The 144,179-nt window shown below is 35.9% G+C and overlaps 9 protein-coding genes, 1 long non-coding RNA gene, 2 other non-coding genes and 1 pseudogene across 22 annotated transcripts; 9 read left to right on the plus strand and 4 right to left on the minus strand.

Annotated features, from left to right (window-relative positions):
• Positions 1–16,891: 16,891 nt before the first annotated feature.
• Positions 16,892–27,604, plus strand: LOC132703531 (protein deadpan-like). Of its 2 annotated transcripts, none has more exons than XM_060672850.1 (5): positions 16,892–17,031; positions 22,674–22,863; positions 25,004–25,167; positions 26,174–26,419; positions 26,478–27,604. In XM_060672850.1, the coding sequence occupies exons 2-5, from the start codon at positions 22,681–22,683 to the stop codon at positions 27,211–27,213; spliced, it is 1,329 nt and encodes a 442-aa protein (XP_060528833.1). In that variant the 5' UTR covers positions 16,892–17,031; positions 22,674–22,680; the 3' UTR covers positions 27,214–27,604. The 2 variants fall into 2 exon arrangements, with proteins under 2 accessions (XP_060528833.1, XP_060528834.1); XM_060672851.1 differs by having other exon boundaries at positions 26,186–26,419.
• Positions 24,980–32,737, minus strand: LOC132703532 (uncharacterized). 2 transcript variants are annotated; one of them, XR_009619098.1, is made up of 4 exons: positions 32,604–32,725; positions 31,957–32,117; positions 31,692–31,906; positions 24,980–25,117 (listed from the first exon to the last, which is right to left on the minus strand). It is a non-coding gene; the product is annotated as an uncharacterized LOC132703532 (long non-coding RNA). The 2 variants fall into 2 exon arrangements; XR_009619099.1 differs by lacking the exon at positions 31,957–32,117 and having other exon boundaries at positions 32,604–32,737.
• Positions 28,786–32,607, plus strand: LOC132703530 (zinc finger protein OZF-like). The gene is made up of 3 exons (XM_060672849.1): positions 28,786–29,043; positions 29,099–29,990; positions 31,719–32,607. Exons 1-3 carry the CDS (start codon positions 28,939–28,941, stop codon positions 32,144–32,146), a joined length of 1,425 nt encoding a protein of 474 aa, XP_060528832.1. The 5' UTR covers positions 28,786–28,938; the 3' UTR covers positions 32,147–32,607.
• A 12,796-nt stretch (positions 32,738–45,533) lies between the features above and the next one.
• On the plus strand, positions 45,534–74,403 carry LOC132702846 (uncharacterized). Its single transcript, XM_060671674.1, has 6 exons — positions 45,534–45,768; positions 46,894–47,091; positions 49,441–49,611; positions 70,622–70,745; positions 70,835–71,004; positions 72,389–74,403. The coding sequence occupies exons 1-6, from the start codon at positions 45,729–45,731 to the stop codon at positions 72,472–72,474; spliced, it is 789 nt and encodes a 262-aa protein (XP_060527657.1). The 5' UTR covers positions 45,534–45,728; the 3' UTR covers positions 72,475–74,403.
• On the minus strand, positions 51,837–70,227 carry LOC132702845 (lysophospholipid acyltransferase 6). Of its 4 annotated transcripts, XM_060671671.1 has the most exons (6): positions 64,904–65,192; positions 63,293–63,766; positions 62,468–62,702; positions 61,098–61,233; positions 56,249–56,517; positions 51,837–54,304 (listed from the first exon to the last, which is right to left on the minus strand). In XM_060671671.1, exons 3-6 carry the CDS (start codon positions 62,596–62,598, stop codon positions 53,353–53,355), a joined length of 1,488 nt encoding a protein of 495 aa, XP_060527654.1. In that variant the 5' UTR covers positions 62,599–62,702; positions 63,293–63,766; positions 64,904–65,192; the 3' UTR covers positions 51,837–53,352. The 4 variants fall into 4 exon arrangements, with proteins under 4 accessions (XP_060527654.1, XP_060527652.1, XP_060527656.1 ...); XM_060671669.1 differs by lacking the exons at positions 63,293–63,766; positions 64,904–65,192 and adding an exon at positions 70,013–70,227; XM_060671673.1 differs by lacking the exons at positions 63,293–63,766; positions 64,904–65,192 and adding an exon at positions 65,213–65,261.
• Positions 74,404–78,039: 3,636 nt separating the features above from the next.
• LOC132703073 (cytochrome c oxidase subunit 6B2-like) lies at positions 78,040–80,239 on the plus strand. Of its 3 annotated transcripts, none has more exons than XM_060672125.1 (3): positions 78,040–79,101; positions 79,155–79,279; positions 79,358–80,239. In XM_060672125.1, the coding sequence occupies exons 1-3, from the start codon at positions 79,087–79,089 to the stop codon at positions 79,488–79,490; spliced, it is 273 nt and encodes a 90-aa protein (XP_060528108.1). In that variant the 5' UTR covers positions 78,040–79,086; the 3' UTR covers positions 79,491–80,239. The 3 variants fall into 3 exon arrangements, 2 of the variants coding, with proteins under 2 accessions (XP_060528108.1, XP_060528107.1); XR_009619026.1 differs by having other exon boundaries at positions 78,057–78,168; positions 79,358–80,236; XM_060672124.1 differs by having other exon boundaries at positions 78,423–78,528; positions 79,155–79,490.
• Positions 80,240–80,241: 2 nt separating this feature from the next.
• LOC132703072 (large ribosomal subunit protein uL16m) lies at positions 80,242–81,356 on the minus strand. Its single transcript, XM_060672123.1, has 5 exons — positions 81,205–81,356; positions 81,085–81,150; positions 80,871–81,028; positions 80,620–80,818; positions 80,242–80,564 (listed from the first exon to the last, which is right to left on the minus strand). The coding sequence occupies exons 1-5, from the start codon at positions 81,233–81,235 to the stop codon at positions 80,305–80,307; spliced, it is 714 nt and encodes a 237-aa protein (XP_060528106.1). The 5' UTR covers positions 81,236–81,356; the 3' UTR covers positions 80,242–80,304.
• An 844-nt stretch (positions 81,357–82,200) lies between these two features.
• Positions 82,201–88,373, minus strand: LOC132703554 (odorant receptor 49b-like). Its single transcript, XM_060672879.1, has 7 exons — positions 88,164–88,373; positions 87,872–88,111; positions 84,647–84,998; positions 82,735–82,834; positions 82,590–82,682; positions 82,370–82,525; positions 82,201–82,311 (listed from the first exon to the last, which is right to left on the minus strand). Exons 1-7 carry the CDS (start codon positions 88,369–88,371, stop codon positions 82,264–82,266), a joined length of 1,197 nt encoding a protein of 398 aa, XP_060528862.1. The 5' UTR covers positions 88,372–88,373; the 3' UTR covers positions 82,201–82,263.
• A 9,545-nt stretch (positions 88,374–97,918) lies between these two features.
• On the plus strand, positions 97,919–109,624 carry LOC132703316 (odorant receptor 30a-like). Of its 4 annotated transcripts, none has more exons than XM_060672489.1 (7): positions 97,919–98,116; positions 100,794–101,033; positions 101,086–101,431; positions 103,601–103,700; positions 105,270–105,372; positions 105,426–105,585; positions 109,327–109,624. In XM_060672489.1, the coding sequence occupies exons 1-7, from the start codon at positions 97,954–97,956 to the stop codon at positions 109,448–109,450; spliced, it is 1,236 nt and encodes a 411-aa protein (XP_060528472.1). In that variant the 5' UTR covers positions 97,919–97,953; the 3' UTR covers positions 109,451–109,624. The 4 variants fall into 4 exon arrangements, with proteins under 4 accessions (XP_060528472.1, XP_060528471.1, XP_060528474.1 ...); XM_060672488.1 differs by having other exon boundaries at positions 105,426–105,581; positions 109,314–109,624; XM_060672491.1 differs by having other exon boundaries at positions 105,280–105,372.
• A 21,837-nt stretch (positions 109,625–131,461) lies between these two features.
• Positions 131,462–138,613, plus strand: LOC132703315 (facilitated trehalose transporter Tret1-like). Its single transcript, XM_060672487.1, has 4 exons — positions 131,462–131,616; positions 135,775–135,922; positions 135,998–136,160; positions 137,492–138,613. The coding sequence occupies exons 1-4, from the start codon at positions 131,571–131,573 to the stop codon at positions 138,518–138,520; spliced, it is 1,386 nt and encodes a 461-aa protein (XP_060528470.1). The 5' UTR covers positions 131,462–131,570; the 3' UTR covers positions 138,521–138,613.
• On the plus strand, positions 133,602–133,719 carry LOC132704227 (5S ribosomal RNA). The gene has a single exon (XR_009619248.1). It is a non-coding gene; the product is annotated as a 5S ribosomal RNA (ribosomal RNA).
• On the plus strand, positions 134,046–134,163 carry LOC132704228 (5S ribosomal RNA). Its single transcript, XR_009619249.1, has one exon. It is a non-coding gene; the product is annotated as a 5S ribosomal RNA (ribosomal RNA).
• LOC132704229 (5S ribosomal RNA) lies at positions 134,495–134,616 on the plus strand (annotated as a pseudogene).
• Positions 138,614–144,179: the final 5,566 nt, after the last annotated feature.

Below are 144,179 nucleotides of genomic sequence, written 5' to 3' on the forward strand. Positions count from 1 at the left end.
AAGGAAAGAATGCGCACATGATTTAGTTCATTTAAATTCGTTTGAATCCGGATTTAACTTATTTAATAATATTAAATACGTATGGAATTTAGTTCAGTGAGAGTCGCTGCGCTGATTTATTTTATTTTGTTAATTTAAATCAATATCAACATAATATATATATATATATATATATAAATTAAATCCATTTTGAAGTCATTATTAAAGTATAAGATATAAAGAAAAAGGAAGAAAAAGAAAGCGAACACAATTTTGTTAAATTAAACCTGTTTAAACTCGAATTTATTTAAGTTAATTAACTTAAATCAATTTATGTACGTGTTTGTGCAAATGACTTTAATGTCTATTAAATAATGATTTAACTAATTTAAATCTGTTTTACTAGGATGAAAGGAAAGTTCATTTAAATCCGTTTAAATCCAGGTTTAACTTATCTAATAAAATGAAATCGGTGTAAATACGTATCGAATGAACTTGAATACGGTTAAATCAGGCTTATATTTATTTAAATCCATTTTGCTTTCAATAGTGACGTACAAGTAAACCGGAAAAAATGTTTTTTGCCTTTCAAAATTCACCGCGTGCCCGTAAGAAAGGCCTTTAGAAATTGGCAACGCACAAAGGTAAGTCTCAAGAAAGGCGAGAGGGCAAACGTCGATTCTCAACATTGACTTTATCCCCCTAGGAAAGATTAAGATGGCGGCATTCTTTGTGAGACACGCGTCTCTTTCTTTGAATTGCTCATTGCTTGACACCTAAGCGTTCCGTTATATAGTTTTGGCCTTTTTTTAATCACTTCCGGACGTAGAACGTACAAAGTATGTACAGAAATCAAAGTGATCACGGAGAAGGCGAAACTGCTGTCTCATAGTCAAGTCATAGAAAATAGGCAAGAAAATAAAAAAAGATGAAAATAAAAAAAATGTTGCTTGAGACAGAAACCCAGATTTTTATTTAATATTATATTTTTTTGCAAAATGAATAATTTTTATCTAACACAATCTAAAATCATTAAAATTGGTTTAAATATGTATCGTTATGTCCCTGAATACATTTTTTTTTCAATTTCTTGTGATGACTTTATGAAAAGGCCCATTAACTTCAAAGTTCGATTTGATTTTAGGGACATATTCAAAACATTAAGCAAATAGAACGATGTTAAAGCTATTGTGTTTTTAAATATTTCCCTATATATAGCATTATCGCAAAAAGGGTGAGTTATGTAAATAGCTTTATATGTTAAGTTCTATTTCGGACAGGATTTCTGATCTTACCCACACGTTTATAAATATTTGGTAATTATTACTTATTTTATTTATTCATTATTAACTAAATATTTCCTAAGACAGTATTAATAGTATATTATGCACCAAGTGCGGTAAACGGCATTGACTCACGAGTTTATTTGCACGAACGGAGCGAGTATTTAATAAACGAGTGAGTTAAAAACTTTACCGAACGCGTTGCATACTATACTTATTCTACGACCGTTAATTTTTGGGTACATTTTCGCAAAACAACACGAAGCCATTCACTCACATGACTGTCAGAATTGACAAACGTCAAAATTCAAAGCGTGGGAAATATCTCCGAAAACATCCGATTGCTCCCAAACCCGTGCGGTAAATCCCGGAAATGTCCGAAGCGGCTCGAAACTGACGTGGTAAAGCGATGCTTCCCGTCGGTGCGTAATTAGGTATTTTACAGACGGGAGTAGAAAAAACAATTTTACAAAATGGTGTATATGTTTCTTTTAATTTTTTTTATAAAATACATAGCAGCACATCTAATAAGCGGAACGTTGAGAAGTAAATATACCTGAATCTGTGGATGGAAAAAGTTAGAATAATGCGCACTTGATAACATTGCTGACAATTTTGTAAAGAAATATTACATCTTCCTTCTGCGTGCTTCAAGTGACCTCAATTTTTACATCTGTAGGTTATTTTCATAGGAATAGTAGTCTCCATCTCAATTATATCTAGAATTAAGCTTTCTTTAACTGATTGCATTGATCTGATCATCCCATTATAAATTAAAATGGCTGATTCGTTGTTCCTAAATCCTTTCCAGCACAATATTTTCTATATGGGTTTCAAGTATTAACTGAGAGTCTAGTATGAGGCCTAATTCTTTATCTCGAGTAACTTATTTCAGTTTTGTGCTGTCTAATTTTAAGTCAATATTAATTGGTTATTTTTTCGTGATTCAAGATTTAAAAAAAGTCCGAGATCATTTTGGAGTTCCAAAATATCCGATTCAGAATGGATTTCTTTTCTTACCTTTGGGTCATCTGCAAATGAAATTGGTGCTAAATGTTGATGAGCATTTTTTTGTTTTCTCAATCTTTAACCTTTATATTCACATATAGACTTTAAGAAACAAGACAAGATATATTTTTATTTGCATTGACTTTTAACAAAGAATAGGATAATTTCTTATAAAATATGTTAAAATTAATTAGATAACTAAGGCATAACCTAGTAGGCGTTGCAATTTAGATATTCATCTATGGCATAAAAAGCACTTTTGGTTAAATTATTCTTAAGTACACTTTTAAGGCACTACTTGTTTGCATTTTTTTAACTTTAGTGACAAGTTTATTATAGAGTTTAACTGATAGAACCATCGAACTATTTGCTACCTTAGCCAGCCTTAGTGCCTAGCCAACATCAAGCTTAAATTGACCATAAAATCATATTAACCGTTTCCGGCCTCAGAGTGATCCGATATATTATTTTTTATATGCATAAGCGAAGCTAAAATAATTTAAGTTTATAAATTTAGTTTCGGAAATAATGTTATGTAAGAGTATGTATGTGGGTTAAATAAATTCCTCAGTATTCTCTTTTGTGCACTGAACAACTCAACGCCCCTGACATAATTATATAAAAAGCAAGATTGTACGTGGCCATAACAGTGAAGTAACAAAAGCTGGACATCAAACTCACATCTCAATTGCCAAATTACGTACGCGTAAACTGACTGTTTCTTTAGTAGTGCATCAACCTGATTAGTCCACGAAAAGTGTTCTTCAATAAAAACTCCCAGATATTTCGCAACTCTGGATTGTTTAATCGATTTATTTATTAATTTAACAAGAATGCTCTTATTTTATTCTGTAATGCTAAAAAGTATCACTTCTGTTTTAGACTCAATTAAACCAAGTCCATTTTCATTGCAAAAAGCTATGCATAAAGTTATCAAAGAATATTATGAATAAAACCGGTCCCAGTATGCTTCCTTGAGGTACTCCACTGGGATAACTGGGGCATAAAATGGAATAACCGAGATATCCAAGAACTCCAAAAATCTACATGTTTGATGGACGCTTTTGGTGAGTAGCCCTGTATAGTGAACCGAGGCAGGACGATCCCGAAAATTGTCGCCCTATAGGGTTCGCGTATCGGCATTCGTCGCCCTTACCCGTAGTCCCAACGCGCGTGTGTGTAAGTGTGCTTGCGTGTGACAGTACCGATCGGAAGTTCCCATAGAGTTCGGAGACTACAGGTGGATTCCCTTGATGCGAGTGTGTCTGCGTCTGTCCCCTTTATTTGTTTCCTGTTTGTTATGCGACCGAACAATATGGGGGCTTACTGACGGTCACATGTTTTTACCTGGAATCGGTATTCGCGCATAATTAGTCGAAACTGAAAACTAATTTAACAACGATAAGCAAACAAAGCAACATCTGTTGGCATTTTTATTATACAGAACTGCTTTTGTGGGTAGAAATTTACTTCTAAACGAAAAATTACAATTTAAACAAAACGCAAACAACTTAGTATAGGTTTAGCAGCGGAAAAATAAAAGAAAAATTTGAAAACAGTTGCACCAATATGGAACTTTCCTGATAACGACGTTAGTGATGCGTGGACATATTTTCTGCCCACTCTGGATTGTTACATAGGCATAAGTTCCAAAACTCATTTTGTTCAAACTGTGGCGTAGATTTAAAGCCTCTGGCTCCGCTTCAGATTATGCTTTGCACAGAAGAGTTTCTAATAGATGGGAGGGGAGGAGAGATTAGAGGGGCGAAGTCAAAATTCGAAAATGACCTCCTCAATCAGCCCAAAGCGTTTGATTCTTATGTCAGACAACACGTATCATCTAAGGTATCCCTTCCTGTCATTAGAGATACCTCGGGAGAGGTCTCCTATAACCAGGACTTTATTTCAAATGAATTTGCTTCATATTTGGCTAGTGTCTTTGCTGATGAACCAGCTAATCTACCGTCTCACTATGAGGGTTCTATAGATCTAGATTTATTAGAAGACATTCACTTTGACCAAGAGGACGTGAAAAAAACTCTTTCTGAGTTAAAAGAATATTCTGCTCCCGGACCTGATGGAATATCCGGTAAAATCTTAAAAGCGTTTTGTTATTCAAACTTGAAAAGGTCGGAGTGGGGGAGTAAACTGCTAGTGTGGATAGCGGCGTTCTTAAATCACCGGTCGGTCAGAGTTCGAATTAGTAACGCTTTTTTACTGCCATAAAACGTGCCTAGTGGTGTTCCCCAGGGATCGGTGCTGGAACCAGTGCTAGTCTTAGTGTACACCGTGGATTTGCTCTCCAGCATTGATTCTCATGTGAGCCCTTATGCTGATGACACTAAATTATTTGAAAATCCTTCAACACATGCGGACGTATTGCAGAGAGACTTGAATACTATTTCCAAGTGGTGTTCAACTTGGCTATTGCCGCTGAATGCTCAAAAGTGATCTGTGCTGCATGTTGGCAAGAACAATCCCAGTTATTATATCAATGGAAACTTTGTGTCAAGTGTCGATTCTCAGATGGACCTAGGTGTAACAGTATGATTTTGCGTGGTTTGTAAATGTATCAAATGTTGCAAAGAAAGCAAACTGCGCGTTATTTTTGTTACACTTACAATTCGCCACATCCTGGAATTAGCTTCCCCATTCTGGAAGCCAAAAAGTTATAATCTAGGATCTTCAACGTTTCCTGGTATATGAATTTTTCCAATGGTTTTCGAGAAAATATGATGAAATATGCATGAGCATATTTCATCATATTTGGGTTTGGATCTCCTTTTTCTCCGATTGTTCTTCTTGGGGACACTCTCGTTTGAAGCAATTAAAGACTGATATTTAGCGGAAATTTACTCACTACAACATCTTTTTTATTTCTAATTTCTTTCCTTCTTCAAGCTCTGTGTGTTATAATCGTGAATGGGTCCTCTTGCTTTGTGCTGAAATTCTTGAAATTATATTGTCTTTCTTTGACAAATAAAAGCAGATGATATTATTATTATTATTTAACACTGGATTCCGGTGTAATAAAATTTGTCTTTAAAATTTAAAGAATTTGGGGAATTTTAATTTATATTCCTCGAGCGCCATCTACCTTGAGATTTATGAAAGTACGTTATCTGAGTACTGTTTACAAACAGGGAGTTAATTCAATAATACAATGAGTTAGTATGATCTTAGAACTCAAATTTATTTTGTCAGTAACGTAGATAAAAGAGTCACGGAAAATCTCAAATAGAGAAGCAGTAGTAAAGCCCTTTCAGGCCTTTATTTTTACAGTAAAATAGATGAACAATTAAAAAGTCTAGTTTTGAAATCTGAGAAATTTTAAGTAACAAATTTACAGTTAGAACGGAATATTAAGTGGAATTAAAGTTCAGTATCACATTGGTTTCAAAAATTACGAGAAAATGGTAAAAACAAAAGTAAAAATTATTAGGATGCACAGCGTAAATTATTTTAAAGTATATAGGGTAACTCAAAAAATCGTGACGGCAACAACAGACATTTGTTTAAAGGGAAGACCTTATTTTTAAAATTTGTTTTTGTTAGTTTCCTTTTAAAATTGCTCAACTTTTTTTAACGTGTCCGTTCAAAACAAAAACTAATATATTTGAATCATTTTAAAGTGAAAAATCTCGATTTTCTTAAATACAAAATAATAATAATAATTTTTTCTGAAAAAAAAAAATAAAAATATTGTGTTCACGACGTATAAAATAATTTTTAATTGCCCATCCCAACATTCTTTACAACTTTTAATGAGATAATGAACTTTACTCTGTTGTTGACTCGCCCTGTGTATAAGATGCTACATGTCTTGTCAGCTATCGAACTCTTATACGAAGTTATTTCTCTCTCTTTAATGCGGCATTTTGCCGTTTCTCCTTTTGGTATAGGCGACAAATATTTTTTTAGATAGTAATTTTTCTTAAATGACACACCCTGTATGTAGGTCCAGGGGTACGTTCCTACAATTACAAAAATATGTAATTATCTATGTCTTGATAATCAGCATAGTATTTTTAGTTTAGTATAAAACGTTCGGAAGACTAAGGAATGGCCCGTTAGCTAATATACGGTGATACAGATCATTTTTAATTACTTTTGTCTATGGTAGGGGGAGTTGCAGGCAGTAAACTAAAATCAACTTCCCATCCCGACACGTTAGAACCGCCCCTTGGGTTTTTAAATTGCGTACGTTGGTTAAAGTGAAAAATCTCGATTTTCTTAAATACAAAATAATAATATTTTTTTTTTTTTGAAAAAAAAAAAATAAAGATATTGTGTTCACGACGTATAAAATAATTTTTAATTGCCCATCCCAACATTCTTTACAACTTTTAATGAGATAATGAACTTTACTCTGTTGTTGACTCGCCCTGTGTATAAAATGCTACATGTCTTGTCAGCTATCAAACTCTTATACGAAGTTATTTCTCTCTCTTTAATGCGGCGTTTTGCCGTTTCTCCTTTTGGTATAGGCGACAAATATTTTTTTAGATAGTAATTTTTCTTAAATGACACACCCTGTATGTAGGTCCAGGGGTACGTTCCTACAATTACAAAAATATGTAATTATCTATGTCTTGATAATCCCAGACCTCCACCCCCCCGGAATTTCAATTGACTCCCGCCACTTATCGTGTTTCATAGCAATGTCCAAAACACAGTCGAAAATCGGGAAACGGATGAGCATGATCATATTTCATCATATTTGGGTTTGGATCTTCTTTTTCTCCGATTGTTCTTCTTGGGGACACTCTCGTTTGAAGCAATTAAAGACTGATATTTAGCGGAAATTTACTCACTACAACATCTTTTTTATTTCTAATTTCTTTTCTTCTTCAAGCTCTGTGTGTTATAATCGCGAGTGGGTCCTCTTGCTTTGTGCTGAAATTCTTGAAATTATATTGCCTTTCTTTGACAAATAAAAGTAGATGATATTATTATTATTATAATTTAACACTGGATTCCGGTGTAATAAAATTTGTCTTTAAAACATTCTTTACAACTTTTAATGAGATAATGAACTTTACTCTGTTGTTGACTCGCCCTGTGTATAAAATGCTACATGTCTTGTCAGCTATCGAACTCTTATACGAAGTTATTTCTCTCTCTTTAATGCGGCGTTTTGCCGTTTCTCCTTTTGGTATAGGCGACAAATATTTTTTTAGATAGTAATTTTTCTTAAATGACACACCCTGTATGTAGGTCCAGGGATACGTTCCTACAATAATCAGCATAGACAACTGTATTTTTAGTTTAGTATAAAACGTTCGGAAGACTAAGGAATGGCCCGTTAGCTAATATACGGTGATACAGATCATTTTTAATTACTTTTGTCTATGGTAGGGGGAGTTGCAGGCAGTAAACTAAAATTAACTTCCCATCCCGACACGTTAGAACCGGCCCTTGGGTTTTTAAATTGCGTACGGAGTCGCGGCCGCTAATTAGGCAACCAAACAAACGCTTCTGTTCGATTTCCTCCGTCTTGAACCACGCGATAACGAGCAATTTCAAACGGCAAATATTGGGTTACCCAATTGCCGCTAGCCGTCAACGAAACGATCAAATATTTGCGGTCGATTTTTGCCACAATCGCCAATTAATACACTTTTGAAAATTACACCTGAAACGCGTTGGTTGCGTAGTCGAAACTATCGGTAATCCGCGGCGCAAACAAGCACGACAATGGGTTATAAAATTTCGGGTATCCGTCTATGGACTCGCTAATTGTTATGTTTTTACCTAAATTAATTATCACGATCGTGTGTGAAAATGTATCGTTATTGCTCGTGCGGTTTCGAATGCGTCGCCAAAAATTGACGCTAAACGTTATTGCACACGAAAGCATTTGTCCGATAAACACTAAAAATAATTTGAAACGTTCTACCTAAACGCGCGAGATCTGACGGAATCAAAATTATTACTCTGAATCTCTGCTTTCCTTTATTTTGCCCATATAGAGGCCCTACCTATGCTAATAATAATAATAATAATAATCAACTTTATTTCACATTGTGTCATAAATACATTACCTAAACATAATATACCAAACACAAAGGAAATCGGCGTCAAAAAAAGGAAAAGCACCAGATATTGTTACAAATTTCAATTACATCGTATTTACAATTATTTAAATTGAAAAAATCTTCTACGGAGTAAGGTTCTAACTCTATCAATAACTTTTTTATTGTATATTTAAAGATTTTTAGAGTTGCAATTGTTTTTACCTCATTTGGTAATTTATTATACAATCTCAGGCACATATAATAAGGACTCCTTTCAGTTAAGGTTAAACGGTGAATAGGGTAATTTACATTTAGGGTTCTGGTATTATATCTATGAAATATCTGTGGTTCGAAGTCCTTTCGATTTTTAAAGAAGAATATCAATGCTTCATAAATATATAAAGCATATACAGTAAAAATCCCTTCAGTCTTGAACACCCCTCTACAGCTCTCTCTAAATTGCATTTTTTTGACAGTCCGAAGAGTTCTCTTTTGAACCACGAAAATTTTCTGTAGTTGACCGCTACCCCCCCAAAAGATAATTCCATACCTCGTGCGCGACTGAAAGTTTGCAAAGTACATAATTTTTAAAGTTTCCTTATTCATATAATTTGCAACGACTCGAAGTCCATAACTAATTTATTTAGCAGATAATCAATATGTTCGGACCAAACAAGAAATTCTTCAATTTGTAAACCTCTTTCTCTTTGTTTAATATCAATTTATTTCCTAGAAACCAGTCATATGCCCTTGTAAAAATATCGTTGCCTTTATCACTAACGTCAGTGAGATTATGTCCACCTACAAGCAAGTAGGTATCATCCGCATAGCATATTATGCTCCCTTCTTCTGACTGTGTTACTAAATACAAGTCATTCACAAAAATAATAAATAAAATTGGACCAAGAATACTACCTTGTGCTATGCCCAGACTATTTTCCTTAATATCCGAAAAATAACTAGTGCCATTTTGGGTTATTCTTACTTGTTGCTTCCTTCCTATTAAGTATGATTCAAACAATTTTAGAACATTACCTCTTACACCATATAAATCCAATTTTTTGAGCAATAAGTCCCTGCCTATACAGTCGTATGCTCTAGAAAGATCTAAGCACGTACCTAAGGCTATTCTTTCGCCCTCCACGTGTTTTAAAATTGTTTTTATAAACTGAAATATAGCGGTTTCTGTTGATTTATTAGCTACATAACCATGCTGATGATTGTTGAACATTTTATATTTATTAAAAAACTCTAGGAGTCTTTTGCAAATAGCCATCTCAAATATTTTAGAAAACCAGGGCAAAAGGCTAATTGGTCTATAATTGGTAATTATTTCCGGATCTCCCTTTTTATAGATCGGTTTTATTAATGCTGTTTTAAGTTGGTCTGGGAAAACGCCATTTTCAAAAGACACAACACTTTACTTGCATACGGGACAGAAATTTTTATTATATTGGTTGGAATCTCGTCTATTCCACTACTATGTACTATAATAGTACAGGAACTCCGCTATGCCAGTCCCAAGCCTGGGGTCCCATTGCACTTCTGGGAAAGGAGGAGGGGGAGGAGTAACAACTTCGTTAAAAAACCAGTGTTCATCTGGCCCGGATACGGCGAAGAAACTACTGCCTTGTAGTGGGATGATCAAAGGCTAGAGGAAGACAACCTTGGGTACAAATCACCTAGGGGGTTGAGACATCGGGCCAACTCCCCGCTAGTCGTAAAAACTGAAATCTGTTAAAAAACCCAATCGACAGCTTCGGAAAGGACGGAAACCCTTACGAAGACCCACGCTACGGAAAATGATAACGAATTTTGAAACATGGAATGTCCAAGGAATCTCCAACAACACAAATGAAGTAATTTATGAACTCCAGAGACTAGAAATACAGGTGGCAGTGGTAGAAGAAAGGACAAGGCTCCAAAAATCTGGGACACTACGATCATTTCTATAGTGGCGTGGCCAAAGACAAAAGAGCACAACAAGCCGTGTCTATTCTGGTTGCGAAAAAGTTGCGAAGATTTATAACATCATGGGAAGCCATTAGTGAACGCATTATCAAAATGAACTTGACATTGTTTGGACTTAGGCTAACGATGGTCGGGGTGTACGCAGTCAACGACGACGCCCCAGTGAACAAAAAAGACGAGTTCTTCGAACAGCTGCATCAAGAAATATCAAACATTGGGACCTCAAGAGAGGTCATAATCCTTGGCGACCTAAACGGAAGAACCGGATCCAAACTAGCCGACAAAGTGGTGGGTAGATTCGGCGAGAATGTAACAAACGACAACGGCCGCAGATTAATCCAACTGTGCGAACAAAACGAACTTAGAATAACGAATAAATTCTTCCAGCACCAAATGATCCATAAGTATATATGGGAACAAAAGTCTAGAAATCTAAGATCAATCATAGACTATACGATTGTCCGACAAACTACATCGATGAGGACGTATGACGTTAGAGTGCTTAGAAGTGCAACATGTGGCAGCGACCATAATTTACTCAAGGCCAAAATCCTGTCGCTGCCAAAATCAAATAGAAAACAAAGACAAGAGACCCAACTAAAAGAAGACCAGGATACTCAAATGAGACAGCCCCGATATAATCTTGAGAACTTTGAGCAGGAAAGTACGAAAGACCTATACAAAAAAAGACTTGACCAGAAATTCCAGCCACAACACTTTAATAACAATACAGAATATTATGAATATATTAAACAATGCCTGAAAGAAGCAGCCCAAGAAGCGATAGGATACTGCGATGACCGGAAATCTAACAAACCCTATTGGTGGGATGAGGAAATTAAACAAGATATTGAAGATAAAAGACAAAAGTACCAACACTACCTATCCAGCAAATCAAGCTACCATAAGATCTTCCAAGAAGCACAAACCCAAGTAAGAAGAAAAATAACCCAGAAGAAAAACGAATCGTGGGAAAAAAAAGACAACCAAATAAATACCTACCTGGGAGGAACAAAAAGTAGTGAAAGCTGGAAGCTTCTGAAGTCTCTACGCCAAAATACAGAGAGATAGTAACTCCCGTCACAACGAATAAATGGGATGAATATTTCCGTAAGCTTTTAACAGAGGATCGAGAACAGTTCCTTGAAGACGACAGCCCTAACATAATACAGGTTTCGGCTTCACCGACCAGAATCGGCATTAATGAGGTAGAAGATATTTGCACAAACTTAAAAAATAAATAATCACCAGGGCCAGGTAATGTTCCCGCAGAATTAATCAAACATGGAACACACAAACTGTATGAACATCTAGCAAAGCTCTTTCGAAATTGTATTAACTGCGGAGATATCCCAGAAGAATGGAAATTATCCTTCCTGCGACAACTATCGAGGTATCGCAGTTACGAGCTCAATCGGTCGGATTTACGGTAAAATATTAAAGGTCAAAATAGAACGCGAATACGCAAAGAGTGAAGCAGAAGAACAAGCGGGCTTTCGTTGACCATCTGTTTTGCGTCACCCAGCTTATCGAGAAAATGTCAGCCTTCAATAAGGAGATACATCTCCTGTTCGTGGATCTGAAGAAGGCATACGATAGCATACCGCTAACAAAAATTTGGGAGGCATTAGACAAGACAAACCTAAGCGTCAACATAATAAGATCAGTGAAAGAAGTATATATATAAAAATATACAATGGATTTACACCCAACAAGGGACTCAAACAAGGGTGTTCTGTATCCCCCATCCTGTTCAAGATATATCTTGAACAAGCGTTAAGGATATGGAAGCAAAAATGCAGAAATATGGACATTTCACCCTAAGCTTCGCAGATGACCAAGTCATAATGGCCCAAGACTACGATGATGTAGAATACATGATGCGAAAACTTATCGAAGAATACAAGAAATGGGGGTTGGAAGTAAACTTACCAAAGACAAAGTATATCGGTGGAGTACAACGCGACCTCCTCTTGGAGGATGGTCAGTCTATCAAAAGCTGTGAAACCTACAAATACCTGGGAATGTACATATCCAGCAGTGGGACAGAAAGAAATAATCAAGGAAGAAAACACCTTCTTTTGGGACCAAAATTCACGAGACGAAACAAACACCTAATATAGAATACGATCATTAAAAGCATAGTCACATACAGCAGTGAAGTCTGGCCACTAAAAGAAAGAACCATGAGAACGCTGGAGGCAACAGAGATGGACTTTTGGAGAAGAGCGGCAGGAAGGTCAAAAACTGAACGAGTCCCAAACGAAGCAATTCGCACAACCATGAAGGTGGGCCACACGATTTCAGACGAAATAACAACAAAACAGTTAAAGTGGTACGGTCACGTCCAAAGAATGGAAGAACAGCGACTGCCTAAACAAATACTCACCTGGACACCTACAGGAAGAAGGAAGAGGGGAAGACCGAGAAAGAGCTGAAGAGAGGTCATCGATAGTGAAATACAATGGAGACAAGTAGACGAGGACCTGTGGTAGGTAGTGATTTATCGAGTGCAACAACGAGCGCACGAGTCACTCATCGGAATCCCAAACAATAACATTGAGGTACTAGATATCGCACTGGCAACATCTAAGTGGAAAAAATGTTCAACTGACACCTCATATAGTCAGAACGATCATTCTTTCGTCGCAAGTGTAGTAATTGCAGAAAATTTCGCCTCCCAAATACATAGTTATTAAAAGTACCAATGGACAATTTCGTTAAAAAACTGGAAAATCTAACCAAGAAAATTAAAAACAAGTATAAAACAGGTCAATAAACAATTAGCACTAAATGTAGCAGAATTAACATTACCAAACTCTAAAAAGTGTAGTTTATTGTCTTAAAATTTAAAAAACATTTTGCTAGCAAGCATTGCATGGCGGCTACCGCAAAAAAATCCCCGTTAAAAATTTTGCAATTGTTAAATACTAAAAATACATGTAGAAATTGCATTGTGTCTACCGGGCTTTAGATACTAGTATCAATTCACATAATAATTTACCTATATTTTATTGCCATCTGGATTCAAACGTAAACAACCAAAAATTACTTTTCCAGAAATGCTCGGCATTTTTTGAAAGTGTAAGCTGACATGAAACATTCTAAAAGGAAGATGTCCTATTAAGAAATATTTTTTCCAGATGCACACTCGATACTGGTTTTGTAGGCAAGATGTAGACGCGATGACGTCATGGATTATTACTGCGCAATGCATGGTTTCGGAAAAAACGTATTTTCTCGAAAACCATTTACTATTTCCAAAAAATTCTTGGACCGGGAAACGTGGAAGATCCAGGGCTCCAACCTCTACTTCGAACATTGTTTCAATCATATACAGGGTGTGTCGTTTACGGGCAAAAAAACTAAAAGATCCTAAAAATTTCCTTTTTTCTCAATAAATTATTGAAGATGGGATAATTTTATTTGAACAGTATCGTAAACTGTGTCGAGGGAGAGTTTCAGGTTTCGTCAATTATACAGGGCGCGGGATATTTGAGAAAATATCGTTCGACAACGCTAATATTTGTGCAAATTTTAATATTTACCGATGTTTACTGTACATTTACACTTTATGCAGGGTGTATGGACAATTAAATTACCATTTACCACACCCCTACCTTTACCCTTTACCACACGAATCCGCGAAGTTGTTTCCTTTTATAATAAAAAGCTCTTTCGCGTTAGAAGCTACGAACTTGCCCCGCCCAGTGAGGATTTTTCGAAAGCAACCTCGTTGAATAAGTCCTATACTAATTAAAATTTCATACATATTTTTTACAAACCTTTTGGAAAAACCTCAACACAGAAAACTAATGTAAGCATAGATCATGGATGATTTGCTAATTTTAAATTTTTAACGACAGTTAAGAGTAATAATTTCGCAGAATCTAGTCTTATTATGTTATTAGTTTGTACTCTGATTGTCGTGTAACATAGATTATTATGTTAGACTACCTTACAATTATAAATAATAAATAAATAATACTGAAGCGGTTCTTTTTAACATGGTTTCCTAGTATATCTCGTTTCGTGTGCTTATTGCTCAAATTGCGACATCGATCGTGGATGCATGACCGATTACACGCTTCCAAAGTCGACGAACGTGTTTGTAAACAAAAAGCCGGCCCTGGATTCGACGTGGGAACCCTGTACGCGACCAATGCATTTTGACGAGAGTCGCTTGGCCCATTGTGCAGGTATATGTCGGGCTCTATGTTGCCGACAACCCGTCCTTTGCCCCGCGCCGCTGTTTTACCTAAACAACTACTGAAACAGGGGAGTTAACTGTGATCCTCGGGCGGGGACGATTTCCACCATCCGTCGACATTGCCGTTTTCTTACAGGCCACCGATGGACTTTCGGCTTTTATATTATTTACGTAATATTTTTTCAACAATAGACAAAATATTAAATTTTTAAGGGAAATCGTTACTAATATTTATTAAAACATTAGTTTTCACGTATTATTAATATTAAACGTAAAACTATTATCATTGTTCATGTTTAAGCAAAGTATTTGAAAATTATGTTTCAATGCCAGATTTTGGGAACTGGAATTATTATAATGAATTTTTGATATAATATCTTGCTTTATTTGTTTTCAGTCTTGAAATTTTAACCAAAGGCATGGTTTTTCTTTTCGTCCATTAATATATTAATCATTTCTTCCCCAATATAAGCCATAAACAGCAAAAATTTTGTAACAATAACCATGCTTCCGCTAAGAATTTATTAATATCCATTTTTTTAGTGCTCTCAATTTCTTTGCTTTATATCCTATACTGACTTTTTCTTTACGAAGTTGTTAATTTTAAATATTTGCGATATTGCACTCCGCAACAATGATTTAAGCGTTTCTGATTTTTCTGATAAATACGCTGATAAAACACCTTTTTCTACTCCCGCCTGTAAAATACCTAATTACCCACCGATCTAGCGGGCGGGAAGCGTCACTTTACCACGTCAGTTTCGTTTCCCATGAATCTGAGCCACTTCGGACATTTCCGGGATTTGAGAGCAATCGGATGTTTTCGGAGATATTTCCCACGCTTTGAATTTTGACGTTTGTCAATTCTGACAGTATAGTATGCAATACGTCTGGTAAACTTTTTAACTCACTCGTTTATTAAAAACTCGCTTGGCTGCGCTCCGCTGCTGTCCAATAAACTCGTGAGTCAAATACCGTTCCCTTCTGTAAAATACATAACTACACACCAATCTAGCGTGCAGGAAGCGTCACTTTACCACGTCAGTTTCGTTTGCCATGAATCCCAGCCACTTCGGACATTTCCGGGGATTTTAACGGTCGGGTTTGGGAGCAATCGGATGTTTCCGGATATATTTCCCACGCCCTGACGTTTGTCAATTCTTACTGTCATGTCGGTGAATGTATCTGTGTTGGTTTGCGAAAATGTAAATTATTATTATTACTTCATTACTATTATTGCCTTCTTTTGTTCCATTTGTTGAATAATTCCATTGGGTAAACGTTAATTTTCCACTAATTTCTATTTGTCAAAACTCTATGTTAGATAACTAATTTATCGTTGTATTGTATAATATGGCTTCCACATAAAATTCTTACATATCTAACGGCCATACAGGTGAAGACAACTAAATACTGGAACATGTTTTGCTTTTTCTTGCTTTTCTTGAGTTGTATCAGTCGAAGGAGGCTTTGAAATCAGACATACGAGTAAGTAGTGTATTGTCAACAAGAATTGTCAACAACTGTCAATTTTATAGAGAGTGAAATACAATACAATACAATAGAGAGAAAATTTAAACCTGGCTTACCTCTTTATAAGGTATTATTGGGGTATAATTTTCTTTTTGACTTTTGAGTGTGTCGAAGAAAAACAATTGTTGACCAAACAAAGTTTTCTCGAACAACGAAAGCACATTTGACATCTTTGTAGCAGATTACCGAAAACCTGTGACTTCATAATGTTCATTTTCAATTGTTAAAAGCCACTTATTCCAATATTTAGATCTCAGAAATTTTCCATTATCAAACAATTAAGTAAAAAACGTAAATTTCACATGTACAATGACATCATTTAAAGTATCACACTTGCTTTGCTTTCATTTGCTATTTTCAAACTATAAAAATATAAAAGACGACGAAGCCATTGAACCACCTACCAGCTATATTATCTGTCAAAGATACGACGCCAATCCGTTTTGGATGTGCAGAGAGTCGAGTTCGTCAGTAGTCGAAAAAACAATTTCGGTGAACTGGCATTTTATACGCTTGTTCTAACATATTTCATAAAATTAATTATAAACTTTTCATGCCACTACATCCTTTTACATTGCCCACGTACAGCATACCGATACGCAAGCATTCGATAAGCGAAAACCGCTTATTTGTGAAAGCACTCTACCAGAACATTTCCTTATCGTGTTTCGCGACGATCCAATTAGGGATCTCGGGCGCGGTGAGCGAGTGCGGCCCTGCTCGTGGGAAAGTCCATCCGAACTAAAGGCATTTCACACGGACCACCTTGCAGCGCGCAAGAAAGAGAAGAGTGCACCGGCCCACCAAAGGGGTGGGGGTAGATTCCCACGATCTATCGGAATGTATATCGGAAGTTTTTGATAATTGCACGTCATTTGTACCAGGTCAAGTGACGGACTACCATGTCCGGCGACGGAATTCGGTGACGGAGTTTTTTCGGTTATCGGTCGCCGTTTTCGGACGACAGAGTTAGCAGTGCTTTGCGATTTGATTTAAGGATTATCCCAACGTCGCCGGTGAGGCAGAAACCGTAAGTTCCGTGAAATATTAATTTTTCGCGTTCGGGTATTCCGCAAGGCTCTATTCTCGGGCCCTTGTAGGCGACGAAATAGCTGGACCATTGCTTGATTAGTTAGTTGAAAGTACAAATCATTTGAGAATTGAGAGCTGAACAATAAATTATTAGATTTAAAATAATTTAAATAAGAACGAATCTGCCCGAGAAAATTTAAAACTTGGGGAATGAGCGCAAAGGAAGAAGTCTATCAGGGGTTATTAAAGTTGAAATTCTAGGCATTTGTCTAGGCAAATGCTAGCTGCCTAGGCAAATAGGCTTGGTGCTAAGTAACTAGACAAATGCTATTTGAATAGCCAAACGGTATTTGCCTAAGCACGTTTTAGGCAAATGGAAATATTTGTAATAGTAAAATAAATTTTTTTATAAGAAACTAAAAAATAATGAAAAATTGAAAATTGTAAAAGCAAAACCGCAAAGGACACTCTGAACATACACCTGTAAATCGAATACGTTCAACAAATCCCACAGACATTTGCCTAACAAAGGCTTACATAAAAAAATTCTCTAGCAGCTTAACTGAATACAGGGCTTGCTGAATGGTTGGAGTGGTCCCAGATTAACTTCTTCATCTTCTTCATCCTCTTGGTGCTCTTCCTCGCCCTTTCTTGCTTGTTGTAATATGGATTCCTCTATCAAGTCTGCTGTTGTACGCAAATCCTCATCTATCACCAGAAAATCTTGCAACTCCTCACTTGTAAACGTAATTGTTTGAAACTGCTTTATCTACTCCCTTAGTGGCTGATCATCTTACAAGTCCTGTTCGCGTTCTGTCTCGGTAATAAGTCCTGCATGACCATAGGAGTGTTGAATGGTTTCTGCTGTCACCTCTTGTCAAGCTTTACTAATAAAGTTGACTGCATATTAATGGAATATTTGTCTTAGGAGTCGATCATTTCCATTAAAATGTTTTTCCTGTATCGACTCTTAAGGCTTTTTATTACGCTCTGGTCCATCGGCTGTAATACACTTGTTGGTTTGGCTGGAAGAAAGGCCAATTCAATATTCCGTAGATTTGGAATATGGGGATGTGCAGGGCAGTTATCTAAGAGAAGTAACATTTTCTTCCCCTTTAATTCTGCTTCCCCTTTAATTCTGCTCTACAAAAATTTGCGATGTCATCCGTGCAGACTTGTTTGCCTTGTAAGTGGCCGGAAAATGATTTTCCAATTACGACTACCTTTCTTTTTTCTCTTCCACTCATATTGGCAGCTACTAACACTGTTATACGTTCTTTAGAAAGTTTCCCACCCACACATCTTCGCTTCGAAATTTGAGAGTTTTATCTGGCGTCATTTCGTAAAAAATACCAGTTTCGTCAGCATTAAAAATGTCGTCAGCAGGATACTTTTCTGCTAGTTTTGGCCACGTCTTCTCCAGCCAATCGCCAAAAACAAATACGCTTTCCATAAAAAGGGCCAGTCAATATAAGGTTAAACTGAGTGGATTTTTAATACAAACAAAACAAAAATAACAATATTACGTTGTCAACTATCCTTGCTATTTCCTTCATCTTTTTTGAGTGCTAAGTAAAGTGGGTTTGAAGGTTGTAAAATGTGTGTAAAACCGCAGTTTTGGACTCGAACATATAGGGGACGTACGAGCTATATAGCCAAAAGTTTCCGTTAACTTCTGTCACTGTAAGTAATTCATGACGTCACGCGCCAGTAAATAAGTCTCATTAATTGCGACAGTAATTACAAGAAACCTCAATAGAACAAACTAATATAAGTGAAATATATTATTTATTTATTATTTCCCGAAAACAAAAAATACATTTTCAATACGAAGAAAACAAAAAAAGTAAAAATAAAAATTGATATTATAAACTTAGGAAAAAGGAAAAAAAAAACTATAAATATTCCATGACTCGTTCCTTAAAAAGGCTCTAAGCAGAGTGTAAGTGTTACTATTTCCTTAGTCTTCTTTAAGTGTGAAGTTATATAAAGTTTATTTTATAGGTGGTAAACTGTGTGCAAAATCGCGGTTTCATATTGTCAAAAATTTCCAGTTTTTCTTAACAATTACAATCAAATTAAAAATTGGAGTATGAGCTTTGAGCAATGTATTATTAGTCGCTATAAATTAAGATTATCCTTCCGGATATCTAAACAGTTGCTGTTTTTGAAAAATTTTTTTGCTACCATCCCCAATTAATTATGTAACTGATGATTTATTATGAAAATCATTGTTTTGCGACCGCCCAATGCAGAAAACGCATGGACTATATTGCCAGGATACTTATCAATAAGTTGTAACGGTTTTCTGAGTATTTTCGTCTCATTTATAATCGGCAACACGCAGCAAGCGTTTCGTTTTTTTTTTTTTCATAAAAAGGGCACCACTTGAACACTATATTGCAACTATAACTAGCTGCAACTTATTAGCGCGGTTCTAGTTTGTAATTAAGGAGACAACATTGTAAAACCCGGCGCGCGTTCATAACCGAAGCCTTCGGCTTAAAAAACTTGGTCCTTTTTTAAGACCACCCCGTGAACTTCGAGGTAATGGAAGCAGCCCGGCGAAATTAGACTTTCGAGCGTCCGAGCCGGCATTTTTCTACCTGACACTACGTCCCACGTGCCGCTAAACCCCTTGCCGTGGCCACTTTCGTACAGCTCCGTTCGCCAGCGCCATCTCTAGTTGAGCAACCGAAACTGTCAAACGGAAAAGTCCCTAGACGCATATGCGAAAGACAATTCACATTCGTTCAAATCTGGAGATGTTGCTGACGTCAATAGAGAAATAGATCGTGATCTCCTTGGAAAGAAGCAAACCAAGAATCTGTGGTTCAATTTTATTCAACCGATACTAGGTTTGTTTGCTATAAAATGACGAACTTGCTTCTTACAGTTTTCAAACCGTTCTTGTGCGCGTGTCAAGTTTGAATAAAATGGGAGACTTGTTTGTGTTGAGGTATAGGTTTTTTCGCGTACCCTGTATTAATATGTATCGAAATTTCTTATGAAATCCGTAATTCCAGTTCTTTGTCGACAACAAAACTTACTCAAATGAAACAATAAATGCTTCCGAATGAAAAAATCCTTTTTCGCATAAAAAATTAAAAATGTCAAAAACGGTTAGACCTAAGTATAGGACATTATGTACAAAATATGTCTAGAATTTTGTATAGAATTGAACAATGAAGTAGTATACCAGGCGTTCCATTTAAAATAAGAGAGTTGAAACGCGCCCAGGCAAAATGAGACAGCCTGTACATACATAATTAAAATGAATCAAAGGTTTGTTATACCCCAATTAACTTTTGTATTTAACTGAGATAAGGTAGTGGCAAAAATGTGGAAAAAGGTAAATAATTGAACACCATACACTTTTAAAGCATTTTTTCCAAAAATTTGTCACTTTTATTACTTTTCATACTGCAAAAATTATGAAAAATGGCTACGATTTATATCAATCAATATATATCAAATACAGAAAAATTTAATCGGTAAAGAAATAATATACGGGGTGTTTCACTGGTGTTGGTACCTATCGGCGGTGTAGGATATTATACACAAAATATGTCTAGAATTTTGTATAGAATTCAAAAATGAAGTAATATCCATTTAAAATAAGAAAATTGATACTCGACCACGAAAAATGAAACAGCCTGTATATACAACATTAAAATAAATTGAAGGTTTGTAATACCCCAATTAATTTTTGTTTTTAACTTTTGGCTCCATTTCCCATAGTTTCTAGGATAGGGTAGTTTCCCAAGATTAAGTATTTTATCAACTGTAATTAAAGCATAGCTACAAATCATATCACGTTTTTTAGTATGTATTTAGCTCTTTTTAAAATTCAATTGCATGGTTCAAAAAGAATTTACTGATATATAGCTATTTGCATTAAACTGGTACACAATTTCATGGGCTTATTTTTTCTTCTAAAATGAATGTCGTCAGTTTCGGATGAAATGATGAATGAATATATTTATCTGAGGAATCGATTTTTGATATTCTTGCAGACTGTGCTTTAATTTGTTACTTTTGCAAAGAAAATAATTATAATGAATGACCTCAAAACGCTGAGAGGTTGTTTCACAACAATTAGCTTGAAGATTATCCTCAAACGGCCCCCATAGTTGGCACAACAACAACAAACGACTGATGGTTCATCCCCCAAACATCCCAAACAAGTTCCATACTAACGTGAAAATAAAGTTGTCGGCAAAAAAATTTTTGGTTGGTGTTGACCATGTATGTATAATTCTATTCTTATCTTATTAATTTTGCCGATGTTGTCTACTGGTTCCTATTCTGTTGATATCTATCTTTCATAAGATCAAATTCAACACCATTGCAGTGCATATTATGAGCATCCAGTTGTAGCGAAACTAACCTAGAATTAAAGTTGGCCTGTGGTTGACACATTTACATTGACATTGACACCTGCATAGTATCAATTTGTGTTAATTTTTATGTTATTAAATTGTTCCCTGGAATTGCAGCAAGTTTGGCCTGGTTATATTTACTAAAACTTAGTTTCTTTATTTTGGTGAAACAGATATTTATGTTTTCCAAACCTTTGTTAATTGTCATAGTAAAGAAAGGATTTATTTATCAAATGTCACGGTAAAAAAATATTTAGAAGCCATTGTCATAAGTTCCTAAATTTAAATTATATAGTTTTCAAGTCAGTTCTTTAAAAACCTAACAAACCTGTGAAACCTCTTCATTTTCATTTAAAACTTATTTGTACCCCAACAAAATTCACAGTAAAATTCTCCTTTCTCAAGTCCAGCCCAGTGTTATGTGCAAATATGTCCAAGCACAATTCTTCATTTTATTCGGATGTCGTCTGAATCTGTCGAGTCCTCTTTATACGGACTACTAATAGGCAGTATTCAGGAAGCGGTTTGGCTGCTTTTGGATGACTCGTTAATAGACTGTTTCAATTTTTCTGAAGTAATGTCCCTAATAAGTTTACTTTCGGTTGCACTACTGCAACCTCAACATCTTCTCGTTCCGCGGAATTGTCACGATTTTGATTCACCGTATTTGCAAAAAAATGGGACAAACAGATGATTCAAACCTATTTCGATTAGGAGGTCATATTCTGGCACCAAAAGCATTTTCAGCTATACGCACAGCCGCAAACTTTAGTTTAAAGAAGCTGCAAACGATGCGACGTCTGTGCAGGCTACTGAAGAAGATAAATGTGTTTTTCTCTGATAAACTCTAGATCTTCCAGATTATTGCTATCTAGTAACGAGAGTAGTCGCTTTTCGTCACGCCATGTGAGCCAATTGTAATGTAACTGTGTCCGGGATTTCAGTACCTCATTGAAATTCCTCATCAGATCGCTTCTTTTTAAATACTAGCATTAGCAGGAACACACACTGCTGCATTTTTCTAAACTGTTTATTTAGCCATTTTATCGGGACTTCTCGTGTGTCTCCTTACTATTGTATCTTCGGACACATTTATTTAAACCAAATTGACATTCCCTCTAAATCCCGACACCCAAATCCATGTCTTGATCTATCCACAGACCATATTTTAGAAGTTTTGACATTGTAAAAAATATATCCGAGACAAAGATCTCTGAACTTCGAATATTCTTAACCGTACGTTTCCCTTAATTGGCAGTCTGACGATGCCGATCAGTGAAGACGAACTGGAACCCCTCGGCATGCAGGAGCAACATGGCGGCAGCACGATGTCGAAGGCGGAGCTCAGGAAAACCCACAAGCCGATCATGGAGAAACGTAGACGCGCTCGGATAAACAACTGCCTCAACGAGATCAAGCACCTGATCTTGGAAGCCATGAATAAAGACGTAAGATGATTGCATCAACGGTCTTGTTCATATAGCTTTTAGACGAGGGCTGCCTTTTATATTTGGGGATTTCCTTAAACTAGAGTTGCCATCTGGCGTCTAACGTTTTTATAGCGAAGTTTGACATTTTGAGGTTAGGTTCTTTCAGACAATCCATCCACCATATAGTCCTGATTTAACACCTAATGACTTCTTTTTATTCCCATACATTAAGAATAAATTACGTTGGCGACGATTTTTGACACCAGAAGAAGCGATTTGGAGGTGCCCGATTCGATGTGGGAAAAGTGGTTCGATGATTGGTTTTATCGAATGGAAAAGAGTATTGATCATCAGGGTGAATATTTTGAGAAACAATTAAGTCATATTTGTTGGTAGCTTATAGTTTTTTATTACAAATCCCGAAATATAAAAGGTAGTACGGCAAAAGTGATATATATTTCTAAATTTCATCAACTAACCTGGACTTTGGATAATTTTCTTTTTTAATGACATCTCCACACATCTGGGCACATCCAAATTTTTTTTCATCGAAGCTTCGAAAATTCCTGTATTATCAGCATAAGCAGGGTCCCTATATATCTAGTAGCGATATGGTTTTGTGATAAAAAGATGGAAACGGGTCTCAAAGTCGGCCAAAAATTCGTCTTCGTAAATGAGCTTCTCCGAATTACCACTAGAGGCGCTGCGCTTAGATCTAAAAGCGTGTAACGGCGAAAACTAGCCCCGATAGGATTTTTTTCACAAAGATAAGATTCCAGTGGCGTAGTCAGTTTTCTCATGACACTCTCAAATTTTGATATGTAATCTAAACTTTTATTAGGCTTGTTATTGGTTTTGTAAAAATGCCATGGAAAATACATATTTTTTTCTTTAGATAAATTACATACAAAAAGTTCTTTGCCAATGTAGTCAAGAGTCAAAATGATAATTATGAAATGTCATGACTGTTTGACTATTAAGGCGTATGAGGAAAATAAACACCTTTTTTTCCTCATAAAAAAAAGTGAAATTAAAGATATATGTTTTGTATTGCCTTTAAAAAGCTCATAACAAGCCTAATAAAATTATTAAAAGACGTACAAGGTGTTATATTAAAAAAATAACAATTTTGTATTTCAAAAATGTCGCTTTATTGGTTACAAATTAATTTAATAATAATTAAAGACCATAGAAATTTATATCGTATATAATAAAAATATATAAAAGGCGACAGTTCAAGTACAAAACATTTGCTATTTTTGAGTCATTACTACTAAAAACACCGCCAAGCTTTAAACTTTAGCAGCCACCGTAGGTAACGCCGAATATTATCGATTAACAAGGAAAACCGTTATTTCTCATCAATTCAAACAATAAGAGGCCCAAAAAGTCCATATTAATAAAGTAGGTACGCCGCAAAACCATAAAAAATGGGACACACTGTACCGGGTGATCATTTATAATGCTCCCCCCTTTTTTTATTTAAAATTTGGGAAAAAACGTCAAAAAATAGTAACCTATTTGCAAGATATATTTTATATATACAGGGTATTCGACACCTTGTACATTATACGCTTAATAAAATCCCCTAAAAATTGTACACATTTCTTATATATTATATCCAACACCCAAATCCCATAGTTTTTGACATATATGCGCTTTTAACTATAAAAGCAACATTCAAAAATAAAATAATTTAAAATTTATGTCTTAGATGGCTGTGAAGTAGGTCGTCAACATAAAACAAAATGTTTTTTTATACCTGACAGGGAAACTTTTAGCAAACCAAATAAATAATAAAATTTCAACAAACACCCAGCCCTACCAGAAAGAAGAGAACATTTCGTATATTATATCCTAATACCAATTACATGCTATTATTGTATTGTGCTACCAAAAATATAGTGCATTTATTGCTTTGACTTTTTAAGTCAAATACCTTCGCAGGACAGTGGTACAACCCATCCCAACAGATGTTTATTCTGCATTAAAAAAAAAACTTTGGGGGGGGGGGGGAGGCATGATACCGTTAATTGGATTGTATAGGCGTAAACTTAAATAGTTCTAAAAAACAAATCCAAAAATCGACTGGTCTAGGACGAAAACTGATCGACTGAATTCTGACACACAAAAGAGCTCAAAAAACGCCATTTTTCAGCCCGCCCGTCACTCCAAACTGGAAAAAGCGGACATACTTGAAATGGCGGTCAAGCATTTGCAAAATATCCAACGTCAACAGCTCGCCATCGCAGTCGCCACCGATCCCACGGTCCTGAGGAAATTCAAAACCGGCTTCAACGATTGCGCTCGTGAAATTGACAAGTAAGTTGTAATTGTTAGATAATAAATAATATAACTACCTTATTATTAAAAATAATAAATGTTTCACTCCTTAAAAGATAACATTGCTGAGCCATCTTGAAAACTGACAGCCTCTAGCATTCGGTCCTTGATGAACATCAGAAGCCGGTTAACCCAAGACTTAACACTTAATTCAAACATCAATGACATTAATACCCGTTCAATCCTACACTTGAATTAGTGTTGGCTAGTTATGTTCCGACTTTTTGTGTGTTGCAAATAATTAAAACATTCGATATCAAGGCACAAACAGCTGACTGAAATTCAAACCAAGCCCGGGCAAATCCGTCACATCACAGTAGGTTGCCTTAGTTAACATATTTTTTCGCTAGAAAATGGGAACAAACTTGCTCTCGTTTACTTAAAGAAACGCGAAAAATCGCCTTACATGTTTATTTCAAGGTTATTGATTAGCAATGCAGGTTCAGTCAGATCTTCATCTTCCTTTTATATTACCAACACAAGTTAACTTTCCGTGTACATGGTTTTTCGCAGAACATTTATTTTAAACACTTTTTCACACAATAATAATTGTTTCGGAACAAAATAATACAGAAAGTATCATAAAATTTAGCCTAATGATTGCAAACAAGGAGTTAAAAACAATTACAAAAACTTCAAGTTCAACCCCTTGACATTGACACTAATATTCAAATCGATACTTGCGTATCATGTACGATCCTTAAACGGATTAAATGAAAAAGTTTCCTATAGTTGGAAAAAAAAGAGGATACAGGAAAAAACAAAAAAAAGGTAATACAAAAAATTACAAGAAAAGGACTTAGGGCTTTCCATTGTTAGTCACTTTGTTTCTTTAAGTTTACATTTCTAACAAAAACTTTTTAACATTATCTTCATCAGTTGTGTAAAATTCAAATTTGACTCTAAGTTCATATTTTCTTAATACGACTGCACTCTAGGCATTGTTAACCCAAGAAACCATCGATATGATTGACCTAATTTCAAGGTTTATGGACAGATCGGAGACCACAGACGCGTCGCTCAAGCAGAGAGTATCGTCTCACCTGCAAAAATGCATGAACGGCCTCGAACAAGTGGCTCAGTTCGCGGCTCCCACTCTGGGTAACTTCCCTTTCGGCTCTTCCGGCGGTCTTTTTTCTGGAAATCAGACGCCAAACGACTCGGCGTCAGACGACCAAAACAACAACCCCAGAATACAAATACCGCAGGGCATACAATTGATACCGAGCAGGTACGGACGTTTGACGATCGGAATTTTCCGGGAGTCAATCAACATCCGGTCATTGTAGGTTGCCTACCGGCGAGCTCGCACTCCTTGTGCCCAACTCCAGCAACTTGCCTTACTTTCCGATCCAGCGGCCCAGCGCGTTCGTCACAGTTACCCCCCAACACACTACGGAATCGCTCAGTCCTCCGGTTAGTCCTCCGGAGGCGAGGAGTCGCTCTCCGAGGGGTTTCCGGCCGGTCAAATCCGGCCTGCCCAAGCCGAAACCCTCCTACCCCGGCGAAGATCACCAGGTGCCTCAAATCTCTTCGACCGTGCCCAGCGAGAAACACCAGTTCGTGCCTCCGATGGAGGTGAAGACGATGAAGTTTCCCATCCACAAGTACCACGAGAGGAAAGTGGAACAGGCGAAGAAATTTTCGGAACCCCTGTGCATCATCACCAATCAAGCGGAGCGGCACAAGCAGGCCCAACAAAAGGATGACTCCGCCCATTTCGAGGAAAACCTGGTACCCGGCGTGCGAGGCGTCAAGAGGAATTTCTGCGAGGTTCAACAGCAGCATCAGGGTATCCTGAGCACCGTTCCACAAGAGGGTTCGACCGGTTTCACCAGGCCCGCAAAGATCCTCAAGGTAAATCACCACGTGGTGCCTTCGTCGACGCTCGCTCACCCGTCGACGTCTTTTGCCCCGCCCACCGGTGATTTTCAACGAGCCGAACAACCCAAGGAACCCAGAGAATACCGAGCAAGTGCCGCGAAAGACAATCAGGACGTCAACGATATGTGGAGGCCTTGGTGACATCGTTTTAAGTTTTCGTGCCATATTTTATAGTTATCAGATCAAAGATATATTTTTAGGAACAGTTATTAACCGCGCATAGGATACCTTATATTTTGCCGCTCATGTGAATTTGTGATCTCCGTCGTTACATCAAGCTTTAATTTGTGTTGCGTGACTTTTTGAATGAATGGAATTTTCTCCTTAGGGCCTCAATAACACCCGTTGCATCCTTTCCAACTGTTTTTTTTTTGTTTGACCTAATGAGTTAATAGGATTAGTAAAGGCATTTATTTTTTAATTCTTCGTGTTTAACTGCATCCAGAACCTTGTCAAAAACTCCCAATTTCAGATGTAAAACCAAAAAACAAGCGCCTAACCAACGGCCGTAGAAAATTTTTAATACTTTAAAATCTACATCCCAGTAGTCTGAATCTTAAACTATAATAACTGCTACCAAAATAACAGTTTTGAACATTGGAAATATGAGAACTAACATGATTCAAATTACAGAATCACCAACCACGAACAAATCTAAGACCTAATGTGCACCCAAAAGGCCATAAGCACCGAGATAACACTCAGAACGTGCACTACACACAATGAAACAGATACCAAAAGTAGAACGAAACAGTAATGCTATCCATAGAATCATAAAGATTATCTTCTTCTTATTCTTCTTTTTACTATTCGTGAAGCAAGCCTTCAATAACCAACCAATTACGCTAAAAAGAATATAATCTATTTTGGGCCAATAACTCTGCCATTTGGCCTATATTCATGGGAAGTTAAAGAAGAAATTAAATGTCAACAAAAATTCCATTTTTTATGATTCTGTGGTGGAGCATTGCACGCGGCGGTTTAACCTCCGTTCGCTCCCGACAGAATCCCATGTATTCGTCCCAAAAAGTTTGATATCGGTTTCCACGGTGTGGATTTAGTGTTTTGAGTGTTCAGTGTACGTCTTAAAGTGATAATCGTCGTCGGCCCCGTCGTTTTTCTCCGTTCACGCCGGTATGGAGGCCGGATGGGCCCGGATGGTCCGCGGTGGAAGCGGGGGGAAGCCGATTTTTTTTGGTATCGGTCAGAATCGCTTTTTGCTAGCTGAGCAAATTATTGGTTATTTTTCTTCTTTGTACGTGGTGATCAATTGACCAGAAGCGAAAATCCTCGACGGAAGTCGGCAATGGGCAAATGATCCTAGCAGTTGCGCCCAACATTTTTTGTGAAACGCATAATTGACTTGACTTGACTCCATTTTTTATCCGTGTTGTAAAATTCATATCTTTATCGTTCTAGACGAGCATTGCACATGACGACTTAACTTCCGCTCGCTCCCAGCAGAATCCTTTGCGATTTTCCCAAAAACTTGATATCGGTTTCGATCGTGTGGTTTTAGTTTCCTAAGTGTTTATTGAAAGTTTTAAAGTGTGTAATTGTTGTCGATCCCGCTGTTTTTGTCGTCCACGCCGATTGAAGGGCGGATGGGCGGGGATGACCGTTTTTTGTAACTGGTCAAAATCTTTTTTGACACTTGAGAACAATTGTTGATTATAGTTTTTTTTTACGTGTTGGATAAGTTACCTAAAGAATGCTGGAAAATGGGCGAATGGCCACCACTATCTTGCCCAGCCAAGAACATGTTGTATTTTCTCTCTCTTATTCTAAGCCTGTTTATTTAGTAAACAACATTGGGGTGTTTTGTAAATCGTTAAACGATGTATTATTAAATGATTACTCAGGAAAATGTCGGCGAAAATATGTAGGTTCTGTCTTCGCGAGACAGATACTGAGATAAACATTTACAAAAACAATTTCTCCGTTGTCGTCGAGTTGTTAACCTCTCTGAAAGTAGGCAAACTGAAATTGTTCATTTACGGGTTTGTTGACACAAAACATTTTGCAGATAAGAGCCAACGATCACTTGCCGGAAATTTCGTGTACAAAATGCGCCCAAGATATAAGATTCGCGTTTCTTATACGAAAAAAAATTATCAATTCCCAGAAGGTTCTAAAGGCGAAATTAGCGAAAGATACCAAGATAGGGCCCGCCGTGCAGGTTAAAATAGAGCCCGAGTTGGTATTAGTGGACACGAAAGCTAGTGTAAGTTTAGATTCTGCACCCAACGAGGAAAATAAGGACCCAATACTACTGAAAAATAAAAACGAGTTTATGAAATGTCTTCAGCCTTTGGTGAACACGCACAAAGTCCCCAATGTGGACGACGTGGACAAAATAAAGGGACAGTTGAATGAAGTGTACATTTGTAAAGTTAATGGACTGAATAAAAAGGTATTAAAACCCGAAGGCAGCAATAACTTGCAGAAACGCAATGTCTCGGTAGCAAAAATGCAACCAGAAATTTGTGATAAAACTGTGCCGGATTGCTCTCTTAAACCCAGCAATAACCAGGGCAAAACTAAAGATTTGAAATGTGAAGAGTGCAATTTGGTATTCAAGAACAGGCCCTATTACAGATTGCATTTGGCCAAACACAACAAAAAAACGTGCGAATTGTGCGGGAAGAGTCTCCGCGCGGACAACATGTACAAACACATGATGATACACTCCAGCGACCCGGCCACTTGCAACGTGTGCGGCGCGATGTGCAAAAATTTTGAAAGCTTGAGGGGTCACATGTTTTACTGCCATAAGAAAAGCGATACGGAATATGTTTGCGAGCAGTGTGGCAAATCGTTTCGGAGGAGGTCCAACTTTTTGCTGCATCGGAAGAAGTCGCACGGCGGCGAGAGGAACTTCAAGTGTACCGAATGTGGAAAAGCGTTTTTTCAAAAGAGTGAGTCACGAGTTTTGAGTGCTAAAATTGGTGTTATGATTCAAATATAGGCATTTAGCAGTGTTGCTATGGTAACCAACCTAAGTAACAATATTAAAAATTTCTTCTTTGCAAGTTCTTTGCAAACTTCACAGTATAGAGGCATAAACACCATTTCCTTTCACAAAGTCAGTTTTCTCACAAAAATAAGCAAAAGCAGACGTAGTACAAGAACTATACGTTATTTTATGAATAATATTAAACGTAGAATTAAACGAAATCAGATATTTGCAACGCGTTAAAATGAAAGCATGTTCGTTGAGCCAGCAAGTTAGAAACTGGTTAAAACTAGTTGGCGAATATCCGAAACTGTTTTTCCGACTAAAAAGTAACATATTTTTGCTTTTTTACAATAAAAAAAAAAACAAAACGATACAACCGCATTAGAAAGCACAGACCATAAAATACTTGCGGGTAACGTCAAATTATATACAATTTGGCTCAGACCACAGACGACTATTATTGCTGTTCTGTAATTGAGACTACATCAGAAAACATTGGAATGCTAAAATATAACTGATCACATTAAGGAGGTGATATATCTGGTTGCGTAACGTTTATAGTATGAAATATAGAATAAAAAAACGTTTTAATTGCTTTTAGGTTTAAAATATAGTACAAATCAATAGATAAAGATGGTCTAGAGATACATACAGAGGTGGTGCATTTTTATTTATTTATTTTAATGTTTTTGGACCTATTTTCGATATCAAAATTATTTTATTAGGATTATTTAATCTAGTTTGTGTGTCGTTAAGACTTCATCATTATATTATTCTTTAGTGGAATATTACCTGTGGGCTCTCGTAAAGGGTACATTAAATAATTCAGAAAACAAAGGGTACTGCAGCGGCAGTAAAGAGTATATTATTAAAGCTGAATAGAAAATTAATAAAAAAAAATTACTTTTGGTGAAACAGAGTGTTTTTAACATGCTTGTTAGTAGGTACTTCTGTTGATTCGACAGTGCAAATAAAGAAGATTAAAATTTTTCTAGGCCACTCTGTAATACCCAGATTCTAAATAATGAATACGAAATCGGTGATGGCTATAACTATATATTAAACAAGTTCATTGCATTTGAAAAGGCAAGCCCTAGGAAACATCTTGGCATATGACTAGTCAGCGAGCTAACCTTGACAACCATATTGATATAATTACTAATCGAGCAATGATATTGCTAGGGTTTGCGATTCGCACCATGAGAGGGTTTAATAATGTCATCACAATTAGAGAGGTCTAATATGTTGGTTCCCTCCATCCTAGAGTACGGAAGTACTGTATTTGAAGCCAGTACATAAACAAAACCTAAAAAAATTTCTAAGACGTAGGTTGTGAGTTGAATATATAATAAACTATGAAACAATTAAATCTGTCTTCTTCAGAAAGTAGAAGAAGGTTTTTTGATATCTGTACGCTATTTAAAATTTTGAATAAAATCATTAAGGTTCCTGAATTACTCCTATCTCCTATAAAAAAAAAAAGAACAACCAACCAATGTCGGAAAGTACCTGTGTGCTTAACGCCCTTTCCATAGTCAGTAATGTCTTCTTGTCTTTAATTGTTTTCCAAATAAAATTTTATTAAGCCGATATCTGTCATAAATTGACCTTTATATTTGATTAATAATTTATGACCAAATATTGGAAATGCTATACATACGTTTGATTTGACTCATCTATGTCCCAGTGTTCCTCCAAAACCACATCAGGTCGATCCACGAGAAACGACGCCCTCACGTGTGCGAATACTGCGGCAAGGGGTTCGCCAGCCGTCACGGTTTAAGGACCCACGTCCGCCAGCACACCAACGAGGCGCCCTTCATCTGCACGATATGCGACTCCGGGTTCAGGCAGAAAGTGACGCTAAAGTGTCACCTGAAATCGAAGCATGGCATAGAGGAGGAGTGCAAAGTTTTCTGCGAGACCTGCGGCAGAGGTTTCGCTACGGAACTCGCGTTGGGAGTCCACGTGAGGCTCCACCAGTTGATCAAGTGTCCCAACTGTTCGGAGAATTTCGCGGAGCAGTCGTTTCTCGATAACCACGCGAAAGAGGTGCACGGTGTGGGCGTGGAGGAAGACGACCAGACTAGCAATGGAAACGATAAGAAGGAATAATTTTTAGAGTTCATTTAATGTCTGCCCCGTTAAATACGAAACTATGCTTGGACATCTTGTTTATTATTGGAATCGTAATCTGCTGGCAACTGTTAAAATTATTCGGAACAATTATGTTTGCGGAGGTAATTGCAAAGAGCTCAAAATTAGAGGACGAACTTCTAATCAATTTTATGGACCTTGCCATTTATCTCGCAAAGCAATGGTAATATTTTACCTATTGTAAGAGACTTCTGTGATCATTTTTTGAATTTTGTTTTTAATGACTTTGTGGTGTCGATGGTGATCGAGCCGAAGGGCGTTCTTTGGACAAATAAATTTATATTAAAATATCAAACCTTCATAATCGGTATCCTGTATCAGCTTGTGCAATATTTATTATATCATAGATTAAATCACCGTTTAACAAGAGATTTTTTATTTTATGCTGAGAATTAATGTTGGTTGGTCTACTAACCTGCACTTTGCTCCAATTTCTTTCGAAATCGCTATTTCTACACACTTAACTCGTTTTTCCACAACGTTTAACAAGATCTAGGCATATTTTGAAAAAAATCGGCCCTAAAAAACCCCGCACTTATTGACGATCTGTCATCGCCCCAGGATTTGGAATTTTAAATATCGCGCATGCGCATGTTGAATGAACCTTCCCAACAATTCATTCCATATTTGCTTCATATACGGCATAGACAATGCCTTTTTATCTCTAGTAGCTATAAATAGCTGGACCTTAATGAATATATCGAATGAAAACTGACCATAGTTCTTCTTCGTACAATTTATAAAACGTTGCGCATATCTATTAGGGACACTCGCCCATTGCCGCGTTTCGTGAATAATTTATTCCATGATTTAGTATGATAAGCAAATGATCTCTAGTTTTAACTTAAACATTAAAAAAAAGACTACCCCTCGCTTCCACCGCGTCCCATCCGACTTTCAGCCGGAGTAAATGACGAAAACGAAGGAACCATGCCACAAATGTAATGTTTCATGTAAGTGTGATGCTTGTTTTGTTATCAATCGGTGTTTGTTAAATAAAAAAGGTGTTAAAACATGTGCACGTTCATTTTTCGTCCTGTAGCCTCAACCTTTAGCTGTCAACTGTAACATCTACCACAGAATAACTGCTCTTAAACAAGCGCACAAGGCTCATTACTAACTATTACAACTTAACCTAAATCAAATCCATGACAAGTGTTTTTAACCGATTAGAGCGTATTCTGCAGAGAATAAACTAAGTACTATGTGCCATGTGCAATGCTTCCCACAGAATCAGCCACCATGGTTAATCTGAGAACCAAGGTTTATTAATTCTCGCCAACTAAGTTACTACGTTATATCGAGTGCCAAATCGTTTATACCTGACAGTTAATCCGGATTAAAACGGGATCAATCAAATAAAAACAAAATTAAAGCAATTAATAATTTTATATATTTTATAATCAAGAATTAAAAAAAAACTTATTATTAACATAATGAAATTAACTTAACGATAAAAACAAAACTAAAACAATTAGTAGCACTTAAGGGAATATTGAACTTAACTTTACAAGAGCTCGTGTATTTTTTTGGAATCCCTTAGTTATAAGACTTTGTCTCAAGGTTGCTGACTTGGAGTCTGTGTTCTAAGTGTATCTAATCCATACTTGACAGATTTGGCATGTCATTTTAAAATAACTATTTTTAAAAAGATTAATCAACAAATGTGTTAGTTTTAAGGACCAAAATCTTTTACCTAAAGTTAAGTATATAAAAAAACAATGATGTCTGTTTTTCAAATTTGAACCATTACACTCAAGTTATAATGATATAACAAATTGAATTAAATTGAATTAATTGGATTAAACTATTTACGACTAAAATGAATGGATCTAATATACTAATTGCAGTTTTATCTGATATCTACAAAAACATTTCATACGGTACACAACAGCAACTATTTTACGGTTTACTTTCATCAATATCGGGATTTTCTTGTAATAATTTCTTCCGATCATGACGCTCCATCTCAAAATAACCAACGTATTAAACAGAAAATCGATTTAAACACTTTAAAACTCATCATACAAATGATTTTCCACCCGTTCTGGTACAATTGTTGAACCGAGAGCTCATTTGCAATGCTACTTTTCAGCTACACGAATATAAACGGATAAAACAAAAACTGTACTATAAATCACAAAAGACAATTTCGTTAGTATATTATTTACTAGTAAAGACAGTAGAATCATTATTTTTAATGTATTAGAAAAAGACAATTTCCAATTTGTAATGTCGCGTTTAACAGCTGTCTTTGAAAGTTGACATAACATAACCTCGTGACCTTACTCACCTTATCACCGAATTACGTCCATTTATTAGTTCCTACAATTTATGATGCAACGTAATTGTCATCTTTAGAGATTTTCACTTTACCATTATTTGCTTTAAAAATCCAATATGGCTTAGAGTATATAAAATGCAATTTGTTAAAGACCCAACCCGATGATCTTCGTATCTCCTATCTACCTCCGCCATTGGCATCTCTCAGTATTTGAATTACCTCGTATATTACCCCTTCAACGCGAATATGAAAATTGCTTTACTTTTTGTACGGCGACGGGATTGCCTCCTCTACTTTTATTCGCCCGCCTTCCATTGCCACTACTGCAAATTACTTCCTTTTGTATCCCGCCGACTTTGATCTTCCCGACGCGGCAGGCGGTGCTTGACGTTTCGCCCGATCAAAGAAAAAAGCGCCCATATAGACACACACACACACGGCATAATTAGGACTCGTGAAAAGCCGCTGGTTTTTCAACGGACTTGTGAAAAATGCGAAGCGACGTTGGAGAAAAAATTACGGTCGTAATTTACTTTATAACTTTAAAATTTTTCACCGTCATGTAATGAGTAGATCGTAACGGGGATAACGCAGAAACGTATAGCTGGTTGGCGTAGTAGCGTTTACTATGTAAACGCGCCAATGGAAATAATCTGAAACTGACCCGAGTTTTGATGGACTTTGAGTATTTTGAGTGGTTAATATAGCATTTTGTTTGGATAATCACTCGTTATTTTCATCTAATGTCAACATTAAATCGTTTTAGTACTTATTTAATAATTATTGGACAGTGGCGTAGGCTAGGGTTTTAGGTAGGGTAAAAATAATACTATTGCAATCAAGTTTGGCTTATATGTATTATCTTGAAATGCATATATTAATTAAATATTGTTACACATAAATACATAAAACTAGCGAACAAGACGATTTATTTGTAAAACTTTGTGTTTTACGGCATTCTACCATTTTAAATATACGAAAATCAATAAATACTTATAAACTAGAAATTAAAAAACATATTAAAAAACAAAAAATATATTAGGCATACATAACAACTATTTATAGGTGGTAGGTAAATAATAATATGCATTTATATGTACCCTCATATGTAGATAATATAAAAAATACATATTACTACATATACTTAAATCTTTATTTTACAATTTTACCATACTTTCTAATTTTTTTTCTGCGAGTATCATCTTGCAAAGATGTTCTTTTTAGACTAACGTTATATTTTGCTTTTAAATTTCTTAACTTCATACGAATTACCGTTCTCAGCTTACAAAAATCTCTAACTAAACTAAATGATAATTCCTTTTATGTTTTAAATATTTTTTTGCTAAGTTTTTTACCACCTCTTGCCCTTTTCGAAACGAATCACCATGATGGGATTCAAAATAAAAGTTCCATTTTCTAATTTTTTTCAAAAAATGATCAGAGGCTTTATAATATATATAAATGTAATGTAAAAATACTGTTTAAGCTTAAAAATACTGTTTTGTCCAAGTTTTTTTTTTTACAGAAATACAATTAACACAAACATAAGCGCACTACTCACTAGTTAAATAGAACGGTCTAATACGCCTTCAAACGCATTGACAGAATACAAAAAAACCGTTAGAGGACTTCACTTACGTCACAAGCGACCACGTGCGATCGATAATTTTGGCGAACGTATGTCTTATAGGATTGGGCAATCCTATTAGGTTTACGATTCTTGGACGTGACAATTGTTTAGCACTTTTATTCTATTAAAGTGAGACTTATCAATAAAAATAATAAGTATAAAAGTAAAGCTGTTATTTGTGTGACAAAATTTATGTTCCGTGGTTTACGTAGTCCATAGGCGACTTGATGTCATTTTGAACAAAGTCATTATGAAAAGAAGACGGGTTTTCAGCTTTCCGTGCTCAATGCGGCAGTTGATTTGGACACAGTTTATGAGTGATTTTTTTTTTGGCATGTAGTCTTTTACACTTTGGTTTCGAACGTCGACTTGTGGAAAATTGCGTTGCCACCACATCGTCCACAATTAACCGCCGTTCCAGCGAGCGAGCCAAACAATCGAAAAACTGCTTTACATAATTTTCCAATTTGGCAGCGGCGGGATTTATATGCAAATAAGACCGCGTTACCGGCGACCACTCGTACGGAGACGGGAGGGGGACTATCTAATAAATGAGAAATTGTATTACACGAGTGGTTATTAAAATCGGAAAGAGTGAGAGTTATGACTATGGTTAAATAACAATATTGTTCACAATAATTGCTATGAAATAAGACCAACACTGCTAATGCCATTACCAATTGGTTATCGAACAAAAGAAGAAGAATGTAGTAAACTGAATTGAACATAACCTACTTCCTAGATTCTGTCAGTGGAATTGCACATGGCGGTTTAACCTCCTAATCGTCCTAAATTTTTGATATCGGTTCCCAAAGTGGATTGTTTTTTTTTCTGAGTGTTTTGTGATTGTTTTAAAGTTATAATCGTAATTGGTTAAGGTGTAAAATGTCACACCATAGACGCAATTTTAGTCTTATTCGTTCATTATTTAAAGACTATATAAACAAAAGCAATGAGAAATTTTTGAAATATTTACTATTTAAAATTTAGAACTGTGGTAAGACTTCCCGAAGATTTGATACAGCTTGAAGTACATGTATCGACCTCAACTCTATATTATATTTAAGTTCTTGGCACATACTGCAGAATGTATCTACTACGATCTTAGCATGTATTTATCATAAAGACTAAACATGTTCCTGATATATGTAACTTATTAAATCAATCTAGATATGTTATTTGAATCTGCAAGGGTAAATTTCTTCTAGTCGTGGCAGAAAACAAAACATTCCTGAAAACTCAGACACAGGAGATTCTTAAATGGAAAAAGTTCAAAGATTGTTAAAATTTTCATGGAGAAAGTATAGTGGTATTTTTATTTTAGTTGCTACTTACAACTTACTTGAAAAATCACCTTGCTGCTAGTGAACTCTACCTTCAACAAGTACAAAAACCGAAAAATCCCATCAGACAAAATTGAGGTTATGGCCATAGACAAATTACATCTTTATATTGGTTAACCTTGGTGCCCTTTGTTTTGGTTTATTGTTATGCCCTATGAACATAGAAAAGGGAGCGGTTGTTTATTGTTGATTGCAAGTTGGTTCATAGAAATTATTAACAAAATTAAAATTTCATATATTTTGTTATTTAGGTGTTTTGAAAATAAATTAATGAAATTTAAATCGTGGTATCTCTGTTTTCGTCGTAGAATATGTAATCAAAAAACTAAGTGCTAAAAATCTACCCAAAAGAATATTCTAAATAAAACATAAACTTTTTGTGAATGTTCTCAGAAGTACAATCATAGCGCATGCTTTAAAGGATATTCTTTTGCAGAAAAGTATTTTTGCATTATCTGCTTAGTATACGCGACGTATTGATGTATTGTGGTTTCTACTAGTTTTGGTGTACGTGGTCTGAGGATTAAGTAATGAGACTGTTTTTCGCAATATTTTCATTTTAAAAATGACTTCCTGCTGATGCCATTCATTCCTCACAGCAGTACTGGAAGCCCGACACACACTTTCTACAATAGGTGATTTTTCAAAGTCACAAGGATTCAAGTCAGGCGAATGAGAATGGCTGGGAGCCACAGCGATGTTTATTCAAATTAATTTAGAAGTTTTTCAAGAAGTTTCTGGTAAAAGTGCTAATCGACGAAAAAACAAATCAGCGTGCAGTTGATTTTCTCTGCTGCTTGGACTTCAGAGACCTTCAACATCTCTCCATGCTCTGGCTCAAAGCAAAGGTTTTGTGGAAGCATTTTCGGATATATTTTTCTCTTCTCCAATTCGTTTTTCGTAATCTGACAGTGGACATTTTTATTTTTATGTCAAGCGGCAAGTTAAATTTATCCCGAAGATTTGGAAATTTTATTTTTTTTACTTACTATGCTGCTTTCTTTGTTTCTCTCGTTGTTGACGAGAGCGTCGCGTTAATTAGCGAGTCCTTTTTATCCGGACCGGCGTTTTTCGAGTGGCGTCTTTTAAAGGAAAAATCGACCCTTTAAGTGGCGTCTTTATTAGAGGTCTCGTTTGACGGAGGGCGACGCTTTAGCCGCCCTTTGTCGCTGCCGATTCGGTCCTAGGCCGGACGAATTCAGACAAACGGGTTTGATCTGCGATCTCCGACAGTTTGAAGCGGAAAAGTTTCTTTTCGGTGGCATCTGCTTCCGTCGTGACTATATAAAGCGGGCCATACACTACGCTTACGTGTAAAACGTGCATGTAAATGGGAAAACCATGATGAGGAAGTTTTTGACAATCTATGCTTTTGACGTAATTTCAAAATTATGGGCATATTTTACTTTGCCTGGTATAAGGTTTCCGGTCTCATCGGTCCATTTTTATGCCATTATTAACCCTTTTAGTACCATACATATTTTACGAACATATGCTAAAAAGCTAGTTAAAAAAAAGATAATTTATATGAATAAGAGGAATATACACCGTTTCCGTTGCAATACACCAAATATTCATAATTTTTTCAACATTCTCTTAAGAAGATGTTGTACTTTAATAATAAAAACACAGAAATGGGCACAAGAAAATCAGGAACTATATGGAAAATGAGCAAGGTTTACTTACAAATGTGTTTTTATACTCCCTTCTGTAAAATACCTAATTTCACACCGATCTAGCGTGCGGGAAGCGTGACTTTACCACGCCAGTTTCGTTTCCCACGAATCCGAGTCCGATATTACCGCACGGGTTTGGGAGCAATCGGATGTTTTCGGAGATATTTCCCACGCTTTGAATTTTGACGTTTGTCATTTCTGATGGCGAAAATGTACCCAAAAACTAACGGTCGTAGAAAAAGTATAGTATGCAACGCATTCGGTAAACTAAACTCGTGAGTCATATGCCGTTTACCGCGGTTGATGCATAATATATTATTTCTGATATTCAAATGCCAATTAATGTTTTCAGAGCTGCACACTTATTGTTTCCTAATAAAAAATTTAAAAACTGTTTTGGAAATTTCTACTATGCTCACATCCATTTCAGATTACTCTTTGGTATTACCTTTTGGGCAAATTCAAGCGATGCGATATCTGTTTTTAAATCCCAAAAAAAAGTCCTAAGATGTATCGCTGGAGTGCGGCCGGATAGTTCGAACAGGCTCCTCTTCAGGGAGTATAAGATGCTGTATATGGGTGTATAAAAACGAAAATAACTGAATACTTTTCCTTGAGCTAAAAGGCAGTAGTAATATAAACATTTTTAAATCCAAACAAAACATTTTTTTGTTTTTATAATTTAAACGAAAGTATTGTTGTGCTCTGAAAAATATTTTTATTATATAAATTGTTATTATTATTAATATTAATTTTATTATTATTATTATTATTATTATTATTATTATTATTATTATTATTATCCAAAATGGCTGAAACCTTGGTATTGTAAGACCAAAAATATAGTGCATTACATTAAAACCCATCCCAACAGATGATTATTCTACATTAAGTAGGTCTGGGATGGACCGTAACGAATATTTGCAGATACTTGAAAGTTTTATTTGAAACGTAAATGGGCCGTTTTAAATTTGATGCTGTGGGGTATTTTCGAATAAGTAGAAGCGTTTATTTTGATATCAGGGGATATGTATCGTTCTTAACCCATATTATCTCAAGCATAAAAAAAATAAAAAAATACTTTTTTGCTCCGAAATTATTTATTTTGTTGCACTTAGGAATACATGACATGTGTAAAAAAAAAATAAAATTGTTGTTGAGTAATTGTTTTGTCAGTTTTTATAAGTCGCAAGGCAATGTAAGATTTAAAATCAAATCAATCACTTCGTTATCAAAAAACATAACAAATATATAATAAATTCATCGGATATAGGTGTGTACTCAATCTGACCTTTCTTCCATTTGACAGTAGAAGCAAGCCTGACGTTTGCAGAAAAAATACGTCTTGTTTTGAATTCCAGGGTTTCATCATCTGATGAGTCCCATTCAGGTTCAGTAGTTGATGAATTAGAGGACTGTTGAAGGACAGCTGTATCATTCGATGTATGTAACTCGAAAGTTCCAACTATATCAGTTGGTTCTCCAAACTCTTGTAGATTTATGTTATCGTTCATATCTTCTTCGTCAGTCATATAGGCCGCGTCAATATGTTCTGTAAATATTTTTTCACGTTATTTTTACCATCAATTTGCAAGGAATGGAATGCAACAATACGTAAGAATACGTAAATCCAAATAATACTCTCGACTTTCATTTTGTTGTCCTCATCCATCACGATCTCCTCCATAGCCGTCTCTAATTCCTTTTGAGTCAAATACCTCGGAAATGCCATATTTTACGAGCTGCGAGCCACTTCGGATATTTCCGTGACATTACCGCACGGGTTTGGGAGCAATCGGATGTGTTCGGAGATATTTCCCACGCTTTGAATTTTATATATATTTATATATATTTTACGAACTGTAACGTTCACTGCGGAAGGCACAAACTAATACTAAAGAACACGCTAATTGTTGGATGTTTATTCTACATGCGCTGACTTGTCTAGAATTGCAATAACAAAAGTTTTGTTTCACAGATAAAACCAGTGGTGCATTCACGCACCAGTAAATATTTAAAAAAAATAAAGCATAATGAATATAGTATTTCCGATGTATGTTTTCTGCGATGTAATCTACATGCTACTGACTCAACAAAAATGGCAAGACAAATCCAAAATATTTTTTTTCCTATTTTGAATTTACTTAAAAATGTGATACCAATTTATGTACCGCTTTTGTTAACGTTTGCAGTCATATATAAGATCTTCCCTTTAGACATAAATTAGCGATTTCTACAGTTTTATGTCCCTTAGTAGTGATAATAACAAAATTTCTAAATGGATGTGCAAAAAATTTTCTCGATGTGAAAAAAAAAATCATACAATGAGGTTATGCAGGTTGCGCGATGCGTTGCGAGTTATTTTCGACTTATTTTGTCCGTCAAATCGGCTCGTTCCCTTAACTTGTCGATATGCGAGACTCCCTTTATGGCGTTCCCGTAAAAATTAACGTCCTGATCAAATTAGGTTGAGGTTTTCACGCGAAAGGTTCGTCGGAGAGGCGGGGGGGGCCGCCCCGTATAGGAAATGAGATCGAAACGCACGCAGGGGTGACAATTTCGAAGGCACTAATAGGCACTTGCAAGTCGTAACAAGCTTTTAATGGGCTCTTTAATCGTATTGAATCAATCCCCCGGAGGTGTGCCCTATGGTCAGGGAAACGGAGAAAGTAGGAATTGGTTAGTAATCCAATCAAATTTTAGGCCGGTCGGCTTGCTGCGTGACTGAGCTGCCTTGCCGACTCTCGGGTACAAATTAACGAAAAACAGTCAGGGGTGTGCGCTGTATTTCGCAGCAGTAGTTCAAAAAAAAAAAAAAAACGGGGAATATCTAATTTAAACTCTTGTTTTTTTTGGTGTTCACAGTTGAATCCTTAGATCCATCCTCCAGGACGCGTCTCTTTCAAAGAAACTTTTCCTGCAATATCTATAAACTTAACGATCCCATTCCTCTTCCTTTAAAGTCCCATCACCATTACGTTTTAAAAGGAAATTAAATTGATTTTTTTCTTTTCTATATATTATACGAGGTATGTTCAAAAAGTAAGGTGATTTTTGTAATTGGCCTACGTACATTCGATCTTCAATATATTTTTTTGTTGTTACTGCACAAGTCCCTAACATATGATCACAGTTTCAGCAGATTTTTACGAGACTGAAGTGTTAGACGTGTTTTGTGTGCTCTGCGATTTTCTGCTGTCAAAACACTTGAAATGTTGACAACAGCATATGGAGAATCTACTTTGAGCAAAAAAACATTTTTAAGTGGTACGAGCTGGACGCCCCAGCACTTCGATAACTGATAAAAGTGTAGAAGAAGTGAAACAAATGGTGCTAAAAAATCTTCGAACTTAACTGCCATGCCTTTTTCCAATGCTTAGTTAGTTTTTTTTATAAAATTTCTTCAGAAACAGTTTAATTTGGAACAAAAAGGCCGTCGAACGAGCATTGCTCAAGAGGTGTTAAACTACGTCAATGGTGATTCTGATATGGGTATATTGTTATGACGTCCAAGCCAAAGCCCAGTCGTCCCAATGGAAGAACCCAGAACACCGAAAAAAGCACGATATGTGCAATCAAATATCAAGGTTTTGCTTACCGTTTTTTTTTAATAATGCACGATAATGCACCTGCTCACTCATCGTTGCTTGTGTCTAACTTTTTGGTCAAAAACGAAACTGCAATCATGCCTCGGCCACCAGATTCACCGGATATGGTCCCCTGCGACTGTTTCCTGTTGCCAAAACTCAAAAAACCCATGAAAGCAAGCAGGTTTGGAACGACTGAGTAGAGAAAGAAAATATCACTGGAATAACTCAAGACTATAGCGGTAGGTGCTTACAAGAAGCGCTACGAAGATTAGAAAAAACGTTGGCACAAGCGTATTATACCTGGAGGCGATTGCTTTGAAGGGGACAACATTAACTTTGATAAATAAATAAATACGTTTTCATAAAAATTAAAAATCTCACTTTTTTAACACACCTCGTATACCATAGTATTTTGCCATAATTGTGTGTTACTTAAGCGAAGAAGTAGTTGATATGTATAATTTTATAGGGGCCGAACTTAATTTTTTATTTTTAATTGCTTTCATCTCCTTTTCTGCAATTATGCATGATATTTTATTGTCTTGTATATTTAATGCAGCATAATAAATGTATTATTATTATTATTATTATTATTATTATTATTATTATTTCGCCACCACTCATAGCCATCGAGTCTAAAATTGAACTTTTTTGTTCTGTTGGGAATTTACGAACGTTATAGTAAAAACTATACAGGGTGTACATACAAAAAAGTACATTTTTCTCATTTTCTCCTAAACCCTACATCCAATTGTTTTTCGATTTTCGCCATTGTAATTAGTGGAAAAATGCTACTAGTTTTTACCGACTAATTTAACCGACTTTTTGTCTCTACCGGGCAGCTCGCAGGTCTTTATGTGTCGAGTGTTCATTCGTTCATTTTATTTATTTTTCTTTAAGAACTTTTAAAAGAAAACGTAAAATTTGAGTGGTGGTAATTGATCTGCCCTTCGCACTCTGCATTATGAAGTTTGTTTACATTTATATTAACAAAGCTATTTATATCATATTTTTTAATAAACATTTTCTCAGTGTAGAATCCAATATACTTTTCTCAGTGTACATTGCTGGACCAACGTCACGTATTTCAAACGGGACGTCAGAGATTTGTTACCCTTGGACCAGAGTGGCTTTTACTTGATGAAAATCCATTTAACACAATTAAATTTACACAAAAAATGTGACAATATTCCGACATTTGCATATATTTAAACAGGTTGTAATAGATTTTTAATTATCGATGTAGGGTTCAAAATTTAAATTTAACAACGGGGACTCGTTTAAATCCAGTTGGTTATTAAGTAATAGTGTTGAATATGTCATTTTCTTAATCTCCGTAGCTTCCAACCAATTTAATTTTTTGCTTCTTGGTTGTTTATGTAAAACATCAAAATTGCCGTCAAACTTGTGCATTTCTGAATTTAAATGAATAGCATAGTTAGAATCCGAATTTTTATTTTTATACGCTCTTTTAGGTTCGTTAATGCGTTTCCTAAATGTTCTACCTGTTTGTCCAGTTTTACCGTTTTTTTAAAAATAACCTATAGTGTCTTAAGTCTTATTAGCAATCCTAAGGACAAATTTAGATAGATGCTTCAAAATTTTTTTGCTAGGTTCTCCTTTGTATTTTCATTGTTTTATAAATTTTAGGTTCGGTGTTTAATATGCGACAAATGGAGTTCAGAATTATTTGAAACTACTTTTTAGTTATAATCTTAGCTATCAAAGAAAGGTCGTAACCATTGTAAATAGTATATTATGCAACAAGTGCGGTAAACGTCATTTGACTCACGAGTTTTTAATAAACGAGTTAGTTTTTGGCTACATTGTCGCAAAAAAAACGAATACATTCTCTGACATGACCGTCAGAATTGACAAACGTCAAAATTCAAGGCGTGGGAAGTCCGTGCGGTAAAATCCCGGAAATGTCCGAACTGACGTGGTAAACTGACGCTTCCCGCACGCTGGATCGGTGTGTAATTAGGTATTTGACGGGCGGGAGTAGAAAAAAACTATTTATTTTATAATGCTTAATTCTTTTTCAAAAACTTCTGTGGAAAGTGGTACATTAAGTTGTCTGTGGAAACAAGCATAAAAGACAGCCATTTTGTGTATGTGAGGGTGGTTTGAGTTATTATTTATTATTGTGTAAGTGTGTGATGGTTTATGGTAAATGGAAAAATCTAATTTGTAATGTAGTTTAGTTAGTTTCAAGAGTTATCTATTTCCGTCGCTATGGTAAATAAAATAATAAAAGCAAAAACATCATCTACGTATCTATACCACCAGAGAAATCCTTTACTCAGAGGAGGTTTATGTATGACATTTTCTAGCGTACTATTTTTAAGCAATACAGAATTGACCATTAAATTCAAAATAATGCTAGGAAATAGATTTTGGACGTCAAATGAAACTAGAATTCCCTCGGGAGGAATTTTAATATCTTTAAGCTTGTTAATTAGTTCGAACGAATTTTTGATAACATATCCAAGTCTAAAGGCAATATGATATTCTTAAATGTTTATTAATCTTGTCGAGAATTTAACTGATGGTGCTGTTACAGCTGTCAAATCCTTAAATAATTTTTTGTTCTAATTTAATCGTGTTTGTTAGCCTTATAAACAATGCTATTTCACTGTTTTTGTCGCTTCTGTCTGCTGGGTTATTCTGAGGTCAGAAGAGGGACGTAAAAGTTATCAACTTTCGGTGCAGCGTGCGCGCGTGATATCGGGAACGCGGGATTATTTCTGGATGCGCTCCAGTAACGTTTGCGACGTCTTCCGGGATCGGTCTCGCGACTTCCCGTTAGGTTCTGGATCGGGCACGTGGACACACGTGTATGCACGCGAAATTATCAAATTCGGAATAACTTTAGCGCGACCGGCGATTGTTTCCGACTTTGCGTCGTACGAAATTGCTTACTTGGCGGGAAAAATAAATGACGTGTGACATGTGACGTAGTCGACGGAAAGTAGTTTCGATAGTGGTCGGTGCGGGAGCGTTTTGATTCGGTGAAAATGACGTCGTCTCGAATTTTGACTTTGAGTTTCATTTTAGGTGAGCGCGTGTACCGGGTGTTCCGAAAAACACTAACCAACCAGGCTGTTAATCAAAAGATACAGTTCTGTATTAATAGTTTTTTTATTATTATTTACGAAACTGTTTAATTGATATTTATGCACAAATGCCTTTGATTGCGTCATAAAAGTTACTGCTTACAAAATGTTAATGGAGAGATGGAGAGATTATTTTTAGTGTGACGAATAAAACATACATTCCTTCTAATAGAACACTTTTAACATTCTTTAACAGTTTTATTCATAATACACACATAAGATAGATCATTCACGTTTGATATTAGCGTTATTCGAAGATGACATAAAAGATATATATGATTTTTTTAAATGACCATTTATATCATTATTATTTTTTCTGCAAGATTTTACCAAAACCTACAACTTATATTAAATATGTTATATACTTATTATAAATAACTTGCGATTTATTTAAACTTTTTAATTTTTTTTGTTGACTCACCGTGCGTTCAATTTATCTTGATATTATTTTAATTGATTGTAACTTTTTTGTTTTTAGAGATATCGAGGTAAACAAAAAAACAAAATGTAGGATTAGTAGCCAAGTTTTTTTCCAAGTGACATATAAAACAAAACTCTATCAATTTTCTGACATATATGACTACACCATATTTTTTAAAACAAAACATCCTGTATATTATATATGTGTTTAATAACATACCTTATTCCGATTACAATAATGTAACACACTTTATATTTTAGTCCATTCGTTTTTGACAAATTGGCAAAAATAAGAAATTCTTATAAACTTTCAGAGTGACTGACAAATAAAAATATGTTTATGTGTGACATATTAGTAAACAACGTTTCCAAGTCATTATTGTTAAAACGATATGCTTCAAGTATACTTTTTGAATTATAAAAGTGCGACCGCAGAGCGTCGTCAGTATCTCAGACTTTGTGAATATATATAATATCGTGAAAATCTGAACTTTTAGTTCTTATTTATTTTAGTTTTTTCCTTGTACCCTTAATATATATAGTAATGAAACTAAAGTTATTTTTTAATATCCTTTGTAATTAAGACGTTTTCTTGAAAGTACCACTATTAGAAACTTAAAGTTTTCAAAGAAATGTTTTCTTGTAGACCTCTCGCTGATCTCGTCCGTAAGAATTAACCACTTGGCGGTTCCGGAGGTGGTCAAGCAAGGCCAGTCGGCGATCTTGGACTGCGACTATAGCGTAGACGGTCAAAAAGACGATGGACTCGTGGTGAAATGGTTTTTCAACGAAAACCCTTACCCGGTGTACCAGTGGATCCCTTACGGCAAACCGCAAGAGCTAGGTACAATTTTTTGATTTCTTATACAGGGTGTCCCACTTAAGAACTGTACGCCCTTGCGAAATCTTTGTTTGTGGATTGATTTTGATGATTTTTCTTTTGTTTGATAGATCTCCGAAAAACTGCACTAAAGAGAATGAAGGGATTTAAAAAAAATGGCAACGAATTCTTATTCAGGAGTACTTAGAACCCAACTATAGCAGTGTCTATAATTTTTCAATACAGGGTGTTTGAAATATCGTTTACGCGCCGTTTAAGACTGTACATCATTGGAAAATCTTTGATTACGGTTTCATTTTAATAATTAATGCACTAACACACTAACAACCTAACAATACTATTTTCCATTAAGCAGTACTTAGAATGTTTGTTTATGGTTCAATTTTGTTCATTTTTTTCTGCTGGATAGATCATACTAAAGAGAAATGAAACAGTTTTTTCGCAAAGCATCGACCAAACATCACGGCTAATTGACACAGTTTACTTTTAGAGGTTTTTTCAAATCGAAAATAGCAACAGATTCGTATTCAGGACTATCTAAAAGTAACTGACCAATGACCAAAGTTTTAATGCTTTAAAAAAACAAATATTGTAAACCTTGTAAATAACGTATAATTTGTATGTGATTTTAATATATTACACAGTTTAATTATACAAATTTCAAAAATAATGATAAAAAGACTTTTTTAGGGATACCGATTTTCTAGTACAATCTTAAAACAACAGCGTTAATAAATCTTAGTATTCGAAAAGTATAGTGTAAACAAAATTAAAATATTAATTTGCGAGGAATTTGACAGTCGAATTCGGTTCTCCACGGCAAACTTGGTTTTATTTGCCGACATTCAATTTTGATATTTCTGTTATTTTCATTATTAGAAGAGAATAACAAATCTTTTATACTAAAAAAGTACAGCGTTGTAAAATCTTTGATTACGGTTTGATTTTGATAATTTTTTTTGTTGGTTAGATTTCTCAAAAACGCACAAATACTTCATATTTCTTTTTACTCAGCCCAAAGTCACGGCTAACTGGGACTAATTTCTGATGTCAAATATCAAAAACGGTTATTAGGGATTTCTCTGAGAATAAAGTATCAACGAATTCTTATTCAGGATTACATAAAACCTAACAATAATATTTTCCATGAAGTTTGCTTAGGCATTACTCTCGTAGAATGTTTGTATGTGGCTCAATTTTGTTAATTCTTTTCTACTGGATAGATCATACTAGCATCGACTAAAGTCTGACAAAATTTTTTGAAGCAGAAAATCGAGAAGTATTTTTAGAGATTTTTTCAAATCGAAAATGACAACAGATTCGTATTTAGGACTACCTAAGAGTAACTGACCAATGACCAAAGTTTTAATGCTTAAAAAAAATAAATATCGTAAACTCTGTAAATAACGATTACTTTGCATGTGATTTTAAGATATTACAAATTTTAATTATACAAATTTCAAAAAAAATGATAGACAAGACAAGAAATTCGCTTTTCCATCGCAAACTTGGTTTTGCAAATTATTAGATGAAATTTAAAAATGTTTTTAATTAAAAAAAAGACAGCGTTGTAAAATCTGTTTAGTTCATGTTTAATCCCCTCTAGTCATATTTAATTTTAAGAATATCGTTAGCGTCTTTCAGTGAAATTTGTCCAACAAAACAAAACTATCAAAATTAGTATACTTAGATTTTATATAGTCCTGAATAAGAGTTCGTGGACACTTTATTGTTAAAGAAGTCCCTAATAGTCCTTCTCGATATTTGACATCAAAAATTAGACCCAGATAGCCATGACCTCAGGTAACAAGCATAAGGTGTTAGTGCGTCTTTGGGAGATTTATCCAACAATTCACAAATTATCAAAATCAAACCATAATCAAAGATTTTACAACGATGTACACCTTTAAGCGGGGCGTAGAACTATATTTAAAACACCCTGTATTGAAACACTATAAAAATTGGTATAATTGGATTGGGTACTCCTAAATAAGAATTCGTTGCCCATATATTTTTTTCAAATCCCTCTCTTTTGTTAAATAATTCGTTAAATAGGTCGTGACTTTAAGTTGAAGCTATAAGCAAAACAATATTTTAGTGCATCCAACAAAAAAATATATATTGAATCATAAACAAATATTTATCAAGGGTGTACGTTTCATAAGCCGGACACACTGTATATAAAAAGAAGCATCCATAAACCAAGGAGATCTACATATACTACCAGACTTACAGTATAATGGTACATTTTGCTTAAATGCGTCTGGGAACGACGGCGCAGTGGACGCCACGTACAAATCTATGTGAAATAACAAAAACCGGACATCGAAGCCGTCAATTCCTTTATTCCAGGCGTACTAAAAGGCAGACTCAATTTGGATTACGTCGCCGCGTCGGGGCCGTTCAGTCAACACAGAGCGCTGCTCATCACCAGAGTAGGAGTGGAATTATCGGGAAATTATACGTGCTCCGTATCGACGTTCGTCGACGAAGACAGCCGGACTAAAAGCCTGCTGGTGTTCGGTAAGTCGGTTTTCGAGTGGGCTTTCGTCGAGAAAATCCGCAAATATTGCAAGAAGACCGTTCGAATATTCAAATGGCCGAAAACCCCGAAAGGCGTGAGACTCGGTGAGTCTCGTCTCGCGAGGGATCTGGATGTAGCAGACGGTCAAATTGTATACTTTGTTATTTGACAGTCGATACTAGATAGGTATAATCCGAATATGAATTAGGAAAAGGGGTGCTTGGTGTTTAAAGATACAGGACGTAGATGGGGTGCTAAATCCGCACAGGACACATGAATTCCTATGCATACGATCAAATATTGTTTTCAAAAAAATATAGGTTAATTTTATCGTATTCAAAAGAATATTTTTTATTAACCCGAGAGTATCTTTTGAATATAGGGTTTACACTTGATGATGGGAATAAAACTAATTATAAGCTGACTGAATTCACTGTGCACTTTGTCCTAGCCAGTTGCGTGGAGCCTTGGGGGGCGGGGGGTAACACACATTTATCGGCCCCTACCCCTAGCCCACTTTACAAATAAGATGGTGCATTTCCCATAGTCACATGAGAATGACATAAAAATGGTGATACAAAAATACTTTAAATCTACAGCATCGCGGACTCACGGCCCCAGAACGGCCCAGAACTGTCCCTAATGGCCCCACCAAATCTTTTGTTGTTATGATGCTGTATGACGATTGAAGATTGTGTGGTCATCATGAAATTTTATATATACTACCGGTTCCGGGTATTGTACAGGGCGAGTCAACCTAAAAATTACGAAAAAATGTTAAATACAAGACTGTTGACTGTTGAGACAGCGTGGCTCAGAAAAACGTGACGAATAAAACATAATTTTTTTTAAAATTCGTTTTTGAAATTCTCCAAATTTTTTATTAAACCAAAGCCAAAACATTTCGTTTCATATGTCTTTTACATTATCCTCGAATAACCCTAATATCAAATATGAGTGATCTACTTTTAAAAATAATAAAATCTAGTATTTTTTTAGAAAAATTAAAATATTTTGAAATTTGGGATAGGTATATAAGGCGTGTTTTTTTTTTCAATGCATAGAACTTTAAGTTGCAATAAAACAACAATGGATTATTCGATTGACATGAATTTTATTTATCCGAAAGATAATCTTGTGGCATTACATTTTAAATATGATTTCTGGCATATGACCGCCACGGCTAGCGCGGATGTAGTCCATTCTGGACATCCAATTTTCGATGACTTTTTCCAACATTTGTGGCCGTATATAACACAGCGAATGTTGTCTTCCAAATGGTCAAGCGTTTGTGGCTTATCCGCATAGACCAATGCCTTTACATAGCCCCACAGAAAGTAGTCTAGGGGTGTTAAATCACAAGATCTTGGAGGCCAATTCACAGGTCCAAAACGTGAAATTAGGCGGGCACCAAACGTGTCTTGTAGCACGAGCTGTGTGCGCGTCTTGTTGAAACCACATCTCCTGGACATCATGGTTATTCAATTCAGGAATGAAAGAGTAGTAATCATAGCTCTATACCGATCACCATTGACTGTAAGAAGAAGTACGGACCAATGATTCCACCAGCCCATAAAGCGCACCAAACAGTCAGTTTTTCTGGATGTATCGGTGTTTCGACATACACTTGAGGATTAGCTTCGCTCCAAATGCGGCAGTTTTGTTTGTTGACGTAGCCATTCAACCAGAAGTGCGCTTCATCGCTAAACAAAATTCGCTTATGAAAATCGGGAAGAAGGGCAATCTCGTTTTGGGCCCATTCGACGTTGACGACTTGATGATCGTTTGGTTTCAATTCTTGCACGAGTTGGATTTTGTAAGCACGTAAACCAAGATCCTTCCTCAAAATCTTATAAAGTGGACGTAGTGGGCGATACGTATTTCCGCACAGAACCATTATTTTCGAAATAAAATTGCACTATTTGCAAGCGTTGTTCAGGCGTGAGTCTATTCATGATGAATTGCCAAACCAAACTGAGAATAAATCACTTGCCATCTGTTAAATCGGTAGCCATCTTGAACAGTAATGCCAACTTGAAGTTCTATACATCGAAAAAAAACACCCATTATTATAATTAATAAAAAAGTTGAAGAATTTTAAAAGAAATTCAACCTTAAGTGAATGACACTATATATATGGTGTGTATATAACTAGCAGAGTGAATCGGTCTCGAACTGACAGCAAATTCAAAAAATAAAGGATAAAAAAAAACGTAAGTTCGTAATATTTTTTTTAATATCCTGTTTTATACATACATTTATATAAAGATTTATTATTTTTTTACACTAAGTGGGTAACAGGCGATAAAAATATTTGTTGTTGTTGTTGCTTTAGAACTCTGCGCAAGTCCAAATTTTTACTTTAACTTGTTGACTTTTTCTAAACAATAAAAAATTCGTGGGGTAAAATAATTTTAATCCGTATTTAAGGTAACCAAATCGGTTAGTTCGGAACCTTTCATTAAATAAATATTTCTTTAACGTATACGGTGTGTCTCATAACTTATCTGCTAAAAGGCAACAATAAATCCGACCAAAACGACTTGTTCGACAAATGCGATGCGAAATGTTGATCGTCAAAAAGACACACGGCTTTGAAATTGAAACTTAAATTTCGAAAAATTACAATAATTTTAACGTGGGGGGAGATATCATATATCAAATTCAAAATTAGTTTACTAGCGTTTTCGAAGATCGTTATAAATCGGATTTCGTATTAGTGTAAAAATAATTCCTAGAGGGCGCTTAAACACTCCGTAAATATCCTGAAATTATAACTATCGTTTGAAAATGAACGCCCTGTATTTTTTTAACGGCTAACATTTATTGAACAAAGCTTCTTCGCTTATAGTATCACGTGTTGCTCTATGGAGGATAAGTTATGCGCTACCCTGTATACAATAACAACATAACACGTTATAAATTTTAATTTAATAAAATATATTACAAAAAAACTAAAACGACGTAAATGTATATTTTAATATTTGGCTGCAAATTTTTTTTCTTGTTTAAGATTTAGTATCGCGATTATCAAATTTTTATTGTAAATCCATGGGAGTAGACATTTTCACGCAAAGGATTCTCTAAAGCCCGGTAGACACGATACAATTTCTATACATATTTCCGCATGTATTTTTAACATATAAAAATTGCTGTTAAAAATGTATGGCATTTTTAAGGTTGTTTTTTAAATTTTGATGCAAACCTTTTAGTGTTAAATATCAAAACTTTGTACGAAATTGTTTTTACCAAGCATATAATAACTTGTTAACTAATTTCCGTGCAATTCTCTTACATTTCATTAATCGAATTGTTTATGAACTGATGATTTTATACTAATTCCTAATTTTTCCGCATAAATTTGGCAATTCTCGCAGTTTTTTAAACAAAATGTTTATTGGCATATTTTTTGTTAATCATATTCATCTTTTACAACCAAATTATCCTACATTTAGGTTACAAATTCAAATTAAGTTTTTTAAACATTTTTTTAAACATAATTTATAATTTTCCCCGAGCGTCGCTGAGTTTTGTTTGCACTTTGAAGTGTCATCTTTCGTGATTTTGACTTTATTTACATTTTTTGTAAAGGTTAAATCTATAGGTTGCAATATTAACGTAAACAAATTGAGAAATTACGTCGTTTCCACCGGGCTCTCAATATTGGCCATTGGCAACAAAAAACGCGGAAGCCAATCAACAAGACATTCATCTACAACGTAACGAAACAAATAAAAAAATCAGTCGATCCGGCCCACGGCGTCCGAATAAGGCCCCGCCCTCCTCAACACCATCGCTATTTCGTTCTTCCTCCCGGCATCTTCGTACTTGGGGATCAGGCGCGGGCCGAAGGCGACCAAGGCCGCCGCGACGCCGTGCAAAAACCACCCCAGCTTGTTGTAGAGGACGACGCTCGGCCAAAACTCGAGCAACACGAACGGATACGTGACGTAAGCCATTACGAGGCGAGTCGCGACGAACGTCGAAGTGTCGTAAAACAACTTCGACTCGCGGGACGCCGCGAAATGGTCTCGAACGCGCCTGCGCACCGTGCGCGACGCGAACGTGAACAGTGCGCCCCCTAGGAACGTCAAATAGTACCCGGGATAGAAACCGTGCCAGATGGCGCTGAGAGCGAACGTCAGCAAGGTGGCGCGACTGCTCACCCTGTCGTACACTAAAAACCTCAGCCAACGGTTGGTACCCTTGTTCCACGAGTCGATGCTTTCCTTCAAGCTGGTGCCGCACTCGAACCCGACGATGTCGACGTTCGAGAACCTATCCCACAGCGGCGTACCGTCGGGGGAGTACCCGGAGAAACCTAGCCCGGCGTTGTTGCAGGCCGCGTCCGCTAGACACCAAGCGAAGTAGTATTTGGCGCGTACTACGGCCGTGGCCGCCGTCAGGTACCATAATTTGTAGCCGAGACTAGTGTCGTCGACGAACGGGCCTTCTTTGATTTTGGATATCGGAAATGTGGGAAGGAAAAGGACGAAGACCAGGGCGCAGACCACCGCCGCGCACACTTTTCGGAAGACCGCCCTTGCCGGGCTAGGATCGCGCAAGATGACCCGTTTCGCGTCGAGGGGCGGTTTTTTCGTACCGGCACACATGCCGCCCTCTATGAACGCAATGTAGTCATTGTAGAATATGACCGGGCCCGCCATCAGCGACGGGAACATCATGGAGTAGCTGGAATAGATTCGGGGAGTCAGCAAGACCTTCGCCCTTACAAATTCCATCAAAAACTACAGCCAATTTTCTCAACCACCGACCAAGTTTCACTACTGTCATCGATTCTAGTCGAAATCGGTTTTTCGACCAACGAAAACGCCTGTTATCGTAAACAGTCCCAGAAAGTTAGGTTCCAAACTTGTATTTTCAGGTTTAGTGCCGCCTTCGTTATAATAAAATGTCGATTTTGATTGAAATATTATCGAAACAAGCAGAAAATACGGTACAATACGTTTCGTTGACTGAATTCTGTTTAAAATAACGAAGAAAAACCATTTTACCCAGGAGTAGAGGTTTTACGCTGATATCGGCAGGTTTGATGCCAAATAGCAGTTTTTTTTGGATCAGATTCCACTGAAAATCGACTTTACCGCCTCATTTTCTCGCGAAATCGACATCAAACTAGCAGATACCAACTTAAACCCTCTCTGACCGGGTCAAATACTAACTTTTCTATTTTGATTAAAGTCACAAGTAACTTTTCCGAAACTTGTTATAACCAAAACGGAATCAGACCTACAGCAGCTTAAAACCTTAATTTCTGTGTCAGATAGTACCTTTTTGTTCTTAATTTCAATCAGATTGCAACCAGTTGTTTCGAGACATAATGTTACCAAATCTACATCAAACCTTCAGAGATAACGTGAAAAACTTCTCTTCCTCCGTCAAATAGTATCTTCTATTTTATGATTTCGACATCATACGTGCAGGTATCCGTTTGTTGGGTCAAATAGTATTTTTTTTATTACGAAGATTCCGGTGAAACAAGACTTCATGGTCTCATAGTGGACCAAAATCTACATCAAACTACATCAATTTAAAACCTCTCTTCCTGGGTCAAATATTAGCTTCTTCGTCGTGATTTCGATCAGATCAAGTCAAAACGGAATCGGACCTGCAGATATCAGCGTTAAATCTTACTTTCTGTGTCAGATAATACCTTTTTCTTTTTGATTTGTTAGAACGAAAACGGAATCAGACCTGTAGATAGCAGTTTAAAACCTTGCTTTCTGTGTCAGATAGTACCTTTCTCATGTTAATTTCACGCAGATTGCCGCCAAAGTCAGTTTTTTGTTACCAAAACCTAAACCTAACTAACTAAAAACCTCTCTTCTTGGGGTTTCCAACTTGATTTCGATAAGATTCAAGTAAAAATTAACTTTTCCGAGACTTATTGAAACATAAACGGAATCAGACCTGCAGATATGAAGTTTAAACGTTACTTTCTGTGTCAGATCTTTTTCTTTTTGATTTCAAGCAGATTGAAGCCAAAAGCAGCTTTTTCGAACATATTGTTACTAAAACGAGAGATATCGGCTGAGACACTTCTCTTCCTGAGTCCAATAGTAGCTGTCTGCATCTAAAAACCGGAGGCAGCAAAATAGTTCTTCCGAACCGACTTGTTCTTAATTGATGTTGCAATAACAATTTTGCCTGCGTCGGTTGTTAATTAATAGAACTTGCTGATGTTTCGCCAATCGGCTCCTTCGGAGCTTAACTGCAAACTAGTTTCAGTTAACCAGGTACACTTTCTTTACAGTTTTTGTTTATACCCTTCCGCCTACGTACGTACACCATTTTTTCTATTTTTACACTCTAATTGTCGTGTTTTGAATTACTTATTACCACAAAATTTTCCTTAATTCCATCCAAAATTATAACAATACTTCCTGCAGTCACAAGTAATTGCTAGAAGTTACCTCGACTAAAGAAAAAGTGAACCCCGTCGCTTTAATTTGCACAGGGTTTTATTGAAATTTCATTATCTATTACAAAGGGCCGAACAAAATCTGAAAAATATCGGGATTCATTTATTCCAGGAATATGGTTTAATTTTATAAATTAACACCCCAAGAAAGGCGCGACAAAAAGTGCGATATATGAAACCACCTAGACACCCACCTGAAAAACTCCAACAGGCTGGGCACCTTCTTGATAGCGTAAAGCTTCTGGGACGGCGTCATGTCGCGCTCCCTCTTCACCAGGCCGTCGTGGAGGCTGAACGCGAGACTGCTGACCTTTTGAGTGATGACCATCAAGGGACCGCTGATGTCCAGGCCGTAAGAGGAGTCAGCGAAGCACTGACGGTGCAGATGCACGCACGACAAATACAACATGGCGACGAAGAGCACGGCGCCGTGGACCACTTGGGGGTTTTGTGTCAGGATCACCTAGATACCGAATGCTCGTTAGTTTAAGTAAGCAGGGAAGACCTTCACTTTTACGACGTCCATCCAGTTGCGGGGCTCAGTATATACAACATGCCTCAAAAACCATTGGAATTTACAATTTACATCGAAAAGAGCTCGAAAATGATAAATTTACAGGTTATCCACATATACATCTCCGCGCGTAATCAATAGAATAGGTTGATTCAAATGAAATTATATTTTGTTCCATTTGTTTTCGAACTAGAATGAAAAAACGACAAAAATAAATGATTTCTATTTTAATAAAACTTTTACTATTCACGATATTCCTGTATTTAACTGATTGATTGCAACTGCAATTATTGTTGATTCTTTATGTGCCCCCAAAATAAGAAATATGTTAATATAAAGTCCGGTCTGTTGGATGGTCAATCAGATATCCTCAGACATATCCAGAAGAGGCGCGGTGTGCTTTAATATTTACGGGTAGGTTTTAAGTAATGAATTCCGGTTAATTTTCGGTCTGACAATAGCGGAGCCAAGACAGATAGTACCTTGTCTATTACAGTTTTGAAAATTATTATTTTCGTTATATTTAATTAAGAAATTTCAAACAAAAGTGCTAAATCACGACGCCCACGGGAGGGAAGCAATTACATACTGATTAGCTAGATCAATCCCCTACTTAAAACCTTTCTCCGAATCATCCATACGAGAATACGCTGGAAATGTTAGTTCGACTTTGATGATGTTTAGATGGGGTTCACAAATGAATTTGGAGCCCCCGAGGCTTTGTCGCTGGACCTCAAAAATTCCAAAAGGTTTGGCTACTACCCCTATTATTTAGATATTCTTAAAAACAACAAAGCTGCAGTCGGTCAAAATGTCATCGAGATAAATTGAACCGCCGATACAGGGGGACGACAAAACAAACGAAAAGTTTCGTATATAACGAGCTGATTTGAGCCACCCTGTAATAATTTCACCCGGGAAGTAATTTCTGTTGCTCTGCTCTTCGCCATCCGAAGTTGCAAATTTGGGTCATTTTGAATATTCAGAGTCCTATCGCCGTAAGGAGGATGTAAAAGTGACGTCCACTACTTGCATCATAAAAACAAGGGGTTATACAGGTCGTTTTCTATGTACATAATTCCTAGACCGTATAAATTTTGACACTTTTGCAGGATTTCAGAGGAATTTTTTAAAGTTTTAAAAACGATCTTTGCGAAAATTTTGTTAGCGTATCAATCTGTATCAATGTTGTATCTTTTCTCTAATAGGTGCGTTAATTTTATATTTTTTACACAACATTTATCAGGAAAACGGTCATTTTATTCGCAATTAAATTCGTGTATTGTCGAACACACGCACTAAAAAAAAGAACGGCGTAATTAAAAATAGAGAAAAGTAAAATGTCATTTTCACGGTCACGCAATCTAAGTTACAAAATAATAGGCATAATTAAAAATTCGATTTACTTCGCAACCAATTGCCATTTAGCGGTAACGCAGATATTTTTTGCTTCATCCTTCCTAATCTTTAACTGAAAACCTTCACGGATAAATAAAAATGAATAAAAAATAACGCTCCCTTCACAAGATACAGGGTGTTCAAAATTCCAAGAAAAAAAAAACATTTTTTTTATCATAATTCTCAAACCAAATTAAATATTTCATAGCCACTTTTATAGGGAAACTCCCCTATATAAGGGAGATCGACAAAAACTAATGCAGATGGGAGTTAGATTTTTTGCAAATGTACATTTTTATAAAAACGTTTATTAAAACATTTGCAAATCATTTTTTTACGCAAAATTTAATGTTTTAAATAACATATTTTTTAAAGCTAACATTTTACGCTATATTTTTGGAAAGGTAATTTGAAAGTACTTTTCGAGTATTTAAAAATATACTAAATGTCCCATATATCGATATAAAAAACCAATTTTTCGACTGAAAATATTATACTGACGAAAATCCAGCTTCAAACACTGAAATTAATTTCCATCTATCTGCTTTAACAGATATAACAGAAATATCCAATTTGGATTTTTTTCATACTTTTTTGAAAAACGGGCACATTCGTGCCAGATGTTTATGAAATATTTTTGAAGAAGATAATGGTGCGTCACCGCTTTTCCCTAAAATAAAAATTATTTTTGATATACCCATTCGATTTGAAAGAAATTCGATATCTACAAACGTTGCACCGTTTTCAAGTAAATAAAATTAAAAAAAAAACATTTTCATACATGCTGAAATCACCAAAATAATGTTGAAACATTAAAGTATCAAATTATTTTGTAAAGTTTTGATTACGAAAAAATGTTTTTAAAAATTTAGCTGCTTGATGTCAGTGTACGAAATGTCAATGAAATATCTGGAGTAGTTTGCAAATTATTGTAAAAAAATTTTTTTCTTAGACATTCAACACCCTAGGCCTTTAATCGCAACAACTAGTTGTAACGAACTATTGCGATTAGAGAATAAATATACCATAATGCAAAAAAAACATATTTAATTAATTAATTTATTTATTTAATATATAATTATTTTCAAAAAAGTCAAACGTTTTTTATTAAAAATAACTTCTACATATATTTGCTTCCAAAATCTGAACGGGTGGACCTTGAAGATAAGGTCTAAGATCAAGTCTTGTTAAAAATTTCGTCAAAGTGATGACCGTAATTTTTTTTTTCATCACAACCCGTGAGCATTTTAGGGATTTTCACAGTTTTTTCTCGCCCTCACTTCGTTTGTGAAGTCTTTTGGTTAGTTTATATTGCTTTATTGTTACTGTTAGTAACAACGGCAAAATTTTATAATACATGGCTTTTTTGTTATTTCTGAATCGCTGTAAAATAGGAAGCGACACCATTTGCTCTCTAGCGTATTGATAATATTTACAAACCGAGTAATTTTTTTTTATTACTAATCGACTAAATTAAACACGAGAACTTATTTGGAAGCGTTCAATAACAACATTCTCGATGTCAATTAACAGTCTTAATTGCGTTACTCGTGCATAATACTAATGGTTTCGTGTAAAAGGAATCCATTACACCGCAATTTGCTATTTTTACTTTAGCATCATCGTTAATCGCTTAATCGCTCGACAACAACTCCCGTCTTTAAAGCCCGGTAGACACCGTGCAACTTTTTCGAGCATAAGAGCTTTCAAGTACGATGTTTCTGTAATATAACATTTCTATAATATTTATTATTGTGTTATGTATTGTCGAAGGCTGACATGATGGCGTGGAAATAATTTCAAAATGTCAAAAAATTGTTTTTGCGTCTTTAATTCATCGACGTTAATTCATCGTGCAACTTCTAAAATTAGAGGAAAAGTACTGGTACTAATACAGAGCCCTGAGGGACGCGCATGGTTGCCATGGATGACTTCCACTATTTCAGCGCTTAGACCATCTGTTTTATACACTAGTCTAATATATCGTTGCCTAGTATTTCATCGTTTGCAAGATTCAATAAATGCGTACTCAAACAACTTCGATGGAAATTCTGGGACTTTTTTTGTTGTTTACATAATGGTCCTTTTTTAGATGAATTCTTTAAGTCCTAGAGTTTTCTACAAAAAAATAAAAATTATACAAGAATTAACTGCTATTCAGGCCTTGACTAGAATACCAAAAGAACTGGTTGCAAGTAGTATGTATACCCCTTTTCATTATCCCCAGTCCCCGAGGGAAGATCTTGAGATAGCAAATTTACAGATTCCCAAGCAACAAAAGAAAAATCGAATTTATTTTGACTGGTGTACGAGAGTTGTCGCGCATGCCAGGAGACCGGACGAAAAATATCAACTAGGCTCAAAGAACACGAAAGAGCCTTACGACTGGGACAAATGTTGTTGTGAGACAGCTGTTGCCGAACACACTCGTGAAACCGGATATAAAATTTTATTCGATAAAACTAAATTTCTTGCATGTAATCAGTTCTTCTACCAACGAAAAATCCGAGAATCTATAGAAATCTATAAACAACCTAATAATCTTAACCGCGACTCAGGTCTCTACCTGTCACCAATTTGGGAATCAGTCATCCGAGACGGTGTTTTAGCTCCGCCCCCTCAAACAATATATAAGCAGGTACAGAGTAAAATACAAGCCAGTTTTAGTCGAGCTCTGAAGAAGCCAACAGGATGATTGGCGAAACAGGGGGCAAAAAAAAAATGCCATAAAGCCAAAAATTGCACAAAAAACTACCTCCAATGGGGGGGACATATGGCGACCAAAACCTGAGCTATTAAAGCGCGACAACTCTCATACACCAGCCAAACTAAATTCGATTTTTGTTTTGGGTTTGGGAATCTGTAACTTTACTACCCCCGCGGGACAGGGGATTCGGAAGTTAGGAAAAGACACTACTGTGGACCTGCATTTTGTGGCAGTGAGAGATATAGGTTTGATTTTTTTACATCGCAAATCATGCGCAAACGATAAGCACCGTCAAACTCAACGAACCACCTACCTTTTGCCGGGCCAGATCTGGACTATTCTCGGAAGCGGACACAAAAATATGCGTATTAAAAAAATGACGTTAAAGCGACACCTACACGTCACCGTGTGCCGTCGGACTTACCAGATAACATACGGCCGGCAACCCCGCCAAATGAACTGCGTGGTACCCGAAACAGAAATATCCCATCCACAGACCGAAGAGCAGTCCGAACGCGTGCCTGATGCTGGGGCTCACCTTTTCGGGACGAAACACCGTGCTGCCAAAGCCAAAGCGGCACGCTTTAGACGCAATCGACGGGGTAAATATGTCACATATCGCCCACAATACAAGCCGTCTCCAAATTTTCGGAGTTATGGCCCTTTTTTCTATATTTTTGGTTGGTTGGAAAAAAATCAAACGGAACACCCCATTTGGAGTACCATATTTTTTTTAACTACACCAGTGGGCCTACGGAATTTAACCCGAATTCTTCTTCCGAAATGTACGAAAAATTGATTTTTTCTTATAGTTTTATGAACAAAAGTTATTTTAATAAAAAGTTCTTTATATAGAATCATCAGATACAAAATTTGTCGAACAGTATATTGAATTTTAAGAAAAATTTGAATGTTAAGCAGGGGTGAAAATATAGAAAATTGTTTATTAATTGGAGATGATAGTACTTTTCAACTTTTCTTTAAAAAACTGTATTTTCAGAAACTACTTTATTCATAAAGGGCAAGGGGGCTCATTTAACCTTTATAATTTTTTGTACCTTTTAACCATCGAGTCGATTTATTTATTTTTGACTAACTTTAACTAAATTTACCCAAATGTTGGCGAAGCTTCGGGCCGTCATGCCCCACTCTCCCCTATTTATGATGTGAAATATAATAATTATAATTATTTATTAAAAAGTACTTAATTAAAAAAAAAGTTATTGATTCGTAACTATTTTTCTATCGATTAAAAAAATTGTTAATGGTATTTATAAGATTTTCGAAAGCTCTGGCTTTAGGCTAAATCCATATAATTATCCGAAAAATAACACTTTCAATAAATTAATTATGATTCGGTTATAATAATATGGATTAGCTTTTTTTTAGAATTTTTAAGCGGACCCTTGTATTACGCAAAGGGCTAAAAATGTACAAATAATCAGAATTTATAAATATTAAAACGGATTTTTTTTTATTATCTTATTACAATTTTTAAGGTGGGGCTCCTTGCCCCAGGGGGACGCCTTGCCCCACCCTCACCTACGTAAGTATTTTTCGACAAACCTTTTATACGGCTCAACAAATTTTATATATGAAGCCAATCTACCCGTTTTTTTTTTAATTTTTGGTTTCAATTTAAGAAATAATTTGTGTTAATTTGACGCTTAAAATTACTGTTTGGATTGACTACACATTTTACCGACGCCAAAAATTATGAAAAATATAAAAAAAAAGTTATGAAATATGTGGGATTTTTTTAAACTTTAACAATACTCCGACCTCCGCGCTTACCGGTACAGGGCTGCCAATCCCAGCGCGAAAAATTGAGCTGCCACGAAATTCAGTTGGTCCACGTTAAGGGTGGTGTACGGGCCGAGACTTTCCAGGAGTCTGCTGCCTGGATAATTTTGCAAACTAGCCATGACGGCGGGTAAATATATTCGAAACTAACAAATATCACGAAAACGCGTCACTTAAATTTGTACTGGAGTGTGGCTGTTGTCCGCGGCGCCATTGCCTCTATTATCTGGAACAAAAACATTGTGCTAAAGCCGTGACCACACGCGACGGCTTCCGTCGGACTACAACAATATTCAAAAAAAAGAGGAAAATTGAGGTCGTGCTGAAAAGTAATTAAGACAACGCCACTTTGTTAATTAGTTAAATCCACCCCAAATTTTAAGAAAATTACGTCAACAATATACGAGTTGCTGAGAAGTTTTCAGATTTTCCAGTTTTTTGTTTTCCGTTTTTTGGAAAAATGTCTCGATCTTATAGTGCGCAGACAGAGATGTCTAGTGAATGGACAAAACGTCCTTATTTTGTGGTCACTTGGCGAGTGAAAATGAAAATGAAAAAGTGAAAATTTTAAATGAAAGCATGGGTGACGCTGTAAATGAATAGTTGCTTCAATTTGACAGAAAAATGATAAAGCAAAATCGAAAAATTTTATTATTTGTGGACAATGCTGCATCCCACTCTCGTGTGTCAAAGCTACAAAACTGATAAGACTGCACGCTGATAATTCAGCGTGCAGTCTTATCAGTCTTATCAAATTCGTTCTAAAACAAATTTCGCGGCACAGGTCCAAATTTTATCTCAACATTTTAACTTTACCTAATTTGTACGTACATCAGTGACCTCGAGATCAGAAATGTCAATGTCTTTCTCAGAACTGTTGCCGGAATTACGCTGTCTTGGAGAATATCTCTTTTTCTTTGACACGTTGAACATAATTTTTACTCCAATTTTGTTGAGTAGCATGCTTTAATGCTTCATCTACCAATGAACAAATATATTTTGTATTGAAATCGGAGTTGTTCATTGCCACATATCGCTTTACTTGAGTAAAGCATCCAATCCAATTTTATATTTGTCACACTCATTTCTGTACGCGCGGGAAACTTCCGGCAGCTCTAATTTCAAGTAGGAGTGTTCAAAGGAAATGTTTGTTTCCGGCCACCCAATCTTGAATTTCTTTTTTCAAAGAAACTCCCACAGACTACTGTAATAATATTTGCAAAACTTATGGATTGCTCCTGTCTCGGTTGTTGTTGAGTCAATCATCCTGTTGGTTTCTTGAGAGCCTAACTGAAACAGTTATTGAGCTCTGAAGAAGCCGCCAACCAGATGAAGAAGAGAAATAAAAATCTTGAATTTCGTTTTTTTTCCATGAGGTCACTGGATACCTAAATTTACAGAAAGCTTTATCCATAACAAAATTTTTTGTCTATTGTAGTAATAAGAACAATAACAATAATAATAATAATAATAACATCATAAACTCATATGCTTTTGTTAGTTAGGCGGGCCTAATAAACCATATTAACACTTTTTTGAAGGACTTTATTGTGGGCAAGGACGTTATAGCATATCATTAAATAATGTAACTGCGTTATAGCTAAAAGATCTCTGGAAAGTTACCGACGTGTGTCTAGCAACGCAATATCTTAAACAATGACGGGTGTCACGATTATGAATATCATTTCCTCTGCAAAGTTTATCAAACAAGTACGACGGGTTCTTATTGGAGTTTAGTAAAAAAACAAAGGTGGCTAACTGAACTTTATATCGGTCCTCCAGCTTGAGCCAACCCGAATCACACTGGGAAATATGATCATACTTTCTGAGACTAAAACTAAATCGAATACAAGCATTCTGAAGTCGTTGGAGTCTTTCCTTATCTCGATTAAGTATAGCTGACCAATAGACAATACTGCAATAAGCACGAAGTTGTTTAGCTGCAATTTTTTTAATAATCTTTGAGAGGGTTGGCAACAAACTGATTGGTCCAAAATCGTTAATACCACTTGGACACTTCTTTGGTACGGGTATAACTTCGGCTTGCTTCCATGAGTCCGGAAAAACCGCGGACAGCAGACATTTGTTAACAAAGAAAGTGATATGATCGACGAAATATGGAGTAGTCAAAAGAATCATTTTTATATCAATATTGTCTGAGCCATGAGCGTTAGTTTTAATACTAATCAAAGTTTTATTAACTTTCTGAGGGTAAACTTTAGCAAAACGGAATGAATTAGAACCAAATTGTTTATTAATAATAATAATTTAATTAATTAATTAATTAATTAATATTTATTATTATTATAATATAATAATTAATAACAAACCCCGGACCAATACCACCAATACCTCCAAAAGAAGTAAAAGCAACATTAAAACTATTAGGTCGGCCAAAATTGTTTTCCAACATTAAAGTAGGATTACCGTGCACTCGAAGTCTCAAAGTACGGCAAAAATTTTTACGATCAGCCTTAAATGTACTTGCCAAATATGCCCTTTTCTCGGTTCTCACACAGGAGTTCACAAAATTTTGTAATTCTCTATACTCTAGTATTGTCACACCAAGCATAATTCATGGTATGACACACATTGACCCAACTCTCATCTAAATAGATTACAATTTTGTTGGCGATATTTCTTGATTGACCTTAAATACCTCTGTCACCAATTAATAATGTCTGTTCGCTCTAACATCATATTTTTGCGATTACACTTCACATATTCAAGACCTACATATCGCTGCTCCGGCAGAACAGTGACGCAAGTGCAAAACTCTTGGCAATTGATCGAAGTTCATCACTAATCCTTAAATATAAATATTTTGTTGAATATTATTTAATGTGATCCTCCTACAGAATTTTCAAAGAAACTTTCTGGAACCTGGAACCAAACCTTCGCATCTTAGTTGAAAAATGCTTTTCTGGAACGGTCAAACTCATGAACAAACGTCGGGAAAAGCTATGAGAAGAAAGACCTGGACACATTTAAGCTCTATACACCCCAACATAAGTTTTACCATTGCATAGAAAATAATCAATCAATCAATATCAATAAAAAAACAGACCTAACATCGGGACATTCTGGTTACAGGGACCCAAAGCACACAGATCTGTACCTTAATAAATTCTAAATCATCGCTTTTCAACGCTCTTGTTTACAGAGCCGTAGAAGTATTTGAACCCACGTTATTGTACCCAGAATTAAAGCACCTTCTCTCTAATAATTTCCACATTAGAGACATTAGGCGTTCCATCACAAAATACACTTCACCATGACTTTCCGAAGACAATGAGTCCCATTCGCTGTTGTCCATCCTTAAATTCAAAACAGCACTGACCACATATCAAACGTTCTTAAAAAATATAACTCTAAAACCAGATTTATGATTGGCGGAACGTCAGCAAGTTAGAAGGAATCCAAAAGTTTTGTAAATAGTATCCTCTACAGATCTAGTTAAGTCAATAAATGTTTTGAACTTCCATCAGCAACGATACAAAATTGTTTCAAAAATGCCGATTTTCAGTTCTAGCTCTACTGAAAGTTCAAATGAAAGTTGGGCCAAAGAAATAAACATAACATACGAAGAGGTCATCTTAAACAGTGAGGTTAAATTATCGTTGAACGAGCTCCTGCATCAGAAGAAAACAACGATCTCGACGATAAGACTGTTGAAAGGCGAAACAAAATGACTTCGTACTGTGAGTCTTTGGCAGTGAAACTCATCTGTATTTTTTTGCAAATGAAATGAATTTGAAGAAAAGATTGCAAGATTTACATGGTAGTAACAAAACGTTAGGTTTATTAATAAAGATGTCTTCAAATTTCGTAGTTTTCTCTGTTAAAGGGAATAAGGGACAACATCGGTGGAACTGTGAATATCCGCTGAGGTTTCATTGTATTCGCGCATTGCCGGTTCAATTGGCAAGCAATTGTAACGAAAGTGATGTCGGTAGATAAACAAAATGAATTGCCCGAATTTATAGACCGTTTGAAGGTGCTCTAAAAATAGGCGGTGACGCTAAAAGGAAATTACTTTGAGTGTGCATATCGACGACTGGCTAAATTTACTTTTTTTTCCACTGATATTCGAGATGGCCTATACAGAGGGCCCGAAATAGGGATCTCCACCGCCCTCACTCAGAAACTACGAATGATAGTTTCATCTAGATTTTTTATTTTATACAGGGTGTTTCGCCCTTTGTGAATATTGTATTTTTGGATTCACGGGTAAAATATAAAATATACTTAAAAAATTACTTACTTTTGAATATTTTAGTATGAAATTAAAGCAAAAATGAAGGACAAGCAACTATCCACTCAGTACATTACAATACGCCCCTTTTCGCCAGGAACTCATCTACGACATAATAATTGAGACTCCCTTAATTATTAAACATTGTTAATATTGAGTGATGAATAAAAATTAAGAAATATATATGAAACTATGTAGCATTCTTTTCTATCAGTCTTAGTTTCTGAGTTAAGGGTGTAGTGAACCTTTTTTTCGAACACCCGGTACATATGGTTTCGCCATTAAAGTCTACATCAAGTGAAAATATATATCTATCAAAATTGAGATTTAAAAAAATATATACGTACAGTCGAAACTCTATATAGCGAAATTGGAGGGACTCGTTATAAAGAATTGTAGGCACTTGAAAAATAACACTACGCATATGTGTTCTGTAATATTTAATTATTTTATATACATATTTTAATATTTACTTAGGAACATTTTATATAAATATTTAAGAACTACATTTATGATTCAAATAATCGGTTTTTTTCTTTTGAGTTTTTTTAGTATGCGCACATCTCTAGCAGCTTAACTGAATATAGGGCTCGTTGAATGGTTGGTGGTGGTCCCAGATCAACTTCTTCATCTTCTTCTTCCTCTTGGTGTTCTTCTTCACCCTTTCTTGCTTGTTGTAATATGGTTTCCTCTGTCAAGTCTGCTGTTGTCGGCAAATCCTGATCTATCACCATAAAATCTTGCAACTCCTCACTTGTAAACGTAATTGTTGTTTGAAACTGATCTATCCACTCGCTTAGTGGCTGATCATCTTCCAAGTCCTGTTCGCATTCTGTCTCGGTAATAAGTGACTATAGGAGTGTTGAATTGTTTCTGCTGTCACCTCTTTCCAAGCTTTCGGATTCGATCATTTCCATTAAAATGTTTTTCCTGTATCGACTCTTAAGACTTTTTATTACGCTCTGGTCCATCGGTTGTAATACACTTGTTGTTTTGGAAGAAATGGCAATTCAATATGCAGGGCAGTTATCTAAGAGAAGTAATATTTTCCTCCCCTTTAAGTCTGCATCCCATTTACGTATCTCCTCTGCAAAAATTTGCGATGTCATCCATGCAGACTTGTTTGCCTTGTAAGGGACCGGCAAATGCTTGATGTTCTTAAAATATCGTGGGTTAGTTGATTTTCGAATCACAACTAATTTTCTTTTTTCTCTCTCACTCATATTCGCAGCTACTAACACTGTTATACGTTCTTTAGAAAGTTTTCCACCCACACACTTTCCGCTTCGAAATTTAAGAGTTTCATCTGGCGTCATTTTGTAAAAAATACCAGTTTCGTCAGCAATAAAAATGTCGTCAGCAGGGTACTTATCTGCTAGTTTTGGCCGAGTCTTCTCCAGCCAATGGTTAGTGACATTTCTGTCGACATTACTGGCTTCGCCACTTATCTGTCCATAATTTACACCATGCCTCTGTTTGAACTTCCCCAACCATCCTTCCGAAAATTTTCTGCTTTTAGTTTTACGATAGGTCCAGAGAGTGATGCATTTTTAAGACGTTGCTGTTGGAACCACTGCAATATTGCCCGATCCAAATCTTCAAATTTTGGCTTTCTTGGGTTTTTACTAGAACTGCCGGCCACTTCGGTCTTAATGATTTTTTCTTTGCACTTCCAAATCGTGGATACAATCGACGGTGTAAGTCTGTATCGACGTCCCATGTCACTTTTCTTTTCTCCCCGTTCTATCTCTCGAATTAAAGCAACTTTGTCATTTAGAGATAAAATTTTTTGCTTACTCGCCATGCTCGCCGTATTCACTAAGTCAAATAATAATCGCTTATTACGAGAAAAACATTTAAGACGACCAGGTTCTCGGTAATTAGATTATGAGGGTAAGAAATTCCAAGAAGGTAAGAGACTATGAATTACAAGTCGGCCTAGATTCCTTACTTCGTTACCTGATGTGCCCTTTTTCTTTCGGAATAGACAGTGAGAAAAAAAATAGTACAACAAACTATATTCGTAATACTGGGCTTCTCTATAGAGAGTTTTCATTGTATATACTAAAGAGAAAAGTTGTTTCTTTTACTGGTTTCTACAAACGTGCCGACTTTTTTTTTGGTGCAGCCTAATTTTAAAAAACAGGATTGAAATGACTTAGATCGACCAAACTGAATACTTTAATGAAGTGTTTTCCTTAACTAATTTTCCTTGAGATAATCTGCTTGTTACGTCAATTAGATATACTACTGATAAAGAATTACCTTGCAAACAAGACCGAACACACCTATTTTGAACCCTACACCTTTTGTATCACTTGTTTGCTGGTAAAGTTCGAAGTAAATGGAATGCAACTTGGTTTCCCTAAAATATTTCTAAGTCCACTTCTGCTAATTTAATTTTGGTTGTTTTTATTCCATTAAACCATTCAATAATTAATAATTGCATTGAAAAAGGAATATTTTCTACTAGATTTTTGAGTAGGATCGGGCGTAGGGAGCAATCAACCGGATCATAAATATTTCTTCATTCAAAAGTTTTTATATAATTATTGGACCTCAGTTTCCACCTTCAAACTCAATTTTGACAAGTTCTACATTACGATAATCGTACCTGTACTTTTACATCCGATATTTCGCGAAATATATATTTCTCTTCCAATTTTGAAAATAAAATCAGCAGTCACCTAAAATTTTCGACTAAAATTTTGTGAAAATTGAACAGTCTGTCATAGCCCTTTCGAGTGACAAATTTGTCAAAATTAATTAAAAAACTGGCGCCTTTAAAATGCAACATTTTTAACGGTCTAATAGAAATAGGTTAAAACTCGGATTAAAACTTTTTTAAAAATAAATACGACCGTTTAGTTTCGAAATTTTATTGGTACTGAATAATATCCAACAGTTTTTGAATTACACATCACCTCATGTTACCTATTCATTGCTACGACTTTTAAATCCTTTTTGCTTCAAAATACTTACTCAAGTAGGCACACTTCAACAAATCGTTTAAACATAACTTAAACAAACCTCACTTAACCACAGACCATATATCTTGTTTCGTTTAACAATATACTCACGTTTTAGCCCGTATTTAATTTCAGAAATGTCTTTTACAAAAATACCGGCGGAAATGTTTGACGTAAGCCGCCTTCTTCCGAATATCCCGACAAATTTACGGCATTGGCTGCGAAATATGTCCGTCCCAATAATAAAATTAACCTCTACCGGCCAAAACCGACGAAACTTTCGGTTTCGCCCGCGTATAGTCAGTTACTCACCATTTGCGCTGTTGATTCGCCCGCACAGACCACCGAAAAATACGGCCGTGAAACGTTTACATTCGAGCAGTCGCACGATAAACAAACTAAACGCGAAAATACAACTCGGTTTGACACATCCCGAACTGGTAGAACCGTGCCGACAAATTTGTCGCGGAACAGGCGCGGCAAACGCTGTTGCCGTGTTGCCGCTCGACGACCAGGCTGGTGGGGAATCAATACGTTTACACGACGTATCGCGAACGGCTGTTTCATTTATTGTTAATAACGGTCTTCTTTTCTTCGTTCGTTTCGTTAAATATTGCCGATTCCGCAACCCTGCCTACAAGCGCAGTTGCGGTTTCCGTGGCAACGCCGGTCATTCTCAGACCACAGCCACCTATTAATTAACTTTCGTTAGGCGTGTTAAATTTCATAATCTAATCAGAGCGACAGAAAAGGATCGGCTTGGTTTACATTGAGTCAATGCTTCTTGCATTGTTATTTTTATCGATGTTGTTATTTCTACCCGTGCGACGGTTCTTATTATTTATTGTCAACGAAAGTATTTACACTTGTTGAATTCGCGCAACGTTGCCGAATCCTCCGACGGTTAATTTTTGCTTTCAGCGCCCGGCAAAGAAATGGAACTGAGGATTTTTTACGCGCAAGACGAAAACGCGCGTCACCGCGTGGTCTGTGAAGTCGACGAGGTGTTTCCAAGGCCCACCATGCGGATTTCTATTAACGAAAGGTAACGATCGCTTGGTATGTATGTGGTAGAAAATTTTCTGTTGTCGGTCGAAGATAGAGTTTGCTATTAATCGAGCCGCGATGTTTCAGCGAAGCGAAAAACGCGACGTTGACAGTGGCAGCGAGGCGGGACGGTTTTTTCGACGTCGAGTTAGTGGCGGAGCTGCCGGAACTGCCCGACGGTACGCGATTTGCTTGCGAACTTTACATTCCTCGTGCGAATTACACCGTGAAGAAAGAAGTCGTCGCCTACGGGTTGGGTACGTACACGCAAGTTACCTTTGCTTGCCGTAATTTGTCGGGAAAGTGGGATAGAAAAAAGGATTTTTTTCAGGCAAAAATCTATTGCCAATAATTCTAATAAAAAAAAAAGGGAAAATGATAGATAATGAAACTATCTGAAAATACTGAAAAATTTAATCGATAAAGAACTTTAACTAATATACGGGGTGTTAACGATCTAAAATATTTTCACCGCTGAACGTTGCCGCTTCTTCGAAAAAGTAGCGGCAACATTGACATTTTAAATGGCAGACCATCAATATTATTACATTTTCCCACACTCTAATTTTTTATGATTGTTTTTGAATAATACGTTCCTATATCTATCTTCGGCGAGAAAATAATAATTTTCATTTTTTCGATCAAACTGTACCTTCAATTAAATTTTTGTTACTGCGACACTGGAGCCAGCAGAAAGTTGAAATTTTAAACATGGGTTAAGCAGAATTTCTTAATATCGAAACTAGTCCTATATTGTACAGGCTTGATCAAAACGATTGCAAAAATGGTGAAAAGTGCATTTTTTGAAAACAACATTTTATGTATTGTCACGTATTCTAAGACGAAATAAAATCTTTCGGTTTCCGAAATAAAAGTAAGTTTCTCTGAAAACTGGATTACTTTGGCATAATTCATCTTTGCTCTTGGAATATGTGTTCATATACACTGTGTTTCATAAAAAATGCACTTATCAAAAATTTTTGTATCTCGTAGGGAAATTATAACTTTTGACTGACCTTGTATGATATAGAACTAGTTAAGTTCTTAAGAAATAATGTATAGCGTGGGCCCTTATCTTAGGACACTACCTTATCTCAGAAACTATAAGGGATGAAGCCAAAAGTTAAATACAAAAGTTAATTGGGGCATTACAAACCAATGTATTTTAATTTCGTATATACGGGGTGTCTTATCTTTCGTGAGCGAGTCTTAACTTTCTTATTTTAAATGGAACACCTGGTATATTACTTCATTTTTTAAGTCTATACAAAATTCTAGACATATTTTGTGCATAATGTCCTATACCTAAGTCTAACCGTTTTTGACATTTGCAATTTTTTTTAAACTCCTTCATCCCAGCTAAAAATATTTAAACCATTATATTTTAAATTTTGCGAGAAAATCATAAAAAATTGTTGTTCCATCTGCACTTTTACTATTTGCCGCTTTCAAGATTTTTATAAGAAACTAGGCCAGAAAAAATTATTGGAAAACACATGTTTTTAGTGTAACTCGCTCAATAACACTACTTACAAGAAATGTCAAGTTGGAACATATATTTCGGAAAATATTCACAATAACCCGACAACTAAGGTTGAATTTTTCTTTGTGTCTGCCAGGGTATTTCTTTTTAAATTTCAGATTCGGTTCCGAGGGCTTCAAGTTGGCGCACTTCCGCTCTTCCATGCTGGTCGCTAATGACAGTTCTAAGTCGGTTAATATTGTAAGACTTTTTCTTTTAATGCAAAATGCATCGAGAAATGGATATTCAACCCCAAGGCCCGTAAACACAACAGGTTGCCTTACGATTCCCCCCACCTCAGTCACCGCTAATAGGTGACGTCACTCGGTGACCGTTTCAACTACTTTTCTGTGTATCGCGGTTATTGTCTTGTTCATAAAATATTTAAATAGTAAAATATAGCAAGAGGCTATAGAGTTTTTAAACTATAAAAAGATGTAGCCTTCCCTAACGAAAATGCGAACATCATGAACGTTTTATAAATACTAAACTTTCTCTTACTTTTTGTTTTGTCTGTTGTTATTTTATTTATTTATTATTTATTTATGTTATGAAAATTTTCAACACTTCTGTTCAATAATTTTTGCCTTTGCTTGTAAAATGATATTTGACTGCTATCGTTCCGCTGTCAGTGCAAACACCCAGTGTATCGTCAGGTAGATATATGTCGTTTCCATCATTGAACTAAGAATTATTGCTTGAGAAATACATTGTTACATCGAAAAAAATTGTCTATATAATGTAAACGCGACAATTGTGTTTACGGATCTTGATTTACACCGACCGGACAGCTGTGTGTGCTGTGCATCAACAGTTGATGAATTTTATATACAGTACAGTCCTGATTATCCGCAACCATGTGGACCAAAGTGAAGTGTAAATCCGTTTTTTTTTTAAGTTTAGGATACGTGTGTCATTAGATCGATTTAACGATGTTTATGAAATAATTTACTTCAATTTATGTTTATATTAAAAAAAAAACATAGAGCAAATAATGTATTTCTATTATTCAAAAAATGTTTGAACATATTATTAGGTACATAGATACATATGTACATTAATAAAAGACATGTTCTTCTTTTCCTTCTTTACTTCTATGGCCACGACTACCAGGATCATTCGGCCAAAAGGCATGTTTAAATTATCTTAAAAATGAGGCGTTTTTTAACTACATTCATTTGACAATGCTTGACCGCAATATCTCTCCAACGTTCTTGTTTTTCTGCTTAAGTTAACGCTTTCTGCAAGGCCTATGGTCCTTCTGAATGTGACATTCTTACTGGAATATTGTCAGTGGCTTTTACGTCGTCATCATCGTCATCACTGTTTTTTTCATCATTTCTGCAAACACTCTTAATTATTTCTTGGTCGCTGTTTAAAACCATTTATAAACTTCTGTTGCCGGCATTTTGGTGAAAATTTGCCATAAACTTTCATCAGTTGAATCAATTTTCACCAGGATTTTTTCAGGGTACTAGCTTTTACTTAATTCCAAAGCTGAAGCTATCCAATATACAAACATTTTCCAAGTTTTTTTGGATGCAAATACGTTTTTGATAAGTTTGTAACAAGGAGCTCCAACTCTCGTATAACGCGTTTCGTTTCGGTTAGTCCAAATATTTGTTTTTTAATAGTCAGAAAATTCAGATTCTGATAATCGGGATTGTACTATGCTTAAATAAACCCCCCCTATCATTTCGTTAATAAACAATGTCAAAATTGATCACTTATTCTGAATCCAATACTGAACAAACCTAAGCCTTGTATAAAAAAAACTAACTATAGAAGGGTCAACTTTATACAAACATTTATCGACTGGCTAACCTCTAAACAACTCTCCGACATCTCCCTTTTTTAATAAAAAAAAATCTTCCATAGCAAAACAAAAAGAAATGCTATGGTACAGAAATGAAAGTCTGACGTTAAGTAATCACACAAAGAGTATACTTACCTTACAGCGATTTACATTTTTTCAAAATAAAAACAAAATTGGCCTTTTGTGTGTAAAACTTCCAAGTGATACAAACCTACAAGAAGAGAATCAAGACTTTCCGTCATTTAATGAGATTATTGCGGTTGGTGCTTTGAAGTGTGTTGTTTTGAGTTACCGAATCTTAAGGAAAGCTGCAATCATATAACGGTATATATATATATATATATATATATATATATATATATATATATATATATATATATATATATATATATATATATATATACAGTGTGTCCAAGATAAGGATGCACAGCATGGGGATCTCGGAAACTATAAGAGATACAGTGTCGGTTAAATTAGATAAAAGTTGCGCATTTTGATACCGAACAAGATCCCGTTTTACAAATTTGAAAATTCCAAGCCGTTCCGGAAATATCCGAGAAAAACCGAAATATTGCGATTTCGTTTTTATTATTTTTTAAAGCTATTTGAAAAGATATGAAAAAACGGAAAACACTTTTCCATTGGCACTTTTTAATCTCTCCAAATTGACGTTAACAAATTTTCATTACAGCGTTTCGATTCCATGGAACCACCATCAACTTTGATTTTTCTTATGGGACGGAAAAAAAGTACACACAGTATTAGGTTGTGCTTTTCATTGCGAATTCAACGATGTACGATACAATACGGTTACTTATGTTTTTATCCAGAAAAATGGCTTTTTAATACATTTTATTGTAGTAGGCCATGAGATCCGAACGATGAAAGGCAAAAGAAAATGGTTGACAAGTTCGAGTTAATGTGTTTATTTATTTACTAACTCTAACTGTTCATTTAACATAACAACTAAATCCAACAAGTTAATGAAAAACAAATTCTATAACAAATGTTCGAATAAATGACCTCCATTTTCTAGGCATAAGTACGCCCGTCTCACGGTAGACTCCAAAACACGACTTAACATTTCAGGAGTAATTTTATTAAACGCTGCTCGTACTGATTGACGTAATTGTTCCTCGTTGTCAAAACATTCTTTGAATACCTCATTTTTTATGTAGCTTCATAAGAAAAAGTCCAAGGGAGTTAAGTCCGGGGACCTTGGAGGCCAAGGTGTTTCACTGTAAGTCCCAATGTATTTTCCATCAAACCGTTCAGTTAAATATTGGCGAACTTCTCTGGAGTTATGGGCTGGGGCACCATCTTGTTGGAACCAGCAGCCTTGCACAGCGCCTAGCGGTAAATCATCTAAGGCATCTTCTAAATCGTGCCTCAAGATGTCAAGGTACCGCTCGGAAGTTAAGGAATTATTATAGAAAATAGGGCCTATAATCTTGCTACCAAAAATCCCACACCAAATATTAAACCCAAAGCGAACTTGATGTCTGGATAGTCTATTAACACGTGGATTTTGTTGCGACCAATAGTGTGTATTGCGCCTGTTATAAATACCGTTATTGGTCACCATACTTTCATCAGACCAAATCACTTTATATGGAAAATTAAAACTCTCATCACACATCCTGGTATACCACTCACAAAAATGTCTACGTCGTTCGTCGTCACCCGGTTTTAATCCTTGACATATTCTGAATTTGTAAGGCTTAAATTCATTTTTCCTTAAAATAAACTGAGCTGTAGATTTAGCTACCCCATTCTGGTCTTCAATTTCTCTGGTAGAAGTTTGTGGATTTTCGATAACAGATTGTAGAACATTGTATTGGTTTTCTTCATTGGAAGGTTTTTGTCGGGATAATGCAGGCTTCTTAAATGATCCATATTCTTTCAGATTAAATAACAAACGTCGAAAAATACTCTTGTCAGGTTGTCTCCGCTCTGGGTATTTGTTAGAATACATACGCTCGGCTTCCACACAATTTCTTTGGCATCAGATGTAGCAAGACAGCATATCACATTTTTCTTCGTTTGTAAAATTACCTCCCTCCATTGTAGAACAAAATAAATTAGAAAAAGACAACAACAATAAAAATACAAAAACAATAACTAAAGGAATAAACTTATGATCGACTGATAACAAAGACAAATAACATTAATGTGTCATTGAAATTGACTGGATGTCATTTTGTCATGGCCTACTCCATTTAAATGCTGAAATGTATTAAAAAGCCATTTTTCTGGATAAAAACATAAGTAACCGTATTGTATCGTACATCGTTGAATTCGCAATGAAAAGCACAACCTAATACTGTGTGTACTTTTTTTCCGTCCCATAAGAAAAATCAAAGTTGATGGTGGTTCCATGGAATCGAAACGCTGTAATGAAAATTTGTTAACGTCAATTTGGAGAGATTAAAAAGTGCCAATGGAAAAGTGTTTTCCGTTTTTTCATATCTTTTCAAATAGCTTTAAAAAATAATAAAAACGAAATCGCAATATTTCGGTTTTTCTCGGATATTTCCGGAACGGCTTGGAATTTTCAAATTTGTAAAACAGGATCTTGTTCGGTATCAAAATGCGCAACTTTTGTCTAATTTAACCGACACTGTATCTCTTATAGTTTCCGAGATCCCCATGCTGTGCATCCTTATCTTGGACACACTGTATATATATATATATATATATATATATATATATATATATATATATATATATATATATATATATATATATATATATATATATATATATATATATATATATATATATATATATATATATATATATATATATATATATATATATATATATATATATATATATATATATATATATATATATATATATATATATATATATATATATATATATATATATATATATATATGAGAGCAAAATGTATTAGAGCAACCTTAGAAACAGCTTTTCGGGGTGGGTAAGATGAAAAATAAACTAAACACCATGCCATATTTCTATGGCGTAAATATTATTGTAATGGGTTTGAAAAAATATTGCTTTTTAACCATTTTTTGTTCGTACTTCTATGATTACATCTTTCGGACGTCACTGAAACTTTGCTTATAATTGACTAATTAAATTACTGTAAAGCATACAAAAATCTATTGAACACTGAGAAAAATACGTTGAACTGAAACTGAATCGCAGAATAAACGTACAAAAACCTATTCGAAACGTCACTGGTGATTTGGTACCTTATTAACTGTCAAACTTTTCTTCTTCTTTTTTCTTCTTTATTCATCGTTTTATACTCTGAATTGGGCCGACTACGCTAAAATAGCGTAACAACTTTTGCGAATTTGAAATTAGATTTTTTTACTATTTTATAATAGTAGTTAGTGGTGAAATAAAGGCATTTAAAAAAAATGATTGTATTTTTTCACGATTTTCGATGCCCCGCAGCGACGCTCTGGCCTGAAAATACTTTCTAGCTTCCGACATTTCAAAGTCGACGTCTTCAAAGGGAAATTCTCTACGGTTCGAGAGCATATCAGGTCGATCTCGGCGGAAAAATCGCCCGCGAAGGCAAACAGATAAAAGGAAATCCAACCAATATTCGAAGCAATTTATTTGCATTTTACTGTCGGAAAAGGTACGGGCCGGAATCAATCGCAAACGTCCGCCGGAGCTAACCGATAAAGGAAACGTCAAGGAGTGCATTATGTGGGAAACTTTTCTCGCGGCCTTAATGGAAAACCGTTATTTTTCCGGTATATATACTTCTAGTTTTCCGGCGTGGCAATTCCCAATCGAGTAATGATTCATTAACATTTCAATAAAACGGACATCAAACGTGTATTAATAAGACAACGACGAGCTATTCATGATCGATATGAGTGTCGCTGAGTTAATATGGCCGAATGATCCTAGTGCTTATGGCCAATAGAATTAAGAAGGAGAAGAAGAGAGACCTGTATTTTCATCCGGCAATGTTCTTATTTTGTAGCTACAGATACATCGGCGATGAACTCAATTGTTCAGTCTTAGAGTGGCCTTGAAAGGTTTAACTGCGACACTTTGGTCGACTCTTTACCATATCATTAACAACGCGTAAGTAAAACGCCTATCGGAGTATTCATTTTTCCAGCGTCTATATAAAGAAGTTTTAATCAATCAAAAATGTTTCAATCTATTTATAAAGGATAATCGGTCCGTTCGCCGGAATTAATCCGGATTAATCGCGATCGCTTTGTTCCGCATCGCAAGGTCCTTATCTATTGTACCGGTCTTTCTCATTGTTATATTAATAATTTCGACTATAATGCCCAGGCGAATTATAATGGACCAGCGACTCTACGATAAGATAACCACTGCGTATTATGTGTACGCATATATTTCTCTAAGAAGGGGGAGTTACGGGGGTTTATTTTGCATAAATACGTGAAAATAAGCTGTTGCGGATGAATGACGGTACGTAATTGAACTTTTAATGTTTCCTGCGTAGTCGTCTACTGGTACGCTGATGATAACTTTGTATTCATTGTATTCCTTTGTTTTACTTGCACCTTTTATTTACATTAATTGCTAATGAATTTAACATTTACCTAGTAAAAATTATTGCTTGTTTCTTAATGACCTTCTTTAAGACCTACACACCACAAATTTTAATTAGAATAATAAACATAATAATTAAATATGATTAAGATTATAGAGTTGGGCATATAATTGAGATACTAATTATTCTCAAATCAATAAATAAACACTTTTCTGGAAATAAAAAAAATATGCAAAATAGATAAATTGTAATGAAACAATAATAAACGTACAGGCCTATATTTTTCTACCGAATTAATAACAGTAGCAATTTATTTTGAAATATAAAACATAAATTTCCATGGGAATTTTTAACGCACCTCTCGATATTGACGTATCTCGGGCACTTGCGTCAAAAAATTCGAAACAGCAGTTTTTATTCTCCTAAAATTTCTCGTGGTTATCCTTTTTTAATTTTCATCAAAATCAATAAATATGGATCGGTCAAAGGCAAGCGCGCGATTCAAAGTAAAATGTGTTATATTTATTCGTAATGCTTAAAGGATTTCGAGAACAATGACCTCTGTACTCCGCAACCCGATCCGAGATTTCACAACCAGAATGTAACAGCTTGGTGTTACTCTTCTTTCGTTGACCATAAAAAGTGCACGAGGCTTTTAGGGGAAGGGTATGTGAAAGAACACCCATATTGGATGACGTCTCGATACGTCAGCGCTTTGTATTTGGGCTTGTTCTTATTTTGCAGGCGCGAGTGTTGCAAACAGTTCGAGAAAATCTACCGCTCGATCTGCCCCAGCTCATGGACCGAACGGTGGGAAGAACAGATTAAAATCGGTACTTTCCCGGCCGATTTGCCGGAACCATGTAACGGAAAATAAAACTCTTAGATTTCTCCAATACAGACCTGGATTACGCAGAAGTCCGTTTTTAATTTATGATAATATCGCCAACAAAAAAGGTTCCCATCTCGAGAACACAGCACGGAACACTTTACTTCTTGAACTTTTGGAATTGGTCGCCTAATTGTACAGACTTTCTACCACTGAAGTGGTAAAATTACGCGTATGCTTGAACGTCTTTAAAAAAGTTTACGAGAAACCAAATGAAATTTTTCGAAAGAAAATTTACTCTATCTTTCTATCTTTTAACAGCTCGGAATGCGTTTACAATTTAAGCAACTGTGTAATTTTTAAGTCACAGACCGACACACATTCGATGCAGCGACATCTTAATGTCACGTTATGAATTTAACATGAAAGGCAATCACTGCAAAAAGCATTCGATATTTTATGGGCTTTGTGATTTGATTGATCCAACCATTTTTATTGGTTTCGAATATTTTAATTGATAAGAACACAACATCCTCTTTCAGACTGGTATAAGATTAAAACCCGAAGCAGTAAGTCGAAAAAATTAAAGTAGATATACCTTCGCTTTCGCTCTGCTAAATCATGACCAAAAGTACAGTGGTCGGCTGGCTGCTGCTATAAAACCCCTAACATTGATTGTTTGTTTGAGAAAACGACTGACTTCCGATGAAAAAGTTGTATTAGAGGTTACGATACTGGGGCCGACTGTATAGTCGAGGTTAAGTTATTTCTGTTGTAAAAAAAGAAAATTAGACACAGTAAGTAAAAGTGTTTTATTGTTATTATTCTGTCTAGGTATAAGTTAAATATAATTTTTTACACCTTAAACGTATTTCCCTAAATTTCGGAGATCAAACGGAGAAAGCCATCTATTGCATCCTCCCATATTATTCTGTATCAGATATTTCATTGTGTAAGGGTTTTGATTGTTGGCCTCCTCAAACTCTTCTTGCCGTTTCTGCTGATCGAGTATCTCCTGTGAAACGGCCATAGCTTTAAATGGCAACTTGTTGCAAATCTTTTGCAAACACGGCTCAACTTCCTTAAACTCACATTTGCCCCCCATTTCGACAATGACTCGGCCTGAAATATCGAAAAAATTACCCTGCCGTCGTTTGTAGTGATCCGTCACACTTACCCGCCTTGATGGGGGTGACATAATGATCGATGGCACCCTTTCCGCCCCCCAATCTCATACCCTGACCACGTTTGGTGACCGGCTGCCAAGGAGAATCGACTCTCCATACAGCGAACATTCTGTCATTGTCCATAAACCTACCAATCGCCAATCTGATTACTTCAAAATGGTTATATTTTAAACGACCCCCGCTTAAAGCCTACAAAATTTGAATTATAAAAAAATAAAGAGAAAGGATATCACTCGAATACAATTATGCCAAATTGCTTATGCATCAAGAAATTGTGAACGTCTTCCGGGCCTCGCATGTAACGTAAACGTTTCTGCATTTTGGGAGGACGGACATTTGCAGGAATTACTGGTACTCTGTCTAGGTATTTAAGTCTCGGTCGCTCTGGGAATTCCACATCTTAAACAAGTTGAATGGTCAGTATTTCGTGATTGTTAAGCAGCCAAGGGACTTACGGTCATATTTTGGGGGCGGTTTAAAGTTTTTGAAGCCGCATATTTGAAGGAACGATACTGCAGGAGCTGAAATAAATACCTGTTAACATACTAGTTGGGATTCTAAAAGTATTTACATACCTCGTAATGATAAGAATTTTTGAGAATTCATGACTATCTTTTTTTGTAATCCCACGAGCTCTACTTTTCACATGAAATACTTATTTTCCGCATAAATACATATAGGTTAGGTTGAACGAAAGTAAGCCAATAATCATACATACAAAACTTGAAAAATTAGAATTCAAAGAGCGTCGACATCTCGTGGTTATTGGCACAAATAAAATCGCTTAATTTGAAATAGTTTTGAACGTTTCCCAACAGAAGACGCAATCGTAGGTTCAGAAAATAGCTTTAAATAACGATAAGCATCGGTTTTGTTTTTTAAAATGTGTTAACGGCCAGTACGAGTAAGCGCCATCTCGGGTAACTAAACGGGCTGCTTTTTAATTGTTATTTACTAAACCTTGGCTGTTATGTATATTTTTGGAAGCGAGCGTTATCTCCTAGTGATTTGCTATTGCCATTAGCATACGTTACTTAAAAATAAATGGCTGTTAATAACGTTGTATGGAAAATTCTTTTGCATATTCCTGGATTTGGAAATATAGCTGCATCGGTTTTGTCATGTAAAATGCCTTAATAGCAGTTATGTTTATTTTACAAAGTGAGGGCCATCTAGTGGTGATTTGCGTAACTCAAATCGTTGCCTTTCAAATTTACTTCAGTATTCCGCAACAGATGACTATATTCTGGTTTAAATTAAATCGGTTTAAATAACGTTATAAAAAAATTGCTTTTGCTTTCTGCCTTCGAATGCAGACGTCAATCAGTATTTAGTTTGAAAAGGTTTATTAGAATATTTTAAACAGCGAGCGCTATCTCGTTGTTATTTGCGTAATTAAAATCGCTGCCTGTTAAATAGCCTCGATCATCCCCCTACAGATGGCGCTATTCTAATTTCAGATATTTGGGTTTAAATGCTTTAACGTATTTTTGCTTCTGACTGAATGTACTTCGTAATTAGAAGAGTGGTCGCTAGTTTTTCAGGCGCAGTTAATCAATAAAACTCACTTATGCTTATCAATGTCATTATCTTAATTTTTGGTATCCATGTGTAAGAAATACAAAGGTGAATATTTAATGGTTCGTCATAACTGATGCGTAGGAATATCCGATTTTCAGTCTCTAAAACGGATTATCTCTGTTGAATTTGCATCGAGATAGTCGCTAGTTTTACACTTACAGAAATGGCGGCTTCAAGAGTCATAGGCCAAAACCGACCGATAGTCAATACTAATGGTTTTTGACATCGCATCATCATAATCAGGACTAACACCTTGGTCGATTTCGATTGCTCGTACCATTTGCTTTCGTAAAGGGCATCCCCGAGCCCCAGACTCTGAAAAGCGAATTTAATTGCGGATTTGTATTACCGTTGGATTTAAATATCGTATTGGTGGTACCTCCGATACTATCTCGTCCGCGTTCCATGCGAAAATCATAAGCTGGATATACATGAAGACGATAAACATCATCGTGAAAAGAATTTTATCTCCCTGGAAATGTAAAATGTTAGGTCCTCACATTTTTTCATGTTTATATACTGACCGAAACGATTTGGAAGATGGCTCCTGCAAGCATTATCGAAGAGGACGTGTATTCTAGTAGAATTATATTTTTCACCGCGTCTTTGAATTCTTCCACGTGACTAAAACATATTACGTCCTCCACATCTAAGGTACTCGTACCAATTAAGGTCGAACACAAAATCAGACAATTTACTTATTATAAAGAAATGTCTACCATGACGTCAGAAGTGTATTGATAATTTAAATTCAGATTCAGGAATACTTGTCCTATTCTTTGGATGTGGAAAGGGGCACAGTATTGTGTTAGGTCCTTGATAGAAAGCAGGCATTTTTTGGCAATGACGAAATGCCAAGTTTACGACAGTTAATGCACGGAGTTCCACAGGGTTCCATTTTGGGTCCGTTATTGTATTTAGTTTATTTCTTTGATCTCTTTGACGATTGGACCAGACCACCGAATATAAAAATTCTTAAACAACAAAGATAAAGCTTTCGGAGGGGAAATTTGAGAAAATATTGGGTGTGGTTCTGGATGACAGACTTAAATGAATAAGGTCGTCCAATCTAGAGATATTACGCATTTCTTGATTCAGGGGGAAACTCACCAGATTCCATAAATTGTTATCGTATACAAAAAAGGACTATCAGAATTATATCCAATGCAGAATTGTCAAGTGCTATTTAAGCAATTTAAGATTGTGCCATTGCCACCGGCATAAGCACACAACGTCAATTGGATATGTCAAATTGGTCCATCAAGGAAACTCCCGGACCTTCAATTGACTGCCACATCTTTTGAATATTTAAATATTCCCCAATGTCTTTGTTTGATTATTTTTAATACTATTTTAAGAATATCGACACGTGAATATTTGCAAATTAATATCAAGCGGATATAATCACAAACTATAAGGTATAGTGGATTTGAATCCATGGCTCTATATATTTTATTTATAATTATTTTTGAAAGAAGGTGTTATCAACGTCACCGAATAAGAAGAATCGTTACTAACCAAAAACCAAAGTTCACTTACTTTGGTTGAACCATAACATCCTAACCCAACAATTTTCCTACACATTAATTATAACCAATACTCTTCAAAGAATTTAATATTATAATATATACTTTTTTTCAATACTTCTTAAAAGAAACTTTTTGGATTTCAAAAAAATTCTGAATGAGTGTTCGAGGAGCAATGCATCCTTTTTACAAAACTTCTGGATTCCTCCTGCGTCGGTTTTTGCTTAGTCGAAATTGCTGACGTTTCGCCAATCATCCTGTTGGCTTCTTCAGAGCTTTACAAGCAAAAACCGATGCAGGAGGAATCCAGAAGTTTGGTAAAAAGCATTACAGTAGCCTGTGCAAATTTCTTTGCAAAATTAGCAATGCATCCATCGAGAAGTGTGACATTTGTAGGGTCAGCATATTTGTTTACAACAGGCGGTTCGTTGGATGTGCAATAGCTTAAAGTGTGCTATCTTGATGTAAGACACAGTTTTAGAAATTCATATAGTAGTATTCATAGACATCCCATTTCTTCTTCCAATTTGCTTCGAGGTATGAAGTTAAAAAGTTTTCTTGACTTCAGTTTGTATCACGTAATTCCAAATAAGGTTATATAATTAATCATTTAAAAATTTTAAAACTAAAATAAAATCATTTTTTAGCATTGATTTTTTTCTTGTTCATTTGTATTCCTGTTTGTTTTGTACTTATTCATTGTAGACTTCATCTAATGCTGTAAATAGACTTTGTATTGTAAAACAAAAAAAAAGATTATTTTTTATCTACTTATATGTTAGATGATTTGCAGTTTCAAGGTCATTCGCATTCAGCTAAAAAAGGTTATGGTTCTTCACGAGAACAAAAGGGACCTATACCTAATAGGAATTTTGAATGCCAGAGAACCGCCAAGAATACTAAGACTTACGCAATAAGTTGCTGGTGTTTGATGCAAAGCGACCTCAACGAAGATATTTTGCCGTCCCCGTACCGTCCCGATTTGACATCGGAATACCGGTCGAAGTGTCTAAACAAATGCTGCAGAATCTTGAGTTGCACTTTCATGAATACCATTAGCGAGTTGATGAACACGCCGGCCGAACATAAACCGACGCTTATCGCGAGAACACGGAAACACTGTTCGGTTATCACCCATAAATGGTACTTGTTTTTGTCGAAGGGGTACCAGAAATGGCACAGCAATGGTTTGTCTGGTAGTCCTACGGCGCTGTCGTTCGGTTGGGGGTGGGCTATGTGAAACCTGTAGCTCTGTTCGATACCTGAAGCAGCAAAGTGTTGACGACTGCGCAGAAGATCTGATTCGCTAGTATAGGTTAATCACAAGATTTTCGTCGTTTCAAATAACAATCATGTTCGTGCAACAAAGCGTACTTTTATAGTGCAGCAGATTTTACTATTTTTATGTGTTATTATTTGAAGCTATCCTTCACTTCTAATAAAATGTTTACCTAATCTTGTGTTTTTATTAGTTTTTAGACGATCTGACTATAGACACATAACAGATTGTCCTGTTTCTATAAATTTTATCTCAGTTTTATTCACTGTGGGTATTTTAATGGAATTTTTGGCCGATAATCTTCGTTACTAGCCAATACAAGCAAGAAGAAAAAGAATAGAGAAAAAAGGGTAGAAAAGAAAAAGAAAAACTTATTTTCATCAGCAGACTACGATATTTTAGTTGTGTTGTTGATGATGGACAAGATAAACTTGGTTGTGGTGAAAAGTGTGTTATTACGGTGAACAGCGAAATAACAATAGTTATAACCCGTCTATTATGGAGCAAATCATAAATGAAAACCAGTGTGAAAGAATCCTGTTTGTCCTAGGTTCCAGTGCTGTACCTAAGAAATTTAAAAGAGAATATAGAACATAAATAAAAGAACTCTGTAAGAAAGTCTCAAAGCATCTGTCGAAATTAAAAAAATATCTGAAAAACAACAAATCTAAACTAACCAAAACTAAAAAATCGGGGATTTATAAGTGAAGCTTATTGTCGTATCAATAGATATAAGAGAGAACACAAAAGTAAGAGATGCTAAACTCTGATTACGTCACTCACTTTAGAAAAACATAATTTTGAAATTTGGGTTGATTTTTGTTTGCCGTTTTCCTGTATGATGTTGGCCAGCGCTTTTTATATAGTTCTTATTCCTTGTACGCAGATGATGAAAATTTCAGACTACTTCTAATTTTGAAGAATATCGTTGACCAGATTGTTTGTTAACTCTGAGAAATATCACTGCCTTTTATTTTATTATGTTGATGTCGGTGCTTCTTTTTTAGATGTACTTGGAAATTTCTCTAGGCTAAAAGAACATGAAAGAGCCTTAGGAGTCACGAGGTTAGCGCCACATAGATGCAGCTCCAGTATCACGATAAAACTTTGTCTTCTTTTAAATATATATCTTAGTAGGCTGCATAAAAAAAAATTGAAGTCTGGCGTCAAATAGTTTTTTATTGGCAGCATTTTAAAAAAGACGTGGCCGAAAAAATGTCGCAAATAACGCAAATTGTTTTGCAAAAAGTTTTTGACAAAAGAAGGGTTAGCACCCAAAATTATTAAAGAAAGCCTGGATGGTGTGTACGGCCAAAGTTCTCCTTCGTATTCTGTAGTGAAAGAATCGGCAAAAAGTTTTCGAATGAGGCAGGAGTCCCTTGAAGATGATTCAAGAACTGGTCGACCAGTGGGGGTCATGACGGATGATATTGTTGCGATTGTGGAAGAGGTGGTATTGAGTGATCGACGTTTAAAGGTATACATAAGGTTAGTGCAAGATGGGTTCCTAAAAACCTTTCGGTTATCCAAAATCAACGCCGTGTGCGCGGTCTTTTTTGGAACTCTGTGGGTCGGAACCGAAGCCTGTGATAAAAACTATTGTGACGGGAGATGAAACTATGGTTCTCTATTATGACCCTCTATTGAAAAAAGAATCAATGGAGTGGCGTCGCAAGGGTGAAGCACCTCGAAGAAAATTCGGAGTCTGCCAGTCAACAAAAAAGGTGATGGCCACGATCTTTTGGGATTGTGAAGGAATTCCTTTGATAGATTTTAACGAAACTAATACCAGTGTCAATGGTAAATATTACGCAACATTATTACATAAATTGCGAGACTGCATATGTGTAAAACGTCGAGGAAAACTGATCAGAGGCGTGCGTCTTTTGCACGATAATGTGCTGGTGTTGCACAAGCTGCCATTTTAGAGTGTGGGTTCCAACAAATAGATCATCCTCCCTATAGTCCAGATACGGCCCCCAGCAACTATTATTTATTTGGATATTTGAAAAAGGACTTACTTGGACGGCGGTTTAACGACGAAGTTGAGTTTTTTTAAAGGCATTGAGTTGTTAATAACGAGATGTAATATATGTATTGAAAAATAATAAAAAATTGTTAATTGTTACTCTATTTTGTTTCTTTCATATTGAGGCCGGGAAATTTTGAAGCTGCCTTCGAAAATGAACTCATCAGCAGATAAAATTAAAATTCTTTGATGTAATCAATTCTTCTACAAAAGAGAAATACGACAATTCTTAGAAATCTATAAGCAACCAAATTATTTTAACCGCGACTCAGGTCGTTTCCTTAAACAATATATAGGCCGGTGGAGAGTAGAATCCCCACCAGTTTGAGTTAAGCTCTGAAGAAGCCAACATGAGGAGGAGGAATCCATAGTCATAGAGTAAATAAAGATGGTTTCGTCAAAAACTGTTTTTTTTTGTTTAAAATTTTTAAAATTATGTCGCTGAATACTTCTTGTGGTATCCGAATGAAAAGCTGCATCACCTTCAAACTTTGATTTGATTTTAAACCAACACCGAAACTAACAAATCGTGGGCTGAAAATGCTGAACATATGGACAAAGCGCTGTTTTCTCTTCATTATTCCTTTTTTAATGCAATTTCAATGCACAATTGTCACAGTTCAGAACAGTGTCCATTAAAAAACAACAGCAAAATTGAAATTTCACTGCTTCAAAAATCTATTAAAGTCCATAATACAAACTTACTTGTTTAATTCATAATAAATATATATTTATTTATAATTGCTGCGAAACCGAATCCTATCTCCATGATCGTGAGACACTGCTTCTTCTTCGAATGAACCACCAACTTACTGCCTTCAACTTACCCAACTCGCACAGCTGGACCCAACCGAAAATAACCGGCCCGACCAGCATCCACATGATCTTTCGCCAGAACCGATCCTGAGAAAGATAGATCCTCCTAACATCCGGATCCGGAGACTCCGATATCACCTTCCGCTGCTTCAACGCCGTGGCGTATAGTTCTTCTGATCTGGTAGTCCTGCACATCAGAATCTTTCCAACTACTACGCAAGTGGCTATCGTCCTCGCCAGAGTCTCCATAGCTGCGAAAAATTCGATCATCAGAGGGAGATTCCAATTCGTCACTTGACGTACCGGCCGTAGGATCGTTCTTTACGAGATTAGGTATTTCGGCAGCTAGAGATAGAGCCATGGAGCCGCAGTACACTGGAAACAGCACGTAGTGGAAGCTGTACAGGGATTTGAGGAGGTTCGACTTGGTGCGAAGCTGCCGCCTCCATACTGCTCCGATCATCATCAGGGTTTCGGCGCTGCTGAAGTAGTCTAAAGCCTTCGCCGCCATTCTTGGCGGTGTGTCGGGTTTTTGTGAAGGAGATCGGCATTTTTATAGATACGTGGCGTTTGCGGTGGAGGTCATGGTGTGGCGCCCAGCGGCGTACGGTTCAAAGCGGGAAAATACCTTAACACAGGGTTTTCTAAAGCAAAGTTGAATTAGTGTTTTATTGCTGAAGTATGTTTCAAAAAGCATTAAAAATATTGGCTTCTTCAGAGCTCAACTGAAACTGACTCCTTGGTTATATATTGTTTGCAGGGGGAGAAGCTAAAGGAAGGGGCGTGTCTCGGATGACTGATTCGCATATTGGTTATATATTTCTATGAATTTTCTGATTTTTCTTTGGTTTTATCGAATAAGCTTTGCTGGCGTTTCGCGTGTTGACTTCTTAAGAGCTATGCAGTTTTCTTTGAAACATTAAAAAATGCTTGATGGAGAAAGAAGAAAATGAAATTATAAAGAATTTTCAAGCAAGTAACCATTATTTTCCAAATACAGATAACGCCTTGTAACTGTCGAATTTAAAACATTCGTCAACATGTCAGGTTTGAAAGATTTTGAAAGGTTTCAAGAAGTAGTCTTCCCTTCTGGTAAACATAATTTTTGCTATATCGCCATATGAAAAGCAGCTGGAGTAAGGTCCGGCGAACAAGGGGGCCATATAACTCAAAGTTAACAGAACCGTTGTAAAAGAAACTCCTATTAAACTTGTTCTAGAAATCCCGGCCCACACATTAAACCTAAAACGAAGTTTTGTAATTGGCTTAATGAAATTAAATTATGACCATCCCTTCCAAAAATTCTAAACATTGTTTGAAATATCAAGTTTTTTATGTTTTTAGATGAAATTCTCCGTTAAATTTTCTTCACGTTATTCTTGTAGCATTAGGTATTCTCAACTCAATCCGAACAAGAATTTCAATAATTAAGAATGTAGATAGAAGTTGAAAAAATTAAGTGAAAGTTAGGTGACCTTTATGAGTTCAAATAGCAAACTTTCTTCTGTTTCCGCATTTGCTTGAAAAAATCGCACGACTGCAGGGGTTTAAGTTATTATTAGATCAAGATGTCTAAGTTTATATAGTCGTCTTTTTGTTTAAGTGGCAGTAGGTAGTAAGTAAATAACGAGGGAAGTTTTTGGGTTATCAGGAATCTAAAACGTCAAATCGCTAAGTCCGCTTAGTCAGAAATTTTGTTCCTATCTAATGCTAGACGGGGGATGATGGATGTGAAACACATCTAGAATAACAGAAGAGAAATACAAATTTAGAGATAGACCACGTATATCAAACTCGACGAATATCAAACCAGAACTTATCTGTTCCTTTCTATGGAAAGGACGGTAACCACAGATTTGTTGCAAGCTAGGGCCCAAAGTTATATAATTGTCAGCCACTAGCATAAGAAACCTCTCTAATTACAAAATATTTGCAGGAAGTGTAAGCCAGTTGTATATATCATATGTATTTTGTCCCTAACGCTTTTGATACTGGGTTCATATTTTTTCACCTTTCCATCTCTTTCCCCTAGTACGTGCAGGTTGTATAACAATCACGTTTTTTTTAATTATGTCAAATTCTGCAATTAACGTAATGCTAGCTAGGTGAATTTCAGTAGCACATAATTTGTAATGTTAGTTTTTAACGTGAATGTTAGGAGGTCATGCAAAACTTTACAATAAACTTTACTTTACATGTGACAATTTTAATGGTTTGGGTGCAATATTAGATACGTGACAGTGGGTCTGAGGCAAGAGGTAAAAAGATTTTGTGGAAAGCCGCGACGGCAGCAAAAGTCAAAAGAAGCAGGTAATTACATAATCGCAATTAATGCTCGAATTTTTAAGCTAATTGATCTCAATAATTAATAGTGTATATCCTTTTTTATGATTTGAGTTGAGGTAACATATACATGTGCATTATCAGTTCCTCTTATCATTCGTATATTTCTGACTGTTATTTTGATTTCCTGTACCTCTGTGCGATAGCAAATTTTTTTCGCACGCCTCTGGATTCGCACGTTGTTTTTATCCGACGCCGAGGAAAAATATTTCCAGTCCCGACCCTTTCATTTCAATAATTATAAGGCACGCCGTATTTTTTCCTAACACGGTGTCAACGTTTTAAAATTTTGAATTATGCATCAGCTTTGAGGTGGCAGATGCTCCTAAACGTACTGTCAGGCATATTTTATGACGTTCGAAGGTTTGTAGTGACCCTCGCAAAGAGAAACGTAGCGACCAACACCGACGAAGGTTCAAGACTATTGTTTCAAGTGAAAATATAAGGGAAGATACGTTTGAAGCTACTAAAGATCCTTAACTTTGCTCTATTTAGAAGGAAAAAATTAAAGTAAGTTAAGTATATGAAGGAAAAGATAATGTTATCGGTGAAAGTACTGTCAAAATAATATAAAATATATCGCTATTACTGAGATTTAATACCAAAATTGGGCGGAAAGTCACAGGAGGGGTTAGTTTAGCAAGAGTGATTTGTTCTTATAAATTACATATTCTTAAAGATAATTGAATTTTCTAAAACGATAAATGATCCTTATCAATAGCTTTTTGTCATTAGCCATTTAGAAAGCCAAATTACATAAAAGTAGAATCATTTTATCTGCTTCTTTAATACACTTTTGTTTAGTAGCGAATTTTTCCTTTTTGGCGTGATTTAGTTGTCAAATAGTTCCCTTAATTCTATAAAAAAATTGTCATAATAGGATTTTCAAAAAACTTATGTCGTTGTATAGTCGTAAATAAATTATCCAAAAGATAATTAATATTCACATCAAATTGGTTAAGGCTTTCGCGGCCCGTTGATAAGCTATTATCTTGGTTCGGGTTTAAAGGCCGTCGTCGATTGGAATTACTTCCTAACGTTTCGCTAGCACGAGTGGCGAGCTTCTTCAGAGGTCCTTCCATCTCCGATGTTGGACGTAGACTGACGATTTCTCCTGCGCAGGTTGTATTTATGCCGATTGGTGGTGGGCGGGACTTGTTCCGCTCCGGTTGGTCTCGGGATATCGATCGGTACTGCTCGGGCGTTCCTAAGGATCGGGTTCCAGAATTGGTTGAGTCTAAGGGTCTCCTCCTTTCGGTTGAAATTGTGTGGGTGTTTTTGAATCTCAATGGCTTCCCTGACTAGTCTGTTGTGATAGCCGTTGACCGATGCTAGTAACTTACAGCTCTCAAAGTGTATCCTGTGTTCCCCGCTGCCCAGTGCGTGTTCAGCCACTGCAGACTTCTCTGTATGTCCTAGCCTGCAGCTTGCTTTATGCTCCTTAAGTCTCGTTCCCATTGATCTCTTGGTAGTCCCGATGTAGACCGTTCCGCATGAACACGGAATGCGGTAGACTCCTGCAGCTGAAAGTGAGCCCCTCTTGTCCTTCGCTGACCTGATGGTCTGCTGGATCTTCTTTGTAGGCTTAAAGATTGTTTTGATGTCGTGTCTTTTCAATACTCTGCCAATCCTGTCGGTGACACTCGGAATATACGGCAGATATGCGTGAGAGGTGGAGGGTCGTTGTTCGGTATCCCGTGATCTTGATGATCTTGAGTTCATTGATTTCTCGATCTCTCTCTTACTGTAGCCATTTGCCTCGAACGCAGTTTTTAGGTGTTCAAGTTCCATCTGGAGGTTCTCCGGTTCGCAAATCCTTCGGGCTCGTCCAACCAACCAAACTAACCAAGATAATAGCTTCACATCAAGTTGTTTAAAATTACTTGAGAATTGCTCTCGTTTATTCTCGGCCCTTTGGAGAAATGCTCGTGCATGTAAATGCCTCATTTCTTCATCACCTTATAAGGTCCACTATTTTTTTGCCTAACTTAGCAGTAAAGTTTTGACTACCATCTGATAAGCAATATTTCTTTTTCCAAACTTTATCACCTACATTAAACTGTACTGTTTTGTGTCTAAGATATTTTTCATGTGATTCCCCCATTTTCCTGTTTATAAATATCCTTAAGTCTTTCAACCTTGACTCACGAATCATTTTCTTGAACAATTTTAGAATTTCCATCAGAGTTTTCGATTTCTTTTGATCAGATTCTAAAAATGACAAATTTGGTTCAGGAAAGTATACTCGATTAGAAAAGCGTTGTGTTTTACGCCATATTTTTCAAATAAACTAGGAAATTCTTCACTTTTATCCTGTACACCATTATCAGACCTGAAATATTCTGGTACGCCATATTTAAGAAACACTGGCTACTGTAGATTTACTACACATTTCATGGGCATGTTTCTTTTGCTCAGATTTACATTCAGAACAGATTTTACATTTAAACAATTACATACATAGGAGAACCTAGTGAAAAAGTCTCAAAACATTTGTCAAAATGTGGTTTAAAAATAGCTAAAAACAGGTAGATCCTTCAAGAAACGCATTAACGAACATAAAAGAGCGTTTAAAAACAATAGTCTAGATGCTAATTATGCTACACACTTAATCACAGAAAAACACATTCTTGACGACAATTTTGATATTTTACATACAGCCACACAAATTAGAAAATTAAATTTATTGGAAGCCATGGAGATTAAAAAAATTAAATATAAAAAAATGTATTTTTATACGACCAATGAAATTTAAATACCTCTGCATTATTAAACTTAAATTCTGACAACAACCTTATTTAAGGTTTTATCCCCCAATTGCTTTAGAATGGGATTATCCAAGGGTGGTCATTAACATGCAATGCAACAAGATTATTACCTAAAGTTTCGGAATTTAAATTCAGGTAAAATTGTGGTCAATAATAGAAAATACTTTTATATCTACCTGTGTAATATTCTTTGGTTTGGTATACTACTTAGTTTAAGTTTATTAGTAATCATTCTTATTTCGTGTGTAATACAGCATGTGTTGAATTATGCAAAATATGTGCGAGTCTAGTGTATCCCAGGAGATACTCCCGCCCAAATGTAGAAAACACTATTCTACTGAGACTAAGGAAATTATAAATAATGTTTATTTGACTCTCATTGACCGTGGTGCCAGCAAGCAAGCATCTTTAGAAGAAACGGCCACATCGACGAAAATTCTAACATCAACTGTATGGAAAATTATGACTAATCCCATTTCAGTGACGAAAAAAAGAAGCGATGCTGACATTTTCCCAAGTGTAGATGAAAGTGATCAAGATATAATACGGCGTAAAATTTACCAGTTATACGAGGAACAAAGCGTGCCTACATTAGATATCTTAATTAGGAGGCTTGAAAAAGATGAAACCGGTGTTAAATGTGGCAGAACTACCTTACGGAAGTGTATTCAACACATAGGTTTTAGATTTAAAAAATTGACAAAAGGCAAGTTTTAATGGAATCTTTTAGAATTCCGAAATGGTGACTGGAATATCTAGAAAAAATTAGGATTTACAGAGAACAACAAAATCCAATTATTTACTTGGATGAAACCTGGTTCGACACTTATGATACAACGGAAAAGGGTTGGGTTGACTTAATTGATGGTTGTAAAACAAACGCGCCATCAAAAAGAAGTAAAAGAATTATTATTTTGCATGCTGGCACTAAAGATGGTTCCAAATGGACTTTCTCTGTCTGCGAAAAATATTAAAGATTCTTCTCTGGATTACCATGAAGACACCACCGCTGATTTATTTGAAAGTTGGTTTAAAAGCCAACTAGTTCCAAACATTCCTCCTAATAGCGTCATTGTAATGGACAATGCAAATTATCACAGTACACAATTGACTAAAACCAAAACCAAAACTACATGTATAATAACGACATTTATTTTCACGAAGATTATATCAAAAAGCAATTAAGTGAGGTTCTACAAAGCTTGAACCTACAAAAGGAATACGTCTGTGATAATTATGCAGAAAATCTTGGACATACAGTTTTAAGGCTTCCACCTTACCACTGTATATTTAATCCCATTGAACATGTTTGGCACCAACTGAAATCTGCCATTCGTCGTAACAATGTTTTCCCCGTGTTAACTCCAATGTCCTCAAACTTATAGAAACCGAAGTTTTTAACATCCCTCCACAAAGTTGGGCAAATTCTGTTAAACATATAGAAAAAGCAGAACAATCGTATATCCATATAGCAAATAATATAGAACAAATAATAATTAGAACAGGCGTTGATAGCGATAGTGGTACTGATATATTATATGAATAATTTTAAGTAATTTAAGTGTGTCATAAAAGTAATTTGTAATGTTATTTTAAATTTAAAAATATATACATAAATAAACAATCTTTCCTAACAAAAACCCAAACAATTAAATTCTAAGCAAAGTACTTGTTTATTCCGTTTTCTAACGTTGTTGCGCCATTTTGCTGTTGAGTTGGGCGTATTTCAATAGCTACCGAGCACTAAAAAATCATAAGCAGTATGGTGCGCTTATGAAACCAATTTTTATTTATTTAAATTTAAAAAATGATGTTTACCAACGAGTTTTTGAGACTGAGAAGACTAGTTCTTGAAGCTTTTCAAAGCATTGAAAATGATATGTTAGGAAATGATTTAAATTCGACAGTGGTTGAGTATTTGGAAAATAATGGTCACTTGTTTGAACATTTTTTATGATTTACATATTTTTTGTAGTAATTAATTTGTTTAATGAATTAACATGTGTGTCTATTTGGATATTATTTCCTCTTATTCAACACATTGAAAACTTAATGGAAGCGCCATTTTTGTGATGTAAACAATATAAAATCATACTGCGTTGTATATCGTTGAATTTCGTATATTTTCGCAGGTTCAGGATTAGACAGTAATGTTTTTTGCAATTCTTGAAGTATAAGAACTAAATAATGTAAACTTGCGTGCATAGAAATCGGCCCATTGTGAACTTTTGACTTCATTTCATTTTTTCTTAGAAACTACTTTTCAGATAAAAAAATGCTGCCTGAAAGACAATTAATGTTTAAATCGATTAAAATTTAGTTATGCTTTTTAGGTTTAGCATAGTAAAATAACTGCACGTGTCAAATTAAGTTTTTTTTTATTACTAATAAAATCGCTAACTCGATTAGGCATAAATCTAATCAAGTTCGCTATTGTTTCTTGTGGAATGTTAAGCCACTCTTCCTCTACTGCAACAACAAGCTATGGGGTCGAGGTTGGGGTACGAAGTATAGCTCGAATTCTCCGTTTTAGCTCATCCCATAAATGTTCCATTGGATTGAGATCGGGACTGCATGCTGGCCACTCCGTAACTCGAAAACCTACTTCTGTAATGTACCATTGCACGGTCCTTGAAGTGTGTGTCCTAGCATTGTCATGCATAATTTTTTTTTCATTTTTTTAACATTTCGTTTGTTTAACCATAGATACGCATATAAAAGATCAGCACTCTTGACAAATTTAAACTCATACTAAAGAATATTCAATTGTGTTCCAAATAGCATGTTTATTTATTGGGTCAGATGAATAGTTTCTGAAAAAAAAATGCTAGAGCCAAAAATTTACTATGTAACCAAGTTTAGTTGATCACCAATCATAATTTCTACTTTCAGTCATTATTTACTGTTCCTTCTTTTCTCTGGTTGACAAGTGAAAAACATGTAAAACTACATGGGCCTCATACGAGCAACTTGCATTAGCTACAACCAGCAGGGCCCTGTATATTCCATTTTTTGATTGTAATTTCTTCACGCTAATCACAGGTTGGAACAGTAAAATCCACATCGTATATCTCCCTCTCGTTATTACAATAATTAGCACTTTGGAAAATACGCGACCACACCTTCCCTCACTTTTAATTATCACCGACAACTCGGAAATTTGTACGGACGACATTTTGGTGCAGCCCCGACCGATACCGACCGTTTCGTGAGGCCTCTATTTACCTTTACGCTAGCTCTCTTATATAATGTATATTGTCTTGCGAGTTTTTCCGCCATGCCTTATAATTATCTCGATGAAAGGGTTCATAGCAATCGAACGTTTTTCGCCCCCGACTGGTTTCTGAATAGGAAATTCACCCCTAGCCAGTGGCGTCCGTCGCCAAATACATTATTTCGAATTAAAGCGGTTTTAAGCTGCGCCGACCGGATAATTATGAACAAAGGAAGTTGAATAGGGCCCAATGGGGTATATAATAATAATAGTAGTAGTAATAATAATAACTGTTAAAAAACCTAATGCAGACATATTACACAACATAAAATTTATTAATGCTGAGAATAGGTAGTATCGACGTAATCGAGGCAAAAGGAACTAACACCAACTAGTTACAGTTTATATTACCCCACATTCTTTATCAGCATGAACAAACGTTGATGCTAATACCAGACTATATACAATAGGTCAGTCTTAGATTCGATTTAATTAAAAAAATAAGGAGGGTTAATAAAATGTTATGGAAACTAACGAGAGTAATTTCCTATTTTTCATGACTAACCATTTGGTCTCATTCCTTCGTATTTACGAATACACTTGCATAGTTAAAATGTCGTAAAATCAAGTCTAATCTTTTGAGGAGCAGATAGCAAGTGGTGAGGAAACAACATCTTTAAATTTATATTTGATTTTTGGAAACATTCATGTGAGGTTTCAACCTCAATATATTCGCTCTCTCTGTTTCTAAATTTATAGATGTTTTAGTACATGACAAACAGCACAATATTAAGTTCCAAGTTGTGTTGAAGCCTTGAGCGAAGAAGAAAGAACGCTACTGAGTACATCTCCTACAGATGATATACGAATTTGTTTCTTGTGTAGATAATCCTGTATAAACGCAACAGACAATCGAAAGCTTAGTAGTAGTTCTGCAGCACTAGAGAAGTGGCTCTCTCAACATCAGAAACGATGTCGTCAGCAGTTGGATACAATGTATTTGATAGGTGTTTTGGGCAAGACTGATCCTATATTAGTAGGCCTGAGCTGATCCCTCAAATCTGATTCACCTTTGAGTACACTTTTTGCCGTTTTTTCATTGTTCTGTCAATTTTTTTTTGCTTGGTGTTATATGTTTGCTTTAATTCCAGGTGAAATGTGAGTATTTTACATTTTTCGATGTCTGCCAAAACTTTTATGTTTGTATACTATTCTGAAGAATATAAATTTAGTTACTCACGAGTTACCAGCGAACACACTGAATAAGTTGCAGAGTAAAGCAGAAAAGTTATTTTTTAAAGTAAAAAAAAATTATAATGAGATGTAATGTTATTTTATGATTATGATTATATTGATATATAGAGTACGTGTTGATGGTGGACAAGAGAAGTTTGAGAATTGAATTGAAGCAAAAGCTCGGGCGAAAAGAGTACGGTGATTTTAAAGGAGTGAAATGGAGAAGACTCCGTAAGAAAAGGTGCGACTTTTTTTTCTTGAGAGGCTAGTCGCTCATATTAAACAGCTTCGCTTTTTGTGTAAAAATCTAAAATAAATTTTCAAAATTATTTTTTTCTGATTTAAGTTAAGAAAAGTGGTTGTCTATAACATGGGCGCGCCGCTGGATAGGCGTCGTGTATTTTTACACGTTAACCGTTAATCTGGAGGGTGTATCACTACGTGTATAAAGTGGTGAACCCTTTGAACTCATCGCCATATAGCGTCCGGGATGAAAACCTCGCCGCAGTTCTTTAGCCACGTCAAATGGTTTATGATGTCGGGGGGCATTTGGATGCTAGACGAGTCAAAAAGATCACTCGCGTTCGTAATTTTCTATCGGTTCTATTCGATGGCGTTTCCCGTATACTGTGCCTCGATGGCCACTTCGTTGGCCATAGAGATACCTAATTTGATCAGCGAAAGTTCAACGGCAGGTACGAAATTTGTCTTAAGCACGACTACGGATTTAAGAATTTGTTATGAAATATTGATTTAGTGTAGTCACCTATCACTTTCTAAAATAGAATTTACTAGGACAGTCCTGCCAAAGTCTCTGACAGTATAATGTGACTATCCCATCGTTCTTCATAACGATCTCAACATTGTCCTGATGGAATCTTCCTGGAAAGGGAAACTTGAAAGAATGGTTTCCACTAATTCTCCGTAATTCTCTGCTTTGTGATCACCAAGAACATTTTGTACTGCTTAAACACTAACACAAGTTGCCTTTCTTGAGGGCCAGCTTAATATGTGAAGGCGAAAGAACAATTTTTTCCTTCGAAAGCAAAGTTTCTTTGGTCACATTTTGTTTTCCTTGAAGCATCTAGTGACGATCAGGCTCATTTTTGGCTACGTTGGAATATGCTGTCCAAGGAGGAAGTTAATCATTGTTAAATCAACTCAAATTTCCTACTGATGTCCTTCGTATTTTAGCAATTGTTTCGAAGTCCTAATTCATGGTAGAAAAATGACCAACATCCAACACGCTATGTTCCTGATATTAATTTTGACAATATTTGCTTCCTTTTTTGGTCCATTATCAGAACTAATATCAATTAACCTGTATCTCAAAATCTAGAGCTGATAGAAAAAAAATCTGATGGCATTTTTGGAATCAGTACGTTAAAAACATCTTAAATTAGTTGTTGGATTTCCCGTACCAAATTTTTGTTGTTGTTTTCGATCCTGAGGAATTCTCTGTTGAATGGGTTCATTTTTTGACAACCTTGCATCCGAAAAGATCACCCATACAATTTGAATCTGGCTTTAAGGCTTATGGAGTGTCCATTGCGATGTATCTCAAGATAGGTGACCCAGAACGAAGCAAAACTTTCTAGATTAGTACCAAATTCTTTTGTAGTTTGCTCCTTGGGTAGACGTTGGTGAACGTCAACACGATTTAGAGAGCAATCGCCATTTACATGTTCACTCCTTACATCTTCAAGGCATACATCACCAGGTGTTCCAACAGATCTTTATTACCTCCATAACTATTTTAAAACGAAGTCCCACAGGGAATTATTTTGGGTCCTTTGCTGTTCACAAACTTTACTTACTTTACTTAGTTTTGTTTGTGTTTAAAATACTGTAAATATGACCTTTATGCTGATGACGTCCATCTCTATCATTCTTTTAACGGTGCAGATTTGCAGACAGCAGAGCAGAGGATTAATTGTGATAGTAATTTAAAGTTAATATAGAGTCAACGTCATTGTTTGCCTCGTGGTATAAAAAAAAACCTGTGTGATACTTTTGTGGTATCACCACTGAAGCATTGTATAGTGTTTACATGCCCTGCCTTGATACTGTTGAAAAATATCGCATTCAGAAAGTGCAAAATTCATGTCATAGGCTGGTATATGGAGTGAGGCGCAGAGACCACATAACACCTTACCTAAAAAAATCTGGTTGGGTTAATATGTTTAAGGGATATAGACTTCATGCCGCAACCTTTTTTTGCAAAATTATTAAGAATAAAACTCCGTCTTTCGTTCGTTTTAGAAGTGATATAAATAACTTAAACTTACGTTGACTTTTCTCAACATCAGACTTTTAAAAAAATGTTTTCTTATAACATAACTTTTATTTTAAATATACGAGGAGTGTTCAAAAAGTACGGTGACTTTTGTAATTGGGTGTTCGAAAAAAATGGAACAAAGATTTTGAATAAAGTTTTGTGTATAAAATGGAATAGAGCACAGCACATCACATGCAACATTGACAACGGCATATGGTAAATCTCTTTGAGCAAAAAAATATTGTTCTCTGGACGCCTTAGCATTGGCGAAGACTTACTATTAGAGAAGTGCCTGAAATTTTAGGAATGAAACGTGTATCAGCAAAATTTATTCCGAAACTGCTTTATTTTGAACAAAAGAACCGTTAAAAACCAGACCAGACGTTCCAATGGAAGAACCCAGAATCGTCAAGAACGAAAAAAGCACGTCAAGTTCGATGAAATGTCAAGCTTTTGTTTTCTGTTGCCTTTGATTATTGTGGCATAGTACATCAAGAGTTCTTACCACAAGGTTGTACGGTCAACATGAAGTAATGCGTCCTTGGCGAGAAGACCTTCCAAACATCCCGAATTTTGGGAAAACAATATATGAATTTTGCATTACTATAATGGTCCTACTCACTCGTCGTTGTTTGTGTCTTTTTGGCCAAAAACAAAACCACAATCACGCCTTAGCCACCATATTCACCGGATATGGCCCCCTGTGACTTTTTCCTGTTCCCAAAATTCAAGAAACTCATGAAAGCAAGGAGGTTTGGAGATAACGATTGAGGAGATAAAGAAAAAAATGCTTCGAGGATTGAAAAAAACATTGGCACAAGTCTATTATATCTGTAGGGGGAGGGGGATTACTTGGAAGTTCTGTAGCTACTTGGTATATGGTTAAACATTAAAGTTATTATTGGGTTTTTTGAATGGGTTCAAGTATAAGACTTTTCGTACCAGGAAAATATCATCCAATCGATTATTTTGGTGTGCTCTAACTGTTCATTTCTCGTTTGGAGTGCCGTCAACTTTGTAGAGGTTGATCCGAGACGTTATCCGACCAGAAAATCATAAACCGTTCTCTGCAAATCAAACTGCTGTTTTTCCAGTGATGGAGAACGTGGCCAGAGCGTTGGTGGTGGCCATCGTGGTAACGAAACTCGTCATGTGCAAGAAAAAACGCATCGTTGACCTATTCGAGGCGGCTTCAAAGCAATTCGCCGAGATCGCAGGTAATGCCGATCCTGAAATCATAAAAATCCTGCAACAGCACGTGGAGTACTGGAAAAAGATCCTGCTGGTCCTTGTGGTTCCGGTCATATTCGGGTACCTGCTGCTTTGCGAGATGGGTACGATGTTTCGGGTCCACGCCTGCGAAGGTTCCTGCAACATCTGTTTCAGGCATAGAAAACACAATAAGGTTCGATTGGCTTTCGAAACCACCGAATGTGTCTTTGAACGCACCCCTGCCCTCGAATTTTTGGTACCCGTTCGACAAAAACGCGTACCACCATTGGCTCCTGCTAGACCAGTGCCTGCGGGTCGGAGGGATAACCACGGGGATGAACTCGGTTGCGGCGATGATCAACTCGTTGATGGTTTTCATGCGGCTGCAGATCAAACTGCTCCAGCACCATTTCAGGAATTTTGATAAGTACGGTGGCGGACCTGAAGATCTTAGATGGTGCGATGGCGGAGGAACGAGCAAGTTGAGGCTGCTTTGCAGGAGACACCAGGAGCTTATCGCGTAAGAGTTATTTCTACTCGATGGGGGTGTGTATTAGGTTAAGTTTTTATGTAAAACAAGGTACCGTAACACGACAGACTGACGTCATAATTTGCAGTGTTGCATTAAAAATCATTACATTTATCTTAATTTAAACGAGTAAGAAAGTGCAAATAAATGAAATTTATTTTGAGCGAAAAACTCTACTGCTACTTGATTCATAAATGAGTGACACGTACAGGGCTATTCATTATATTTTGACACCCACCTACAAGGTTAATTTTGAAAGATAGAAAAATGGGCAAATACAGAAGTTTGACGATTTTTGTTCTATTACGTTATGCAATTGTCAAAAAATAAAAACAAACGACGATCGCAAGCTGTCAAAATAACAGCAACGTCAAGGTTATTAGCTTAACTCGATTTTTTTTCCTGATTTCAAGAACATATAATTGATTGACCTTTCATTTAGCCGTTTTTGAGATATTTCAGGTTTAAAATAATTATCACTTGTAAATTTTGAGGCTAATTATAATGAATTTTATTTTTTAACCGGTTCAACATTATTATTATTTCATTAATTATTAAACTTCTTTCATTGTCCTGGTCTTCCGTGTAAACACTATTTCGGTCCTAAAATTGTCTCATTACATTTTTAATTATATTTATTGAAGGAACGCTTCTACCCGGATATATTTAACGATATTCTATTTAAACCCTTGCCCGTTTGAATAATATAATTTTATTATTTGGCGTTTTTCTTCCTCAGTATAACTCATTTGAAATATCTTAAGTTAACTAACGCTGTAGATCTTTAGTTTTGGTTAGTTGTCAAAAGTAAAACTTTGTTAAAACAATTGTAAACATGGTTGCTATCAAGGCAGACTTGACCATTTTTAAAGAATATGGTTATTGTCCAGAAATCGAATGATAATTATTTTTAAACTGAAATTTCTCAAAAACAGCTAAATAATAATCTATATGTTTTTTAAATCAGGAAAAAAAGTTTTACGATTAAAGCTAATAATATATAGGGCATTCCATTTTATCATTGTTTGTTTTTTCTGACATTTGCATAAAATAATTATTAAAATTAACCCTGTAGGTGGGTGTCAAAATTTAATGAATAACCCAGTACAAAAAGCAACAGTTGTCATGTAATTAATTCAGCTAGATATAGGAAAATACATACCTAGTTTTCCTGTAATTTACTGACACCACCATAAATTTTATAAAATGATTTACTCAGTTGTCAGGTAAAAATTTTAAATTTTAAAAATAGTGTTAGACAGAAAGAAGGTCAAATAATGAAAACGTTAAAATAACTGGCAAAGTATTAAAAACAAGTACATGAAAAGTTGCAGGATTTTGTAACGTCTTCCAGAAAAAGTATTAGTATTTAATTCCATGAGCGACCATCAAAAATAATATTATGCTGTGGTAATTTTCTTGCAAGGAATAGGAAACAAATAGGGTCTTCTATTTAAAAAGATTTATGCCTTATTCGTCCGGCCTTTTTGAGCGAACAATTTTAAATTATGCATCCAGACAATCTCTCCAACATTTGAATTTACCATTTTCTCCGACATAATGTTTTTCTACCTTTTTTCACTATATTTTCAATATGAAGTTCAAAACTTGGTTTGGTATCTATAGTTATTCCAAGATATGCTACTTTTTCGAGCAATGAAGGAATCAACTTACATAATGTGCCAGTGAATCCTCATTGGATGCGTGAAGTGAAGTATGAATGTCGATGGAGTGTGAACGTTTGGTGTGAACTTGCCGATTTTATTAGCAAAGGTGTCTTTACAAGCGAGAAGTTTTTAGACTAAGCCAAAATGTTGGGTAGGGAGTGGCACTTTGCTTCCCTGGCTTGGCAGTTCTCCAGACCTTACTGTAATGGACTTTTACCTTTGGGGTAGAGTAAAAGATAGTGTCAGGATAGAGTTATTAATGTAGAAGCGTTTTTTTGCAGTTATGAAAAGTCCTTCTAAATGCCTCCAAGTTTACTAAAATTCCTTAAACTATTTTGGAGACACTTATTTCCGGAAATGTTGGGGCAAACAGTTAATAAAAAAAAATAGTAAAACAATAGAAGAGCTCATAAAAACTTCGAAAATCACTGGCAAATTGAACTCTTGTCTGAAAAAGGGTTCCTATTTTTAATAAGCTCTTCCCATTACGCAGGTACGTGGAAAAATTCAACGAAGCCCTCAAATACATCATTCTATTGGAGTACACCTCGTCCTCAATCATGTTTGCAGGAGCGATCTTCCAGATAGTGTCCGTAAGTGTAATTTATCTTTAGAGAGCAGAACTGACAAGATGAACTTCCAATTTGCAAAGAAACCATCACAAACTAAGTTTTTATCATAAATGTTTGGGGTATTAGGCACCTGCAGCAACCATACAACCACAATTAATTAATCAACACTGGCGTTTCAAACTTCCATTGTCTAAAAAACGTTTTCAACACGATGTTATTAGGACCAAGCTTGAAGAACATTCAACATTATCAAAAAGAACCATCCTACCACTGGAAGGCATCGTGGAGCTATGGGATTACTGCCTAAACGTTGGTGGAGACCTACCCAATTAGAGAATGGTACAGGGTGTCCCGTTTAAGGGGGGCCTATACCTTATCTCCAGGCCTACGGGGGTTGCAAAAAAAATTAAATACAAAAGTTGTTTCTATTAAAGTGACCTTCATTTTTCTTATTTTCCTAATCGTCACTTTTTTATATACAGGGCGGTAAAACAAAGTTACATTTTTTTTTAATAGAACATCCTACATTTTATTGCATTTTTGAATAGTCCTTTCAAAGAGTATGGGTCTGTGATGCACCGTTTCGAAAATTAATTTAAATTTAAAATATTTTCTTAAGATACGCGGTGTTGCCACCTTTGGCAGAATGATACTTTATTCCATCCTCTTAAATGAGACATAGTACGGATCTCTGATTTACCGTTTTCGCTTAAAACTGAGTGTAAGATTTAAATTATTAAGTTCTGAAACTGGGAATTAGCGAATGTTAGAAACAGAATATTAGGCTTTGCACATTGTTGCCAAATTTTGCAAATTACTTATTTCATCGTTTAAACGTCTACGTGTAAGATTAACGACGAAGTTGAACGATTTAAAGAAGATCTAATTCGGAGACGGTTATTCAAAGATACAGGTCGAAGAAGTAATTACTAAGTCTAAATACCAAGCAGTACATCACTCAAAATCAATTAATCGCGATGCCGTATCTTAAAAGAGTTTCAGAAAGGATCAGGATCAAATGGACAGAATTCTACAAAAGGAAACCCACTGAAAGAAGAGAAAGTTCATAGAAGCTGCCTCAATCTGATGACGTGGTTCGGCGACAACACCATGATTGTTTAACATTGAAGCTTCTAAAGACCACGTTTCATTACAACCCGACCATTTGAGGACCATTTCCTAAGGTTTCTGATGCTTAAAATTGAATTCCAAGTTGTGAATCTTCTTGTTCAGATTCCTTTCGAATATTGTCCATCAAACTAGGTATAACTATAACGACGTTTTTCACTGTTGCTCTAAATAATTGGGTTGTTGTTCTTAAGTTTTCGAGTTTTGAGTCTTTCCTTTGTTTCTCTTGATGGTGTTCATTAGTTCTAAATGCTTTCCTCCACTCTATCCACGCATGAAGTCCTTAATATTCTTCTGTAAGGCCACATTTCGAAGGCCCAAGGTTTTCTTCCATAGAAAAGTATAAAGAAAAATATACCATCTAAAGATGTCTATGTTGAAACTTTGACTTTTAAACCATTTAGCTACTTGATCGAAGGCGTCCCTGACTTTTTCTATTCTAACTCTAGCAATTATCTAAAGGTTGTTTCAGGGGGAAAAAGTAGTCTTCGCGTTTTTTTTCATGGTGTTCAACTACGCACAGCTGATGACCTTCTCGTGGAACTGCAACGAAATCCTCACCGAGGTTTGTGTTTACGCGGCCGTGACGTTCGCCCCAAAATTTAATTGCTATTTCAGAGCGCGGAATTGGCAACAGCGCTTTTCGAAAGCGATTGGTACTTGTCGAATCCAGAGACGAAGACACTGATCCTCATTATGATGGTCAGATCCCAACGGCCTCTCATACTGACCGTGGGTCCTTTCGGATCCATGACGCTGGAAGCTGGAATGTCAGTAAGTTGGAACTGAGGTGGATTCTACTTGATGAAAATCCATTTATCTTAATAAATAAGAACTAAAAGTCTTCTTCTTCTTCTACTCTTCACGGTTTAGACTTATAGTCTGTTCCGGCTTCATACATCCCTCCAGCGTCGGCGGGGTCGACCTACACTTCTTCTGCCTATTGGCTGGTAGTTTGTTATTATTTTCGGGATTCTGTCATCAGGCATTCTATCTACATGTTGTTTCCAGTTGCGTCTATATTCTTTTATTTTATCTGTCATTGCAAATATTTGTAATTCGTTTCTGATATCTTCATTTCTAAATCTATCTAGTCGTGTGCAACCTTTCACCCCTCTTAAAAATTTCATTTCGGCCGCTTGTATTCTGCTATATTCTGCTTTTGTTGGTACCCAGCTTTCGCAACCGTATAGGAGTACTGGAGTTGCCATAGTTTTGTAGAATGTTATTCTGGTGTCTTTCGTTGTTTTATTCTTTAATGTTCTTTGGATTGTTCCACATATATATTCAAATTTACGTAGTTTTTGAGAGATATCATTATCTCTGTCATATCCTACTTCGCAACCAAGGTACTGGAACTGAGACACCTGTTCCAATGGTTGATTGTCTAGAACAATCTTTGTTCTTACAGAGTACATACCTTCAAAGGCCATAACTTTCGTCTTTTCCTTCGAAATTGTCATATTGTATTCCTTACACAGTAGATTCAGTTTATGTATAGAGCTTTGGAGATCATTTTCGTTTTGTATCAGTATGAGGTCGTCTGCGAATAGAAGGGAATTCATATAGTCGTTCTGGTCGATCTTAATTCCCTTCTTTGTTTGTCTTTTCCATTCTCTCAAGATATGGTCAATGTAGATATTAAAAAGAGAAGGTGACAGACTGCATCCTTGTTTTAAGCCTTGGTTTGTCTTTATGGGTTTGGATTCGCCACTGTTTAATTTTAGAGTTATTTGGGTGTTTTCGTACAAGGTTTTTATTGTTCGCACCAGATGTATGGGGTATCCTCGGAGGCGCATAATTTTCCACAGAAGATTCCTGTCCACCCTGTCAAATGCCTTTTCAAAATCTATGAAGGCGATGTGTGTTTGAATATTGTATTCGCGGTGTTTTTCTATGATTTGTCTCACAGTAAAGACATTGTCAGTGCAAGATCTTCCTTTCCTAAACCCATTTTGATCTTCTAATAGAATGGCGTCTGAGATTGCTTTTATTCTGTTGTTGATAATTTTAGAGTATATTTTATATATAGAGTTCATCAGACTTATACCTCGGTAGTTGTTGCAATCGTTTCTCTTCCCTTTTTTGAATATTGATATGACTTGGGTGTCTTGCCATTCTTTAGGTATTTGGCACTCTCGCCAGCATTCATTAAACAGGTGCAATAATCTTAGATTTAATATCGGTCCTCCATATTTCAAGAGTTCCATGTTGATGTTGTCTGGACCCGCCGCCTTTCTATTTTTCATCTTTTTCATTACCTCATGAAGTTCGTCGATGTCTATTCTATCGCCCACATAAATATCGTCGTTTTCTGTTTCTTCTGATGTTACTGCATCTGGGTTGTACCATAGAGATTCGTAATGTTTAGTCCATTCTTGTTCGTCAATTATATTTAAGCTTGCCTGATCTTTTGTAGTTTTATTGAGTTGTCTAATTACCTTATAAGCAAATGCTTGTCCATGCATATCGTTTTCCACGTTGCTGATGAATTTATCCCAAGACTGTTGTTGTATTTGTTTCCTTAATCTGTTGACAGTGTTACGAGCTAGGTTATATTGCCCTTTACTCTCATCTGTTTTTGTTTGTAGATATTTCAAATATGAAACTTTCTTTTTCTTAATGGCTTCTTCGATTTCTTTGTTCCATATTCTTAGCCCATGTTTATTTCTGAACTTCTTCTTCTTTCCTAGACTTTCAAAAGCTGCTCTTTCTATGCATCTCTTTATGTTTTCCCATTCTTTGTCGGAGTTATCGCTTTTAAGTGTTTGTGATAAATATTGGTTCAGGCGTCTTATATAAAGGTCTCTAACACTGTTCTCGTTCAACAGATATACTTTGAATACCAGTTCGTTTGTGGGTTTCTTACTTGTGTTTTTCCATTTTGCAGGCATATTAATTGTGGATATTAGCAAGTAGTGGTCTGAATGGACATCGCTGCCTCGGTATACCCTAACATCTTCTATCAGTGAGGTAATTTTATCATTTACAATGATATAGTCGATTATCGATTTTTGGCCTCTAGCACTCCAGGTGTATTTATGGATTTCCTTATGTCTGAAAAATGAGTTTGTAATACGTAACTGATTGTAAGAAGCAAACTGTATCAGTTCTTGTCCATTTGTATTTAGACATGGCTCTCCGAAGGGACCCAAAATTCCTGTGATAGGTATATTGCCTACCCTTGCATTTAGGTCTCCTGCTATAATGATAGCGTCGTTCTTATTACATCTGTTCACTAGACTTTGTAAAGTTTCGTAAAAGTATTCAGTATCTTCTTTTTTCCCTTCTTCTGGAGCATAAACACCAATAATAGTCAGATGGCCTCTTTCGTATTTTAGTCTCACTGATACGATTCTTTCATTTATAAAAGTATAGCTAGTGATTTTTGTTTTCCATTTATGGTCGATTAATATACCGACTCCACAGCAGGCTCGTTTATTTTGTTCCACTCCACTGTAAATCATTGTGTAATCGTCTATTTCTTTAGTTCCTTTTAATTTCTTTTTTGTTTCAGTTATGACTATTATGTTTGCTTTGCGTTCTTTAAGTACTCTGTTTAGTTCTTGTTCTTTATTTCCTAAGCCTCTCATATTCCAAGTTCCTAATATTAGCTTATCAATTATACCTACTCGTTTACCTTTAACTTGCCGGGGTCGTTCAGCAGATAATCCAGTCCTATCATCCGAGGCATTTGTATGAAGCTTGTGAGTTATTAGTAGATTCCTCAATACAGGTAACCGATCTGTAGTTGAGTAAGACGAGTGGTGGGGCTGCCACCTTGGGGCTTCTCGACCTGCCCGTTTTTCTGTCGGAGTTGTCTTCTCTTAGCCAATCAGTCCCAGTTAGTTACAGGCGCCAGGAACTCGCCTCTCACCCTCTCTCGTCTGCTACATAACGTACATCCACTGTACGCCATGCACCCAGGAGCTACGCGACTATATACATACAGCCTTCGGGGACGTGAGAGTAGGATTCGTTGGCAGAGCTGAGTTCGATTCCTCGAACCTCTGACCCATTTGTCAGAAATCAGTAGGCTTTTCTCAGAGTTTTGTTACTGAATTGACATTGGCAACCAATTCAGTCTCTGAGACCTTTTACCAACATTTAACGCCTAAACTAAAAGTTTTGCCACTAAAATACGAGCTTTAATGGTGCCTGGACCTGTATACACTTTTTTTGCAAAAATACTATATTTTTTTGTATATTCTCAAATGAGGTGGTGCTTCGTCAAACAACGATATCATATTATTTCTAAAAAAAAAAATGTAAAAATATCGCTCCATCAAGATTTAGGGCTAATTTGAATGGTCCTAGTACTTCTTCCTGATCTAGGGCTATATTTCTTGGATGTTTTTCAAACTCCAAACTAACCAAAACCACCCAAAATCCACCAAAGTAATTAGCAAACTAATTGATCACGCATAACACAAAAACGGTCCAAAAATTTGACTCCCGAATATTCCTATGTCAAATTTTTACAATTTTCATTCTCGTGTGTTGCAGAGACTCAAAATAGGTTACTCTTACGCTTCGGTGATGGCAACCAGCAGCGAATAGATTCTGTGTCACCAAATCCACTCGGCACTTGGGTCCTCTCCAGGGCGTTCGAAAAAGGGCGGCAATTTTCTTTCATCATTTGATTTGTCCAAGGGATCCTCGAAGATGATCTTTTCGTGATCATTTTGCCAATACTACAGCCAGAAAATCTACTTAACCATATTTTTTGCGGCACCCTTATTTGAACACCCTGTATAGACTCCACTTTATCACGACTGATGTTAAGTGTATAATTGTCATCCTAAGTATATGGTCCTGACTCCACGGAATTTGTTTGTTGTTCCATCTTCACCCATCCTAAAAAAATATCTGTTTACGCGTATAATTGGTGAATATATTATGTTTTTTATTAAAGTCGCTAAAAAACCGGGAACACTTCGGTGTGTATTGTTCATCAGGCAAAGTTGAAAAACCCCACCAACTCATTATTTAAAACGATTTCGTAGTGAATTTCTTCGTATTCTGTTTGATTTTAATTCTACTATATTTGTGAGTTTTCATAGTGAAGAAATTCATTATTCGATCCAGTGTTTTCTTAGAAGTTTGGTAATTCGTGTGTAGATGGCGCCAAAGTCGAACTTAAAGAAAACAGGCGTTCAGTTAAGGACGCGATTAATAGATGGCCCTATACTATCAATTTCTACAGCTGGGCTATATATTTATAAATGAAAAATAAATCGATATTTTAGAATTATTATTTGTTTAAAAACAAATTTGAAAATATTCATTACACATATACATATTTGCGGTATATTATGGCACTGAAAAAATACGTATCGCAATTTTCTATACTACCAATTTTTCTGAAACCCTGGCAATAGCTTGAGTATTTTAATTTTTATGTAAGTATATCAATTTGCTTGCTTTTTTATTGGATTGTTAAAAATTTTGTGAAGTGATGTGAATGATTTCAGTATATCGGCAAGTATTGGAATTGAACCACGAAAACACTCTATTCTCTCATTTACATAAATTAGCAAGAGAAAGATAATTTGCCTCATTTTCCTCATAATGCTTATGATTTTAAAGTCTAAAAACTTTAGCAATCGGATTACTGTGATAACGGGATATGTGATGTTAATTTTTAATTTGTGAAATTTGTGAAACAGGGACGCTTTGGGGTTGGGCGTCACCTGCAGCAAGATGGTGCTTCAAGTCATAACTCTGGACTTAGTTACCAACAGATCTGTAAGATGGCCTGTTTTAGATTTATTTTTTATTATTTATTTATTTTTACGGTGATATGTGCAATATAAAGTATATAGAACACAGAACATTGAGGCGCAATTGATTTAACTTTTGAAGCAGTGCTATGCCATTAAAAATATAAGTTTTGCATTCGGCAAAAAGGTCTCCAATTTGAACAGCTGTCTTAGCTATCATATTCTGTTAATATTCTTTAGATATAATGTTATTTCGTATTAATTTATGTAATAATGGACTCTAAAAGATTATTACAAATAGTAGTTCGTAAGGTATAAAACCCATTTAAATAATCGAATTTTAAAGTAATCTCAAAAACCAAGAGCGTCATGATAATTTTGTTGACCGCAAGGACTTGTCTAGACTTGCAATAACAAAGTTTTGTTTCACAGATAAAACCGGTGGTGCATTCGCGCACCAGTAAATATTTTCAAAAAATAAAGCATAATCAATATAGTATTTCCAATGTAGGTTTTCTTCGATGTCATCTACATGCTATAGACTTAACAAAAATGGTAATACAAATCCTAAATATTTTTTTTACTATTTTCGATTTACTTGAGTGACACTGATGTATGTAACATTGAAGCCTTTTCTTTACACATAAATTAGCGATTTCTACGGTTTTATGTCCTTTAGTAGTGATAATAATAAAATTTCTAAATGGATGTGCAAAAATATTTCCTGGACGGGACAAAATGGGTTAATACGTCACTTGGAAAAAACTGGGCTACTAACAATACATTTTCTTATTTCGTTTACTTTGATATCTCTAAAAACGAAAAGTTACAGCCAATTAAAATGTTATCAAGATAAACTGAACGCACGGTACACTCAACCATTTCCAAATTTCCGACGGAAATGCATAATATTCATTAGCGAAACTCTGAAGCGATTTGAACGTATAAAGGCAAGTAAACTCATTTGGCATCCGCCATCCGTTTCACAAACGAACATCGCTTCGCAACGTTTCGTCTTAATAATCGGCAAGATATTACATGTTAGTTTTGCCGACGATACTACAATCCCCTTAAGGTTCCGTTTATTACTCTTCCGTTCCCTGGTATCCGCCATGATATATGACGGAGCACGCCACGGGCGTCATTATTAATCCTCTTCATGTTCGCTTTCGCGTAATGATGCCTTAATTATCACTTTTAACCTCGATTTGGGCCGCGTTTTTTTTTTCGCCCCTCTCCGAAAGATATTATATATCAGGGTTAATTAACGTTCGTCCCGTGGCACGGTTTTATCTCGAGATTTTGCGATCGATGCAACAACGAGCTCCTCAGGTTTTTACGAGTCCGTATTCCATATACGACCGTTTCCTAGAGGTATAGTTTGATCCGGAGTATACGATTTTTTTATTATTCACAATATCGTCTTAGATTTAATTTGGCCCGAATTAGATCCGACGTATCAAGTTCAGTGGCGTCGGGAATGGTTTCTAGGCGATCCGCCGTGGTCAAAGTCGCCTGAAAACCGGTCAAGATAAGTAAAAACAAAATTCGTATTCTGGGAATTTCAACGAAAGGGTCAGGTAATAGAGGGAACAGGCTAGCTCCCAACAATGGAAAAGTCCTTAAATATTTGGCTTTTACCGCCCTAATTTTAATTGTAATTTAGTGTTTTTCGAGAGTGGTAGTGTTCAGAGACTTTTAGATCGTGACTTTTTTATAAAATAAAGAGAATTAAATCGGACTCAAGTTATTTCATAGTATTTTGGCATTATGCAACCAACTACATCAGGTACAGCAATCACATTGGTCTGCAAAAAAAAAATCCCTCCTTGTTTTCATTCATGAATTCATCTTATTTTATGCTTTAAAAACGGAATCTGATATACAAATAAGTACCACGCGTAGGTTTTTAATTTAATATTTATTTCATCAAAAAACAATATTATTAAAGTATAAATTATTATAAGGAAATAAAAAAATGTGGCGGCTTGAGATTTACAGTAAAAAATCTTAAATTATATTAACAAAACTCGATTGAGATTGTAGACCTGAAATATTTGTATTTTCAGTCTCCTCTGGAGGTGGAGTGTCTTTATCACGAGGAATTGGTCTCTTTGCAGATAGGACGTTCGGATAAACAACCTTATCTCTATTTTTTTTTCGAGAATCCTCGTGTAGATGTCATGCAGAAATAACAATCATTCTCATGATTTTGAGGCTCACTCCAAATCATTGGCATTGAAAACAGCATGGATTTGTGACTTTCTTCAAGCCAACCTCTCAACGTTCTTGAGCAGCTATTGCAACATACTTTTGGCAACCAACTTTTATCTCGCTCATCCATAGAAAATCCAAAATATAGCTTATAAGCTGTTTTAACCAGATCGGTCATGACATGTCACTGTGTTTTTAGTATGTATTCCCCACAAATGTAGCAAAAACAATCTGAGGAATTTTTACAAGTCCGTGGCATTTTGTAACCTAAAATCACATAAAATTAATTTTAAAACAACTTTCAAACTTCTATTTTATATTTATTGGCTCTACTTAAAAAAAAAATACTCAAACTACACATCAAATACTTAAATCCAATTTAGAGAACATGAACTTTATGCAAAACTTACCAAAATATTTGATATAAAAAGTAAACAATTAAACGACAAGTTTTCACTGAACTGTTGCAGTGTCACAATGAATACTACCATAAAAATCACTTTCGACACTTCCCTCCTTTCTCTTACAACTCTCTGAAACTCGTTTTGTATGTATATTTACTTTTTGTAACGTCGACGAATGAAAAAATTGAAAAAAAAAAAACAAAATTTTGAAATATGAAAAAAAATCCTATCGAAAAATCTAGACGTGATAGAAAAAATCGGCCAACGGGGATAGATGCGAAACGTTTGAATCATTATATTTATCATAAAAATATTTAAAGGAGGATTTCATTGCCAGCCAGTGTCATCGGTAACTTGAATCTCTCTCTCGAAACAGCTTACGATACTATTCAAATAAAATTATCCTGTCTTTAACGGTTTTTCATTTATCGCCAATAATTTACCCACAAAAACGGAAATTTTTAGGATCTTTTAGATTTCTTGCCCATATGATTCAAACAATGTTCGAAATAGAGGTAGCTCTGGATCTTCCACGTTTCCTGTTTCAAGAATTTTTTGAAAATTTTAAATGGTTTTCGAGAAAATAAGGTTTTTCTGAAACCATGCAGTGCGCCATAATAATCAATGACGTCATCGCGTCTTGACAGTCCCGGAATAACGATTTCAACATGGATTTTTTCAAATATCCCGAGCAGCTTATTAGCAATATTTTTTACGATTTGTGATTTGCGGCTAATAATTTACTCTATAAAAGAACAATTTTCTAAGTCTTTTAGATTCTTTCCTATAATTTGAAAACCTTGTATATAATCGAAAAAATGTCTGAAATAAATGTTATTGTACTGGATCTTCCGCGTCTGCTGGTTAAAGAATTTTGCCGATCGGATAAACGATTATGGAGAAAAACATATTTTTCTAGAAGCTAAAATTACCAAAAAAAAATTCAAAAATTAAAAAAAATTACTTGGTAAAATTTGGTTGCACGCAATTTTTACCGTTTAAATATGGATACGGACTTTTACTTCTCTGGTAAATTTGAAGTTGATATCTGCAAATTTAAGACACTTATCATTTATCATTTAGCACCGAATATCGGGTGAAAACTTGAAATACCAAAGTTTTTGCTGTCTATATCGCAATATAAAAGAAAGTGAGATCTGAATCGTAGTCGTCCAGTTATAACCAATTTTCAATAATCCCCCTATTATTACATTTTCCATTTTTTTTTTTGAATTTGCGGCGCACCCTGTATATTTTGAAAAAATTGTCCACAGTCGAAGTTTATGGAGCCGGATCTTCTACGTCTTCTGGTTCAAGAATATTTTTGGTCTCGTAAACGGTTTTTGAAAAATGATGTTTTTTGTAGATCCTTGCACAGGCGATTTTTTATGGGGCAAAGCTGCATATATGTGCATATATGTGTTTCATAGCAATGTCCAAAAAACAGTCGAAAATCGCGAACAAAAAATGGATGCCGGCGTCGCATCGGTGCCATTTCTTATAAAATTGTGTCTCGTGGAGGCTTAAAAAGGAGGTAATTTTAATGTTATAGCTCCAACGGCCAGAAAGTTATTCAGGAAAAACCAAGACGGGAACGGAGATCGGACAGACAAAAACATTTTTTTTTTCGCTGAGATTTAACACCCCGTATGTTGCCGCATGTTTCCTGAAACAGCTTGTGCGGAGGACTTTTAATTCCCAACAACAAAAGGAAACAAACGCGCATCGCTTCACCTTTCATTCGAGGGATGAAAAAAAGCCGGGCCTTTATCAACGTGACCGACATCCCGGCGCGGGGAAAACTCGGTAAGTCAGTTACGGAGTTCTTCAAAGCGGATTCTCCGTGTAACGCAATTTTCTTTTCCTTTAACGCGATTTCGACCGGTCCCCGTGTACAGCTCTCGGTCAGCGCTGACCAATTATCCTTTATAAACAGATCACGCGGGAACGAATGAAACGGCGAAACAAATGAACGACGACGGAACGCGAATGCAACTTGATTTTGCTCGGTCTTTCGTCTGTGTTGATTTACGTCGGTTTGTTTTTGCGAAAGGTTATAGACTGTACGGGCTGATTCGGAAGGAGACTTCTTCGGACGATTTTATATCTTTTCTAACTACAGGGCGTGCTTTTTACGTCCGCGAATGAACCATTAGGGGTGGGACACTGTAATTCGATTTACGTGACGGAGATATATTTTTTTTATATTTCAAAATTTTGTTTTTTTTTTCAATTTTTTCATTCGTCGACATTACAAAAAGTAAATATACATACAAAATGAGTTTCAGAGAGTTGTAAGAGAAAGGAGGGAAGTGCCGAAGGTGATTTTTATGGTAGTAAATACCGATCTGGTTAAAACAGCTTATAAGCTATATTTTGGATTTTCTATCGATGAGCGAGATAAAAGTTGGTCGCCAAAAGTATGCTGCAATAGCTGCTCAAGAGCGTTGAGAGGTTGGCTTGAAGAAAATCACAAATCCATGCCGTTTTCAATGCCAATGATTTGGAGTAAGCCTCAAAATCATGAGAAAGATTGTTATTTCTGCATGACATTTACAGGAGGATTCTCGAAAAAAAATAGAGATTAGATTGTTTATCCGAACGTCCTATCTGCAAAGAGACCAATTCCTCGTGATAAAGACACTCCACCTCCAGTTCCACCAGTTAATGAGGAGGCTGAAAATAAAAATATTTCAGGTCTACAATCTCAATCGAGTTTTCTTTCTGGTAGTACATCTTCATCTTTATACACTTTATCTGGATCTTCATGTTCATCTACAGAACCTCATTTACTTGAACAAGGCGACTTAAATGATCTTGTTAGAGACTTGAGACTTTCAAAATCTAAGGCACAGTTACTCGGATCAAGGTTAGAACAGTGGAATCTATTGGCTAAAAGTACCAGAGCTTCATATTTTCGTACGAGGCAAGAAAGTTTTACAAGTTACTTCTCCAAAGAAGATGATTTGGTATATTGTAATGATGCTGCAGGGCTTATTCAAGAACTAAGTTTTCCAGAAGATTCTAGTTAATGGAGACTTTTTATTGATGCTTCAAAAATAAGCTTGAAAGCCGTTCTACTTCATAATGGTAATAAATACTCTTCTGTCCCCAATGCACATGCTACAAGAATGAAAGAAAATTATGCAAACCTTGAGGTATTACTTGAGAAAATTAAATATTCTCAATACCTATGGAATATTTGTGCTGATTTAAAAGCTGTCGCTATACTGAGGAGGATACACAAAATTTTGCTGTTTTCTTTTTGAGTGGGATAGCCGCGCAAGGGACAAACATTACAAAGTAAAAACCTGGCCATCAAGAAAAAGTTTGACTCCTGGACTTAAAAATATTTCTCATAAACCGTTAGTGACATGCGAGAAAATTTTTCTGCCACCCCTTCACATAAAGTTGGGACTCATAAATAAAAAACTTTGTGAAAGCTATGAATAAAAATGGTGCAGGTTTTCAATATTTAAAAACAAAATTTCCTCGAATTGTGACGCGAAATTGAAGGAGGGAATTTTTGTAGGTCCGCAGATACGTGAGCTCATGAAGGATGAGGTTTTTGATTCGAAGTTGAGCAAAGCAGAAAAAAGAGCTTGGGTAGCGTTTGTGGAGGTGTGTCATAATTTTCTTGGGAATGCAAAAAGTGACAACTATCAACAAATCATTCGGGAGCTCCTTTCTGCTTATAAAGCTTTAGGATGCAATATGTCACTCAAGATCCATTTTTTAGACTCGCATTTAGATTTCTTTGCTGAAAATCTTGGATCAGATGAGCATGGTGAAAGGTTTCATCAGGATATAATGCAAATTGAAAATCGCTACAATGGAAAATGGTCAGCAGCAATGCTTGCTTGCTGATTTCTGTTGGTCAATTTACCGAGAAACTCCAATGGAATCTATGAAGAGGAAGAAAACTACTAAATAATTTGAATTCAATCACTCCATAATGAAATAACTGACGATATTTATTAGTTTTGTTAATATAATTTAGGATTTTTTACTGTAAAACTCAAGCCGCCACATTTTTTATTTGCTGATAATAATTTATAATTTAATAATATTGTTTTTTGATGAAATAAATATTAAATTGAAAACCTACGTGTCGTACTTATTTGTATATCAGATTCCGTGTTTAGAGTATAAAATAAGATGAATTCATGCATGAAAACAAATTTTTTTTGCAGACCAGTGTAATTCACCCACAAATTGCTTGCAAATATTAAATTTTTTTGCACATAAACGACGTACCCTGTATATAATTCCAACAATATTCGAGATAAAGGATATAGCCCTGGATCTCCTTAGTTTCCTGGTATCAGAATTTTTCCAATGGAGTAAATAGGTTTCAAGAAACTGCTTGTTTTCTGAAACCATGCAATACGCGTCTAGATTGAGGGCTAGAAATGGTGATTTTCATTTGGATTTTTTCAAATATCTCGAACAGCGTATGTGATTGACGAAAACCGTAAATTCAAAAATTGTTGCCCTTGATACGGCCTATAACACTGTTTAAACGGATGAGCTATTTTTTGTACGAATTTTGATTTACGGTTAATAATTTACTTTTATTTTTTTTAAAATTTGCGTCGCACCCTGTATATTTTTTAAAATAATTGTCAAGCACAAAAGTATATGAAGCTATATCCTCTGCCTCTTCTGATCCCAGAATTTTTTTGGTCTTGTAAACGGTTTTTGAAAAATGGTCTGTTTTGTGGACCCTTGCACACCCGATTTTTATTTTTTTTAAATACTTCTGGACCCCCAGCCAACAAATTTTCAGTATGTTCCGTCACAGGGCAAAACCGCATATATGTGCCAAATATGAAGTCGATTACTTCAAATTTCGGACACTTATCGTGTTTCATAGCAATGTTCAAAAAACAGTCGAAAATCGCGAAAGAAAGATGGATGGCGGCGTCGGATCGAAGCCATTTCTTACAAGCTTATGTTTTAATCTGTGAGATTTTTCGGGTTGTTAGGCCGTTGTCCATTGGTTTTGCTACCAAAGTTTTCAGTTGCTGCTGCGGCAGCCATCTTCAGTGGAACGTAGATTGTAGCACGACGACTGTATCGGTACTGCTGTTTCAAACCGCTCGGACGGACGGCGGACTGAACGGTCGTTTGAGTGTCCGGGCCCCCCTCCGCGTTGTTAGTATAACGTTTTGTTTGCGTTTTTTGCACGACGTTATGCCAAATTTTGTTTACTTGTAACCCCTCTTCACGTTTGTTGAAATTGTTTTTGTGTTTGTGTATTTCAATTGCTTCTCGATGTAGTCTTGCGTGGTAATGTTTCTCTGTAGACAGAACTTCGGTGTTGTGAAAATCTTCGTGAGTTCTGTATAGCTCTGTACTGTGCTTAATGTGTTATGGTGAGCTATTAGAAGGGTTTCCTCGAATGCCATTCGTGAGAAATTTTCCCAGGTTAATAATCATTACCAATTATTCAATGACAGTTGGTTACCGATGAACCTTTCGGAGTGTTTTATAGCAACAAAGATTCATAATACTGAAGGTTAATATGCTGCGTTAGAATGCTCGATAACAAGTAAATTAGAAAATAGAAGATTACATAAAGAGTATAAAGAATGCCAGAACGCAGGTGACCAAAACCAAACCTCCAGGGAGAACACGAGGAGAACATGGGATGATTGATAGAGATCCTAGGGTACGGGACTGAAATGTAAGAGAACTGTGGAGGATAAAAACGGCGAACTCGTAATCGAAAAGTTGTGATCGATGTATAGTGATTTTTAGCTGCTACCCAGGTTCTTCACCTCTTTTTGACAATCTTTCCCAAAATGTTGTCCCACGTTTCTCTGGGTATCCCACTTTTCCCTACTCTGTGGCTCCAATTCGTCGATATTATCAGATAAGGACAACAGCAGCAGTGAAAGGAGTAACCAAAAGGGATAAATTTAGAAATGCACATATAAGAGAAGAGTTAAAGGTGGAATCCATAGAAGAATTCATGGCTGGTGGGGTCATTTACGGAAATTAGGCAGCACTGTACGGGTTAAAAGAGTCTGGCAGAGTGAAATAGAGTTAGAGAGGAAAAGAGGACGACCCAGAGAAACGTGGAGCCGCATTTTGGAAAAGATTGTGAAAAAGAGGGGAAGAACACAACTTTAGAAAAACCAAATTGCCTTATAGCATTGATTGGATATTTGAGTATGCGGTTAGTCACACGTGAATAAAGTTTTATTAAACTTGCCACATAATATAGTATTTTGGTAGTCATCTATTGAAAAGAGTCCACAAAGTTTTGGCCTGTTATCATGGTCTAGAGAATTGAGTGAAAATATTCTCTCTGTTACCTTAAAACTTAAGAATTTTAAATCGAACATCATATTCTGAGTAGAATCCTAAATTTACTTCACCTAGGATACGTAAATAACAAAAGGGATACGATCTTCTTTCCTACGGCTTTAAGGAAGACCTGGCAACTCCGCAAAGAAGTTAACCAAGATTCCGTGCGGAATTCTCACCTCTCGTCCAAAAAAACAACGCGAGAACGCGGCGAGAGCCCTTTTCCGGAACTTTCCTTTTGGGGCAAAGCCCGCCGCATAAGTTCCGTGCCAAATTACACGACACGATATTAACATAATCCCCGACAGACGTTCCGCTAAGTCCGAGATTAAGAAAAAAGTCCCGCGAGGTTTCGCTTTGCTAATTTCGCTCTCAGCCCGGAAGATTCGACGTCTTCTCGCAAGGAATCTTATTCTGACCACCGGGCTGCATTTAGAGTAACAACACGCGGGCTAGAAAATATAAGGTTGTTCGGAAAGTCATTTCGTTTTTTCCCGTCAGAGGACTTCATTACGTTTTTTCGAAACCAACTTTACACTTAAGCCGCATAACCATTATATGTCTTGAGAGCTGATATTGCAAGGCTTGTGTGTGAAAAAGTTCTATTAATTCTACGCAGTAGTTTTTGGTTGGTGCCCTTTTAAATATGGAGAGCTATAAGCAGCATTTTCGTCATATTTTACTTTTTTACTTCAGAAAAGGTAAAAATGCTGTCCAAGCGAGAAAAAAATCGACGGATGTGTATGGAGAAGGCGTGTTAACAGTACGCCAGTGCCAGAACTGGTTTGCAAAATTTCGATCCGGCAATTTTGATGTCGAAGATGCACCACGGTCTGGAAGGCAGGGCGAAAATGACAAAGATGCGATAAAGGCATGAGTTGATGCAAATCGGCGAATAACCACACGAGAGATCGGTGAGAGATTAAATTTGTCGAATTCGACTGTTTATGGCCATTTGAAAGGCATGGGCTTAACCTCGAAGCTCGATGTGTGGGTGCCCCATGTCCTTACGGAGCGAAATTTGTGTCGTCGCGTTGACGTGTGTGATTCGCTCCTCAAACGTCAAGAAAATGATCCATTTTTGAAGCGGATTATTACTGGGGACGAAAAATGGGTTGTATACAACAATGTTAAACGCAAGAGGTCATGGAGCAGAAAAGATGAACCGGCTCAAAGCGTGTCAAAAGCCAACATTCACCAAAAAAAGGTGATGCTCTCCGTTTGGTGGGATGTCAAAGGAATCGTTTTTTTTTGAGCTTTTGCCGGACAATAAAACGATTAATTCAGAAGTCTATTGTCATCAACTGGACAAATTGAATGATTCACTTAAAGAGAAGAGGCCCGAATTAATAAATAGGAAGGGTGTAGTGTTCCACCAGGATAATGCGAGACCTCACACAAGTTTGGTCACTCGCCAAAAACTTTTACAGCTTGAATGGGACGTACTGCAACATCCACCATATTCTCCAGATCTGGCACCTTCCGACTACTATTTGTTCCGGTCCCTGCAAAATTTTTTGGATGGCAAAACCTTTACCTCAAATGAAGATGTCAAAAACCACCTGAACCAGTTTTTTGCCAGCAAGGACCAAAACTTTTATGAGAGGGGAATTATGTTACTGCCAGAAAGATGGCAAAAGGTGTTGGACCAGAATGGCCAATATATAATTTAATAAAATATTTATTCATTATATGAAAACTGTCTTTCATGTTCCCCAAAAAAACGAAATGACTTTCCGAACAACCCAATATGTCACTAAAATGTTGGTTATAGTAATAGTACTCATGCACGAGCGATAATCAAAACAGCACTTTTTCTATGGATAAGTATAGATCAACAAAACTAAAACACATACCAATACACATAGAAGCAGTGTTATATTTGAAAAAAAAACAGAACAGTAGAAAGAATACATTCATATCAAGGTAGCATAAAAATACTTACAAAAAAGTAACTGAAAATGATTTTTTAATATAAAAGAATTACTTTTTTGTTACTTAACGTAAAAAAAAACAAATGAAGTATGGTAGAAGGTGTTAATTACCTTTTAAATTTATTTCCTCCAAGACCCTTATTTTCTCTAACACATTTGGCAAGCGAATGCGGATTTTTTGTTTTGGTATTTGAAAGCCTTTTAGTGCTGCTCCCTGCTGTTTGAGCTCTTCTTCCACACAACAATGACTTTCTTCTTGAAATGGTAGTTGGCTGCACCGGTATTTACGGTATACGTATACGTAAAAATTGGTAAAAACATTTCCTTGTTAGCACATTGGCCGCTCGCTATGGCACTTTTTTGAGACACCCTGTATAATCCAAAATTCAAAGGTCGCTTCCCCTTCCTAAATACTACCTCTGTACCCAATTTCAAATCAAAATACGATGATATACAGGGTGTCTCATTTAAAAAAAGAGTTTTAGGCAATGGCACTTTTTTAAGACACCTTGTATAATCCAAAATTCAAGGGTCGCTTCCCCTTCCTAAATACCACCTCTGTACCAAATTTCAAATCAAAATGCGATGATATACAGGGGGTCTCATTAAAAAAAAGAGTTTTAGGTAATGGCACTTTTTTTAGACATCCTGTATAATCCAAAATTCAAGGGTCGCTTCCCCTTCCTAAATACTACCTCTGTACCAATTTCAAATCAAAAGGCGATGATATACAGGGTTCTTCATAAAAAAAATGGCACTTTTTTGAGACATCCTGTATAATCCAAAATTTAAGGGTCGCTTCCCCTTCCTGAATACTGCCTCTGTACCAAATTTCAAATCAAAATGCAATGTTACATAGGGTCTCATTAAAAAAAAATATTTTTGGTTATGATACTTTCTTTAGACACCCAGTATAATCCAAAATTTAAGGGTCGATTTCCCTTGGGCGATTAACTATTTCAAAGGATTGGCAACCCTGAATATACCAGACAACCAAGAACCAAAAGATTTTGAGGTTAGGAAACAAATTTATTATAAAGTACTTACCTCAACATCGGCTTTGCCTTTTAATTGAAGCCTTAGAATCTTATCACAAATTATTTTAGACGACTTAGGAAGTTCTTCCCCATCCATATTTATATTTTTAAACAATAGTATGTATATAAAACTCAAAAACAAACACCACAAAACACACTTAACCAAAGAAAGAAGGAACTTAAACGAAGTTTCTAGCTTGCTGTTACTGTAAATGCCACCGGGCTTTTGAAAATTCACTGCGCGGTTAAGCGGCAATGAAGGAATGAAGGAATATGGTGATAAACATAATAAAATTGTAGCCGACTTAGACAACCACAAAAGATTTAAAGATATAGTTGTTCCAACAGATTAAAATTAAATATCTCCAAAGAGAATTACGACTGATAACTGCTAAAATAGTTGATACTAAACCTCAACTCAGTGGTGTGTATGTTTACTTCGTTAACTCGATCCCAAAGCTCGTATCAGTTCGTGAGACCCAAGAGTTGTGTGGAAATAATGTAGTAAATGAATATTCTTACCATTAAGCTTTTTGGACCATTTTTGTTGAAAAGTTTTACCCATATAAACTTTTGTCTGCAATTGAGAACATTCTTCCTATAAGTATTCTACCAACGCCTTAAATAATTGGAAAAGCCAGCTGGTTGGCTATACTGTTTGGCTCTGAAATTATTTATTTTGTTGCACATTACATGTGTCAAAAAAAAATCGAAACATATAATATATATATACAAAAAAACTCAAAATAAACTGTCTCACTTAAAAAACCAAGTCTACGAAATAGACGCAAGATCAAGATTAGCAAACTTTATTGCAAAGTAATTACTCTTCTTATCGGTGTTAAGGTTTGGAGCCTTAACGGATAATAAAATACAAGCATTTCTTAACTTTGCGATTTCTTGGACCCAGGAAAGCTCTGTTCCTAACTTTACAGTGACTTAAGTATTAATTACTGTAACATTCATCGTGTATGGCTGCATCCTAACATGAAGATAAACCTGCCGTCTTATTCACCAAAATATTAATTTTAGGGACGGGCAAAGTTTGCCGGCAAAACCCAAGCCTATAGACACGCAATGCCATTGTTCTGTGTTTATTAGGGCTGCAGGATATGAAATGCCAATTTTCCGCTAAAAGGGATGCGGTCTTTAGGGCTAAATCGGGGCGGACATTGTTACGTAGGATGTGTAAACTTTATCTCCGATGGAACGTGGTTGCTGACTTACTTAATAGCCGTTAATGAAGCTTAGCGAACAGTGCAGTTTTTTGCTTCGACAAAAAATTTATTAAGGCAGTCAAATAAAATTTTGAGGAGGTTGGAGAGTATGTGTTTCTCATCAGCTTCTTATTAAAAAGCTATAGAGATATGGTATACGAGGTCTGCCCTTAGATCTTATAGCATCCTACTTGCAGGGCCGACAGCAGTTTGTAGAATGCTAGGATGGCCATCACTTGAATCAGTAGTAAGCGGGTTACCCCAGGGTTCCGTCCTGAGCCCGCTACTATTTCCAATCTACATAATCATTTTTATCATTTCTTGGCCCCCAATCACTGCGTGATGTTTGCCGACGATACATCCTTCGCTACTTCTGCTAAGAGTGTCGAGGAGTTGTCCGTTAGGGTTGGCATGTTGGAGGACAGGGCTAATGTCTGGTTCGAAAATAATTATCTTAAATTAAATTTAGACAAGACCCAGAGTATTGTGTTTCCCTCCAATTGCTTGGTAAATAGTGGACATTCCGTCAAGTTGCTTGGCATTAGGATCGATGATAGTCTAAATTGGAAACAACATATCTCAGACCTGAAAAATAGATTGTCTAGCAACATATATAGGACTCTGCTTATGGTCTATTTTTCTTTATTGCATTCGCACTTATGCTATGGCACGGTGCTGTGGGGTGATTCCTCAGCTGCTGTGGAGATTTTTAGAATGCAGAAAAGGGCCATTCGAGTCGTTGCTAATATAGGATATCGGGACCATTGTCAACCTTATTTTAAAAAATTTAAAGTGATGCCCCTTCCTTGCATCTATATCTTCTACCAGTTATTAGAGATTCAAAGAACGAAAGGAAACTTTAGCGCTAATTCGGATTGCCATGCCTATCCAACTCGTTCGGGGGTTCTCCTTAGACGGCCTAGGTTTAGACTGAGAAAGTCTGAGAGCAACTCGTTGAACCTGGAATTGTATAATGTTTAAACATACTATTTAAGAATTCCTACAACGTCATTGTTTTTACTCCCTGCGAGCATACATCGGCAATGTCGCTGGTATCGATGCGCTATAAAACTGTATAGCACTGCATAATTTTGTTTGTATTAGATGTGTGTTTTTATGTTATTTTTTAATGTGATTTTATTACACTTGAATATAACTTCTGACTTGCTACAATTGTACGTTCCTTTTGTACGAAACGTAGTCACTAAATGAATTTTACATAAACATAAGCACAAACATAAGAATAGAGCATAAAACAAAAAAGAACTACTATCAAAAATAATATTAAACAAAGGGAAATGTCATAGGGAAGGCAAAAGAAAAGAAATGAAAAAAAAAAAGAAAAAGTTCTGACTTATTTATTTATTACAATGGAGTTGAAATACACTCAAAAAGTCTTATAAGACAAATGAAAAATTTGACTGTTTATAGTGAATCCGAATACAGCGAACTTTCGAATATAATGAACTAAACAAGATTAAGATACATTTTCAGTTTTTAATGAACTTTTTCGGAGGTTTCCACCGTAATTCCCTGGAAAAAGGTTAAAATACATAGCACATTTGTTTTGTTATTGTTTCGCTCTCAGTTGTGATATTTATGACAGACCTTCAAATGCAGGAGCAAAAACGAAAAGCATTTTTGGAAGTATGGAAAAAAGTGATAATTATCGTGAAATGAATGCCTAAGCAACTGTCTCCATTACCTGGAAAAAAAGGTCAAGGGAATGAAGTGAATGCAAGTTGTAAAAGGCTCAGAAAATCAGCTCGTGAAGGCGTCCAGGGACCAGTTTACCCAAAAAAAAAAAGAAAATGCTCCCATAAGTGGTCCAGTTCTTCAGCAAAAAGCAAGTGAAATTGGAAGGAAGAGATTTTATGTGTTCCAGAAGTTGGATTGATATAAATATAAAGATAAATTGAATCTCTGTAGCAAACAGTGTTGGTGAGTCTGCATCAGTTGATATGAATGTTGTTCATAACTGGCTCACAACGGTTTGGCCTGATATTTTACAAAGATTTACTGCAAAACATGTCTGGGGCAGAAAAGACAAAGCTAAAAATAAATAAGAAGTAAAAGTTCAGATTTTCACGAAATTATATATTTTGACATGACAATTGTTTCGACAACTTTATCAAATGTCACATTTGGCAAACACACGGAGGATAATTTTGGGGCACCCTGTATCAACAAATTTATAATATATTAAATCTTCAGGAGAGTCCCAGAAACTTTTTGTCAAAAAATTACAGTTATTCAGGTAACTTAAAACCAATTTGTGCTTCACAGATTTCATTAATTTAAAGATTAGAATATCTTTCCTTTATAGATGTTTCAGATGAATGTAAACCTTTTGGAAACTTGTGCACGACATTTCAGTTTATTATCAAATATTACATCCACGTCTTTACGTTCTTTTGACCGACCCAAAGTATATTGATGCAAACTTGTTCGGGTTTAATTTCAATCCATGATCACTTGATTATTTAAAACCTAATGCAAGCATATACTGGCATATAAGACTTATAATTTTACCTTTATTTTCAGATAATTGCACAATACTTATTTAAATTTTAACTAACTGTTTTGAAAAGACATCAGCCTACGCTTGCTATAAAATTGCTGACACTTTAAGATAGCTACTAATTTATATTTTTTACTTCTACTTACTGGTTAAAACAATATTAATGAGTGACTAACGCTAATTTTTTTTTATAAGAAAAAGTGTTAATAGCTAATATTTTGGACACAGATTAGGATATCATAACGTAGTAGTAATGTCTATTGTATGTAAGGGTGATTTGGGTGGTTATGTATGATTGTGTCCGTGTGTGAAGATTTACGGTAGAAAAACAAACTTAGTACTAATTATTATTAATATTAAATTTGACAAAGACACGGTGTTGTCGAATCAATTGTCATGTCATAATATATAATTTCGTGAAAATCTGAACCTTCAGCTCTCATTTATTTTGTTAAATGGTTTTTCATCAAGTTAAAGCCACCTCAGTTCAATAAACTAGCTTTAATTTCAATAACAACCAATAGAGTGAAGAAGCTATATATATTGAGCTGCGGTTCCCACCGAGTTGTTGGGCTCTTATTTGATTATCTAATGACGTAAAGAAAGTTTTTGTTTCGCTCATAGAACATTTCATAGCCCTTTTTCCTTTTAAAGCAAAAAAGCGCTCAACAAAAAATATTTGATATGAAATTTTGCAGAAAACGGGTATAAACTTCAAGATAGCAGTTACGCCCTCTGGTGGCCATTTTCGAAATTAGAACATGGCTTGCTTGAATTTCAACAGTATACAATATTAAACGTCATTACCCATGGAACGAGAGTAATATCCGGATAATATAACAGAAAGTATAACTAAAAGTTATGATGTCAAGTATCGTAATAGTATCATAATTTACCTTGAAAGTAAAGCAATATATTTAGGTCTTCATAAAATTTATTTTCTATTGTCCTGGTCTTCCGTGTGACACTATTACGGTCCTCAAATCGTTTGAATACATTTTTAATTTTATTTATTGAAGGAACTCTTCTACCCGGATATATTTGTCGATATTCTCTTTTAACTAAAATACTTTAATTTTGATAAAACAATTGCAAGCATAGATAAGGCATTCATTCCATTAAAAAAAATGATGTTGCTGTCATATTAACAGCTTGCGATGGTCGTATGTTTTTTCTGACATTTGATAATAGAGCAAAAATCTTCAAACTTTTCTATTTACACCTTATTTTCTATCTTTCAAAATTAACCTTGTAGGTGGCTGTCAAAATATAATGAGCAAACCACGTAGTTACAACGATTTTGCCACGTCATCTACTAAATCCGTCTAGACCTCCCTGTTCGATGCATATCGGAGAAACGACACCCCAAAAACATCCGTTCGGCTCCCCCCGCAACCCCAACAACCGTTTGGAGTTATTACGAGAACGATTCGAAGTGGTTGAGGGCGCGTAACAAGTGGAATATTCAAAAGGGGTCGTCGCTATGGGTTTTTAATCAGATATTTTGGCCCGAAGGCCCGTGAGCAAAGAAACGAGGGCGAAACAATTTCGCGGCTCATTTTTGGACTCGCGCTCGTGTGTGTGCCTTGCGTTGTTTGTTCAGGGAATCCAGGGGTCGATGGGGGAATAAAAAATGGGTAGGACGGGGCATCTTCGCAAATGGAAATTCGCTTGCCAGATACGAACGGTCGAGTATTTGGATATACGGAGTTGTCTAAACTAAATTTTGCATTCAATATGTCCTTCAGCAAATAAACCCATACAGGTGGTTCGAAGAAAAATAGACATATAAAGGGTGTTTTTTTTCGATGTATAGAACTTTAAGTTGGCATTACTGTTCAAGATGGCGACCGATTTAACAGCTGTCAAGTGATTTATTCTCAGTTTGGTTTGGCAATTCATCATGAATAGACTCACGCCTGAACAACGCTTGCAAATAGTGCAATTTTATTTCGAAAATAATGGTTCTGTGCGGAATACGTATCGCGCATTACGTCCATTTTATCGTCGACAAAATCGTCGATCAGAGCAGTTAATTCGATTAACCATGGAACGTTTTCGTACCACGTTTACACTTATTGATAACTGGCATCCCCATATGCGTACAGAAGAAGCTATTGCTGCTGTAGAGCGTAGCATTGAGGAAGACCCGAATGAGTCCATCCGCCATCGGGTACAGGAATTGGATCTGTGTCCATCCACTTTATGGAAGATTTTGCTTAAGGATCTTGGTTTACGTGCTTACAAAATCCAACTCGTGCAAGAATTAAAGCCAATGGATGGCTACGTCAACAAACAAAACTGCCGCATTTTTAGCGAAGCTAATCCTCAAGTGTATGTCGAAACACCGTTACATCCAGAAAAACTGACTGTTTGGTGCGCTTTATGGGCTGGTGGAATCATTGGTCCCTACTTCTTCAAAAAGGATGTTGGCCAGAACGTTACAGTCAATGGTGATCGGTATAGAGCTATGATTACTAACTCTTTCATTCCTAAATTGGATAACCATGATGTCCAGGAGATGTGGTTTCAACAAGACGGAGCAACATGTCATATAACTCGTGCCGCAATTTATTGAAAGACACGTTGATAAGGATTAGCTATTGTTTGTACGAATTTGATAAGTAAAAGTAAAAAATACTTCGCGTTATTCTATTGCTCCCAATTTAAAGAGTCTAAATGCGGGCCCAGACTTCTACTTTTCTCCCAAGTCTGAAGTCGGTAGCTGCAAATTTGGAGTACTTATTATGTTTTTTAATATTGCACGGAATATCGCGAACACCCTGTATAATAATTAAAAACCGTAACTACAAAAGTTTAAGCTGTCTACGTTTGCTATATCGTCATGTAAAAGAAACTGACATCACACAGATTTGAAATTATTGAAAATTTTCCATAATAGGGGGACCCATTTTTCATTATTTTTGAATTTGCCCTATATATTTTTGAAAAATTGTCACGAATAAAAGTTTATAGAGCCGTATCTTCTGCTTCTCCTGGTTCAATAATTTTTTTAGTTACGTAAACAGTTTTTGAAAAATGATGTTTTTTGTAGACCCTTGCACGTGCGATTTTTTAATTTTTCAAAATACTTCACAACCCCCCCAGCCCCCCCATTTTCAATAGGTTCCGTCACGGGGCAAAGCTGCATATATGTGCCAAATATGAAGTCAAGTCGATTGCTTCAAATTTCGGACACTTATCGTGTTTCATAGCAAGGTCCAAAAAACAGTCGAAAATCGCGTAAAAAAGCAGGATACAGGCGTCGAATCAAGGCCATTTCATATAAGCTTATGTGGAGAGTTAAAAGGAGGCAATTTTCAATTTTGTAGCTCCAACCGTTCGAAAGTTATTCAGGAAAAACCAAAAGACGAGAACGGAGAACCGGAGAACGAACAGACAAAAAAAAATTTTTTTTTCGACGGTCATCATTTCTGTACCAACGCCGATCCCGTAGGACCTACAATTACCGTGATATAAAATTTCCGAAGTCTGTAAGAAAAATTATTGCAAAGTTTTTAAAGAGCAACACTCAGATCTAATTTGGCGTATAATCTGCGAGGCTTATTAAGTTGATAGTGTTTTAACCCTAGAAGATCTGCTTAAAAAAGTACTGACAGACTTAAACATTAGTTGCGCCAAAGAGTCGTTGCGTACTTCTTTAATTAGGTGATGACAGTAGCGATAGTGACGATTTTGTAAGTGACTGATACTTTATTATTATTATATTTAATATTGTGTATATTAACGAGGGTATATTAATGGTGCTATGTAGAAATGTAATGAAAAATTTTTTTATGTACATGTTTCAAGAGCTGTTCGGCGAAAAAGATTGAAAAGTTTGCTAAATGCCTAGGACGGTCCTGGAATAGTCACGGGTAACAGTCTGCCCGGCAAGGTGTTGCGGTTTTGTAGTAATAAGCAGTAGGCAAAGTTAATCATGGGGTAGATTGTAAAAACACTATATTTCTGGTCGAAGTATAGATATGGCCGTCGGTCAGCCCGTATTTTAGAAAAACCAAATATGTCTTCTCCTATCTGCGATAAAATGATGAAATGATGATATAGACTCGTTCCAGTCAACTAAAAGAAACACAACACGAACCCCCCAATCTACATAATATTAAGAGCAATGACGCTGATATCGCAAACTCGAGCGGCCGATAAGATCATAAACGGTGAATTAGGGGTGCCATTAGCATATTGAATCCGGTGGGGCCATACGGCGAGGGATGGTTAACAGATTGACTCCCGATCTCTGCGAGAGGGTGCCGGGCATGATTTACGTACCTTACCCCTGGTTTATTATTAAAGCTGACGTTTTCCATCCACTCTAACGCAGGATAATTGCTAGGCGCTACACCGTCACGATCCAAGGGAGCGATGACTTTATAATAAGGATACCCGACATTTTGTTCGTAAAGGCTCATATGCCACTCCGAGATGTCGAAAGATCTCAGCCCATGATAACTGGCCGTGGTTCTTTAGGGAAACTAAGAAAGGCGAGGTGTTAATCCAAATGGAAATGGATTGGAATTGAATCGTTTGATCCAGGGCAATAGTAGCAGAAATCCTAAGAGATTGTCTAACGTCCATTATCTTTATTTCTTGTTAATTTCGAAAATCGATGAAATCGAATACTTAATTCGACTGCGAATAGGAGCACAGAAAACAGTGTTCAAAGAATATTCCGGTCCCAAAATTGATCCTTGGGGCACCCCATTGCAATGTATGTACTGCCTTCAGATATGACCCGAGCAAGGACAGCTCGTTACACAATCGAACGCTGCTCGCATACACAGCTATTTTCATCGATTATTTCTAGATACATAGATTGAATTATTTTTAGAAATTATTTTTAAATTATTTAATAACTGATCTAAGTGAAGCATAGATGATTAGCAGCCAAATCAGCATCTGTCATGAGGTCGCTAGTTTTGAACACTCCTTTAAATGGAGTTTTCACTTTGTGTGTCAAATTAAGCGGACTATTTGCCTTTTTTATGGTTTACCTTAAGGACTAATGCGCGGGTTTAAACTTTAAAGCGCCATCTTTGGGCGCCAGGCGCATTTAGCAAGATTACACCTGGCACCAATGAATAAGGGTTTTCGGTTTGTTATTGAATATAAATCATAAACCAACCAACTACATTCATCACTTCAATTTAGTTTGAACACGATCCGTTAGGTGTCGCTCCGGACCTGCAACTGGCTATCGAATGACGCGTGGTAAAACATATGTAGTTAATACGTTTTAGTATGGAACGTCTTGATTCCACAAACGTTTTATCAGCACAAATATTTTTTAAGTCGCGTGAATCGGCTTTTAAGAGACAACAACGGAAAGTCGCGGCTTCAGTCGCAGTTCGGGCATGAAAAAATCACCTTTCGACAGAAAATGGAACACAAAACAAGTATCTACACGTTCATCGCTGGCATTTCAGGTAAAATATTTCTCCAGCGATCCAAACTCATAAGTCTAATTTGAGATAAATCCCGATCTCTGAATCTAAATTCTCTTGGTCGTTGTTGAAGCATTTTTGAAGCAGCTAATGTTCCTTGTAGCACCTCGGTTAAAAGCTGAAAACTAAGTGGTTTAGTTACAAAAGTTAATCGAAAAAAGACCGTGTTTCCCTGAGTTCTTAACTTGCTTCGTGTTGGAGATACGGGGTGTCAAAATTTATAAGTGAAATCATGGTTTTATGAAGATTTGGTCGTTTTGTTTTGTTCTTTCGTATCAATAGTTTCGCCATCAAGAAAAAGCACGTTCCTGACCTTTCAGAAGTCGCTTTTTCACTAATTTGTCAAACTCTTCAAAAATACTTCAAAATGCCTTTGGTCCTATTTATTATTTAGTTTTATTAAATTTGTCAAAGTAACCCGTATGCATTACCAATTAACAATGCGTTATTAAAATTCTGACATCTTCTATATCTACTTTTTGACCCACCCTGTATATTTTCTGTTTTACTGCACAAAATGAGCCACAAAAAATTATGATGGTTTTAATCAAGTACTTGATTGTTCAAAATAATTTAATTATTTTATATTTTTCTCTGTCAAAACTGAGTGTCAAATTGTAGCTATTAATCTACCACCACATTAACAAAAAAGCCTTTTATTCTGTTGAAGATTCAGCCAAATTCCTAACTTTTTGATTCAAAAATCACATAATATTTTTTTATCGTTTTTTTTTCTGTTTCATCCTTGATACGTATCTTAGTATGTATATATTTGTGTAATGTAAAAAGCCTGGTTAATTTATTTATTTATTTAAACTTAGTATTGAACTCAAAAAAAAGATCCGACTTCTTAAAGTCGCTGGCAATTTAGTTATTACTAACAGGGCTATTAAAATCAAAATCTAAAAAAAATGTTCAGATTAATAATTAATTTTAACTTTAACATTAAACGAAACACAAAACGAATTCGACGTAACCTAGAATACAACATTGTCGTCTGAATCGAGACTTCTCAACTTCAAAATAAAAACGCCCGAGTTAAATATAAAATGTAATGTTGTGAAGGTGCAAATACATAAGTCGCATAGATAATCAAATACAAAATCAGCCAGTGTAAACTCGCGTTTACGTTTGTTTAACCAAAACAAAAGAAAAAAAACGTTTCGTCAGTCGTAACGAGTTTTTAACTTCCAAAACCGCTGATTTAGCTGTTAATGCGGAAATCCTCGGCAAACCTGACACGATAAGTCAATAACGGCCGCCATAACGGCCATTGTTGATTGTTATCTTCAAATTCGACAAAAACATTTGCCGCCTAGAAACTAGATCACTACGCGACTGAAGGTTCAAATTGAAATATGCGAACCCAGTGAACGGAGTGTATTTTATCAAAGCAACAACAACCACTATAAAAAAAAATCTAATTCTTTTACTGTTCTAAGTGTCTATGACCACCATTTTGTTCAACACATTTCTCGTAAAACATTATGCTCTTATGAGTGAAAATCCCCAATATAAATGAAAAAAAAAATTGAAAATATACTCCAAATTTTTTTTAACATTAATGTTATTTTAAATTAATCCAGAATTATTTTTTTACAACTCAATTTTGAATGAATATAAATGAAAGAAAGTGGTAATAAAAGTTATTTTATTCATAGATCACACATTGATAGTAAATGATTGATTGTAAATCCGAAGCATAAAAATCTCACAATGACAAAATGTTATTATAAAAAAAAATGTATAATCCAGCTAATAATTCAACAATACTTGCGCAACATACAATTAGTAAATTAACAAACTGCTTTCCGGGTATTCATTTTGGCCTCTGGACTTTTTGATAAATCCATATAATTATTTGAGCCCTTGCTGTGGTGTTTCATAGAAGTTTTTTACAGCATACTTTTGAATAATAATCAACGTTACGCGACAGCAGGGCATCAAAGATAAAGGAAAAATTTTCATGCAACGGCCATACTACGCTGATACACCAGATCCCGTCCGATCTCTGAAGTTAAGCAGCGTCGGGCGCGGTTAGTACTTGGATGGGTGACCGCTTGGGAACACCGCGTGCCGTTGTATTTTTTTATTATTTCTTACGCAAGTTCCATTTTATAAGCTTCAAAAAAAAATAAATTTTACATGCAACGGCCATACCACGCTGAGACACCAGATCCCGTATATGTTTATTGTATATAATGTAAATATGGCTTTGACGATGTAGTAGACTGTAAATAAATAAAGACTGAAATGAAACGAGATCCCGTCCGATCTCTGAAGTTAAGCAGCGTCGGGCGCGGTTAGTACTTGGATGGGTGACCGCTGGGAACACCGCGTGCCGTTGTATTTTTTTTATTATTTCTTACGCAAGTTTCATTTTATAAGCTTCAAAAAAATTAAATTTTACATGCAACGGCCATACTACGCTGATACACCAGATCCCGTCCGATCTCTGAAGTTAAGCAGCGTCGGGCGCGGTTAGTACTTGGATGGGTGACCGCTTGGGAACACCGCGTGCTGTTGTATTTTTTTATTATTTCTTACGCAAGTTCCATTTTATAAGCTTCAAAAAAAAATAAATTTTACATGCAACGGCCATACCACGCTGATACACCAGATCCCGTATATGTTTATTGTATATAATGTAAATATGGCTTTGACGATGTAGTAGACTGTAAATAAATAAAGACTGTTTGAAATGAAATGAGATCCCGTCCGATCTCTGAAGTTAAGCAGCGTCGGGCGCGGTTAGTACTTGGATGTGTGACCGCTTGGGAACACCGCGTGCCGTTGTATTTTTTTTATTATTTCTTACGCAAGTTCCATTTTATAAGCTTCAAAAAAATTAAATTTTACATGCAACGGCCATACTACGCTGATACACCAGATCCCGTCCGATCTCTGAAGTTAAGCGGCGTCGGGCGCGGTTGGTTAGTACTTGGATGGGTGACCGCTTGGGAACACCGCGTGCCGTTGTATTTTTTTTTCATTTTTAATTATAGTTCTTCTAATCTTTAAAAAAAAAACAAAGCCGTATTTAAATGTAAAACTCGGCAGGGGTCTCCAAATTCTTTTCCATCTTCGCCCCCTCCTCCCATTTTACAGAAATGGAAAATAAAAATCAAGGGCCAAAAGACAGAACAAATTATCGTGATAAGAAGAATAACTGAAAACAAAATCGTCCAAAGGTTGGTCATAGACGAAAGCGCAATTAATCTAAAAAATAAAACTACCACCTTGGCATCGTCCTCGATCCCTGGCTCTCTTTTATAGAGCACGTCACCTCCAGAATCCAAAAAACATGGGCAGCAAATCAAAAATTATACCCCTTAATTTATCACAGTTTCCCTCTAAGCATCCCTAACAAAATTTTTGGCTAACGAAAGATGATACGCATGTATATGCACGCACGCAAGATTGCTTTTTTTCCAGAACATGTATAAATGGATCCGGATGTGAAGACAGGAAAGGTAATTTTCATTCTTCTTGGAAATTAGTAAATTTCGAAAAACAGAATTTGTTTCCGTATGGATTAGTTTGAAAACAATCAATAAAACAAAGACGGCTGAGAAATTTTGGAGGATATATGAGAAAATGTTCAAGCTTCATCTAAATGTACGGAATTCAGGTGTTTCCGTTTGCAAATTTTTTTTTTGGATACTTTCGAAATATCTAGAGGAAGATTATGGCGTGTCTTAAATGATAAAACTCCAGGAACGGATGGTCATGGCGAGTTCAATTTAATATGATGGATTTACTATCCTATATGCCACCAATTTTACACAAATACTTTATATTCCTACATGTTAAAAAATAAATTACTTAGTTTCAGTGCTTGAATAAAATGTTAATTTCTAATAAAACATTTTCCTTGATGATTTAAGTCATGCAGTTAATTTTGAAGATGGTATAAGTAGTTTCAATCTTTCAAAATCACATTTTTTGGTCTGGTTGAAAGGATAAAAGGGACAGGTAAACAATACAAGATAACCACCACCTTAAACGAATTTATGAATAAATAATTGAATACGTAAATAAATAAATAAGTAAATGGCGAAATTTTAAAGCCGCGAATGATTTGCAAAAAATATTTGAATATCCGATAAATGGGGAAGTGAGAGTCGGTTGTTATTTCAGTGAATTTTTTATCTCTCGGGACTGGATTCGTATACGGGTGGTCCTCGCCAATGTTGCCCAAACTTAACGGTCAAGTCGATCCGGAATACAACCCCCTGCCTTCTCCCGCCACGCTCGAACAACAAACCTGGATGACTTCGTTGTCGAGGTAAATTTAAGGGCTCCGTTTTTCGGCAATTCCTTGGTCGTCAAATGTTGTTTGTTAGTCGTTGTTTTTGCCTAGCCTGGGGGCACTTTGCGGTCCCTTCCTCACGGCGTACATTTCCGAAGAGATCGGCAGGAAAAAGACCCTTTTGCTGTTCGCTCTGCCCTGCATAGCGGCTCACGTGATCATCGTATTCGCTTCTAGCGTCGAGGAGTTTTACGTCGCTAGGTTGTTGATGGGGGTGAGTGTTTATTATATTACTTTACTTTATTAACAATAAAAACCAATCGTATTTGCATTGTAAATGTAAAGTCTGTTGATAGATATAAGTGACCTACTGATACGAATTAAGGAAAGACCCGGGCAAGCTGTAAGAATGAAATATGGCCCAACAGGTCCTTACTTTGCTTAGAATTTAGGTATTTGGGGTTTTGTTAGGAAAGATACTAAACAATATTTATTTATTTATATATGTATTTACGTTTAAATCTAAAATAAAATTATAAATTATTTTTATTACCTACTTAACTTACTTAAAATTATTCACATAATATCACTATCGCTATCATCGCCTGTTCTAATTATTATTTGTTCTATATTATTTGCAATATGGATATTTTTGTCTTGTGTTTAAATTGGGCGCTAAACGAGCCCCTAAATCTAGCCAATCAGTTTCGATCGTCTCCGACCATGTACTTTTACTACTTCGTGGCTTTTTAGTAATTATAATATACAGGAATAGAAAAATCAGCTATATTGCAAAACTACATAAGAAAAATAATTGTATCTCTTTTTTTAAGTCAGCAGTCGGATATGATTATTTGGCAAATAAAAGATTGAACTTATGAAACATAAACATATACTATACTGCAGTGCAGGAATTCCTACAAAACTCTGTTTTGTGACCTGCTATTGAAAACATAAGTAAACTTAATCGTATCGACAGTTTCATTTAATAGGTGATTTTCCGCAAATATTTTGGCTGTTAAATCGAGTGTCATCCGACTGTCTTACTTGTGGTTCTACTTAGCTATCTACAAGATTTGTTTATAGATCACTGTGCTAATAATGGCAGCGATAATTAGTGAAAATTCGTTCTTTTATTTATTTATTTATTAGTTACATTAAATAGGAAATACAATGTAGAAAAAAAAACAAGTCTACAAACAGTTCTTCTTCCTCTGGGGATGCTATATGTGAGAGATAATTTATATATTTGTTTTATACGTTTTCTATACGTTCACTTAACGGTAATTTTTGATAGTAGTGAAAACTACTGGAATCTCTCTCGGAAATTTATATCATTTTAGGTGCAAAGAATCAATGCAATAAATTTTTTAACTATTCACTACTATATTCGGTTTCAGTAGATAAGCCGCGGTGGTTCTACGTATAATATAAAGCTTATCTTTCTGAAATACATTCGGGTAGTATTTTAAATGTCGGTCTTTTGTGATGTTTGACGACATGATAATCGTATTCAACGTGTTGAAGCTGACGGCATGATTTTTATGATTTTAAACTTTGCAAATTGTCTCTCTCAAGTTTTTACATTAATTTTCCTGTTTTCAGCTCACCGTAGGTTGCGTTTACACCGTAGTCCCATTATATGCGGCGGAAATCTCCGAAAACCACAACCGGGGCCTTATAAACCTCCTTATGTTTTTTCTCTACGCGATCGGCCATTTTGCGGCGGTCGCCATCGGTCCCTACGTCACCGTCCAACACTTCAGCGTCTATTCGTTGGTACCTCTCGTCTCCTTCCTCATCGTATTCGGTTTCTTCAGCCCGGAAACGCCGTACTACTTTATGCTGCGTAATAAACCGGAAGAAGCGGAGAAAAGCCTCAAACTGCTACGCGGCGGCGGCAACATCGAGAAGGAGCTGAAGGAAATCCACGAACAGGTGGAACACACCAAAGACATGGGTCTATTCCGGAGCTGCAATAGTCTGTTCACGTCCAAGCATTCGATCAAAGCGCTGACTTGGTCGTTGCTGCTGATGAGCTTCCAACAGCTGAGCGGCTACATTTACGTCGCTTCTTACACCCAGACCATTTTCGACTTGGCTCATATATCGTTTCCCAATGAGATCGCCGTCATCCTCGTTTTTTTCATTCAGATAATCTTCGTTCTGGCGGCTTTCCTCGTTATAGACAGATTGCCTCGTCGACTGCTCGCCGTGCTCAGCTTATCAACCACCATGATCTTGGCGCTCAGCATGGGGACCTATTTCTATTTGCTCCAACGAAACGTCGACCTCCAAGCCGTCTCGTGGCTACCTATGGTACTATTCGTGTTTTACGTCGCTTCGTACAACATCGGAATTGGACCGATAGCTTACATCATACCGGGTGAAATATTCGATCCCCACGTCAAGTCGATCGGCATCACGTTGGTTACGGTGCTGGCGTTCGGGTGGCAATTTTTCAGTACGGTCCTGTTGCCCAATTTTGCCGAAAAGTACGGCAACGAGACCCCCTTTTGGGTGTTTTCGGCGTCCGCTTTCGTGTCCGTGTTTTTCATATACGGCTGCCTGCCGGAGACCAAGGGGAAGAGTTTCTTGGAGATCCAATCTTTTCTGAGAGCCAAGACCAATTAGAAGAAGAACGAGTATCTAGGTTAGGTATGGGGAGTCTGCGGATTTGAAGATGTAACTCTTTCGCACCGTGTGCGGAAACTATTAAACAATAAATGCTGCGTTGTTGCTTTTGTATTTCATTTTTAAACCAGCGATGGAATTAGACTGCTCCTGTCATTATTATTTCCTAAATTCAAGGAAAAAGTTACGCAATTACAGAATTTTTGCTCTATTTTATGTTTCAGTTAGATACTTTTATCGTCTGCTTTTTGTTGACATTTCTCAGTTAGCTTGCTTGCGCAAAATATGGAGACAACACAATGAACCAGAAGCTGATAAATTCTGTAATTAGTCAAAATTATTTTTCAAAAATATTTTAGAAAATATGCCAAAAGTGTATTTTTATAATAATAATATTTCCGTAATACTTTATGGATATTTTAAGGTAAAAAAAAATCATGTTTTTGGCGCTATATCTCCCAATGACTTTTGAAAAGAAACTTAAAATTGAGATATCGATATATTTCTCAGTTTGTTTGCACTCTTTGCAAACAGATATTTGATAGATTGTTTGATTGAATATATTATGATTCACACTGTCTGTTAAAGTGGAATTTTTGTGGGTATCTTTTTTATCCAATCAAAGACAAACCTAAAAAATTTGAAAAGAACGACTTTTAAGATGGTATGACCAAAAAATGATGAAGTATTTTCTTCTATTTTAAAAACGTGGGAATATATCGAAAATCGGGAAAACTGTAACGTGGAGTTCAACAGCAAGTAAGTAATCTAACCAAGTATTCTAATCCCGTAACAGTTTTTATTCGGTTGACGGTTTGTGGTCACATTACATTATTGCAAATATAAATAATGTGCTCACAAAAAAAAGAGACAACGTCGAACGACTTAAAAGTTAGCGGCGGACTTTCGAGTTATAGGTTACAGCAAACGTGAGTACTAATATTTATAAGATTTACTGCTGAGCGCGAACTTTGCACTTAAAAACTCAAAGAACGAGCGCGAACTAAGACGAAACTTTTGAATTATGCGAAAACGTCAACATCGCATAACGCGGGAAAATTTACGTGGAAGTTTTCGGGAGCCGGTGTAGATCCCAAAACGGATTAAATTTATGCTATTAGTTGTGGTTAATAACGATTAAGAGCGCTCCCTGCGGTCTCTCAAAAAACAACGCACACATACCATAAAACCCTCTTTTTTCTACTATTCTTGTTAAAGTCTATTCAGGACACTAGTCAATTGCCGACATCCGTCGAGGATATTTGACATTTTTATTTAGATATGTATTCACATGCATTTCCTGTTGCTCACTGATGAACTAATTTACTACCATATCACTTATTACCAATGCACTTTGACCAATACGAAAAAGAAAACCGCTTGCCCCTGAAGCCATCCGGGACCTATTCAGCCTCAAACCGGAATGAATAGCAAAAACAGTTAGCCGGAAACACTTATACTTTTAGCATCTATCGAGGATTTTTGAGATTTTGATCACAGACCTAAACGTATTCAAAGGATTTTCCTGTCGATTACTGGTGGACTCATGAACTATCATATCACTTATTTCCAATGCACTTTGACCAATAGGAAAAAGAAAACGGCTTCCCCCTAAAGCCATTCGGGACTGTTCGGACCTATTCGGCCTCAAACCGGCGTGAATGGCAAAAACAGTTAGCCAGCAACACTTATACTTTTAGCATTTGCTGAGGATTTTTGACGTTTTGGTCACAGACCGACACGTATTAAAAGGATTTGGAATGGAAAAAACAGATGGGTAAATATTTATTCTTTAAATCATTCACAAAACCCAAAACCATCATTCAAACTGATATCACACAGACAACAACACACGTTACTTTACTATTTACTTATAACATCTGTAGGAACTAAAGGAGATACTTCATCTTAATGTTCTATAATCCGTTTTATAAAAATAAATAGGAAAGGATGCAGTTTTCATAGCTTAATGATTCAAATAAAATGTGAACCATACACGGATGGATACAAATTGGATAATAGATTTTTTCCATTCTCCAAATATTTATCTAAAATTAAGTTTCAATTGTTTTTCGACTAAGAATCTTTTTCTTCTCTTTCGAAAGAAAGAGAAATTAATTAAAATACAGTAAATAATAATTAATTTTCTTGGGTTCAAATCGCTTCGAAAACAAAATTTCGCAATCAAATAACAAATTTGGCATTTTTTACAAAATGACGCCAGATAAAACTCTTAAATTTCGAAGCAAAAAGTGTGTGGGTGGAAAACTTTCTAAAGAAGGTATAACAATGTTAGTAGCTGCCAATATTAGTTGGGTGAGAAAAGAGAAAGCTAGTCGTGATTGGGAAATCAACATCAACATAAAGCATTTGTCGGTCATTTACAAGGCAAACAAGTCTGCTTGCATGACATCGCAAATTTTTGAAGAAGAGATACGGAAATGGGAAGCAGAATTAAAGGGGAGGAGAATATTACTTCTCTTAGATAACTGCCCTGCACATCCCCATATTCCAAATCTACGGAATATTGAATTGGCATTTCTTCCAGTTGAAACAACAATAAAGTTTACAAGTGAGGAGTTGCAAGATTTTATGATGATAGATCAGTATTTGCCTACAACAGCGCAAGACAAGCTGAGGAAGAGCACCAAGAAGAAGACGAAGATAAAGAAGTTGATCTGGGACCACCACCAACAACAACAACAAGCCCTATATTCAGTTAAGTTGCTAGAGAATTTTTTTATGTGTCATGGGGAAGAAGCCCCTCTCGAAGAAACGGTGAAAATACAAGGCAAAGTACGAGATGCGTATTGGCATACTAAAAAAATTCAAAAAAAAAATCACCGATTATTTGAAACATGAAATGAAGTTCTTAAATAATTATATAAAATGAATACTTGACAAAACAACTCAATAATTTATAAAAAGTACTTTATTAATAATTTCTCTTGATCCGCCCCGTCTACCAAGCGCGCCTACGTAAAGTTATTTGGGGCTCTGCTGCCTAATTCCAAAAATGAGAGAAAATTTAATTGGGGAATTACAAAAAATATGCCGCCGAAATCGAAAGTCGATATCAAAACTCGGCTGGGATGGGGCTAAAAATCCATCGGATCCAATTAACCGTTGTCGTTCGCAGACCCGAAAAAATTCAAAACGTCGCTTTTTTTTGGACATTTACAATATAACGAATTCGATAGGAACGGAAAATGTTGAACAGGCTATTAACAGTGGAATAAATGGATCGTTGCGAATGACACGCAGTTTTTGACGAAATGTTTAAACGGAATCGTGCTTTAGCCGCTTGGGCCTCGCGGTAAAAATGTTTACTGTACCTAATTTTTAGGCATATTTTTTATTCTGGGTCGAGATCGAAAATGTCAATGTCGTTATAGAATTTACGCTAGAAATATTCCAAGACCAGACGCATTTTGCCCAATAGATGCAGAATCAACGATTCAGTCATAAAGAATCGACTGCGACGACTATGAAACAGATGTAAATAGATTATAACACCAAAATTAAACATTTTTAACTTTTGTAAAATTGCCAGTATCATCGTTTTCAACGAAAATCTTAACAGTTATCACATCTTTGATCTGTTTATCCTTGTTCCACGTCAGAGCAAGCCTCATCAACCGTTTTCACATTCCCAATAGTGTATCCGGTGTTGTTAAATGGCACAGAAAGTTTTTCCAATTTTTCTTTACGAATGTTTGTGTACTTCTCTTTATGTATTTCTCTTTTCCAATGTTTCGGTGCTGGTTTCTCAGTTTTCTCATTTTTAAATGGAGTAGATGTTAGCACTTGGCTTTTTTGAGCAAGTCCTTTTCTTGAAACCATTCTACTGTGTCTCCCACTTAAGAACTGTATACCCTTTTATATGGTTCTATTTTGACCGATAGGTCTCTGAAAAATGTACTGAAACCTTGTTTTGCTTATTGCTTCGACTTAAAGTCATGGGCAACTGAGACTATTTCAACAAAAGATAGAAAAGAAGCAAGTACTATTAGGGATTTCTTTCAAAATAAATTAGCAACTAATTCTTGTGATGGAGTACTCAATTAATTTTTTCTGTAATAATACTTCTTTCTAATTAAAGCGACGAATTAAAATTTCCAAAAATATAAAGATTTATTATAAAGCGCAAAAAATGTTTAACCAAATTAATAATAATAATAATAATATTAATAATACTCGAACATGGCAGAGCTGTACTATACTGGGATAGACCTATTACAACGGATGGAACAGTGGACTACAATAAACCCGATATCGTTCTTATAGACAAAGAAAAGAAAAATGCCCTCATGATTGATATCGCTGTTCCACTCTCCCACAATATCAGTAAAACTGAAGCAAAAAAAATACAAAAATACGAAAATTAGGCGGTGAAACTGAAAAATATTTGGCAGCTCAATAAGGTGTTTGTAATTTCGGCGGAGGGAATTGTCACCAAAAACTTATCCAAAAATTTAAAAGACATCGGACTTCCACCGAACATCGTGGAGTACCGACAGAAGGCTGTCATACAACAGACATGCCACATTGTTCGTAAGTTTCTGAATTGAGTGGGAGGAATTGAACAGTTTTCTAGCCAGTTCAGAGAGCCCGCATCAAACAAAGCCTCGGGTGAAAACAGGCCAGTGAGAGCTGAGATGTAACCGTATAATAATGATAATAATAATAATAATAATAATAATAATAATAATAATAATAATAATAATAATAACGAAATATTACTCTGGTGGACATTTCCGTACCTTCCCCCACTAACATTGACAAGAAAAATCAGGAGAAAGTTGACAAATACATGTTGCTAGCTGAGGACATGAAGCAGACCTGGGGTGCAAGGACGATCAAGACTATTCCCATTATAATTGGAGTGACGGGCGAAATTCCAACGATGCTGGCACAGAATCTGGAAGCCGTCGGACTGCAGAAAGCCCTCCAGTCATCCTATCAATCTGTAACATAATGCGAAAGGTGTTAAACCAAAAAATCACCATAGAACATTAGACGCAAAACTCCAGTGTTTTGACCCGTACTTAGCTGCGTGAATTAAAGAATAATAATAACAATAACAATAATAATAATAATAATAATAATAATAATAATAATAATAATAATAATAATAATAATAATAATAATAATTAATAGCCTCTATTATAACAAACACAAACAATATACAATATTAATATTTTTCAAAGCAAAGTAAACAGATAGCTCAAAAGCAGCGCAGTCTAGCTTTAAATCGAATATCGAATGTCTTCGAAAATTCCAAAAATATTAAGGCACTCATTAGTTTTTTGTCAGCGGCTCGGACAATATCATCAATAACACTCATAAGAGCATTCGCAGTACTTGAATTTCGTTTAAAACCGTACTGACTTTCTGGTACAATTTTATTATCCATTACATAGGTACGCATTTGATTATAAGGAACTTTTTCGTATATTTTTGATAGTGCCGGTAATATACTTATTATTCTTACGCAATTGAAACTTGCCGGGGCATTATTTTTAGCTAATGGTTTTCCAAGTGGCATTTTCCAGCTTTTTGGAAAATTAATGACTAATTTATAAGCGAAATATCAAGTGTTTCATTGTGAGGACATTTTTTTTCCTTTCACTGTTTTTGTAAAAAAATAAAAACATGA

The sequence above is a fragment of the Cylas formicarius genome, unplaced genomic scaffold, assembly GCF_029955315.1.
Source record: "Cylas formicarius isolate icCylForm1 unplaced genomic scaffold, icCylForm1.1 PGA_scaffold_6__28_contigs__length_40554024, whole genome shotgun sequence".
Lineage (NCBI taxonomy): Eukaryota > Metazoa > Arthropoda > Insecta > Coleoptera > Brentidae > Cylas > Cylas formicarius.

Bases quoted from the DNA above. Each gene is read 5' to 3' on its own strand.
- LOC132703531 (XM_060672850.1), top strand. From the start codon at position 22,681: ATGCCGATCAGTGAAGACGAACTGGAACCCCTCGGCATGCAGGAGCAA. The intron at 25,168-26,173 runs GTAAGTTGTAAT...CCTAATTTCAAG, and splicing joins TGCGCTCGTGAAATTGACAA to GTTTATGGACAGATCGGAGA. The intron at 26,420-26,477 runs GTACGGACGTTT...CGGTCATTGTAG, and splicing joins ATACAATTGATACCGAGCAG to GTTGCCTACCGGCGAGCTCG.
- LOC132703530 (XM_060672849.1), top strand. From the start codon at position 28,939: ATGTCGGCGAAAATATGTAGGTTCTGTCTTCGCGAGACAGATACTGAG. The intron at 29,044-29,098 runs GTAGGCAAACTG...AACATTTTGCAG, and splicing joins AGTTGTTAACCTCTCTGAAA to ATAAGAGCCAACGATCACTT. The intron at 29,991-31,718 runs GTGAGTCACGAG...TCTATGTCCCAG, and splicing joins AAAAGCGTTTTTTCAAAAGA to TGTTCCTCCAAAACCACATC.
- LOC132702846 (XM_060671674.1), top strand. From the start codon at position 45,729: ATGACGTCGTCTCGAATTTTGACTTTGAGTTTCATTTTAG. The intron at 47,092-49,440 runs GTACAATTTTTT...CCTTTATTCCAG, and splicing joins CGGCAAACCGCAAGAGCTAG to GCGTACTAAAAGGCAGACTC. The intron at 49,612-70,621 runs GTAAGTCGGTTT...TTTTGCTTTCAG, and splicing joins TAAAAGCCTGCTGGTGTTCG to CGCCCGGCAAAGAAATGGAA.
- LOC132702845 (XM_060671669.1), bottom strand. From the start codon at position 62,598: ATGGCTAGTTTGCAAAATTATCCAGGCAGCAGACTCCTGGAAAGTCTC. The intron at 61,234-62,467 runs GTAAGCGCGGAG...TGGCTTTGGCAG, and splicing joins GGATTGGCAGCCCTGTACCG to CACGGTGTTTCGTCCCGAAA. The intron at 56,518-61,097 runs GTAAGTCCGACG...TTCGGTATCTAG, and splicing joins TGCCGGCCGTATGTTATCTG to GTGATCCTGACACAAAACCC.
- LOC132703072 (XM_060672123.1), bottom strand. From the start codon at position 81,235: ATGAATTCTCAAAAATTCTTATCATTACGAG. The intron at 81,151-81,204 runs GTATGTAAATAC...TATTTATTTCAG, and splicing joins AAAATTCTTATCATTACGAG to CTCCTGCAGTATCGTTCCTT. The intron at 81,029-81,084 runs GTAAGTCCCTTG...AACTTGTTTAAG, and splicing joins ACCGCCCCCAAAATATGACC to ATGTGGAATTCCCAGAGCGA.
- LOC132703554 (XM_060672879.1), bottom strand. From the start codon at position 88,371: ATGGCGGCGAAGGCTTTAGACTACTTCAGCAGCGCCGAAACCCTGATG. The intron at 84,999-87,871 runs GTAAGTTGAAGG...TTGCTGCTTCAG, and splicing joins GGTCCAGCTGTGCGAGTTGG to GTATCGAACAGAGCTACAGG. The intron at 82,526-82,589 runs GTACCACCAATA...TTCGCTTTTCAG, and splicing joins CGGACGAGATAGTATCGGAG to AGTCTGGGGCTCGGGGATGC.
- LOC132703316 (XM_060672488.1), top strand. From the start codon at position 97,954: ATGATGTCGGGGGGCATTTGGATGCTAGACGAGTCAAAAAGATCACTC. The intron at 105,373-105,425 runs GTTTGTGTTTAC...TTGCTATTTCAG, and splicing joins GCAACGAAATCCTCACCGAG to AGCGCGGAATTGGCAACAGC. The intron at 105,582-109,313 runs GTAAGTTGGAAC...CGTGTGTTGCAG, and splicing joins CGCTGGAAGCTGGAATGTCA to AGACTCAAAATAGGTTACTC.
- LOC132703315 (XM_060672487.1), top strand. From the start codon at position 131,571: ATGGAACACAAAACAAGTATCTACACGTTCATCGCTGGCATTTCAG. The intron at 131,617-135,774 runs GTAAAATATTTC...TTGTTATTTCAG, and splicing joins GTTCATCGCTGGCATTTCAG to TGAATTTTTTATCTCTCGGG. The intron at 135,923-135,997 runs GTAAATTTAAGG...GTTTTTGCCTAG, and splicing joins TGGATGACTTCGTTGTCGAG to CCTGGGGGCACTTTGCGGTC.